The sequence below is a fragment of the Solanum lycopersicum genome, chromosome 6, assembly GCF_036512215.1.
Source record: "Solanum lycopersicum chromosome 6, SLM_r2.1".
Taxonomy (NCBI): domain Eukaryota; kingdom Viridiplantae; phylum Streptophyta; class Magnoliopsida; order Solanales; family Solanaceae; genus Solanum; species Solanum lycopersicum.
In genome coordinates this window covers 41389422-41533600 of record NC_090805.1, presented here as the reverse complement: position 1 = coordinate 41533600, position 144179 = coordinate 41389422, and the positions used below count along the sequence as shown (strand labels likewise).

Here is a 144179-nt window from a genome sequence, read left to right as displayed (position 1 = left end):
GTGGATGCATTTCTTTTTTATTATTATTATTGAAATTCTGAATCCATAACCATTTTTTCCATAATTAAGCACACTAATTATGGGAAGTAAATATTGATTACGAGGAATGAAATGAGTATAATTTTAAAATGCCAAAATGATAGCCTTTGAAATTTTTTATTTATAGCAAGGTATAATTGATCATTAATTAATAATTATTAATAATACAATTGTGTAAAAATAGAGAAAAATGCATAGATCTTAACTAAATAGACAAATACCTTTTGTGATCATTAGGCATGCCCTACATTAACATGATAATAATAAAATAATAATAATTATTATTATTATTATTATAATTAAAAAACTATTGGCTTATATCAAAAAGCTTCATGATAATATCCTTAACATATATACATACATTAAAAATTAATCAAGAATAGATAAAATAAACTCTTCGTTTACCTCTTTTGCTCTTCATATAAAAAGCTTCATAATAATTATCCTGTTTAAAAGGATGCTAACATATATACATCAAAAATAAAGATCATGAATGGATAAAATAATAGGAAGAAGATGAAAGAGAGAGAGAAAAAACTACATGAAACCCTCCAAAAAGGTATAAGAAGATATGAAAAAAAATACTTACATGAAACTCCAAGGAAAATGTCTAAGAAGGTATGAATAAATAGGGAAATGAATTGTCTAATTGATTACATGTGATTAAGAATTAAAAAAAAAAAACGGACAATACGTGGGTTGCTGGAAAAAATGTGTGATCATGCACATTAATTACACTATTATGTATTTAGATGGTACATATTTCCTTTTGAAAGGAAAAGTTAAATGTACTAAAGGCTAATAATAAGGAAAGTAAGATAATTGTTTTTAAAGGTTATTGAACATCAATTAAATGAGAGAAAAAATATTAAAATTCTAAAAATTAAAATAAAATAGTATGCTGATCAATGAAGCATGCCACATCAACGTGATTTTATTCAGCTTTATATTATATATAGATTTTTTTTTGAATATTGATACTGCTCTTCATTCACATTATTATGTTCCCTTGAATTACACAAAAAGAAAGATAGTAGAAAGAAGTGCAGTAGCAAATACACCCTCTTTCAGATTACTGTACCACTGTTACAACACAATCCACTACTTCAACCCATCAAATCACTTTACCAACTTTATTTTCCATATCATATGATTCTTTATGGTATATTTAATAATCATACCAATTATCCCCATAACTTTGTATTTGTCAGTTAAAGGGTAAATACATAGGCTTTCTTCTCAAAAGGAAATCTAAAATAGTGAAACTCAATCGTATAACGTTTTAATTGTATAGATATCAATATCTTAATAAAAGTTTTCCACAGATAAAATAGTAATGAGTGAGAAACGGTGAGAATTAATTATATTTTAGTGGGTAATAGTAATAGTAATAGGCCTGTTAGATTAAAAAAAAAAAGGAAACAAATAGTTATGAAAAAACTGGGAATAAATGAAAGGTTTCCTATACTATACATTTAAATAGGGTAATGGAAAAAACTTTTGATCTGAAAATTCGATTTCATTTAGTATTACCCTTAAATAATCATAAAGACAATAATAATGAGATTGTAATTAAATAGAAAACTATGCATGATTTTCCGCATTTGTTATGCACAACTTTATGTGATCTTTTCATTAATTACCCACTTATTAATTTTATTAGTTATTGCAATTTATTTAAGCATATTTAACATGTTGAAGAGAGTTGATTGAGTACCCCTTTTTATGTAGAATATAAATGAGAAAAATAGAAAGAAAATGATAATGGAGGTCACATCACTTTATTTATTTATGTTCTCTCTCTCTATATATAATTAATATAAAATAAATTATTTTTTCTTCATTTTATCCCTATTAATACTCTTAATAAATTATTATTAAAAAAATTTTAACAAAAAACAATGGAACGTTTCGTTAAAATTAATAGTACTACTTTCAACGTAAAACACAATCAGAATAATATCTCTCTAAATTAATATTTTATATTATTAAATTTGTAAAATATTATTATTTTGTAAAAATATTAATTAATTAATAAACTAATAAATATCAATTTAAAAAACGTTTTTAAAATTTAATGAACGTACCTTGTTTTTTTCCTTAAAAACAATATAGACATACTTGCCCATGAGATAAAATTTATATAAGAAAATAGTGGATCAAAAAATTGGAAGCAAGAGAGTGAATATAGTATTGCAACGGATATAAACAAATACTTTCTTGGATAGTGTTTCTTATTTGAAAGGAAAAATTTATCGAGGGGTGTAACTTTTGACACCATCTAATAGTTTAAGACTTTTTCTTAGTGATTTAATTTTAGAGGATATTTTGAGTAAAAAAATATATTATATAGTAACATCATTATCAATTTCTTTACATTACGAACTTTTACTCCTAAAAAGTAAGATCGTATTATATCGTGCCAAAAAGTTTGTGTCAAATATATATTATTTATACTTTTACTACTTTCTTTACTTGCTATCTGATCAGTTTTTGCAAAGGTCACTTCCCGATATTGGCAAGACCATCGCATGTTTTTTAACAAAGTAGTACTTGATTATTAAGTACTATACTCTTATGCTTTTTTCCCTTTAGATAGTTGAAATGATTGAAAATTATGAGTCGGAATATTTGGCGTAAGCGATAAAAATAAATAATGATGAGATAAAAAAATAGTTATGGACTAACTATAGGTTAACTAATTCTGGGATAACTTGTTTCCAACAAAGGATTACGATAGATCGTTAAATACTCTTTTATCCTAATATTATGGTAGAATGTTAATTAATTTTTTTTCTTTAATTAAAAATTCTAACTTTGAATATGAATTATAAAATTGCATTTTTTAGGAACTTTAATTATGAAGTTGCATTTGTTAGAAACATTTTACTTTCACTATAAAATTTTTTAACATAAATCTTAATAATCAGATTTTAATTAATAGGTTGAATATCAAATGTGACGGAAAAAAATAATCGACGAGAGAACTCTGGAATATTCACCTTGGATAAGAAAGGTATATATAAACTACACTAGTATTTATTTATTTTTTAGAAAAAAAAAAGTGGAAGAATAATGTAGGATGAATCACTTCCCGTACTAATTTATATTTTCCATCACTCAAAGATCTTTTTTTATTTTCCATCATCATTCAAGGGTCAACTAACTTGTTTTACCATGAAAAACCCATTTTAGGACTAATTGATCTTTTTATCAATGATCTCTAGAAATTGGTACTTTTTTTTATGTTTTATGTTTGGAAACTTATCTCAAACACCTTTAGAAAGGTTGTTTATCTAAAACATCGTTACTTTGGTTAACAGTAAAATTTATATACAAAAATAATTAAAGGAAAATGAATTAAGATGATCATTTTCATTTCCTTTCAGCCAAATCACCAAAGTAGGGGTTGAGTACTTGCGTGAATACAAAAGGGATAGAAAAATACATGTGAGAAGGAAGTTAAAAGTCTTTTCGCTTAAAAATCATACGGTAACTTGTGAGACTTTTTCTGAATCCCTTCTCTTCCTTCTAGATGACTTTTTCATAGGCCAAAATAGTGTATATGTTGTATCATTGTATCACTACTTTGGGCCACACTAAGAATCATCCTTCCAAGTTTCCTAAGGTTTGAATTTTGAAGAAGTCTCTCACCAGTTCTGACTTAGAGCCCATTTGGATTAATTTAAAAACGTATTATTCTACTTTTAAGTTAAAATTTAAATTTAAATAACTTTTCAATCAAAAAATAAAAAGTAGAGGAAAATCTATTTTTGAGTAGCTCTTTTATCACACGCGGTTTCCCCCCTAGGGAGGTCACGTGGGAGATAACTTTTGTGTAATGTGACCTGTACTGATGCTGTCAATTAATTGCCTAACTAGTTAGCATACTTTTATTTGTGTGATGTGAATTAAGTAGATAAGAAAAAACAAGAAAGGCTTTGGATTGAAAACTCTCAAACCCAACACAATTAGGACAACATTCTAATGTCCAAATCAAAAATTAGGTTGTCTTATGATTTAGAATTGATGGCCCATTAGGCCGGCCAGGCTATGTACTATACCTATAGACCATAGTATAGGCTTTTAGGGTCAATAAAAGTTGGGAATAGGTCTTTTTTTTTAGGAAAAATTGTATATAATAGCAAAATAAATGGAGTAGTTAGGGTTGTGTTCCATAGCAAACGCTGGCCAAAGTTTGTCAGGCGCCTCTCTCCCAAAAATCTCGCTCGCTACTCTCCCTTTGCTCGCCTCTCTCGCTTTATACACAGAAGTGTATAAATTCTGTTTCTGTTTTGTATAAAGCGAGAGAAAATTGTATATAGACATGCAAAAACATATATCTTCGTGTTATACACTTAATTATACAATTTACAAATATTTTACTTCAATTCAATTGTAGGCAAATGCAAATTTTATACAAATATTGCAGAGAAAAAGGCAACGAACTATACAATTGCGAATTATACAATTGCAGTGAGATACAGTTTTCTCTAGCTTTATACAACATAAGTGTATATATTGTGTTTCTGTTTTTGTTTAAAGCGAGAGAAAAAACATATATCTTCTTGCTATACACTTATAATTATGAAATATACATACATTTTAATTCGATTCAATTGTATGCAAAGCAAATTTTATAAAAATATTGCAGCGAATTATACAATTGTGCATTATACAATTGCAGTGAAATAGGATAGCGAATTATACAATTGCAGCGAAATAGGCCAGCGAATTATGCAAACTTTGCTATAGCATACAAATATGAATTTTCTATATGTAAAAGTTGCCCTTTTTTTGGGGGGGGGGGGGCACTTTGGTATACGATTGTGGGTAGGATTCTGTCATTATACAACTTACGATAATTTAATTTTTTAAAAAAATTATCATTTTAATTACTCATAAAAATCATTTTTTCTCTTCTCTCTTAACATGCAGATACGTCACTCCAGCTTTATTAGATACTCCCTTCATTTTAAAAAGAATAACTTTATTTGCTTTTTAGTCTGTTTAAAAAAAGAATGATCCATTTTCTTTTTTGGAAACACTTTAACTTTAAGTTATCACGGGACATGTTAGGACCACAAGATTAAAAAATATTTTGGTACATCTGACATAACTTTAATTTGAAATCACAAAATTAAAAAATATTCTTTCTTTTCTTAAATTTCGTTCCATATCAAACTAGACCATTTTTTTTAAACGAACAGAGTACATTATAACTTTGTTTGTATAATATATCGGATACAAATATTATTCTGGAATCATAACTCAATTATTTCAAACCTAATTCAATATGATTCTGGTTAATAGTTATGTTTTTAATACATAGCTTATATGTTTGTTGTGTATCGGGCAAAGGAACAATTTATCCGGGAGTTTTAAAAAATCTAAAAGAAAACTAATTGTTCGGTGTGTGATTGGCTTGTTTATTGAAATTCTGTAATTTCTATGCGGCAATTACATAACTATTTTTATCGTTTTTATCTTGAGAGTAAGTCTTGACAATAGTGAATTTCTTTAAAAACACACAAATAAAATGTGATTTTGAAATAATTTTGGATTCTTCTACATTTATGTTCATACGTTTTTTTTTCTTCTGATTATAAGAAGTAGAAATTGTTTTGTTGAATTATTGCCGTGAACACTGAATACATATAACAAACAGGGATGACAATCAAGAGTTGTGGATGCGGATTATTCGAATTTCACTCAAGTTTCTATTATATTTACTAAAACAAATTGTGACCAAACTGTATTTACTAAAACAATTTGCAAAACACCATCTTATACCTTAAAGTTTTATTATAGAGAATTATAAAAACACCTAATCTAAAATAAATGTTTACATATTTGAGTCATCCTTAATTGCAATTACATATTTATTGTATGTTTCCATAACCTAACTTTTCATATGTGCATCCCAATTTTTCGTCACTTGCAAATACTGTATATTGCAAGTCATAAAGGTTCACAATAAGTTGTTGTGGCATATTTTAGTCTAATACGAAGTCAGGTAGGGTGTTGAGGAGCTCGTAAAGGGACACTACTACTTGGTGAAAATCCTGATTCCGTTGGGTGGTTTACCAAAGAAAAGACGATAACTAATGATGACAATTATTTAATAGTGCTAATGAGAGTTTGTCACACATACAAAAATAACATGGTATTGAAATGCAGAATACATATGAACCTCATTTATTGAACTAGTACTAGTAGTTGTGATAATTAAGTAAACCATCAGAGCTTGTTGAGGATTATCTGAGCACCATACTGAGGCTTCATAACGAGTATTGCCTGAGGGGCATGAACATAGGAAGGAGAGAGCTTGAACCAAAACCTCTGCAGAATTTGAGATAAAACGAGCTTTGCTTCTGCCATTCCAAAGTTATTACCAATGCACATTCGAGGACCCCAACCGAAGGGGAAATACAATGGCTCTTTTGCAGCTTTGGATACCCCTTCTGAGAACCTATTTGGATTGAAAATCAGTGCATCGTCTCCCCATACTTGGGGGTCGCGATGTGCTATGTATATAGGCACAAAAATTTGTACTCCTGCAGGAATTGTCATTTCTCCCAATTTAGTGTCCTTTGAGGTGCTTCGCATAAGGGTGAGTGCTGGGTATAATCTCAACACCTCTTGGAAGATCATGTTCATCTAGTAAATAATTTATTAGCAACAAAAATATTAATGACATGTTTACAGTATCACAAAGAAGATGGAGTTTGGAGGCAGAGCTTACTATTTTTAATTGATTCAAGTCCTCAAACTTTGGTTTGTTTTTTCCAAGTACTTGAAATACTTCATTTCTAGCTTTGTCTTGCCACTCAGGATGCATACTCAAGGCTACCAATGTCCAGGAGAGCAAAGCTGTGGTTGTATCTTGTCCTGCAAGATAGAATTCCTTACATTCTTCAATTATTTCAGTGGTTGACAGTCCTCCTTTTAAGAGTAATCCTAATATATCATCACTTTCTGAGACTCCTCTTCGCATAGCGTCTTCTTTCTTCTCTATGATTCCTTTGATCAATGATAACACTTTTTTGTAGATGTATCTTGCTCTTCTGTTTGATTCTGTTGGAAAGAATCTGGGGGTTCGTATAGGTAGTTAGAATCACATAGCGCAATGGATAGTGTGTGTATATATACACTTACTACTCACTCACCTTAGTAAGGGAAAGAAGAGAGTAAATGGAGAAGCCAAAATAAGATCGCACTGCTCTTTCTGAAGTATGAAAATAGTCCTTCCTTCTTCAATATTGCTACCAAAAGCAGCTCTCGATATAACATCTCCACCTACATTTAGAAATTCATCTGCTACATCCAATTCACAACTTCCAGTTTTGCTAACCAAGTCCTCCCATCTATTTATCATTTCATCACAACACTCGCAAAATGCTGGGTACAACCTCTGTCAGTCACACACACACAAAAAAAGAACTCGTAAATAAATAAATAAATAGAAAGTTCAAATTAAGTATAATTAATACCTTAATCTTCTCTATATGAAAAGCCGGGTTTAGTATCTTTCTATGGTGATCCCATTTTTGACCATTGTAACTAGCAAGTCCAGTAACAAACATATCAATGAAGGCATTGGCTTGAGGCTTTTGAAATTCATTATGTCTGTTCACCACTTCTTTTATTAGCTTTGGATCTGTTACTGTAATCCGAGGGGTTGGTCCAGCCCACATCACAAATAATCTCTCTGCAACCATCACAATTAGTACAAACAAAAATATATATATTTATACATGAATGTTAAAGAACTACTCTTAACTTACCGTAAGTTTTAGAAAGATGAAGAATAAAAGGATTCACCCAAGGAACAATATCGTGATTTACTAATGGTTTTTTCTTTGCTTCTCTAGACATTCTCGTCATCTCTTTCAGATTTCCAAACAGAAATTGGTACGGCTGACCATGAATACCTTCCTTCTTCAGCTTCTTTTCGATCATCTTTGGCCACCACCATAATGTATAAAACGATTTTACAAAAAATAGGGCTATCAAAATGCCAATCGTTGCACCAATTACTGTAACAATTGCCATTTGATAGATATTTTCTATCAAGTGAAGTGATGAATAGCGAGAGTATTATAAGAGCAGAGCAAAGGTTTATTGGACTAAAATTTCTTCTTTGCTTTCTAGTCTAAATATATGCCAAAGTGGGTCCATCAACTATCATATTTGGATCTTTGCTAATCAACCGTTCATTATTCTTTCTCCTAAATTCATCTCAATTTATTTTTCTTTTATTCATTTAAAAATGCGTTCTATACATGATATGGTAACTACAGAATTCACAGAGTAACTCGCTCTGTCCCTGGTTTAATTTTATTTTTTATTTTTTCAATTTAACTGCAAGTGAACATCTTTGAAAAAGACAAAACATCTCTAATGAGAAATTGATTTTCAAATTTTATATATAAATAGAATAAATTTACTAGATCAATTAATATTATTTTCTTAATAAATACATTAAAAAAATAGACTAAATAAAAAGTATCAGGTAAAAAGATAAATAAAATATACATAATAAAATAAATGCATATGACAATGTCATTTATTGATGCTAATACCTAGAAATAGAAGTAACATGCAAATGGACACGTCATTTTCTCTATCTAAAGGGCCTTTTTTTATTTTCTTTTTATGATTCAAATTTAAAAGAGTTGCCATTAAAGTGCGCGTCATAGAAATACAAGTAATTTATTTATTTAGAAATAAAATTAAGTCATAAATTTTTTTTTTATATAATTATTATCAAATTTATAATTGAAATAATTAAATGTTAATTAATAATTAATTTTAATACAAATTAACAAAGGATAAAACTAAAAGAACATTTTTAAAATAATAAAGAATTTAAAAATTTTAATTAATTTGAAAATAAAAAATATCTCACTAATTTATTAATTTGAAACGGTGGAAATATATTAAGTGCTTGTAAATATGAATAATTTCTTTTATAAGAAGTGCTTTGTCTCTGAATGAAACTTTATAGTACAAGTTTAAAATAATCGAACTTCACATAAATGAAGAATTTAAAAAGTTAAATAATTTAATTAATTTAAAAAATGATAAATATCGCAGTAATTTATTAATTTGAAACGGTGAAAATATAACAAATACTTTGAACTAAGTCTCAACTCGACTTCTGATTCAAGATCCAACTTCAAAATTGAATCTTGACCCAAACATATAAATCAAGACTTGATCACGCAATTTTTATCGTGATTTTTAAATTGAGATTTGAATATATTCTTTGTTGGGATGGTAGGGTAAAGATTGGGTAAAAAAATTAAATTTTTAAAAATAAAATCTTTTTGTTTGTGTGTGGGGGAGGGAAGGGGTAAGGAGGTGGTTGGGGGTTGTTTTGGGGTAAGAAAATATTTTTTTTTTCTTGAAAAAGAAATTTTAAATTATTTAACTCCTTTTTTTTTTTCTTTTGGAGGGGAGAGTTGAGATGCGGAGTAAAATAAAAAAAATTATAATTTAAAGTTGAAGGAGAAAATATTTTCCTTTACGCCACGTATACTCGATTATTCCTTCTTGTTAATTTCCTAAGGTTAACATAACGTTAAAATAATAGACAATTTTAAAAGGGTCCTTGTGAACACTCTGACATCCATCTCTTAGATGAACAGTAAAATTTAATTATATGAACCATTTTTCCAATGGAAATTTTCCTTCATATTTCACTAGTACTTATTTGGAACCACATGGACTATCAAGAACCAATATGGCTCTTCCAACACATTAAACATTGTAACCACTATGCCAAATGTATTGATTTTGATATTGGAAGTGTGTATATATAAATCATGTACTTCAGAAAAGTAGGGTACATTCTGGGACTAACATTTATTTATTAAAAAAAAAAAAAAAGACAAGAGAGATATGTTCATCAAAGCAGAGGATGGAGCCTGGGGAAATATCATTTTGATGCATTTTATAAGTGAAAAATTAATAAAATTCAACTTATTCATTTTCTTAATGATGTACGTCTAGACTATTCAAATTTTTTACTAATATACTTTTCTATTAATTAGTTTTTCGCATTTCAAATATTTATATTTCGCTAATAGAATGTAATTATCAGAATTTCACATTATTTCTAACCGCTATACCACACATAAGCTATTAAGTTATATAGCAACAGACTTGGTTTTATAAAATTCAGTTTTCATAATTATATTTTGAATCAAAAACGCAATAAAATTTATCAAAATTTTTAAAAGAGCAAATAATTTAAGGTGTAAATCAAAGGGACAATATTTAAATTAAGCTGTAACATCGTTAAAATCATAGTGGCAAGGCTCGTCTCGGAATGAGCCTTCTCTTTTAAAAAAGAAAAGTAGTGTTGTCTTTAAAAAAACTTAATTAATATTTCTTCTTCATTATTTAATTAATAGTTTGTTATTGTATTTTCGTGTTTCCTTTTTTTTTCTTCAAAATTTATATGTTACTAAAATGTAAGTGATGCAATCAATTTTAATAGTTTTTTATATAGCTTGATAATATCAATAACAAAATATATGGACATGAAAAATATAAAAAGGACAAAATTTCTAGACATTATATATTATTATAGAGACTATCATTTGTCTCAATCTGATGGACACATAGGGATATACGTGTGGCCTTATTTTTCTTTGTGGCTTCTTAATCCCTGTAAAATTAAATTTATTATGAAGTGTATAAATATTTTAAAAATTGTGAATCTTGAACTTTTGCCCATTAAATATATCACAACATACATATTGTTGTGAAGATTGATTTTCTCAAATCTTTAATAAGATGTAAAATTATTAATACATAATTTAATATATATTAAATATTTTAATAATTATTTAAAATATATATTAATTACCATCAAAAAATTTAACCTCCTTACAACAAAAGAAGAATTTTATTCCATGTTATGCTACTAATTCATTTGATTACTATAATTACTAAGAAAATCATTCTCAGGGCACAACACTATTCGATTTTCAGTCCATATTTTCCTTCTTAATTCTCAATATTATAGATTTGCTCCCTTTTCATTGGAAACTCTTTCTCAACAAAAAAATAAAAAAGGTCCTTCCTCTTTTTTTTTCATAATTAAATAATTCTGGTCCAGAAGTTTTATGTAGGAAATAAGAAGAATGACACATATAGCCTTACTTGTGAGGATTTTGTCCAAATTCAAGCTTGAAGTATATGCCTTTATTAGCAATATCATAAATTTTGTTAATATGTGGTAACTGGTACACAGTTATAATGTAAAAATGTAATTGTTTAGTTTAAGAAGATAATTCGAGAATAATCATAAAATATTGTTTATTTTATGACTTATAATATATTTTTCATAAGATATATCATACCTCAATCATTAATTTAATATGGACAAAAAAAACAAACTAGAAATCATTTATCTAACAATTGGGTGTGTGGTATGCAGAGGGAGGGGGGGCTAAAACTCTAGAAACGTGAAAAAGGACTTCAAGATCTTATAAAAATTTAAATAATGTAACGGATCCGTTTGGTCCCACCAATACTTAAGGAATAAAAAATATTTTTTGGTCATATAACTTAGTACATATATTTGCCAAGTTATTTTAAGTTTTCAAATACTAAAAAAAATTGGTATTTAAGTTTTCAAGTACTAGAAAAAATTGACCAAAGTTCTAATAGATGAGAGTTTAAGAAATTAATGTTATTTCAAACTTTTTTTTTATTTACAGAAGATACCTATTATTTATTAATTTTAATTAATATTTGTTATTATCTTCATCTAAAAAATTTGATTTCTAATTTGAGTGATAAAACTCAAAAAAAAAAGAATAGTTTGTATTCAGTGTAGTTATTTTTTTTTTTTATTGATTGTAATCAATTATATTATAAAGTTATTTTTAACTGGACATTTTCACTATAAAATGATAATACAAATTTATGGATAATATAGTAATTTTAAAATTTATAGACATAAATAATAATTTTTGATATAGTCAAATATTTTTGGAAAAACTTGAGCATATGATGTACTTTCACCAAGAATTTGGCCAAATATTATTTATTAAGAATATCTAGAACTTGAGGCCAAACAGTAACTTAATTTTTTAAGTTTACTTGTGAGAAAATTTATTTATTTATTATTTATTTCTTTATTTTCTTATTTCATAAATATAGCTTAATAGGTTGAAATTATAAAAGAAAATTTTCCTCCACTAATTTTCATTTGTTCACTAAATTAATAAATATCAATTATTATCTTTTTAAAAGAATAGCAGATACTTATCATTTAATTTATCTTTATTATTAATTATAATTCTCAAATTACTAAATTTATGACTTCCATTAATCTATATTACATAAAATATTTTTTGTCGTTCAGAATAAATAAATTATTTAAAATTAAAGAAAATTATTTAAATTTTTTGTACATATATTTACCCCTTATTAATTTCTTTTAACTATTTTAACTTTTTACCAGAATATTCTAAATAAATAAAAAATCATTAATATATCATACCTCAATAATCCATTTAATGTGACTACTATCATATTTTTTTATCTGATTATGTGGTAGGCGGAGGAAGGGGTGCTAGAACTTTAGAAACGTGAAAAAGGAGTTAAAACTATCCTTGGAAAGATGACAAATGATAGAAAACCATAAGAAAAATAGATTAATTTTTTTCTGAATGATCATTCAAATATTGGAATTTTCTTAAAATACTATTGCTATTTTATTTATGATTAAACTATTATTCACTTATCACTATTCTCCTTTAAATATATTTGACATTTCAAATAATTTTTTTCTCTTAATTGACATGTCATATTATTAAGCCTCACTAGTTCTAACAATAGACTTAGAGCCTGTTTGGCTCAGCTTAAAAGCTGGTCAAACTGACTGGCAATACTCAAAACAGCTTATTTTAAGTTAAAAAAAAATTATTTTAAGCCAAAAATTAAAAGCTGGGGTAGGGGTGCTTTTTTATTTTTAGCTTATAAGCTGTTTTAAGTTGACCACATTTTTATCTTTTTGTGCTTAATATTTTTATACAATCTCCAAATTACCCTTATAACCCTAACATTTCTTTCTTCCATTTTTCCCGTTTCACGTTTGACATAACAACTTCAGCACTTTTATCCAAACGCATAACTGCTTATTTTAAAAATAAGTTTCAGCACTTTTAAAAGTACTTTTTTAAAACTGCTTTTATTAAGCCCATCCAAACGGGCCCTTACTTTATTTATTTAATTAAAATTATAATTTTTTTCTTTATTTTTTATAAAAATAAATTAAATTTTAAGAAGGAATTTGCATGCTGAGTCTTTTTCAATATTTAATTTTGATCTTCTAAAGTATATATTAATTATCCAGTTTCTTTAATTATAAATAATTTGGATATGACGTGCATAAAATTTCAAAATTTCCTAGTTATTTTGTTAATTAGTTAAATTAATTTATAGTTTATATTTTGAGTTAATTAATTCATAAATAAGTTACTTAGTTTATTTTGTTGGCACTAGGAAATTCATTAAAAAATTTATATAAATTTTCTTATTTAAATTTTGGTCAAATACAGCAATTAATTCAATATGGCTACTTTATAAACTTCATTGGCTATGTTATTAAAATGGTATATACTAGCAAACTATTAATTCAAATTAAATATTATAACCATTGTTTGATTTAATTGTACCTCAAGTTTGTGTTCGTATAAAACGAGAGAAAATTATATATATACATATATTTTTATTTTCTTCTTTCTCCTCTCTCATATCTCACTCGCAACTCTCTCAAATTTCGCTCGCTCGCTCGCCTCTCTCACTTTACACAAAAATAAAAATGTATAAAATGCGTTGTGTTTGGATAAAGTGAAAGAAAAGCATATATATACATATATACATTATGTTTGTGTTTGTATAAAGCGAGACAAAATTTTATATACAAATACAAATGCATATATTGTCGTCTTATGATTATACATATACGATCTTTCCCTGACCAGTTTTCTTTTGTTTTTCTCTCTTTCTCGCGTTATACAAAAGCAAATTATACAATTGATTTTTTATATATGTATACATAGCATATTGTACAATTGTTTTTTTTATATATATGTATAGCGAAATATACATATTATGTTTGATATGGAATGCAATTATACAAACTATAGCTACAGAATACAAATATGATTTTTACGGTTGCTATATGTGAAAGTTACTCATCCTTGGTTCAATCGGCCATTTCTCATTACCAATGTAACCCATTTTTACCTCTTACCTTCATTTAGTTTTGAGACTGAGATTCGGCCGGTCCCATCAATCCCCTTATTTTCTTGGAGAACCTTCGCATACAGCCACTAAAAATAGCCTAGTTACTGTCCATAGTTATAGTTTGATAATGGCAATTCGTAGCTACATGTAATATGGAGGAGAGAGACGAGCGAGATTGTGAGAGAGAAGAGCGATATGAGAGAGGGCAAAATTCGTAGAGATGTGAATTGTGTATGTGTATTGGTTAGGTAATTGTATATTATACATATGTATTTGTATATATGGCAAGAGAGATTGTGAGAGAGAGAGGCGAGCGAGATTGGGAGAGGGAGGAGAGAGGCAAGCGATATTGGGAGAGTAGAGAGTGGGAGAGAGGTGAATTGTATATGTATATTGGTTAGATAATTATATATTATAAATATGCATTTGTATAAAAAAACAAGTGAGATTGGGAGAGAGAGGAGAGAAACAAGAGAGATTGAGAGAGAGAGAGAGGAGAGCGAGCGAGATTGAGAGAGGGAGGAGAGAGGCGAGCGAGAGAGTTCAGAGATTGTGAGAGAGGTGAAATATATATGTATATCAATTGAATAATTGTATATTATACATACGTATTTGTATATTCTGTCAAACTATACATATACAAATGTAGTTAGTTATACAAATTCAAAGTGAGCCCACATAATTAATGTATAATGTTAGTCATGAGTGGTAATTATAACAAACTATAGTTATAATGATTAATTAAGTAGTATAAATTTGCTTAACCGCGTAATTTTCCTTATTTTCTTTTGTTTTCAGCCCAATTTCATTCCAAAGACCTAGTCGACCCACAACCCACCTTTTTCCAAAGGCTTTTCCAAATAGCCCAAACCCAAACCCAGAAGAGTCTCAAGCTATGTCTCGTCTCTTTTAGGCTTTACTCAAAAATTTACCAACAGCTTTACTCCCGTGTTGCTTGTCTAGTTGTCTTGGCCTTCGAATCCTTTGCATCCATTGTAAGTTGTCTAAGTTGTTTGAATCAGTTTTGCGGATCAAAGGTTTGAATTCAAATTCAGTTTGCCCTAATTTAGGGTGCATTAGTAATGTATATATTAGTCCTGAATAAAATTCTCGCTCGCTCACTCTCGCTTTTATTCAGTTTGCCCTAATGCCCTATAAGAGTTCAATTTTTTTTTTTAATTTTACTATATTCAATTTTTTTGAATTCATCCAAGAAAATTAAATTTATATTTTATAACATATAACTTTAATTTCCCCTCAAATATATAAAAATTTTGAGGGTGAATTTTAAAGATTTTTATCAAAACAAAATAACAATAAGAGTTAGAAGCAAAATAGTAAATACAAGTAAAAAAAGAAAAAATCAAAATTGGAAGAGAGAAAGTGAGGAAATGAACAAGTACAACATCGGCCTACATACAAATGGCAAGTCAAAAAGACCTACAACTGATACTATCAGTGGCAGGCTTATTTAATGTTAGTTATTATTGTTTTTATTTTATAAAATTAAATTATTATTTTATCGTGTTAAATTATTGAAGAAATATATATTTATGTCATAATTTTTTTTTATTGGTTAATATCAAAAATCAAACGGAATGTGCCTATCACTTTTAAAATTTGATTATTAATATAACGTATTTAAAACCGAAAACCAATAGTAATAATTGGTCCAACTCTTTTCCCTCTATTACTTGGGTTCCTAATCCCACTTAATAAATGTCAGCTTAGTTTCAGTACACAACATGTGCCTGTAAATTTTTAAATGTGTTCTGAATAAAATCCTTTTTCTCAAGTTCCAATAAATACATGTATCCTCTCCCAGTAGTCTCACTACTGATAATTAGTTCATAAAATTATCTATCAAATGGCAATTGTTACAGTAATTGGTGCAACGATTGGCATTTTGATAGCCCTATTTTTTGTAAAATCGTTTTATACATTATGGTGGTGGCCAAAGATGATCGAAAAGAAGCTGAAGAAGGAAGGTATTCATGGTCAGCCGTACCAATTTCTGTTTGGAAATCTGAAAGAGATGACGAGAATGTCTAGAGAAGCAAAGAAAAAACCATTAGTAAATCACGATATTGTTCCTTGGGTGAATCCTTTTATTCTTCATCTTTCTAAAACTTACGGTAAGTTAAGAGTAGTTCTTTAACATTCATGTATAAATATATATATTTTTGTTTGTACTAATTGTGATGGTTGCAGAGAGATTATTTGTGATGTGGGCTGGACCAACCCCTCGGATTACAGTAACAGATCCAAAGCTAATAAAAGAAGTGGTGAACAGACATAATGAATTTCAAAAGCCTCAAGCCAATGCCTTCATTGATATGTTTGTTACTGGACTTGCTAGTTACAATGGTCAAAAATGGGATCACCATAGAAAGATACTAAACCCGGCTTTTCATATAGAGAAGATTAAGGTATTAATTATACTTAATTTGAACTTTCTATTTATTTATTTATTTACGAGTTCTTTTTTTGTGTGTGTGTGACTGACAGAGGTTGTACCCAGCATTTTGCGAGTGTTGTGATGAAATGATAAATAGATGGGAGGACTTGGTTAGCAAAACTGGAAGTTGTGAATTGGATGTAGCAGATGAATTTCTAAATGTAGGTGGAGATGTTATATCGAGAGCTGCTTTTGGTAGCAATATTGAAGAAGGAAGGACTATTTTCATACTTCAGAAAGAGCAGTGCGATCTTATTTTGGCTTCTCCATTTACTCTCTTCTTTCCCTTACTAAGGTGAGTGAGTAGTAAGTGTATATATACACACACTATCCATTGCGCTATGTGATTCTAACTACCTATACGAACCCCCAGATTCTTTCCAACAGAATCAAACAGAAGAGCAAGATACATCTACAAAAAAGTGTTATCATTGATCAAAGGAATCATAGAGAAGAAAGAAGACGCTATGCGAAGAGGAGTCTCAGAAAGTGATGATATATTAGGATTACTCTTAAAAGGAGGACTGTCAACCACTGAAATAATTGAAGAATGTAAGGAATTCTATCTTGCAGGACAAGATACAACCACAGCTTTGCTCTCCTGGACATTGGTAGCCTTGAGTATGCATCCTGAGTGGCAAGACAAAGCTAGAAATGAAGTATTTCAAGTACTTGGAAAAAACAAACCAAAGTTTGAGGACTTGAATCAATTAAAAATAGTAAGCTCTGCCTCCAAACTCCATCTTCTTTGTGATACTGTAAACATGTCATTAATATTTTTGTTGCTAATAAATTATTTACTAGATGAACATGATCTTCCAAGAGGTGTTGAGATTATACCCAGCACTCACCCTTATGCGAAGCACCTCAAAGGACACTAAATTGGGAGAAATGACAATTCCTGCAGGAGTACAAATTTTTGTGCCTATATACATAGCACATCGCGACCCCCAAGTATGGGGAGACGATGCACTGATTTTCAATCCAAATAGGTTCTCAGAAGGGGTATCCAAAGCTGCAAAAGAGCCATTGTATTTCCCCTTCGGTTGGGGTCCTCGAATGTGCATTGGTAATAACTTTGGAATGGCAGAAGCAAAGCTCGTTTTATCTCAAATTCTGCAGAGGTTTTGGTTCAAGCTCTCTCCTTCCTATGTTCATGCCCCTCAGGCAATACTCGTTATGAAGCCTCAGTATGGTGCTCAGATAATCCTCAACAAGCTCTGATGGTTTACTTAATTATCACAACTACTAGTACTAGTTCAATAAATGAGGTTCATATGTATTCTGCATTTCAATACCATGTTATTTTTGTATGTGTGACAAACTCTCATTAGCACTATCAAATAATTGTCATAATTAGTTATCGTCTTTTCTTTGGTAAACCACCGACGGAATCAGGATTTTCACCAAGCAATAGTTGTAAGTAAACTTCCACGGCTGTGAGATATATTTATATTAATAAATCAGAGTATTTTTTGTTACAGAGAATAAATAGAGAATAAATAGGAAAGCCTAAACAGTTATATATATTAATCAGGCTCCACTACCTAACAATTCTCCCACTTAGAGACTGACTCGGTCATCCAAAAAATACATTCTCAAAAAAAATTTCTTCATCATCAATATCTTTATCGCACCGCAACATCTGTAGCAACAACTACAGAAGACCAACCGAGGTTTTACATAACCTCAGTTTCCCAACATCAACACATTTCGTCAACATGTCTGCCGGGTTCTTTGCACCCTCTATCTTCTCCAAGCACATATCAACATCCTCCACTGCTCTGTGAGTGAAATGATATCGCCTTCTGATGTGCTTTGTCTTCGAATGATAGACTGGATTTTTCACCAACTGTATGACACTCTGGCTATAAATTGTTACTAGATACACGAAAATAGGGAAAGTGACTAGGGAGATTGAGAAGGAGGCGAGCAAGATTAGTATATATCTCAGATACATGAGAATTACAGTAGATACATGTATCTGTATGTATCTGAAGTGATTTGTGTGTATCTAGAACACCAAGTAAACGGGAGAGGAGCGAGGGAGGCGAGCAGGATTTGTTATATGTCCCAGATTTATGTGAATACACTTGGATACAATGTATCTAGAATAAATTACACCTAAATTTGATCTCATGTATCCGAATCCATGTATCTAGGTGTATCTGAAGCACCAAAATATGGCAAGATAAGTAATATTTCAAACTAGAGCGTATATAAATAATTAGTTCTTTAGCTAGTGCGATTTATGTCAGCTCCCAAAATCTATAATGAGAAAAAATTAAGTGAAATGACAAATATTTAGAGTATTTATGTAATAGAGCTGAGTTTCGATTATTTTTAACTTGTGGTTACAGTTTTGCAAAATTTTGCTATTTAATTCGATTTCGTAGTGTATAAGTTCAGAACTTATATATGCTTATTCTAGGGTATTTGTATACGATTTATGAATTTTTTTTATTAAACTACCCTGTTTGTAATGAAATTTTTTTATGAAACTACCCTGTTTGTATATTCGCAAGTGAAATATACCAACAGAGTTTTGAAAAAATTCTAAATGTATAAATACATAATTCGCATATACTTACTCTATTTTTACATTCGCATGCGTAATATACAAGTTGCAGCCTCCATTTGAATATACTTTTTGTATTTGTATACTTACAAAGTGAAATATACAAACAAGCATGTAAAATATACAAAACGCAACCTCCATAGCAAACAAAACTATAACTATTACTTTACTTATAGAGCTTTAGTATGTCTTATAATCTATGCTATTTCTGAAACTCTCAATTATTATAACATGTACTTCTTCTTGGGCTTGGGCCTATCGAATGAATAACCAAATGGACCAGCTCCAACTGACTGAACCAAATTGTGAACAAATTCGCGAGGGGGCGAACTTTTTCGGAACCAAATAGCATAATTTTTGTTGGTTTTTACCTTTTAAGGTAATTTTTAGTATATAAAATAAAGCAATTAGTTTATAGTAATCAACATAGTCATGTTTTTAATTACATAAAAAATAGTCAAAAGTTATAGTAAGTAGTACATTGAATATATAATATTCATAATGTTTGTCAAAAGTCAAAAGTATACATGAACTATGTGATGAATATACATTATAATATACTGAAAAATTTAATTATAGCTTAAATATACCTGAAGATATAGTGACTATAAGTGAAATATGTATTGAATACTCAATCTCGAGCAACTCAAATTCTCAAAATCACCACTAAATAGTCCCAAAGAAAAAAATACATGGTGTAACCATCCCTTTTCCTTTTTGTGACAAAACATGTCTCGTAGATGATCTTCTTTTTATTTAGTAATTTCATAAACCTTTTTAGATCAAGATTTAATGATCTCTTTTGAATAAACAGAAATTTCTATTAGACCGCTAATTAACCTTTTGCTACCAATTAAACATGTAACCACACCCAAATTGAATATGTATCCTCAATCTTTATCCCTAATAATATCACAAGAAGACCACAAAACGAAAGTGTAGTAATGATGAGGAGGAGGAAAGACGAAAAAAATCATTATGTGCCATCTTGTTTAGGTCCCAAGGAAAACTTACTATAAGTTATGATCAAGAGGTAAGATTCCCCCCCCCCCCCCCCCCCCAACATAAAGAGCAAGATTGGAGAAAAAGAACAAAAGAGACATAATTTTTCAAATAGTTTAGCTAGCAATTACAATCTTCATAAGAGGTGATAAAATGACCCCTTACTTGCCCATCATGATATATATATATATATATATATATATATATATATATATATATATATATATATATATATATATATATATATATATATATATATATATATAAATATGACAGAATATGAGAATAATATCACCATCATACTTTTATATATATATAGATTATGGTATCAAAAAGGCTTAAAAAGTTAGAGATGCCTTCCAAGGGAACATTGTATAAAGGAAAAGAGAGGGGGGATGGACAAATCAAGTTTGAAAGAGATGAGGACCTTTTTTTTCTTCTTTTAATTAAATGCAAAGCGATGAGGATCTTCACCCAAGATACTTTAACTTACTGCACTAGAATTTTAAGATTTTCTCAATTTTTACTTGTAATAATATATAAATTTTTGAATACACGGTTTATCTTAAATGTACAAAAATAGGGAAGTATTTATATACACGTAATTATGTATGTATTAATCTGTATCTGCATACGTGCATTAATAAGTTAAAGTAACACCTTCTTCGACTTATTTTATGTGATAAATATAAAATTTTAAATTTATAGTTTAAAATATATAATTGTTTCATAAAAGATAAAATCAGATCTTTTTCATCATGGACTTCCCATTCTTAATTGAACATTGAACATCACACTTCATGTGGTTAAAATTCTTGGGATTTAAAAAACAAAACATGCATGTACATTGTTAGTGTATATAACACATTAATTCAGCTGCGAACTCATTGCTAGCCATCCGTTCGACCTACTCCATATGTTATATGTATACACATATATTATTACTTTACGACTATACAGAAAAGAATAGGCGCAAGCATATATTTTTTTTTGCTTTAATTAATTAATAAATTTTAATTTTTCAAATATTTGAAAATTATGTAATTTTTTTTGTAAATCATGATAATTAATAATTTAAAATATTTAAATTTCAAAACATATAGTAAAATAATTAAATTGCTTCGAAATTCTATCGGTACCACATAAATTGAGACATAAGAAGTAATATATATAATTTCAAAACGACATAAAAACACTATAAATCACAATAATTAACCACTTGAAATATTGAAAAAAGCATATAAAATTTGATCGATTCTTGATATTCCATATGTGCCACATAAAATTGGGACACAACGAGTAATATATATTGTTTGAAAAAATTAAGTAAAATTTATTATATATCACAATAATAAACAACTTAGAATATCTAAAATCATAGTAATTATTTTTAAATGATTCTCTAATTTCAACTGTATCACACAAATTAAGACTGACACAATAACATGTATTGGGCTCATGCTGACACAGAATCTCATATATATATATTTGGACAATTTAATAATTTTCACTCAAATTTGACGGTGTATTTTAAAAAAGGGAATATTGTATGAAATATCAAACTATAAATTCAAATTAAACGTTATTACCACATTTTCATTTAATTCTAATATCTAACAAACACTTCACCATCGCCTCTCTCCCAAAAATCTCGCTCGCCTCTCTCACTTTATACTTACACAAATGTATAAATTGTGTTTATGTTTGTATAAAGCGAGAGAAAACTGTATATACAAATATAAATACATATATTTTAATCTAAACACTTATAATTATACGAATACAGATTTTTCTTTACCAGTTCTCTTTTGCCTTTCTTTCTTTCTCGCTTTACACAAACACAAATTATACAAATTACAATATGTAATTTCTGTTGTGTTAAGCGAGAGAGATTTCACATATAAGTATTTTATTTGATTCAATTGTATACAAATTTAATTCTTATGCAGACATACAAACACAATCATTGATACATTTACATAGTAGACAATCGCTGCGCTTTTATACAAAACGAGATGTTACCTGCGATTTATACAAATCTAATGCTCTATAGCAAACATAAAATTTGTTATATATTACAATTATGCAAACTATAGCTATAACATACAAATATAATTTTTATGTTTGCTAAATCTAAAATCCATTAAATCAAATAAATCAATTGCAATAGCTTCTCGAATTCAAACTTATAAAATCAAAATAATGGTTTGAAATTTGAATAAAGATAGGGTGGTTACAATTTACAAAACATGAGCTCATGGTTGGTTCACCATCATAGTCATTGCAACTCATTGCCCGTGACTTTTTCTTTATATTCCTCGTGCCTATCAAGAAGCATATTCTAAAATGATTTTTTCTCTCTAATAATACCTTTAATTGTTCAAATGAAAAAAAATAAATAAAATAAAATTAGCACACGTAATACTGATAGCTAAATGTTAATCAACAAAACCGACAATCCAATAGCATTAATTGCTTAGATGATCAAACCCATTCCACTAGATGACATTATTAATCACATCGATATGTTTATTAATTAAAATATTTAATATATACTTTGATTAGTTTTACGAGTATTGATATTGCTGGCCAAAAAAGGCTAAGGTAGAAGGACATTATTATGTAATTAGAATAGGCCAGCAAATGCCTGGATTTGTGGGAATTTCTGATTCTTTTTTTTCTTTTTTCCTGTTACAAGATCATGGCAGTGGATTGGTTATGATAATAAAACACTCATTTAATAGAGAAATTTATTACTATAATTTTCTCAATCACAAAATCAGTGTTGCTTTAGCGAGAAAAAAAAACTATTCCAAAATAAGTGTTCATTTTCAATTATATACTCTTATTCTATTGAGGAATGTCTTTGGAATATATTCAATTCTAAAAAGAAATAGCTATTTATTTTGAGACGAAGAAAATAAAACAATGCTAAATAGCCACAAATATATGGTGTTTTCGTAGTTTGCACTATTTTTCTCTAATTATGACTAGACCGGCCAGTAGTGGGGCAAACGCTCTAGAAAATTGAATACTAACATAAAATTATGTACCTTTTGTTTTCACTTGTCTTTTGTGCAAGAATTTATTGGTTTCGTTGCGTTTAATGCATGCAACAGGCAATAATGATCTTACATCAAATTATCAACAAAACTGTGAGAGTCAAAATGCATTTATCACGACATGAGTTTGTGAATATGGTCCTTACACATTTATTTATAGGGACGTCACTAATTATACTTAGTGTGATGCAAAACTAATAAGCCCAACCGCTTCATTTAAATCTCTGGTTATTTTTTAGTAGCTCATGAGTAATAAAGCGATTAGAATCAATGTGAGACTCTAATATTATCGTTCTAGTAACAACTCTCAATATCTGAAGTGTGGACAAATTAATTAATATGAGAGTCTATCATTAATAAATGGAATAAGTCTGACCATGTGCATTATTATTAAGAATATGAATTAAAGTTCATTGAATATGTTATATAGATAATTCCAGGCTCCATACTCTTGCTTTGATTGAGATATTTATAATGTTGGTCCCAGAATATACCTTACTTTTCTAGACTTCATAATTTATAAGCTTCCAATATTTATCTAAAGCATTACATTTGGCTTAATGGTTACAACATATATATGGTTATGTTGATGTGATGTATATCATCGACAAAAATTTATTACCTTGATGTATTATGCCTTCTCTATATTTTCCAATATCTTTTAGGGAGACCACTGGTTTTTCGTTTATCATCGTAGTGTTTGAACAGCTTTTGCGTTTATTTGATTTCCAAATTTTGTTGATATTTTAGTATTATTTTTAATCGAAGTACCCTTCATGTTCATATGCGCCATTATTAATATGAAGTCAAAGAGCCATATTGGGCCTTTGGTATCCATGTGATTCCAAATAAGTGAATGTGATGGAAATATGGTCGATATGGTTAAATTCTACTGTTCATCTGAGTGGTGGATATGAGAGTGCTCAGAATTTCTGAACTTCTTGCTAAATTACCTACTACTTAGTTAATTATATATATTAATGTTTACGTTAGCAAATTAACAAGGAGGAGGAATAATTTTTTGACTCGGAGACAATACTATGTATATTCTGACAAAAAAAAATGTGATATTTCATCTCTAGTGTTTTATCGTGCTAAGTTATTATTTTTTTAAAAAATGTTTAAAATTAAAAAAAAACTGCAAAAGATGCATTATCATTCAAAGCACAAGTGTGACATATGCCATCCTCGTCCTGAAAAATTACAATGTCTAATAATTAATTTTTGCTAGTCATAGAGAATTCTATAAGATATTTTGACACTGTTTAGATGAATTTATATGTATCTTGAAAACATAATATTGTATAAATATATGTATTTTTGTATTTTCTTTTTAATATATAAGAAAATTTTTTGTTTACGAATGTTTAATAAAATAATTCCTCATACAATAAATTCATTTGAATCTAATGATTTTGACTCATAAGGTACATGTAACCAAAAAAAAATGGTTCATTAAGCAGTTACATATAATAAATTTCCAACCTAACAAATCAAATAGGCTACAATAAAATTGTGGAGAGATAGTTTTTTCTTATCAAATGTAATAGTGCTTTTTCAAAATTTATCCTCGTAGACAATGGTTAAGAACTAAGATACTTATTACGTTCACTTAATATGGACTTTTAATAAATTGAATATCTTTTTATATATCGATTTTTAAAAACTAATTGTGTTAATTATTTTCCCTCAAATTCTTCTTTATCTTAATATATAATAACTATACATAAATAGAACGTGACAACTTAATTTACCACGATCTGTGCGGTCATACACTTTGTCTCGAACCCCAGTAATTTCTACAGGGTTCCAAAATAATTAAACCGAAACTTTTTTATTTTTTTAATAGATCAGAAAAAAATAATATAATTATAAAATTAAAATTTGCATATGCGCCTAATCATATTATTTATTGTCATGACGACACATTGTTTTATCATCCTAATAAGAGGAGTTAAAAGTGTCAAAAATACATTTAATAGCATTTTTCAATTTTTTTTCATACTTGATTATTAGATGTGTGAATTTTCATTTAAATTTTCATCAAGTTTTCATCATCATACACTTGAATTATCAGATAGAAAAAGTGAATAATTTATAGTTCGGATATTTTAATAAACATTTGATGATAGATCAAGTAAAAAATTTACACACCTAATAAGTTAGATATAAAATTAACTCATAAAAATTGAGATGCTTTAAATATTTTTTTGAATCACGAATATAAGAGAAAGTTTGGGGAGAAAACAAAAAAAAATTAAGATGTGATCGATCATCCACCTGCCGCAACACTTAGCAGACCTATAAAGCAATCATAAAGCAAGTGATGTTTAATTTTATGTAATAATTCATTTGAGCTGTCCAATAGATGGTGCTTATCAATACTAATACTCCATTATTCAACTTGTTAATTAATTAAGCGCCTCCATTTACTCATCAATCCTTCAAAGATTGGATAAGATTATTGATTAGTATACTTGGTAATTACATCCATCTGTCTATTTAAGATAGGCTAAAAAGGTACTTGTTCCACTACTATATATTCACAAGTACTATTATACTCCACTTCTAGATAATATAAATTCAAATTTTCATCAATTTGATTGATTCACCTTATAACTTTGATGGATTTTGTATCAATAAGATTGGTTTATATATATAGTAGGTCTCTCATCTATGTCAAATGTGTTGAAAATGAAGTCCTTTTTTTTTTACTAGTGGTAGGGTTTTCCTTGAAGCAATTTCCTTTAATTTGGTGAAAAGGATTGAAATATAATTAAGTGCAAAGATTAATTATAATAGGTGAATAATCCCATTTGGAAACAAAGTTTGGTTTGAAAATTGCTTTTGTTTTGAGGGGAAGGCATTGATAGTGGGTAGATTGTGGAGGTAGGAATAGGGATGGTGCTATTTCAACAAGTTAGACCAAATAATTGTTAATTATGAAAATTAGTGAATTTGGAAAAGTGTATTTAGGTAGAGGAAAATGGAGTGGTAATGGCTAGATTAAGATTAAAGTATGAATACTTCTTTAAACTCGAATTATTTTTTTATGATTTTCTAATAATAATTAAATCAAAATCATAGGAGTATTATTTTAAGATAAAAAAAATAACTCTTTTATTCTTAATCGTAATTATTCTTGAAGATTATAACACTTAATCATGAATAAAGATACATAACTAGAGTAAATTCAATGAAATTAATGCCATATTATTTATTTGCATTATTAAATAAATAAAATTATATGCCTCAAGTTACTTATCAATTAACAATATCAAGATACAATTAGTTAAACGAATTCCGTTTTAAAAATATAAATATAGTAAAGTTTCAAAAGAGTTTTCATCCATGACTAGTTTTGATATTGATGTATAAAATCATCAGACACATAAATAAAAAAGTGTATTAAAAAGAATAAATTTCTAAGTAAATAATAAAAATACTTCTAAAAGATTATAAAAGAAAAATGAACAAATAATATAAAATCGAAGAAATAATAAATTTAAATTTGATCAAGAGATTTTATTTTTTTATTTCCTAAAATAACCAGTATTCTAAAATAATTATACTCTTATAAAAGAATAGAGTATATATACACCTGAAAAAGAAAATGAAGCATTAGATGGGTACCTCCACAATATAGTAATTAAATTTCAATAACCAAATTCTAGCATGCATTTTCCTGACTTTTTCACGGGCACCTATTTTATTGAAATTTCGAAGTTATTCAGGGCTCGTTTGGATGAGCTTAATAAAAACAACTTTAAAAAAGTACTTTTGAAGGTGCTGAAACTTATTTTTAAAATAAGCAGTTATGCGTTTGGATAAAAGTGCTGAAGTTAAAAAAAAAAGTTGTTGATGTGTTTGGTAAATAAGTGCTGATAAACAGCTTTTTAAATCAAAATGTCTGAAATACCCTTAAAAGTTGTTAACATAATAAAAGTTAATTAATTTATATTTTATAGCCATTAATAATTATATTTTGCTATCATTCACATATTTCTTTCTCATCACAAATTATTTATAGGAGGAATATAAACTTATTATAGATTTTAAAGATATATAATTTGAATAGATTAAAGAACGATTTAAGATTTTATTTTAGTTTCATCCATAGGTAATAATAATTGTCTATCATTCACATATTTCTTTATTATCACAAATTATTTATAAGAGGAATATAAATTTTTATTTAAGTTATATGTGCAACTATTTTACATTTTAATAATATATAATTTGAATAGATCACTTGAAAGATTTAAGATTTATTTTATTTTCATTCATTAGTAATAGTAATTGTCTATCATCCACACGTGAAAAGGGAAAAATAGAAGAAAGAGATGTTAGGGTTATGTGGGTAATTTGGAGATTGTACAAAAATATTAAGGGCAAAAAGGTAAAAATGTGGTCAACTTAAAACAGCTTATAAGCTGAAAAAAAAAAGCACCCCTACCCAGCTTTTAACTTTTGGCTTAAAATAAGTTATTTTTTAACTTAAAATAAGCTGTTTTTTAAGTTTTTTTTTAAACTTAAAATAAGTTGTTTTGAGTATTGCCAAACAGCTAAATAAGTCAAAAACCAGCTTTTAAGTCAATTTGACCAGCTTTTAAGCTCAGCCAAACAGGCTCTCAATCCCCTAATACTCTTTTTAAACATCTCGAAGGATACTTTTATGGGAATCATGTTTCACTATTTTTCATTTCTCTTGAAATTAAACGGTTATAATATTGATGAAAAAAATTCTATTACTTATTTTGTATTTGATGTACTTCAGTCGAAGTGTGTGATTATTTTAATTAAAAGTATAAATTTTTAGATGAAGCGATTGTACATATGGTATCAAAGACATGATCCATATTCATTAAATATTTACTGATGATGGACCCCGAAATAAATTGCTCACACATCAAATTTCTAATTCAGAACGTGATGAGGTGTGGTGTTGAAAAGTCCCACGTTCGATGAAAATGAAAAAAGAATCATGAATGGACTTCCTTATATGGACTTGAACAATTATGTCTTTCTAAGCTAACTTTTGAAATTGAGTTACGTTTTAAAAATCATTTCTTTAACATATACCAGAGTAGATAAAGGATAAAGGTCATGCAATCAAATCTCAAAAAAAGACTTTGATATTTTCTCGAAAAAGTATCATGTCCACATATTAAAAAATATTAAAAATATAATTAAATAATAAAAATATAATATATTTAATTACTCAAATTTTTAAATGTGATAATCAAACACTTTAAACGTATCGTTCATTCAATAAAATTGGAAAGAGATTTCAATTTGTTTTAATTAAAACTTAGGTAAGAGGTTGTACAATGGACATAATTGAGAGGGATAGCGGCATGTGCATTGTGATTCAATTTGTGATATTTTGACCACTTGATGAGCTTTTACACAAAAGACTTGTTCTTTATTGTTTTCACCCACAATGTAAAACTAGACAAATTACACTGAGACAATTTTTTTTTAATAAATAAATAAATAAAGGAAATGGGGTAAAAGAGAAATAGTTGAAAATAGATGGAAAAAGAAAGGGTGCATGTCTTGACTCTTGATGATAAAGAGAGAGTAAATCACGATAATTAAATACATAAAGCGTTTTTATAGAATTTATGAATTTTATAATATTAAATTTTTCATAATAATTTATGGCTAAAAATTATCATCAAGGATTATAACATGACTTTTTATTTTTAAAAAATTCTAGGAAGATATTATTCTTTTTTTAATCAAACAAATATGTTGATGAACAATTCAAAGTTGTACAAACCAATTTCTTTAGAATTTGGTATTTGTTAGTTTATTATAATTTATGTTGGTTTTGAATTTGATATTTGTTAGCTTATTTTAATTCATGTCTAAATAAAATTTATAGCTAAAATTATATAGAAATATATTTTCCAACGTCAAGTCAAAGTAGCTTTCATACTATTATAAATTAGGGTGTTACTATAGTTAATTATTGTCTATAAAACACAGAGAAACATAGAAATCATTCTAATTTATTATTTTTTGGATAAGTTAATTTCTTTTCATAGTATTTCAATCGATAAAATATTAAAATTCTCAATAACGAAAATAAATTTATATCAATCACGATTTATGTTATCAATTATGGTGAATTTCCAACACATGAAAATAGGGAGGGATCTCGTGGAGTAATTAGGATTACTAATTAGTGATGAAGAAAATGTGTGGGCGACTCTTTATCATGGGACCAAAAACAAAGACAAATTATTTTGTGATACTCATTTGAGAACTCTCTCTCACATTTCTAGCTACTTTTTTTTTATTTAAAATTTTAAATTTTTTGGGTGGTGACTTCTCTCTTTCCTTCTTTTTCATCACATCCATTTTCAATAATTAAAGTTAATTAATCATCTTTAGTCTTGGTTTTGAAGATTAGATTAGCAATACCAACTAAAACTTTCTTCCCATCCCTTTTGTCTTGTCAAAGAGAAAATTTTCCAACCCCATGCTTCATTTATTTAATTTGATGTTATCTTCAACGGTTCTTTCTTGGTTTTAAGTTATGGAAAAGACAATTTTGGAGTTGGGGTTGGCAAATGATTCATGAATGAAATGGATTAGTTAAGTAGAAAAATAGAAACTCATTTATCAAGATACAGGAGAGCTTTAATTATTAGGATTTATGGTAGAAATTTGACGGGTATTTTTTATTGGATACTGTTATTTCATGTGTGTGTTTATTAAAAAAAATCAAAATATATACGTGATACGACTAAAATTAAATCATTTGTGCATTAAAATAATTGAATGTTTGTCATATGTATATGAATTTAAAACAAAAAAAAAAGGATAAAGTTTAGATAAATTGATTGAATTAATGACATATGAACGAAATTTGATGGAATTCAAGTTTATTTTTAAAAATATTGATAAAAATGAATGAACTTCAATTATTCGTGTTTGAATTTTAGCCATATAAAACATTAAATATCTTGTATTTAAAATTATTTTTAAATGTATAAACTTATAATTGGTAAGCACGCTAGATAAGACTTAAATAGTTGTCCCTAAATGAAATATTTGTGCACTTTGTCCGGGTTTATATTATGATGTTATTCTATACTTTTTTTCTCGTCAATTATATAAACCAAACAGTATATTTCAATTGTTACCAAATGGCTCTCTTCAATTATAACAACGTAAAATATGTGGCATGATTGGGACGTAATTATGGAGGTTTTCAACTAATTATAACCTTTGTCACACGTCTTTGTGAAATAGGGAAGTGGCTCCAAATTACAAAATACAAAAAAAAAAAAGGAAAAAAAGAGAAGAAAAAAAAACAAAAATAAAAAGGGGTTCAAAATAAACAATTGACTTCCTCACACCTTTTTACTTGCCTACTGTTGATATGATAAATTTATTGTTAAAATTACTTATTAGGAATTTATTTTATTGAATTAATTCTATTATTTTGTCAAACTATTTAGTGATAACATAAGGACAGCTATGGAGAAAAATGTTTTATCTTAATTCACTAAAATGTGCAAAATAATAATAATAATAATACCTCCAATCAGCATGAAAAAATTATGTTTCATCTTTATTTTGAGATTATTATATATCATAACTCATATCAAATACTCCTCTATTTCAATTTGTATGACTTACTTTCCCTTTTAGTCAATAAAAAAGAATGACACAATTTTATATTAAGTAATAATTTAAATTTAAAATATCAATTTTATTTAAAATGAAATGATTTAAAGCAATAAATATTTCTATTATTCATTTCAGACCATAAGTGTTCAAAGTCTTTTTTCTTTCTTTCTTAAACTATGTGTCGAGTCAAACTAACTCACATGAAATGCAGAAAGATTCAAAATAGATAAGTAAAACTATACATATAAAATAGTATACTCTCCGTTCATATTTATGTCATTATTTTTTATTTCACGTTCATTAAGAAATAAAGTAAGTTTACTATTGAAGTTGATTTGCTTTGTTAAAAGAAGATATACTCTTATTTATTTATTAAATGAACTTGTGAATCATTGGAATATGAATTAATTTATTTTGATTTATTAATTTGATCAATAAACATGAATTATTCACTTAATTTTTCTATGTTGATTAAATAATTATTTTCAAAGCTAATAACTTATAAGTAAATTTATATTTTAATAAAAATATTAATTATTCAATTAAAATGATATATAAAATAAAATGAATAAAACGCGAGAAAGGTTTGACCCAACACAAACATCGAGAGAAGGTGAATCCTATTCAACCAACAACCACGCAATTAAGTCGGAAGTATGCCCATCTCATCTTCTGATGATGAATACCGCTAGTTCTTGATTCTTGAAGACCCCAAAAAGTAAATTTTGAAGACCAAGTGAATAGCATAAGTTTCCAATTTTTGAGTTTTTCAATTCTTTCAATGAGAGGAAAAAGTCTAAGATAAGTAGTCAAATTAAATAAATATTTATTTTTATTCACTTGAAATTTGATATCTTAGATTGAAATTTGACTAAATTATTGTATGGTGCAGAATTCATTTGTAGGGTAACGCTTAAAAGGAAAAGATAATTCATTTTTAAGCGTTTGGTACTAATTAAATAATTGCTTCAATAGAAGAATGAGAACAATGAGGTGTAAAATAACTCTAAAAAAATGATCTCAACAAAATAGTCTTAATTCATTGTTGTATTTTATAGAAATATATTTTTGAATTCTGAATTAAAAATTTCAAATTTATTTATGTATTACTTTATTATACGAATGAAAGAATTTTATTCATTTGATCTCATTGATAAAAAAATAGACAACGAAATCTATAATTAGTAATGAAGCTCATTAGCTCGAATAGCAAAAATTCAATATTTCTTTTAAAAAATTATTTTAATTCTATACTCAAATATTTTTTTAAAATTATTTTTGTTTGCGTGATGCATCGATAGATATGTCCGCGACACAATAGCTTCGAGCACAACTAGCCCGTTTGGCCATAAATTTTGCAAGTAAAACTTGGGGAAAAATTTGGTAAATTTTGTTTGTCCATACACTTTTTTATTATTTGGCAAATTTTCCAACTAGTATTTGGGCCAAATTTCATTATTTGGAAAGTTTTAGAAATTCAATTTTTACCCTTAACTTTTTATTTTACAAAAAGAATATATTTATTGACACCAACCAATTCAATTAGCTCCCCATCTGCCAACATTATTTAGTCTTAATGAACTAGCTACTAAATAAAACATGAATTGCATTTATTTTATTTTGGTAGATAAATATTACGTTGTTGATGCTGGTCTACGGAACACAAGAGGATTTTTAGCTCCATTCAAAGGAATGCGCTATTATTTACAGGACTACCGAGGAAGTGAAAGAGAGCCTAAGAATGGAAAAGAACTATTTAACTATAGACATGTTTCTCTGCGCAATGTAATTGAAAGAACTTTTGATGCGTGGAAAAGTAGATTCAGAATACTAAGACAAGGCATGAACAACTATGAATGTAACATGCAAGTGAAAATAGTAATTGCTTGTGATGTATTGCATAATTTTTTATGTGAACACCAAAGTAGTGATGGAATATTCAATGAATATGAAAATGATGATATGGTTCTTGATGAAAGTGACGAACTATTGGCTCAGGGTAACAACATCGTTTCATCTTCTCGATCATCTGATTCGGAAATGCAAGCTCATCGAGAAGAGATTGTTCATAAAATGTGAGAAGATTATATTAAAGAATAGGTTGAACTCTTTCAGATGAGAAAGCATAGGTTCTTCAGTGATTGCAATATTTATTTCCTTTTGTTTTCTTCTCTTTTTTTTCCCCGAATTTATATTAGTTATATTTTCATTACCATGATTTGTACCAAGACCTTTTCACTAAACGAATATTTATTGTAATGATTCTTGTTGATTTGTTGCTGAAGTCATAAATCTTGTTACATGAGATTTTTATTGTGTTATGTAATACAAATTTATTGTTAGTTTGATAGTTTTAAAAACTTATGGGTATAAATCATATTTCTTAAAAAATGAAATATGTTTCTCAAATTCTATGACCAAACACATGGTAAAATTTCACCCAAATTTTCATCCAAATAATATTTACCAAAAATATTTAAATATCTATGGCCAAACGCTAGCTAAGACTCGGTGGTTCACAAAATCTATCCTCGAATATACGAGACCATTTTTGTCATTTTCTTTTATATATAGCGGTATTTCAAATTTAACTAATCATTCACTCTTTCTTTTTAAGTAAATTCCACTTCACCCCCTAAACTTGTAGGTTTGGCAAATGTTATCCCTCACCTTTGAAATGAGGCAATGAACCTCTCTTATTTTGGATAAAGTCATGACGGTATCCAAAACTTTTGACTGACGCATATAATTTTTGTTGCAATAAAGATGCTTAGGTCATATATATATTCTTTTCTATTTTATTACTGGCTTCATATATAAATAAATATATGCAACGTTTGAATCAAACATAATTGATACTTGACATCCACAAATGAATTGTAACTTTGAGTTGGAATTTTTTTACGTTGTCATTAGAATTTTGAAACTAGTTTAAATTTAGACAAAATCGAAATAATTAAAGTCTAGAAAAATCTAGTAATAATTGAGTGGTTTAATTATAAATTTGATCACATGATTAGATAAGTAAGTCGCTAAGGAACCAATATGACTTTACGAAATTGAACTCGGGTAAGTAAAACTCTCGAAATTGATCTAAGCGTGAACGGGTAGCTTTTGAGTGTCATTGGTTAAAGGTGTGTTCTAAAATAAGGGTTTCAAATTCTTAAAATTGCTCATTGTTTCGTGCACATCGCTGAGACAAGATTTATGCGGCAAGGGGCGGGGTCGCTGTAGCAAGAAGAGTACTATTGTGGCAGGACAGACGCGACTTAAAGTTGAAAATAAACTCCAAAAATGTTTTGTTCTACAATTTTCGAACTTGAAAGGTAAGGAAGGAACTCAGGGGTTTTATTGACAATTTTCACCATTTTTAAGGCTAAAGGTAAGATTTTAACTCTCTGAATTCGTTTTTCATCCGTAGAACGTAATCTAATAGGTAATTATCAATGGGAAGAGTTATGATCTGAATATTATGGCAGAAAAAATTCCAATCTGGGTATAAGGATAATGGATATGATCTAGGATTGATAGAATTGTTAGTAATTCGAAAAATTAGTTATTGTTTATTGATTCAAGTGTTTAATTAATTGTTATAGACCAATAACAAGATGAACAAATCAGGAAAGGGAAGAATCAAGTTTCTTAGGGAATTCAAGCTTGCTTGTTTCGAGATAGGTGATGTTTTTGATTTCATGATTGTGTGATATATGTTTGTTCTTGCTTCATTATAATAAGTGTATGTATGTGAATGTTGCATTATTGATCACACTTGTTGTAAATAAGATAGATGAATGATGAACATCATAAATCATGACTTGATTCTATGATTATGAGAATATATTTGTGATTATGGCTTGTTGAATGAATTGGGTGTTGCGTTCCCACATATTAACTTGGATCGGTTGCCTCGTTCTGACATAAACATTGGATCGGATACCACGTTTCGCTATGCTAACTATTTGAGTTTGAATTTCATGAGAGAACCAATGATGTGACGTAATTGTGTATCTTGAGAAATCTAATATTGTACGCTGCTTCGTAAATAATGATGATATTATATATGCTTGGTGTATGCATGTTATTATTATGTTGTAATCACTTATGTATGTTGCACTTAGTGGGATAGTCGTGTGATCCTACCAGTACTCTGTGGTTGTGTACTGATACTGCACTTGCTCTTTCTTTGTTGAGTACAGGGAATCTTCAGACGGCTATTGACAAACCTTACTTAGAAGATCAGTGATCGTTTCGAATTCAATGGTGAGTTGTTTCTTCCGGGATGTCATGAGTTCTCTTTTGTTTATGTCGATCATTTCAGACTTAGACTATTGCATTAGGATTTCTTATGTTTAGTTTGGGGCTTTACCCTTCTTGTTTAGACTTATGAATCTTGTAGAGTTTTGGTACACTGACTTTCAGGTTCTAGGCGTATTTCCACATTTGTTTAGTTTTTATACTATTGATTTGGAGTTTATGGGAACCCCCTATTTTTTTTCTTAGCATTTAACTTGTTTTCTTAACTTAAATGTCTTAGTATTTAGATTAAGTTGTTAGCTAATTAGTATAAATAATTCTCCCGCCGAAGGACTAGTGTAGGTGTCAATCACGATGGTTTGGGTCGTTATAAGAATAAGTTTGATATGTTTAAACAAATGTATATGTGAAATAGATCTTTGAGAATTATTATACGCGATAAATTTTATTACGATAAATATCATTATAATAAAATATCGATCAACAAAAATTTTACCATACTTTTTATGGTCAACTAATTGTTGCAAATGAAAGCGGTTAGTAGTGCTAATTATTGTTATACAAGGCATAAATATGCATTTTAAATTGTTAGGGCACACGTTATGATTTATTACGAACCAAAAAAAAAAAAAGAAGAGAAAATGATAACTCTTTACATAAAACTTTCATCAACTAGAAATTCATATGAAATTATTCAAAATCCAGAGCTAACAAAATATAGCGACTTGCCACATTGTAACAAACATTGATAAAATGAAATAGTATTATAATAATATCATATTTGGTGCATAAATTAGATGTTTAACAAAACTCTTAGAAGAGGATTTGTCAATTAACTAATTAATCAAGAGGAGGCCTGTGGGGACAATTTTCTAAACAAACATTTCGTTGCTCAAAACAAATTAAGTTGTCAAACAACACCATCCTGGTTGTGTTGGATCGGTAATAATTATCAAAATTATAACTCTAATCACTTTATTATGTCTATTACATTTGTTATTTTTAATCAATTTTTTATACTAATGAATTCGAAGTACAGACTATCAAAACGTTTTTCTTCCATTAAATTTTATTTTCCTTTTTATTTTTTAGTTAAAATAATTTACCTTTTTAATCTTTTCAGTAGCAAATGAATCTCATAAATTTTTTAATCTAGAATTGTGACAAAGAAATAAATACTCATTGCATTCACTTTTCTTGTCTAAGTTTTGTTTGAGAGTCAAATTGTAAAAACTTAGATCAATTTTAACCACTAGTACTTGAATCTTGAAGACCCCAAAAAGAAAAAAAAACTTGAACCTAGTAAATAACATTAGTTTGCAAATTTTGAGTTTTCCAATTCTTTCAAATAGGGGGAAAATCCCTAGAATAAGGAGTTAAACTAAACAAATATGTACTTTTTATTTTTTATTTTTTAACGAATGTTTAGTATCTATATTGAAATTTGACTAACTCTAATTTGCATATTCTAGGATTCATTTTTAAGATGTCGCTCCAAATAAAAACAAAATTCACTTTCAACGGCTCAATAATAAATATTTGCTTTCATTAAAAAAAATGATAATAAGTATAAAATAACTCCAAAATAGTCTTGATTTTATTATTTTATTTTATAGGAATATATAATTTTTTGTTTTTGAATTTGAAATTTTTAACTTATGTATATATTACTATGTGTTATACAAAACAGACGAATCTCATCCGACTAATATCAATGGTTAGAAATAGGCAAACGAAATCTATAATTAGTAATGGAGCTCATTAGCTCGAATTGCAAAGTTCCAAATATAAGAATCATAATATTTTATGGACCCACTTTAGCAAATAACGACTAGAAACGAAAGAGGAAAATGGAACAAAATTTTGTATGATAATATTGAGGGTGACATAGCCTTCACAACTATATAGCTATAGAGAGAGGCATCTTGCTTTAAAGCCATGGATCCTCCGTCACACACATCGAAATTTATTACTTATGGAAGTGAAACCAATCCCTTTTCTCTATGTAAAGGGACAACTCCTCTTTTCGTTTTAAATAATGGTCCATATACCAATATTGTACACAATTTATTTCATATACTTACCTAAAATCGAAGGTTTGGTTCCTTTCTATGAGTATTTTAGTAGGAGAGGATAAGAAATTTTTTAAAAAAATCTTTTTAATTAAAAATCTCGAGTTAAAAGGGAAATTTTTTAAAATTCCTTTTATAAAAGGTTCTTCCTTCTTGATCGGGTCTTGATAGGATAACGAATTACTTGAGATGGTAGAAGAGGTAATAACCTCAATTGATTTTTTTTTTAATCTTATTATTATTTATTAATTAAAAATAGAGAGGTGGCGAGGATGCATGGGCCATGCTCCATACACAAGGCTTAATTTGACTTCATTTATGTATTTTAATTAAATTTGAATAAAATTAAATAAATAAACACATGCATTATATGTAATAATTCAAGTCTTATGTCTTTTTATTTAATTTTTACACAATTTCAAATATCTAAATTCAAAGTTGGAGGATATAAATGTTTGATTGACTAAATCTATATCTTATCTACTTAGATTAAAATTCTCAACTACAAGGATGTGTGTCCATTGTTATAAAACAATAATAGTACATGTAAGTAATACAAGTAGGGTAGTGTATGGGTGATAGAAAAATAGCACAAATATTGGGATGAAAAGATGAGTGTAGACAAGTAATATTAGGATTATAAAAAGGAGGGGGATTGATGAGAAACACGAGAGTCCCTCTTGCCGTGTTGAAAGAAAAGAAAAAAAAACAAAGCCCACGCGAAAGAACAAGGAACCACAATAAGAGGGGCTCTCCCTCTACCATTTGGACTCATTCGTTTTGATCGCATCTCCTTCTCTCTCTCCCATAAAACCATTTATTAGGTGTTAAGCTACTACTAAAACATTAAAAAAAGAAGAAGATGAGTTTCTTAGGTGGAAACATGGTCATGTTGGTGTTCTTAATGGGTTAAGGGTTGGCTTCTTCTTCTCCAACATAAAAGAAGAAAGATTCATTCTTTTCTCTCTATCAAGAATCAAATAAAGTCTTTGAATACTTGTTGGTATTTCCATAGTTTGGGGCATCTTCTTCTCATTCATGCTGTTTCTGTGTTTGCCTTAATTAGGCCTTCCCTTCCTCCCCACTCTCTTTTACCAATCAAAATCCCTTACTTCTATATATATACACACACACAGCTTACTTGTGTTTGATCATTCTTCAATGGCTGTTCAAGCTCAATACCCATCTAATGTTCACCTCTTTAACAGGTATGCTTCTCAAATTTATCTTCTTTCTTTTTCTCATTACTAGTAACTTACTTGATGAAGGTTTTTCATTGACTGCAGAGCTGTGCAAGAACGAAAGAACCCAATTGGCAACGATGAATATTCGTTGCAACCTCAACCTGCTGGAGGATCAATTCTTGATCACACACAAATGCGATTCAATCCAGGAGGTAAAAACAAATCCAAACTATTCTTATACTTATTGAAGGGATGGGTTCCTACAGAGGAGGAATAACCTTGTTTTTGGCTATGGCAGCTGGCTCTTATCATCATCCGCCGTGTAAGAGAAGAAGAGAAGTTAGCACCACCACTGCAATGAATCCGTCAATGCAATCTCAGCCGCAGCTGATTGATCTCACTCAGCTTCATACAAATCCAAATGTTGTCTCCACCGGCCTCCGTTTAGCTTCTGGAGAACAGTTACAACACCATCAAAAGCAGCAACAACAAAACCAACACTCTCTTTCTCCTCAATCTTCTCAATCATCAGCTTTCTATTCCATATTCACAGAAGACATGTCTACTATTATCAAACAACACCGCGATGAAATTGAACAATTCCTCCATGTTCAGGTATAGCGAATTTTAGGGCTTTTTAATTTGTTAGACTGTATTGCAATGGATAATAGTTTTGTTTGGTATTAACAGAGAGAACAATTAAGACGGACATTAGAGGATAAAAGGCGAGCACACTATCGTGCTCTGATTGGAACCGCCGAGGAATCAATGGCACGGCAGCTGAAGGAAAAGGAAGCCGAGGTTGGAAAAGCGTTTCGGCGCAACGCCGAGCTAGAGGCGCGTGCAGCGCAGCTCAGTGCAGAGGCGCAAGCCTGGCAGGCAAGGGCTAGAGCGGAGGAATTCACCGCAGCAACGCTACAGGCACAGCTGCAGCAGGCGATGATGAACGGCGGAGGGTGCAATGCGAACCTCCCGGACGGAGACATCGCCGGCGCCGGAGAAGCTGAGGATGCTGAATCAGCTTACATCGATCCAGACCGAGTGGTGGAGACAACCGGTCCGAGTTGCAAGGCATGCCGGAAGCGAGTAGCGTCGGTGGTGCTTTTGCCGTGCCGGCATTTGTGTGTGTGCACAGATTGTGACGCTGTGGTACAAGCATGTCCACTCTGTCTCTCCATTAGAAGCTCAAGTGTTGAAGTCTTCCTCTGTTAGAAAAGCCCAATCTTTGGCCCATTTATTTAAAGCCCGGGCCCAAATATCATGAACTAAGTAAAAGATTTTCTAACTATTGTATTCATGCTACTTTTAAGTTTTAAAGTAAAAAAAAATGAATATAAAAAGAATTGATTAAAAAAATTAAAAAATTACATATCTCTTTATTCAAAAGCTACTTCTTTTTCTTTTGGCTTCATAGTCAAGACACAAAATCTTTATTATTTTTTGGGGAGAGGTGAATGTGATGTACATTATGAAATGGAGAGGCATTTTCCTTTTCTGTTCCTTCTTTTTTTTGTCCATTTCTATAATTTGAATTCATTTTTTAGACTGTTACGAAAAATTAGTAAACATAGAGTACTTTTGTGGGACAAAAAAAAAAGTGGAAGAAATGTTACTTACAAACTTTTTTTTTGTTTAGTTCTATGGCCTTTTTATCAGAGATAATCATTATTTTTATATATAAGATATCAAAAAGATTACTTTTTTCTATTTAAATTATATAAGAGACGAGCAAAATATGACGATCATCTTTATTTTTTCACTTTAAATATCTGAAAAAAATTAATTTTATAAAATTCAAATGGTAAGAATACATGCCAGAGGTCTCATTTCCTCTACAACCATGAATCATAATGCTCTTACATTAACAATTTTTTACATCCTATTTTAATTCAGTATGATATATTATATTATTCTCCTAATATATAAAATATATATACATGCATATATCGGAAAAATGAATTATTCACATCCTGTCCTACAAATCGCAATACAACAGGATCAAATATCTTGCATGTGAATTTCTAAATAGAATAAAGGAAGCTCAAAAATCAAAATGTATATATACATATGCACGATGCTTTTTATTTTTAATTTGTAGGATAGAAGGAATTGAATCGTAAGAATAATAGCTACGAGGATTTGAAAAGCATAATGACATTACGATTTTCAAGGCTTAGCCAAGGATGGGATCTCACTATTCACCGTATTTGATGACATGACTAACATATTAAGTCGAAGCTAAAACTAAAATCACATGCTTTGTACAACTTAAACGGTACATTGGATTAGGAGTATGACAGAATTACTTAATTATAAGTTTGACCAGATTTATATATGTTGAGTAAAAGAAAGAAATAAAGAAATCCCAATTTGATTAATTAGTTCACATGATGGCTGAATCACTATTGCTAAGAGAGAACTTAAATTAAGGAAGATATTATAAAAACAGGACGTAATTAAGTTGAAAATAACAAGTTCCTAATTCATGTTTGCCAGTCAATATTGTTAATTATAGCAGCCACCACCATCTTGTTTTAAATTATTTATAGTAAAAACTAGTATAATATACAAGAGATAGGCACCAAAGCAAAGCAAACAAAAAAGATATATGTACTAATTTAATATAGTTTTGTCAGCAATTAATTAGCTGATCTAATATCAGAATAATGCAAATCTCAAAGTCTCTAATCCCCACTAATACATTGTACGTCTCCCTTGTTTAATTTTCTTTTATAAAAAAAGAAAAAGAAAAAAGAAGCTAGCTAATTAACTTAATGCGCTTTCATGTGAAAGGTATTTGAAAGACTTACAACTTTATAATTAATTAAAAAAATTGGTTTAAACTTTAAATATAAAATACTCAGACGTTTTTGTTCACAACCCCCTTCCCCCCTCCCCCCTCAAAAAAAAATTATTTTCTTTGTCTATCGTTAGGAAGTTTGAATTTTCAAAGTCCATAAATTTACATATGAAACTTTTTAATCTTTCTAAAAAATAAAATTTACAATCGAAAACTTCTTTTTTTGACTCTCGAAATCCAAAAATTACTATACAAGTGTTTTTTTTGCTTTTCAATTTTTTTTAAAAAATACTTATTCTCTCCCCTTCTTTTGCAAGAGATTAAAATTTAAATAATATTAATTATTATCAGGGTACATAACAAGATCTCCAGAATTTTACTTTCTACTACTGTTAATGACTAGTTCACGCATTTTAGAAAGGGAAGATTAGCTTGGATAATACTAATAAATTTTGACCAAATAAAGATTATTTATGTCTATATACGGCCGGCCTGCTTTGATTAAAATTTATAGGATAACTAGGAATCTGATTATTATGGTAACATCGTTAACATAACACATTGTCTAATGGAATTCCAAGTTAGAAAACGTTTGATCATAGGATAAAAATAATAATCTCAAAGAAAAATTGGACTTAACTTTGTTTTATGTCTGATTTGAGATATTAATTTATTCCTAAGTTACGTTACGTTTGAAATTAGCTTATATCTGGAGTTTTTACTTTTTTTGCTTTCAAACATAATTTTTGTCGCTGAATACTAAGCTTATGTACAAAAAAATAAAATCCATACATGTTATTGAACTTATGCTTGAGGTATAACATTTACAAAGGGTTCGCCCATGCAATATAAAATCATGATATGGAGTTATGCGATAAAGTTAACGTTTTGTTTGAATTTGCAATTTGAACTTTTTATGTTGTATATTTTTCATAAACATAAAACTCTCATAAGTTGTAAAACTATTAAAATTGTTTCCTTTCTTTATACAATCTTATAAGCAAAAGTTTATAAAATCACATAATATACTATTATAGAGTTATGTATTCTAAAAGGTACATTATTTTATTGATCAAACTTTGATTCAACAAGAAAAAAAGATGAACTTAAGTTATAATGTATTAATCTTTAATATAATCATCCAACATAGAATAAACAATCTTCTCACATTAAACTTACATTTCTCGATCATATATATAACAGAGAAAACAAACCAACATAGGGCTTTGAACCATTTGTCAGTCAATTTGGTGGGTTAAATTTGATTTTAGAAAAAAAAAAGGAATTTGGTGGATATAAATGGTTAAATATAAAATGATTTGAAGTAATTATAAATTTTATGTTGGTGAGAATAATCGTTATAAGAGTATAATTATTCATAAATTTTACTCTCTTCGTTCGGAAATGTTTGTCATGTTGCGCTCAACGAAAGTCAATTTGAGTAATTTTTAAAGGTAAATTAGATCACATTAATTCGATATTTTAAACAAAAAAATTAGATATTCTAAAACTACATGAAAAGTACTATAAGTTACAATTTTTTTGCATATTAATATGATGAAAAAATGCATCTTAAAATGTTAGTAAAAGTTTTTATAGTTTGACTCTAAAAATAGTAACTATGACAAACAATACCGGATGGATAGAGTACTTATATACAAAATAGATGATTAATATATAGATATAAATATGAAGTTGTTTTACAAAATTATAGGGTAATTTCGCTTTTTAACAGTGCTAAATCATGATTTGAAATTCTCAAATCATGTTTTTAGAGAATGTGAAATTTCATATTACGATGTGAAATTATGAAATAAAATCAGCATAAAATTGCATATCAAAACATAAGCGCCTATTATATTTATGTTTTGAGAATATCGTTTTTGGCTGTATCTAAGGGAGTTTATAATTTACCCGGTCAATATTATGATGATGCATATGGAAGGTGCAACCATATCTGCTAGCTGTTAAATGCTCATCAAATTTATGCACAAAACAACAGATATTATTCATTCACTATTTTATTTTATTGTTTTGTCAGAGAGCTGACTTGCAATCATAATTTTTAAATTTCAAATTCTTCAAAAACGACTAGTTTTACCCTATAAAATATTATGTGGTCTTTTTGTTCAAAAAAACTGGCAGCGATAGCAATTATATTAATAAAAAAATAATTTAATTTACTCTGCAACCTTATGTCTGCATAAAAATATAAAATGTTCGATATTTTTTTTTGAAAAATTTATTACTACACTATCTATCTTTCAATATATTCCGAGGAAAGTTTTCTAACACAAATAACACCATTAGTCATTTTTCTTATAATGGTGAATGAAAATATTCTAAAATGAATGAAAAAAGTTAGGTTAAAGTTGAGTAAAAGAGAGCATTATTTGTTTGAAGAACAACGTTCTTTTAATACTTATCTACACTTTATTCGAATCACATATATATGTTAGGCTAGTATATTTTAGAGGAAATAATTGAATGAGTAGTAAAGATAAAAGAGTAATAACAAAGAGTTGTATTGTCCGGATATGAACCCTTGATATATGATATGTATCTAAAATTTATTTAAGTCATAATATAATGTGGTTGGACTATTATATTTTAGAGGAGACAATTTGATGAGTATCGAAGATCGAAAGCATTAGTAATGAAAATAATAGTTTGAACCTATAATAGTCAACAATTCAAAACCAGCAATCCATATGTAACTAGTCAGTTTCTCTTTAGGGGTACATCACCTCAGTGCAGAACTAAATAGTGTCAAGCTATCAAAAGAGATTTTTTTTTATCGAAAAGTTGTATTATAAAATTATATTTTTTGTAACATGTGAACTGTGTAATCCCTGAACTGAAGAAATATTCAAAGTGTCTGTATAGTAATAAAGCCAAAAAGAAGGATAAAAATTGTTTTCAGTCAAATGTTTTTAAGGGAATGTAGAATTCATCTCTCTCCTACTCTATGTCCTCTTTCGCCTGCCTCTTTCCTCCATCTCCCAATCTCGCTTGTCATATATACAAATGTATATGTATAATATACAATTATATATATATACAATTCACCTCTCTCCCACTCTCTGTCCTCTCTCGCTCGCCTCTCATTTTCATATATACAAATACATGTGTATAATATACAACTATCTAATTAATATACATATACAATTCACCTTTCTCCCACTCTTTTTCTCCTCTCTCGCCTCTCTCCTCTCTCCCTCTCCCTCTCGTTCATCTCACTCCTTCATATAACATATAGCTATGAATTGTAATTATCAAAATATAATTATAAATTATAATTAAATTATTTTTGATTGACTACATGTGAATGTTTCCCCCATATTCAATTTTGCTAGGCCCAAATTTTTAATTTAAGCTATAATGGCAAGAGAAAGGCCAATTAGACATCACTGAGGGTTGGGCTGACACTCTGAAATACACAACTGGGCCATGACACACCATGCCTATACAAGCTTCATGCATGATATATTAAAAACAGGAAACTTACATCAATATATTATAAATAAAAAACATTAATTATTTATAACAGTAACATATATTTTCATTATTTTATCATTTTTAATATATTTATAAATATAATTTTAATTCATATTACAAAAAATAATTTACTATTCACATATAATACAGGTTTTATTGATAGATAATACTTTTGATTACATATTTTAATACAATGTTTCAACTTCTTAACAAACAAGCATAATATATTTTTAAAAATAGTTATAATAAATATATTGCACACTTAATTCACTTTGAATATATATTGCAAATTAATATAGTATTGACTTCATTTTTTTAATTTTTTTTAAATAAATTGATAATGTGATCGAATTATAATTGGTCACGTCATCAATTAAAATTAAAAAATTAAAATTCTGAATAAACGTTGAATTTATTTTTAATTTTTTATTTAAAAAATGATGACGTGGCGAATTAGAATTGACCGTGTGTCAAAAATAATTTTACAAAATCACCAATAAAAAATAATGATATAAATGAGCTTTTTTCTTTAACGATAATAACATAAATATAACTTTTAACTGATAACATAAATAAATTTTTTCTAAGAATTTGATGAACCTTCTGCCTTTATTAACCAAAGTATCCTAAAAACAAAGGTGTTATATATATAAGAGCCCAATTCAGAATTTGAAGAGTTTAGAAGCACCAATATTGTTTTAATTTAAGCATGAGTTAAATTTTTAATGATGACTAATAGATAATGCTGTATTTGATTAGTTACATATAACTATTGACCTGTCAGTAGTTCAAATCCCTCTATTTACCAATTTTTATATTATAAATACACCCTCAACTTGTACTAAGAATTGTAAAAAATAAATTCATAATTCATCCAATTTGCACATATTTTAATGCAAACAAATACATTACAAGTGTACTATTTTCCTCTCCACGTGTGTCATCATCTTGAAAGTAGACAGAACAAAGTTTAGAATATGAAAAGGTTAATTATTTTAATCAGCCATCACTATTTATTTTATATTCTGATAAAATTGTATAAAGCTTGGAGCTTTGGTACGTTGCACGGAATAATCCACGTTAAGGAGTGGACAAATACTCGAACTAAAAGGAAGAAATGAATTTTAAAAGGAGTCCGAAACTCAAAGGGTAGAAAATATTAACAAAAATTTCAAAATGGTATATAAAATTTTATATAAATCAAAACGGTAAAATCAATGCCGACACAGTGATTTACTTCAACTGAAAAAGTAAAATCGCTGCTGAGGCAGCGATTTTGCCAAAAAAAATTTTTTTAATAAAAAATGAAAAGCAGCAATTTCAAAATGTTTCTTCTTACAAATCGCTGCCAGGGCAGCGATTTAACATTATTTTTTAATTTTCTTTTTTTTTTTAAAAAAAAAGGTATATCGCTGCTCTGGCAGCGATTTACGAAGAAACTTTTTTTTAAAAAAAAAAATTGCTGCCAGTGCAGTGATTTATAAAAAAAAAAAAAAATTTATTCTAGCAGCGATTTATATTAAATTTTTAAAAAAAAATTTGTTATTAAATCGCTGAGCAATTTTTTAAATAAAATTTTTTTTTAAAAATGTTAACTTATGTATATCATTTATAAGAAAATATACATTATTTTTAAAAAATTAAAAATAAGTAAATATATTTTCTTTCTAAAAAAAAAATATTATATTGAATTTAAATTTAAATAATATTTGAATTCAAATAATTAATTTTTTTAAATAAAAAATTAAATGAGAAAAATTATTTAATTTTTTTTAAAACAAAATTATATACTTTTATATATATATATATATATATATATATATATATATATATATATATATATATATATATATATATATATATATATATATATATATATATATATATATATAAAGTGAAAAGGATCACATGACAATAGTAAAAATTTTTGTTTTTATTGTATAATTTGAAGAAAATTTTCACAAGTTAAAGTGGATGACATCACAATAGTAAACCTTTGTTTTTATTGTAAGTTTTGAAAAAAATATTCACATGTAAATAGTACATCATACTTTGAATTCTATGAATTGGTACTTCAATTTTTCATACTTTGAATTCTATAAATTGGTAGTTCAATCTTTCAATCTTTCAATCTTCCAATCCAATCTACTTTCAATCTTCCACAATCTTAAAATTCTTGTTATTCTTCAATTTTTCTAAAGTTTTTAAAAGCATTTTCTTTATAAGGTGAGTTTAAATTTATTTTATTTTTAATTTATTTTAATTAATTTTATACTTTTATATGATATTGTTGATATATTCAATCGTTTGATACTTATATTAATGTTAATTTTTATTTTTATTTTTTGTGTATACATATGGATCCATCAAATTTATACTTACATCCTGGTCCAGTAGAGCATGATGTATTAAAAATTCAAGTTCATCATCGTTCCGAAGGAATTTGGAATGGTAGCATAAAAGAAGAGAGATGTTGCTTATATATGCGTCGTGGTGATATTGAATTTTGGCAACATTTAAAATATCATCCATTACATTCTCGCATCCTTCAATATTTTGAAAATTGTAGATTTAAAGGAATTCTTGATGTTGGATGTGTGCCGTATGACTCCGGATTAATTTCTGCTTTAATTGAAAGGTGGCGTCCGGAAACTCATACTTTTCACATGCGAACTGGCGAGGCTACCATAACTTTACAAGATATTGAAATTTTATTCGGAATGGTAGTAGATGGTAGTCCTATAATTTTAAATGGAGCTGATTCTTTAGGGATTATAGGTAGACAAGAAATGATTTTTCAATTAACAGGATGGTTACCCGATACTAGTTGTTTTTCTGGTGTTAGTAGATTGTCAACATATAAATTGATTGAGTATATCGAAGGTTTGGAAGTTATTAACGATAACTCAACTGAGCATGAAGTTCAACAAAGATTTAGATTATATTTATTATGGTTATGTGGTGGATCAATATTTCCGGATAAATCTAATAATAAGATTAATTTGGACATTTTGATTGACATGAGAAATTTAGATTTAATGTCAACTCAAGCATGAGGATCGACCGCATTATCATATTTGTATAATTGTTTATGCCGTGCGTCAATGAAAAAATCAAATGAAGTTTGTGGATTTCTCTCTTTAGTGCAGGTATACATATTTTTTGATTAAATATTTTTTATATACTAGTAATATGCACTTTTAAATTTAAGTGCATTATAAGTAATGGTAAATTTATTTATTGTAGATTTGGGCATGGGAAAGAATTATTCCCCTGCAACCATTGTCAAAGCCTCTAAGAACCAATCAATTTGAGGCTTTAACTGCACTTGCACATAAATGGACGCGGCGTAGAAATCATCAAAATGAGGCACGAACTGTAATCGGTGTGATTAGGGATGTACTTGATAATCTAACTGATGAACAGATATTTAATATTATTAGTATCTTATACTTTTCATATTTTATTTTATTTTAAATAAGAATATATTTTTTTCTGCCAATGTTGTTTTTATAATTATCTTACTTAATTATTTTTTTATAATTTATTTGGCAGCCTTATTCGGAAGATGTTATTAATGGATTGCCTGAGTGGTGTCGGTGAGGACAACGTGTCTGGATGGCACAGGTGCCACTGATTTATGAAATTTATCGTGAGTGGCACATGGTTGATCGTGTTGTGAGACAGTTCGGTTATTTACAACATATTCCTGGACCGTATACCCAATTTTCCGAATATCATTTTAAGCGTGATAAACGATCAAAAATAAAACAAGAAGATATAGATGCATTTAACTATACACAATATTTATGGGAACAACGTCAAAATCGTATATTTCGACCTCCATTTGTAAGTGATCAAACAGATTACTTCCGTTGGTACATGAGGCATACCCGCATGGTCATTGGAAATCCACAACATGTTGTACAAAAAGGGTATCAACACATGGCAGGAAGACATGAGGCATTAGTATGTATATTACATAAATTTCAAATTATTATGTCAATCTTTAATAAATTTTTTTTATTAATATTTGTTTATTCATTATAGGCTAGGGGTCATGAAATGCAGTATCGTCGAGCTCGGATGATTGAAAATGATGAAAATCAATCTAATGAAATGAGACAATATGCAGTGGAAGTCGCTCGTATTTCAATGGAGTCAATGAATGCGGCCTTTCAGGGAACGCGATTGAGCTTTGATCATGATTACAATCCTCCCACTCAATACGATGAACCACCACCAGTACAAGTATCTCGCCGATCACGACAAACAACACCGAGAGAGGGTGCTCGTCGAGGTAGAAGGACCACTAGTGAAACAGCTGATTTTTCTGCAGGGCCCTCTAACACTAATGTGGCGACTCCCGAGCCTTATTACCCCACATTTGATTTTTCTGTAGGGCCCTCTAACACTAATTCGAATTTTTCTAGTCAGCAAACAGTTGGTTTTGTAACTCCGCAGGTTCCAATATCTGAGTTTGCACAATTTAGTGGTTCTCAATATGGTTTTCAACATGGTATGCGTGAATTTTCGATACATAATTTTCCATCTGGTGGAAGATTGAATTTTTCGAATGTAAGTATAATTATTTTCATACAATTTTTTTAACTTTTTATAATTTTTTTTATTTTTATTGCATGTTTATTTGATTATATTATGTTATATTGTATTATAGGTAACTGCGTTTGATGATTCAAGATTTAATGTTGGGGCTTCACAAAATATAGTTCTTAATAGACAAAATCCACCTCGGAGAACATCTAGGCTACACAAATCAACTAGATGTGGAACAGGCAGTCACTATCAAAATGAGGAAGATTTTGAAAATGAAAATGAAAATGAAGATGAGAATGAAGATGTAGAAGATTCGGATTCAGAAGAATAATTTTTTTTATGCACCTTTATTCTAAAAGGCTGAAGATTCGAATTTTGAAATATGTAAATTTTGTTGTTTCGTGCAAGTTTGAACAAAGTAATGAGATTATGTTTGAACAAGTTTGCAGGATTTACTTTTCTTTTTGTAATAGGTCAAATCAATACTTTTTCTGTTATGTCAAATCAATACTTTTTATATTAGGTCAAATCATTATTTTTTAATAGAGTTCAAATCAGTAATATAATAATAATGTAAAGATATTATACGTACAATATTTAAAATGCACAAGACAAATTAAATTCATGTTAACAAATAAATATAAAAGATATATCATATGTCAAATCAATACTTTTTGTCAACATTTTTGTATGTTTGAACAAGTTTGCAGGATTTACTTTTTTTTTATCTCAAATCAATACTTTTTGTCAACATTTTTGTATGTTTGAAAAAGTTTGCAGGATTTACTTTTCTTTTATCATAAGTCAAATCAATACTTTTTATGTTAGGTCAAATCAATACTTTTTATATTAGGTAAAATCATTATTTTTTACGTACAATATTTAAAATGCACAAGACAAATTAAATTCATGTCAACAAATAAATATAAAAGATATATCATAATATTAATAACAAGATAATAAAAACACATTAACCTTAAAAACATATACAAAATATTTAAAATCGAGTAGGACATCGTGCCTTTGTGTGACTTGTCTCCTTACAAACACTACATTTTCTAGTCATGCGAGCCGGAGCTATATCCATATCATTCTTAAGTCGGCTTCTTCCTAGCGTACCACTTGTCCGCAAATATTCAGTATTTGTAATTAAATTAAAAGGAGCTGGTGGCCAATACATTTCATCACCCACTGGATTAAATGTCTCACTGTATGTTCGTTTGTAATATTTTGCACTGTAGAATTTACTTACATAAGATTTTGGCTCGATTCCGCGAAGTCCACAAAATTTGATGGCATGCGAACAAGGCATATGATAGTTTCTCCATTTTCCACAAGAACATTTCTTACCTTTTGCAGTAACCTTGTGGACATTTCCACCTTTACCATCATGAGCAAAAGTAAGAATTTCAAAAACTCCATCACCTGTGTTGTAAGTCATCATATCTGTGTGCCCTTGAGCTCTTTGATAATAATCATTAAATTTTATCGCAAGTGGCCATGGCATATTACTTTGAAGTAATGCAATTGCAAGATTGTTTCTTTCGACGAAACGATCAACGAGAGCTTTGAACGTCATTCGAACCATGGCAGTCACAGGAAGCCCCCGAGCTTTTTTCAATAAACCATTATATGACTTAGACACTTTTGTCGTCATGGCACCCCATCTACGACCACCATCCTTATACATCGTCCATTTTTCCAAAGGAAATTCATTTAACCATTCATATGCTGCAGGAGACAATGTTTTGATTTGTTGCATCCGTTGCATAAACTTTTTCTCCTGATGCTCAGTAGCAGCCAACCACATTAGATTTTCGAGTTCACTATTTACAAATTTTTTATTAAAATTTGCTTTTAAGTGTCGAACACAAAATCTATGATATGTGTTGGGTGGACTCAACCAATCATAAGATTGAACGCACTGCAACATTCCTTGATGACGGTCAGAAATAAGACCAATTCCTTGTCGTTCACAAACTACATGTGTCCATAATAACTTGAGAAACCATGACCAAGACTCAAAACTCTCACGTGCAACTAAAGCATATGCAAGTGGAAAAATATTTCCATTCGCATCAATTCCAACCGCAATTAACAATTTGATATCATACAAACCATAAAGATGTGTGCCGTCAATAGAAATGACCGGCCTACAACTTTTGAAACCATCAATGCTCTGTTTAAAAGCCCAAAAAAGAAATTTAAAAATTTGCTCACCTTGCATTGTTGTAGAATGATGCTCCCACTCAATAATAGTGCCTGGATTGAATAATTGTAGTGCAGCCATGTATCGAGGTAATGCCTTAAATGAACTTTCAAAATCACCATAAACCATTCGAAATGCTTTTCTTCAACCTTTTTGTGCTTTTCTGTAACTAGGAGTATAGTGATGTTTTCCTTTGATAATTTCACGGATCATCTTAATATTTATGTCCGGATTTTGCATAACATATGGTATTAATGAAGTGGCAATCATGTTATCATTCAAATTGAAATGATCCTCCTTATAGTTATCTGTAAGACAAGTATGCGGTTCAATCATTTTTCCTGTCTTCCACATACCGCTTGAAATCTCTCTAAACCGAATCATCCAATCACACCCTAACTCAGGACGCTTGCAAATAACTTTCCAACTTTTACTTTTGGATTGATCACAAAGAAATTCTTTTTTAATAGCAAGACTATATGCTCTTACTGCAGATTTCATTTGCATCTTATTCATAAATAAGATACCTAGTTGCATATACAAATTAAATTAATCAACATGTAATAAATAAATAAATAAACAACTATAAAATATTTAGTTTTCAACAATCGAACCTGACTGGATATGTTTAGGATTGTTTGAATTTCAAAGTGCCGTTCGAATGGAACCGTCATCTCTCGTGTACATAAAATCTTCTGCATTTTCGTCAGTGTGATCTAAGTATGGAATCGCTGTAGAATGATAATTAATACTTTGATCTTCAATGGATGCATTAGGTGCATTATCCACATTATCATCATCGCCGTCATACATATCATCACTGTCTGTTAATTCATGCTCGGAAGGTTCATCATTGTGCAACTCACCAACTCGTTCATCACCCATAACATTATTATTTTACAATTTGTGTACAATAACTCACTACATTTTGAATTTGATCATACCTATAAAAATAATAATATAAATATATTACATATAAGAAAAATAATTTTTAAGAAATAAGAAAACATTACTTTATTTACCTATTAGTTGAATCCGATGAGAAACAATTCAAATGACTGAAATTTTGGCTAGACTCTCCCATAATATTCAAATGTTTTTACCTAAAATTGTTGGTAAATTGGAAGATTGAAAGTAATATGAATATGAAGGATAAGTTCCAATTCATAGAATTGAAAGTCTTATGTACTATTTACATGTGAACTTCTTCAACTATTTACGATAAAAAAACAAATTTTACTATTGTCATGTGATCCTTTTCACTATATATATATATATATATATATATATATATATATATATATATATATATATATATATATATATATAAAAAGTATATAATTTTGTTTTAAAAAAAAATTAAATAATTTTTCTCATTTAATTTTTTATTTAAAAAAATTAATTATTTGAATTCAAATATTATTTAAATTTAAATTCAATATAATATCTTTTTTTTAGAAAGAAAATATATTTACTTATTTTTAATTTTTTAAAAATAATGTATATTTTCTTATAAATTATAAACATAAGTTAACATTTCTAATTTTTTTTTATTTAAAAAATTGCTCAGCGATTTAATAACAAAAAATTTTTTTTCAAAAATAAATCGCTGCCTAGGCAGCGATTTATATTGGAAAATATATATATATATTTTTTATAAATCGCTGCACTGGCAGCGATTTAAAAAAAAAATTTCTTCATAAATCGCTGCTAGAGCAGCGATATACCTTATTTTTTTTTAAAAAAAAAGAAAATAATGTTAAATCGCTGCCCTGGCAGTGATTTGTAAGAAGAAACATTTTGAAATCGCTGCTTGAGCAGCGATTTTATTTTTTTATTAAAAAAATTTTTTTTGGCAAAATCGCTGCCTCAGCAGCGATTTTACTTTTTCAGTTGAAGTAAATCGCTGCTGAGGCAGCGATTTTACCGTTTTAGTTTATATAAAATTTTATATACCATTTTAAAATTTTTGTTAATATTTTCTACACTTTGAATTTCGGACTCATTTTAAAAGCTATATTTTTTATTAGAGAGAAAGATTGAAGCATAGAGCGAACTAAATGTTGCACCAATTAATTTAGTAGTATCTAACTTTTTTATTGTATATTATTACTATATATGATGATTATTGAGGTTTCACGTTATAGGACATATGTCTGCCTGCTGGCTGGGTCATTGGTTAACATACACGTGTATAGTAAAAATAAATATAGTAATAGTACCTTTAATTATCATAATTTCTTATTTTAGAGTTAATTTTAAGAGCTTTAATTAATATTATGATATATATTTTTTAATTATATTAATATATAAAAAAATATAATTTATAATGTTTTTTTAAAAAAATATCGAATAAATATGATCTAATTTAATTTAAAAATTATTAAATTAACTTTTGAAAAATATAATATAATAATTAAAATTGGATAGAGTGAATAATTTTTACTAGTGAAGTTTGAAGATTATAATGTATATGCAACGGAAAAATATTCTAGATTGATCTTTGGCTAAAGTAAAATTTATTAAAAATTACTAAAAAACACATAAATGCAGTAATAAAGAAAGTATATAAAAATAACAACGGAGAAAAAATTAATAAAAATAATTATAATATAATGATCAAAATAAGGAATAATAATAAAAAAAGTTAATATGTTTTATTTGCATGAATCATTTCAATCTATATAATTATATAACTGATTAGTTGTTTGAAGTATTTTTTTTATTTAACAAGTCTTTGAAAAAAAAAATAGCAAGTGAAATTAACACTTGAAATTTAATATGAAACTTTCTATACAAATCCTACTCTATTAAAAAATAAAAAAATGGAACTAAACAATGGTGACGCATAACGTGAAAAGATGAATAGTGAGGCATTTATGACTTTCATGGGCAGGAGTATGGGAAGCTGGATCGATGTTAATTATGTCGAATGGGGCAGCCTTTCAACGGCTGACCGGGACTTACGGGCAGCCAGCAAAATTGCCTCAACTGTCAACACCTGTCTCCTTTTTCGACACCTCTGGGGAATTTGTCCCTTCTACCCTTCTCTCTTTCACAACACTTTCTCCGTTGGTTTAGTTTAATTTAAAATGTAATATTTTTAAAAAATATATAATATTTTATATTATAATTTTACATCAAAATATATTAAATTATTTTTTATTTTATAATTTTAAATATATAACATGAGAATATTGGTTATTACTACTCTCACCGTTCTTCCGGACAAATGTTACGCCTACGTTTAAGGCCCCATTTGGTAACTTTAGTTTTAAAGTTAGTTTTTTCTTTGTAAATATGATTTCTATTCCACTTCCTTTACACCAAATTTGAAGAAATGGCAAATAAATTGAAATCAAGGTGTATTATTCTTTCCCGTCTCATTGATTGTTCATAGTACAAATAATTATTTATAAATTATTTTAATTTATTCTTACAATAAATAAAATTATCGTTTTTATTTATAGACATGAGAGGGAGAAAATGTAACTGATTTAATAAGAGAAGAAGGGAGTACTTTTAAACATAACGCCTTCTTTATTACTCCATTTGTTTTCAATGATTCTTTTTTACTAATCGTCTGTATTAAAAACATCATATATTTTTAGATTTAACAATAATTTAAATTTTAAAATACTTATTTTATTTTAATAGATAATTCATAATTGCAAAATATTTTTCGCTTATTTTAATCTTCATATCAAATTAAATTATATACAACAATGAAATGGAGGGGGAGAAAGTAATGGAGTATTACATGATATTTATTTTTAATTTGTTTTTTATTTTTTATTCAAAAACTGATATATACAATCAAATCATATTAAATTTAAATTTACGTTAAAAAATTCTATATCATTAAAAGAAAATAAAAAGTTTACCACTCCATCATCATTCAAGGATGATTGATGATCAAGTATAGCAGATTAAGGTAATTAAGCAAAGAAAAAAACAAATCGGAGAAAAGGTTAAGCATGCGATGACGTAACTTGAGCTTAAATGTTCCATAAAAATTCTCCAACTCCGACTACTTTGCAGCATATTACTTTAGTTCTTCTTCCTCTTTTACAAATGTTTTGTTTTACAAAAATTCTTTTCACAATTTGAAGTCTAATTTTTTGACATGATATGTGTCATTTTGATATATTTTATGTGTTTTTAATTACTTAAGAATTAAAATTATTTAAGATTTTCTTTTACAATTCATGTGAAGTTGATACCTAAGTCTATTTTATTTTACTCGTACACTTTAACAGATCAAAAGAATTTTTTTACTTTTTTTTTCATATTATTTTTAGTATTAAATAATCATATAAAAATAATATTTATCAAATTTAAATTATTGAAAATAATGATTGAAAAAATTCAACGTGATTATTTTACTTATACAAGTATATGTTTATTTACAATGTAATTTGTTTTCCCAAAAAATATCTATTTTAGACGGAGAGGAGGGAGTTAGAGTAATGTCGAATAAAAACAGGAGGGTGAGGGTGAGATAATATCAAAAGTAAAAACTGACGCGCAAATAAATGGGAGTTGGGTCCGGGCCAGGGGCCCGCATCGCGCTCGGCCCGTTGTAGCTTTCTTGCGCTTTAGAAGGGCAAAGCATCTCATGTGCCGTTAGGTCGCAAGTTTTCGTGGAATACCAAATGGACCCTCACTTTCATGAAATTTCTCCAACACTTTTCTTCTACTATTTGCCCTTCATCTCTACAAATATTAACAACCAATGTTATCAATCATTTTTTTTTGGTTCAATAACAAATAATGAATTGTTGTCGAGTAAAACTAAATTATTAGAATTAGAATAAATTAGACATAACATATATATATATATATATTTATCGATGGGCTTTATTTAATTAATAGTTATTAATCATTATATATAAGAAAATGGATGATATGTGAATGAAATGTTATGATTTAGTAATGGCACTGCTGACTTTAAAATATGCCTGTTTACTGAAAGAAGTTAAAAAGGGCGATATATACATCTTTACTTTGTTTTACCCCTTAAATATTTTAGGAAAATTAGCATATGTTCCTTGGACGAGAAAATAACAAAAAATGCTCCTTATATTTTAAAGTATAATTAATCGAAACTGCTGTCAAATAATATTTAACTACTTTAATTATTAAATTTAATCGACACTGGAAAACATTAATTAAAAGTATAACTTTTATAATTTCTGCTATTTTCGGCTTCCTTGTCCGGCTGTTCTTAAGTTTTTTCAATTCCATTAATATTTAATAGAAACTAAATATATTTATTTTTAATAAATTGATGAAATTACTCACGAGTCACGAGGCTACCTCTTGTGTCACTTTTCGTATTAATGGCAAAAAGGTAAATATTTAGAAAAACGAGGATATAATTGTCAGTAAAAGAATACAAGGAATAGTTGGCCGATAGAATTAGATTCCACTTGCACCAAATTGAGAAACATCATTGTTTTGCACTTTACACTTTTTTTCTTCAAATAAAATATTTGTACCAAACTTTCTTTATAACTCACCCTATTTCTTTCTCCAAAATAATAATATATTTTCACACTGTTTCTTTCTCCTCTCTATATAGTTTCTACAAACAAGAAGAAGAAGAAAAAATGGACAGTGCAACAAGAAGAGGGCCTTTTTGTTATACTTCTTTACAAAGGAAGAGTAGCCTCACAAGTCTTTCTTCCATGTCATCTTCATCTTCATCTTCATCTTCAATGTCATCTCCAAGATTTGCTGGTGGAAGAAACTACTCTGATACTACTAGATTTCAACAACAACCCCATTTCTTGGATGCTTGTTTTCTTTGTAACAAACCACTTGGTTTTAACAGAGATATTTTCATGTACAGGTCAGTTTTTCTCCAAATTGTTCGTTTTTTTTTTTCAACTTTTCATCCGACATGTTTGATATTTTGTGCATTACTTTTAACTTACTACATTCAAGACTCTTATTATCTTTTCTTAAACTTCAAGTAAAAATCACATAAACAAATTGAAACAGAGAAATGTGTTTTAGTTTTCTTATTTTTCTGTTGGGAGATGGATTTTTTTTATTAAATAGTGACATTAAATTTTTTACAAAAACAGAGTATAGAACTTGTTTATTACTTATAAACCAGGTTAAAACAGAGTTGTTTGGGTTAGATTTTCTCATACATTCAACTTGAAGCAAAAATAATTTTTAGTGGCCATAAATATACGTAAGTAATAAAAGACTAGAGTGATAAAATTGTAATAAAGACTAGAGTGATAAAATTGTTATGGCTATTAGTTAAGCGTCAGTAGATCTATGTTCGCCAAAGATTTTAGAAACATATATAAAGAATGTTTAACTGACTTATTAAGTAACAATTGAGTTATTAAATTGAGTTATTATCTTTAATTGATTGCAACTAAAAATTAATTTTGATGTAGGGGGCTTCTTGATTTTAATGTTTTCCAACAAAGTTTGAGTAATTGTTGGTTTGATTGTTATGTTGCAGAGGGGATACTCCATTCTGTAGTGAAGAATGCAGACAAGAAGAGATAGATAATGATGAAGCAAAGGAGAAAAAATTAAATCTTTCAGCATCCAAGGCTTTGAGAGAAAAGGACCACACTACTTCTCCAAAAAATTACCATTTTCCCAGAGGCACAATTGCTGCTGCTTGAGTAAAAAAACAACAACATATATTATATATACTACTCAAATCCTCATTAAAGAAAATGAGATGAACAAGTAAAAGAGTTTTTTAAATTTAACTTTTATACTTTAGTAAAGTGATATGTAAATGATGATAGGGAAGAGGAGGGTGTGTTGTTGGTGTTATGCTCTATACAAAACATAGCTCTGTTTTTTGCTGAGCTTCTTAAGTATGTGTGTTTGTATCATCTATGTTTTTGCACTAGTGAAATGACAAGTAACTATGAATTTCTACTCTTTTTTTTCCAAAGTGTCATCCATGGTTCAAAAAAGTATAATAGGTATTTTGAAAGGCATAATACATGTGACTTTTAATTTCACTTATTCAATTTTGAGTCTAAATAAATAGATATTTAAATTCGTATAACATTAAATAAAAATATATACATATTTAATATGACTTAATATACGTAGAATGCTACATATGATATAAAAATTTCATGTCTATTTGTTCAATTTTACATAAATAGTCATAATTGTTAGGTAGTTATAATCGTTAATTAACGTCAAAGATAAAGATCTGTATTATGTATTTTTGAAATAAGAGAAGTGATTGAACATTATGGCTTCTATGTGTTACTCAGAAAAAAAGTAATTCTTTCTATTTTATTTTATTGAGTTTTAAAATTTAAAATAAATTTATTTTTACCATAATTTTTTTTTATAGCTGTGTTAAACATTTTAAATTATAAAAATTATGGTTTATATGACTTTTTATGTAATTTATAAATATATAAATTTTATTTTAAAAAATTAAAATGTTATGTGTCGTTCAAATTTTGAATTATTTAACTTAAAAAATCAAAAAATTCATATAAATTGACTTTAAAAACTTTGAAGAGGCAAAAATGGAACCAACAAGGTGAACCGTTATGAAAGGGTTAGAATCATTAATACTATCAAAGCTAATTAAGGAGATCTGGAACATTACATAAATGTCACCTACAGTTGTAGCAAAATAGTTTAAAAGAGATAATAATAAAAGAGAGATACTTAACGGTTAGAAAATTTTAATTAAAATTTGGCCAAAATTTTAAAAAGACATTTATAACTTTTTTCATTCAAAATAAAATTAAGGCTAACTATTATCTAGTAAATTTGCATAAATCAATTTTTTTGATAAGATTAATGTTTTAGATCCCACCTAATAAAATAGAAAAATAAAATATTTAATAATTTTGTTTCTTCGTCAAATTCTTTTTTCTTCACGTTTTTTTGTCATTTACTTTCTTTACCTTACTTTTTTTTTTAATTTTCCTGGCTCTTTTCTACAAAAATTAAAATGTGGAGTAAATTAAAATAAATAACTAATAAGAATAAATATCTTTATATCTCCAATAAAATAATTCTATAAGATAACAGAAAAAAACAGTGTTTTTGAGATTTAATTTCATATTTTTATATAAATAATTAATATATTAAAAAAATTATATTATAATTCAATTTTAAATACACTATTCATATTTTAAAATAAACACTTACGCTTAATGTACTGTGAAAATTCTAAATTTACACCTTCAATGAAATTATCTAAAACTAAATATGTTAAAATAAATTATTAAAAGATAAACTAAAATTATATTTTTTTAAAAAACAGTTTTTGTGAAGTTATTCTCACAAAATTTTAAACCGAAAACAAATTTTTATTCATACATTTGATTTAAAAGAAAATTAATATATTTTTAAAAAATGTTAAGTGATATAAATTAGTTAATAAGATATATAACGGTTAGTAATAACTTACTTTAATATAAATAAGTACTTTATTTATAATTTTATTTAAATGCAATATTAATCATGTGTAATTTTTTTTTTTTATTTTCTTGATTTTAGAATTATGTATATATAATTAATTAGATAGAATTTCATTTATGTTGAACATTCATATTATACAATATTTATATATATTGTTAGGAAATTAGAAATAACATTATTGATGGATAAAATTTGTATGATTTTTTATATAGAGGAAGGACGTGAATCTTTGATTTCAAAATATAGAGGGTCTATCTTTGATTGAATATATATTATATATAATATACAAATGTTTATTGTAATTAATTAGGATTGATACTTCTAAGTTATATGCATTTTATGATTTGTATAATATATTAAAAGCATTTTGAGTTTTAACTGTTTTTATTGTAATATTTTTTAGATTATATTATAATAATATATAATTTAAATTTCTTTATACAATAATTAATTAGAGCTTATTTAACTATCAGTAATGTCATTAGCATCGGAGAACTATAAAGATGTTTTTCTTTCAATTTATTTTAATAAATGATTATTTTGAAATTATAAAGATTTTTCTATATCCATTCGATGTTAGTATAATTTTTCAATGAAGCTCCATCAATATTTGTATCTAAATAATATTTGTATGCATCTCTACTACTCAAATAAAAAAAAGTACTAATTTTGATGAGTTTTTATTATGATATGATTCATTTGAGATTGAGGATAAGAAGACAATTATATAATACGAGAAACATTATTGTAGTTTTAGTTTTCTTCATATTTCGCTCACATACATTTTAAATATAGTCAAATAAAATATACTCTACTTTTATTATTTAACTTCTTTCTAAAAATTTGATTTGTAATAACAACTCCTTCAAATAAATAGGTGTAATTATTTTGCCAACTCAATTAATTTCAGATTATTAATTTTGAGTATTACAGATATAAATTTTTAATATTAAATTTAGTTATAATTTATCTTTTTTAGATTAGAAAATATAAAGTAAAATAGATCATCTACGCTTTATTCCTCTTTTTATACTTTTAGAATTTTTCCCTTTTTATTATGAAGACGTAAGAAATAAAAAATAAATATTTTTTTGTAAAAAAAGTAAAAAGGAGGAATTTTTGAAACTAAAAAAGAGATACCATAGTTTTTTACATGTTTTTTGGTTATATAGTTTTTACTACGCTTATATTTTTAAATTTTTTTGATAAAACAATTTTTTAAATATTGAAAATTTCAAGAGAGAAGGGTGAGTGATAATTATGATTCTTTAGTTAGATATATTTTGTGGTTCATTTTTAATGTTTAACTAATAAATCATAAATAATTAATCTCATCAATCATTTCTAATGCATTGAAATCATAATTGAAGAATATATTCACTATTTGAGCTAAAGAGTAAAAATATCCAAAAACAAACTAGTTCATAGTGTGAACATATGAAAAAAAAAATTTCCATAATAAAATACTTCAAAAAGAAAGATAAGAATTTTAAAAACAATAATATACGAAAATTTACACTGATAATTAATTCTTATTATTATTACAACAAGCTATTTGGTTATTTCTTTCACTTTCTAAGTTGTCAATTGAGTTTATTATGAATAGTTAGCTGTTATCTGAGGTAAATTCAAACTGATTATGTAAAAAAAATATTATATTATTATTATTCCACAATAATTAACCTCATTAATAATATTATGTTGTACCTTCTCTTTAATAAAATTAGAAGTTGATCAAAGTAGGATCATTGAGGTTTTACGTTAGAGAATTAGCTGTTTCCTAACCTGCCGGCCTAATTTTTAGGTGAAATAAACTTTTTGTGGTGTAAATTTGAACTAGTCGAATTTAAATCACTTAATTTTTAGGCTTCTATCTCTTTTCATGTAAATTTCGAAAGAAAAAAATCTCAAAAAATATTAGTGCAATGAGATATCTCAATAGTAATATAATAGCATCTACAATATAATTATTAAAATTATAGTAGGTGAAATAGTTTGTCTAGTTTTCTGATATATTAATTTTTTATATATAGATTAATTATTCAAATGATATTAAGGATTATGTGTCTTTTAGATTTTTCTTTTGTTTAAAAAATATAAATAAAAGAGACTAAGTAATTGATTATTCCCTTTCTTATTTTGGAAAAAAATTCATTAAGCTTTAATGTCGTGCTTTTGAAAGTCCTAATATAAACTTCTGATATTGAAACTTACCAACCAAGCAACTTGAAGAATAGGGACATTAATCTCATTCATCATTAATATAAATTTTGATAGGTGCATGAAAATTAAGCTGAATATATCAAGCCGTTTAGTAAAGTATATTAAAAACTATAATAAATATATTAGAGGTATTAATAATACACAATAGTTAACACTTACATTAAATTAAATAATTACAAAACTATCATTAAAGCCATTTTAAAAACATTTCCTAACATTTTCTCTTCTTTTCATTTTCTTTCTTGTCATATATTTTTATTTTTATTTTTATTTGTTTTTTAATGTCTTTTAATTTGTTGGTGTCTTAATAAACTTTATGAGCTCTTGTTTTTTTGTGTTAAAAAAATAATAATCTAATTTCAATATAATTAAATAACTTTTTTTACCATTATGACGATAAATTTGATAAAAAAATTATTTGTCAACTTTTTACAAAAATATTTTGAGTAGTACAACCATTTAATATTATTTTTGTAAAAAAATAAAAGAATTTGGTACAGGGAACGATACTCTGAACGTCGTGACGGAAGTGCAGGACGGACCGTTATAGGTACGACGGGCCGTCACAGACTCCTTAAGGAAATCGAGTCTTTGACAAACCTGCATGACGGACCGTCGCAGGCGCGACGGGCCGTCACAGGTTGCGTAATCCCAGTCGGAGTCGGATTTCTGGTTAAGTTTTAAAGGGACGTTTTGGACTATTCCTGCTATAATTATATATTTCGTGGGTTTATATTAATAACTCAATTTCTTGGGGGTTAAAAGAGGTAACCTTAAGTTAATTAGTGAGTTATTATTGCCACCTTTTATTCTTAATTATATGCTAATTAGGGTAAAAGAAAGAGGGTTTGAATAAAGAAAATAGAAAGAACAAAGAGAGAGAAAGGATCGATCGAGACAAGAGGAAAACGAAGAGAAAACAAAGCCTTGAGAAAAATTGCTTGCTTGATCACTAGTCTTCGGTGAAGGTAGGTTATGGTTTCTATTTTGAGTTGGCCGATGATACTTACTCAGTACATGTTGAGTATCATAGTTGATTTTATGATATTACTTGGTATATACTGTTTTCTATTTTGAGTTGGTCTATGATACTTACTCAGTACTTGTGTTTGTACTGACCCTCTACTTTTATGTTTTCTTCTTTGTTATTTGTGGAGTGCAGCAAACGTGCCGTCATCTTCGACTCAATAGTAACTCTAGCTAGTCTTCACTACTCCGGATATCAGGGTGAGCTAATGCTTCTAGCTTGGACTGGATCTTCCTCTTCATGTCTTGATGCCTTGAAGTTCCGGCATGGACTAGCTTTCATGTATTTTTAGCTTTTTAGAATACTCTTAGTTTAGTACTTTGATCATAGATGTTCTTGTGGTGATGACTTCCAGATTTTGGGGATAATAATAGTTATTGATTTTATTAATGAGTTTAAGTCTTCCGCATTACTTTCTGTTGATAATATATTGAAATGTTAAGGTTTAGATTTGGTTGGTTCACTCACACAGGAGGGTAAGTGTGGGTGCCAGTCGCGGCCCGATTTGGGTCGTGACAAACTTGGTATCTGAGGCACCACCTATGACTTATCAGTTTGGTGTGGAGTTTGTGACTTATCAGTTTCAAGGGAACGCCAAAATGTGGTGGCGGTCACATGTTGAGTGTCAACCAACAGAGGCACCACCTATGACTTGGGCCTCATTCTCTAGCTTGTTTATGGAGAAGTATATCCCCCGGACTTTGAGGGATAGGAAAAGGGATGAGTTCTTGAGCCTAGAGCAAGGTAGGATGTCGGTCAATGCATATGAGGCTAAGTTTCGTGCACTATCCAGATATGCCACCCAACTTTGTTTCAGTCCACAAGAGCGGATTCGTCGTTTTGTGAAGGGGTTGAGGTCAGAGTTGCGGATTTCAGCCTTACAGGTAGCGGCTACGGCAAAATCCTTCCAAGAAGTGGTAGATTTGGTGGTAGAGGTGGAAGGAGTGAAGCCAGATGAATTCACCTTGGCATCGACATCAAAGAGGTTTCGAAAGGGAGGTGAGTTTAATGGTTCTTACTCTAGAGGACAGGGTTCCGGAGGTTACTCAGTTCGACCCATTCAGTCTTCACTACAGACTGTAGTTGTTGGTCCACCTAGGACCGGTCAACACTTCTATGAGAGACCTATGCTTGAACCCAGAGAGTGTTATGGATGTGGGGAGACTGGACACATTAAGAGGTATTGTCCAAAACAGAGTTACAGACCTCCAAATGTTAGAGGTAGGGGTGGTTATGGAAGAGGTCGTCATTCTGGAGGACGCGGTGGTCGAGGTAATGGTGGTCACCAAAATGGTCGGGGTGATGGGCCAACTGGAGCCACTACATCACAACATGGTAGGGGCAACAGACAAACAAACGAAAGGGCCCATTGTTATGCTTTCCCTGGGAGATCGGAGGCGGAGACATCTGATGCTGTCATCACAGGTAATCTTCTGGTTTGTGATTGCATGGCTTTTGTATTGTTTGACCCTGGCTCTACATTTTCATATGTATCTTCCGCATTTGCTAATGGTCTTAATTTACATTGTGAATTGCTTGATATGCCTATTCGTGTTTCTACTCCGGTGGGTGAGTCTGTGGTAGTTGAAAAGGTATATAGGTCTTGTTTGGTTTACTTTATGGGGAGCAACACTTATGAAGATTTGGTTATCGTAGAAATGGGTGATTTTGATGTAATTCTGGGTATGACTTGGCTTTCTCCGCAATTTGCGATCTTGGATTGTAATGCTAAAACGGTGACGTTAGCCAAGCCTGGGACAGATCCGTTAGTGTGGGAGGGTGACTACACTTCCAAACCGGTGCGTATCATCTCTTTTCTTAGTGCTAAGAAAATGGTTAGTAAAGGGTGTTTAGCTTTCTTGGCACATCTCAAGGATGACACTACCCAAGTACCTTCGATTAAGTCGGTTTCGGTGGTTCGTGAGTTTCTGGATGTGTTCCCTGCAGATCTTCCTGGTATGCCACCAGATAGGGATATTGACTTCTGTATTGATCTTGAACCGGGTACTCGCCCCATTTCTATACCCCCTTATAGAATGGCTCCCGCGGAGTTAAGAGAGTTAAAAGCCAAACTTCAAGAGTTGTTGAACAAAGGCTTCATTAGACCAAGTGCATCTCCTTGGGGTGCTCCGGTTTTGTTTGTGAAGAAGAAGGATGGGAGTTTTCGAATGTGCATAGACTACAGACAACTACAAGTATCCTCTTCCTCGCATTGATGACTTGTTCGATCAGTTACAAGGTGCTTGTGTCTTCTCTAAGATTGACTTAAGATCCGGTTATCATCAATTAAAAATACGGGCAACGGATGTGCCAAAGACTGCTTTTAGAACCAGGTATGGGCATTACGAATTTGTAGTGATGTCTTTTGGTCTTACGAATGCCCCTGCTGCGTTCATGAGTTTGATGAATGGGATTTTTAAGCCATATTTGGATCTCTTTGTGATCGTATTTATTGATGACATACTGATATACTCTAAAAGCAAGAAGGAACATGAAGAGCATTTGAGAATGGTATTGGAAATGTTGAGGGAGAAAAAGCTTTATGCCAAATTCTCCAAGTGTGAGTTTTGGCTAGATGCAGTGTCCTTCTTGGGGCATGTGGTTTCGAAGGATGGGGTGATGGTAGATCCGTCTAAGATTGAGACAGTGAAGAATTGGGTAAGACCTACTAATGTGTCAGAAATAAGGAGTTTTGTTGGGTTAGCTAGCTACTACCGCCGATTTGTCAAGGGATTCTCTTCCATTGCTTCCCAATTGACGAACTTGACTAAGCAGAATGTTCCATTTGTATGGTCGGATGAGTGTGAAGAAAGCTTTCAAAAGCTCAAGACTTTGTTGACTACCGCACCAATCCTTACCTTGCCAGTGGAAGGTAAGAATTTCATTGTCTATTGTGATGCATCCTATTCGGGGTTGGGTGCAGTGCTAATGCAAGAGAAGAACGTAATTGCTTATGCTTCAAGGCAATTAAAGGTGCACGAACGTAAGTATCCGACCCATGATTTGGAATTGGCCGCGGTAGTGTTTGCATTAAAGCAATGGAGACACTATTTATATGGGGTTAAGTGTGAGGTCTACACGGATCATCGTAGCCTACAGTATGTTTTCACTCAAAAAGATTTGAATTTGAGACAGAGGAGATGGATGGAACTACTGAAGGACTACGATATCATTATCTTGTATCATCCGGGAAAGGCTAATGTTGTGGCAGACGCCTTAAGTAGAAAGCCAAGGAGCATGGGGAGCCTAGCTCACTTGCAAGTTTCCAGGCATCCATTGGCTAGAGAGGTTCAAACTCTAGCTAACGACTTGATGAGATTAGAAGTAAATGAGAAGGGAGGATTATTGGCTTGTGTGGAGGCAAGATCTTCTTTTCTTGACAAGGTTAAGGGAAAACAGTTTGATGATGAGAAACTGCGCAGAATCCAAGATAAGGTATTGCGAGGAGAGGCTAAGGAATCACAAATCGATGAGGAAGGTGTTTTGAGGATTAAGGGTAGGGTATGTGTACCCCCGTCGATGATTTGATCAACACTATTCTGACAGAGGCTCATAGTTCAAGGTATTCGATACATCCGGGTGCAACCAAGATGTACCGTGACCTAAAGCAACACTTTTGGTGGAGTAGAATGAAGCGTAATATTGTGGATTTTATTGCCAAATGTCCAAATTGTCAACAAGTAAAGTATGAACACCAAAGGCCCGGAGGAACACTTCAGAGAATGCCCATTCTGGAATGGAAATGGGAGAGAATCGCAATGGACTTCGTGGTTGGTCTTCCAAAGACGTTGGGGAAGTTTGACTCTATTTAGGTAATCGTTGATAGGTTAACTAAGTCTGCTCACTTCATTCCGGTCAAGGTGACTTACAATGCCGAGAAGTTAGCCAAGATCTATATCTCATAAATTGTTCGGTTGCATGGGGTTCCACTATCCATCATATCAGATAGAGGTACGCAGTTTACTTCTAAGTTTTGGAAAACATTGCATGCGGAATTGGGTACTAGGTTGGACCTTAGTACCGCGTTCCATCTTCAGACCGATGGTCAGTCTGAGCAAACGATTCAAGTGTTTGAGGATATGCTTCGTGCGTGTGTGATAGAATTTGGTGGCCATTGGGATAACTTCTTACCCTTAGCGGAGTTTTCATACAATAATAGCTATCACTCAAGCATTGATATGGCTCCATTTGAAGCATTGTATGGTCGGAGATGTAGGTCCCCCATTGGTTGGTTTGATGCATTCGAGGTTAGACCTTGGGGTACTGACCTTCTGAGGGAATCGTTAGATAAAGTGAAATCTATTCAAGAAAATCTTCTAGCGGCGCAAAGTAGGCAAAAAGAATATGCAGATCGAAAGGTTAGAGACTTAGAGTTCATGGAGGGTGAACAAGTCTTGTTGAAAGTTTCGCCAATGAAAGGGGTGATGCGGTTTGGTAAAAGAGGCAAGCTAAGCCCAAAGTACATTGGTCCCTTTGAAGTACTTAAGCGAGTAGGGAAGGTGGCGTATGAGTTAGCCTTGCCTCCAGGGCTGTCCGGAGTACATCCAGTATTCCATATGTCGATGTTGAAAAGATACCATGGGGATGGAAACTACATCATCCGTTGGGATTCCATTTTGCTTGATGAGAATTTGTCTTATGAGGAGGAGCCTGTTGCTATTTTAGATAGAGAAATTCGCAAGTTGAGATCAAGGGAGATTACATCCATCAAAGTTCAATGGAAGAATAGACCCGTTGAAGAAGCCACTTGGAAGAAGGAGGTTGATATGCGAGAAAGATATCCACACCTATTAACAGATTCAGGTACTCCTTTTCGCCCTTATTTTCCTTCTTGTGATCGTTCGGGGACGAACGATGGGTAAATTGGTATCTAATGTAACGACCTGTTTAGTCATTTTGAGCAACAGATTTTTTTCTGGAAAAACAGGCTGAGACGACGGAACCCATGACGGAACGTCATGGGTGCGACGGACCGTCGAGGGTGTCTCATCCCAAAACACTTAGAAATTCTGAAATTTGGATGCTGAAATCGACTCTCTGAACTCTGTGACGGACCTGCAGGACGGACCGTCACAGGCACGACGAACCGTCGTGATCCACCGTTTCAAAACACTTCAACTCTCGAGAATTTGGTACAGGAAATGATTCTCTGAACATCGTGACGGAAGTGCAGGACGGACCGTCGTAGGTACGACGGGCCGTCACAGACTCCTTAAGGAAATCGAGTCTTTGACAAACCTGCATGACGGACCGTCGCAGGCGCGACGGGCCGTCACAGGTTGCGTAATCCCAGTCGGAGTCGGATTTCTGGTTAAGTTTTAAAGGGACGTTTTGGACTATTCCTGCTATAATTATATATTTCGTGGGTTTATATTAATAACTCAATTTCTTGGGGGTTAAAAGAGGTAACCTTAAGTTAATTAGTGGGTTATTATTGCCACCTTTTATTCTTAATTATATGCTAATTAGGGTAAAAGAAAGAGGGTTTGAATAAAGAAAATAGAAAGAACAAAGAGAGAGAAAGGATCGATCAAGACAAGAGGAAAACGAAGAGAAAACAAAGCCTTGAGAAAAATTGCTTGCTTGATCACTAGTCTTCGGTGAAGGTAGGTTATGGTTTCTCTTACGATATTCGTAGTAAACTCTTAATAGCGAATGATATGTATTGATAATATTGTAAACCCTTCTATGCGCTTAATTGTATGCTTGCATGAATGTAATTATATAATTGTGATTATACAAGCATGATGAAGTTATTGAATCCCAAATCTTGAAAAACCCTAATCTCTTTGTTAATGATGAGGCCTTGGTATAAAAGAAGGCGTAATGAACTAAAATAATGAGATTGATGATGCCTTGGTAAGAAAGAAGGCTTGATGAATTGATAGAAGGAGATTAGGGGATCGGGTGCCACGTTCCGGTACCAGGATAGTATATGAGGATCGGAGTGTCACGTTTCGACACCAGGATAGAATATGGATCGGGTGCCACGTTCCGGTACCAGGATAGTATATGAGGATCGGAGTGTCACGTACCGACACCAGGATAGAATATGGATCCTGTGCCACGTTCCGGTACCAGGATAGTATATGAGGATCGGAGTGTCACATTCCGACACCAGGATAGAATATGGATCGGGTGCCACGTTCCGGTACCAGGATAGTATATGAGGATCGGAGTGTCACGTTCCGACACCAGGATAGTATATGAGGAGCGGAGTGTCACGTACCGACACGAGAGGAATAAAGATAATGAATCTTGAAAGATGTTAATATACTCAATCTAATGAACCTAAATCCCAAATGAGTATGATGAGGAGGCGTGAGTCCTCATTGACGAGCTTGGTGTTGTAACCAAGGGTTATGGTAATTGTAAATGCTACATGTTGAGTATCATAGTTGATTTTATGATATTACTTGGTATATACTGTTTTCTATTTTGAGTTGGCCGATGATACTTACTCAGTACTTGTGTTTGTACTGACCCCCTACTTTTATGTTTTCTTCTTTGTTACTTGTGGAGTGCAGCAAACGTGCCGTCATCTTCGACTCAACAGTAACTCTAGCCAGTCTTCACTACTCCGGATATCAGGGTGAGCTAATGCTTCTAGCTTGGATTGGATCTTCCTCTTCATGTCTTGATGCCTTGAAGTTCCGGCATGGACTAGCTTTCATGTATTTTTAGCTTTTTAGAATACTCTTAGTTTAGTACTTTGATCATAGATGTTCTTGTGGTGATGACTTCCAGATTTTGGGGATAATAATAGTTATTGATTTTATTAATGAGTTTAAGTCTTTCGCATTACTTTCTGTTGATAATATATTGAAATGTTAAGGTTTAGATTTGGTTGGTTCGCTCACACAGGAGGGTAAGTGTGGGTGCCAGTCGCTGCCCGATTTGGGTCGTGACAAGTAATTTCCTTAAATAGTCATCCATGTTTGGGAAATTAGGAATATCACTTATGTTTGTTTTAGGACTATAATATCATTCAATTTTATCTATTTTTCTCAAACTATACTTGACACAAAAAGTACATTATCACTCTACCATTAGGATGTCATGTCACATTATTTTTTTTTAATTAAAAAAATATGCTTTAAATCTATTTAAACGTTAGGTTGCAGTATGTTTTTAATAGAAAATATTGTTTTCTATTTATGTTTTTTGAAAATATTTTGTTTTTTAGATATATAAAGATAAATTTTAAAAATGAATAAAAAAATAAAGGCCAAATACATAAACAAATCCCTAAACTTTTTGGGTTTTTTCTCTCAGGTATCTTAATTACGTCATTTTTCAATTGAATCATTGTACCACCCATAATTTGTTTCTTTATAACACTGTGGATTGATTCTGATTAGCTTTTCTATTGTAAATGTCTTCAATTGTGTTCGAATTTTAATAATTTTGATTGAAGAAATGAAGACAAACCGTATTAGTCTCATTTGTTTTCTAATATGTTCAAATGACTTAAGTAAAACACAATTATTCTCAAACATTTTCACTATCAATTGGACTAATGATTTGTGGAACAACATATGTATCTTCTATCATTACCCCTCACGAATCTGGTCCCACATCAGACAACGATGTCTATTTAAACGGAACAAATATGGGGTTCAATGATTGAATAGGAAAATGACGTAGTTGAGGTACCTGAGGGGAAAAAACCCAACAAGTATAGGGATCTGCTTATGTATTTGGCCAAAAATAAAATATCCCATTTCTTCAACTAACTAGTAATGGACTGTTTTAACTAGACATGGCACCCTATTAGGAGGAGAGAAATAATGTATTTTTTTGTGTCAAGTATATTTTGAGAAAATAGGCAAAGTTGAGTGATATTGTAGTCCTAAAACAAACATAACTGATATTTTTAGATAATTTCCAAAACATGAATGACTATCTAGTGAAAGGTATTCTTGTAAATACATATTTTTAAATAGAGATTATACAAGATTTGTTATTTCTAATATCGAATCAAACTTGCAAAACTAATGCAAGTACTACTAATACAAGCATTACTAATGCATCCTATTTTGTATTATTCTTATATACTCTATCAAATAATTGAGAAGTGTATTAATAATATTTTATACTTTCATGATGATCTGAGAATTTACCTTAGCAATCCTTCAAATTTTAATTTGGTTCCGTAAAATTTTAAATTATAATCTACATGACTATCTATTATTCTACTTTCAATCACCATCGAAGAGCACTAATTTTCTTTTGGATCCTTTTGTCCTTTATTCTTTCATCATGGAATTTCATTGCCTTATTATTTCTTTTTTCGAGACTTCCTTCTCCCATTGTTCTTTTCTTAGTTAGTTATGAATCTTATTTTTCTTTAAATGACCACGCACAGAAACATAAAGAGAAATAAGTGATCATTAAAGAGAAGAAAGATATAGGGCTAGGCCTATATATATAATAATATAGATTTATTGTTGAATTATTTGTACATATTTAATTATTTTACAATTATATACTACGCTCGTTTTATGACTCTTGTATGACTTACAATCCTAATGGGAAGAAAAGGGGAAGAAGTTTAAACAATTCAATCTTCTATAAAAAATATATTTTTCAATATATATATACGAGTAATATTTTTCAAGCAACTAATAAATTCAACTAAGTGTTGAGCCTGAAAATAAAGTCACATATTAATAGTTGAAAAAGATGAAGATAAAATGAAATGGTACTAATTACTGTAAATGGCGTGAACACTATAACAAAAATAATTTTTAGCGGCATTAAATATAGACATTAATAAAGAGTGCTAAAGTCTTTACCGACATTAGTTAAGTATCATTAGAACCAATGTCGCTAAAGGCTTTAGAGACATATACAAAGAGTGACAATATCGATAAAAATACATATTTAGCGACAATCAAAAATTAATTGCCGCTAACAATTATTTTTATTGTAGTGAAATGTGAATAATATGACATTAAGTTAAGAATATTTTTGATTAATTTAGTCAAATAACTTGTTTCACCGACAACTAATGATTTAGCGAGATAAATACAAAAATGACCTATTAATAGCATGGGGTCTGACTTAATCCTTTCACTCATCTATAACCCGATTTATTAATATTCTTATCTGTAGTTTTTAAGATACATACATATAAAAGAAAAAGTCAGTGTTGCTTTAACCATCATAAAATTCGATTGATGTGGAGACACGGAATTAGTTATTATATAAAATCATGAGGTGACGGATCATGTGGAATTTAATTTGAGAGAAAGATTATTTGGCGCGCGAATAAAATCCCATATTAATTGATAACTCAAAAAAAACAAAAGGCTAGAAAGTATAGCACTATTTATACTTTTCATGGTGTGAGATGCTATTGAAAAAATCATGTGAATTTAGGTTAAAACAAATAGTAATAGTATCATAGTATGTTAATTACATATGGGGTCTGACCAATCTATAATTTGATTACAACTAAAATATGTGATGGATTTAATAAGACCCTGCATCTTTATTATCTCAAATTCAAAAAATATTATAAATAACGTTTTACGTATTTCTCTTGATAACATTATTGTAATTCAAATTAATCGAACCAGTAATACACAGTAATTAATGATTATAAGGAAAAAGTCGATTGAGTTTATTAGAGAAGGTGTGGGAATGGGAGGGCCTCCAAATTAAAGGGAACTTCTATGTTGGACTGTTTTATTTTATTTTTCTTTAAAAATTAACTCATTTTAATTTAATGAATGAATCAACTAAACAAAGATATTTTAAAAATCTATAATTAATCATTTTGTCAAAGTCTATAGGTAGATAATAGCTGCCAAAACTACTTCCTTTAATGAGGTTTTGACAATTCTGCATTTGACCATGTAACCTTAGTTTAATTGCCTAAAATCAACGGCCTCTAATCTCTATCACTCCATTAATTAGAAAACGAGTTTTCTTTGCAACAAAAAAACACGGTTAAGTTTCTTAAATTACATCATCGTCGCAATTTGATTAATTGAGTCAAATTAAAATAAAATTCACATATTTTATTTTTACTTTTCATAATAGATTTTGATTCATTTGTAATAAATAATTATATATTTCAATATTATTATATAAATAAAAGTGAACGAAAAAAAATATTTAATAATATTAATATAAAATAAGTTTGTCTCAAATCATACCTTGTTAGATCATCTGAGTGAGAAAGCACAAACATTATTTATTTGCGAAACAAAGTCAAATACTCAAATTCTTGACTTCTATTTTAGGTAGCCCAATAAATTACATGGTTGGAGCTAGGTAGTTGGTAGCTTTAATGTGAGCTATCTTTAAATTAAGAGTTGAAAAAGCACTACTTTTAGAAGATTCTATAAATTATAGATATAAAAAATTTATTGAATTTAAAATAACATTTTATAAAAATAAAATTTAATTAATTTTCAAAATATAAAAATAAAATTTAGATGAGACTAATCCTTCTTCTAAATGTAAAATTTTATTAAGATTTACAATTTCTCTTTTTTAAAAAACAAATTAACATACTTAGTGGGATCAAAATCTGTCTTTCAACTCTTCACTTACAATCTAAATCTGCAAAGTTTGGACCCATAGAATTGCAAAGATGAAAAACTTCAATTTAAAGATACTTCATGTCTTGTTTTTGAGTTTTGACATGTCCACGCTCCGATAAGTATTGAATTGGGGTATCTATAGATATCATTTATCGCATTTAAAATAGAAATTTACTTTATCGTATCTAAGAATAAAATTTTACAAATGAGTTTAATCAATTTTCAAACAATAAGACCCGTTAGAATTTCTGTCAAGTTAATTTATATTAAATTTAAGTCCACACTTATAAAAAAATATATTTTTTTTAAAAAAAAATAGATCTCGAATATCAGAGAAATTTTTAAGATATTCAGAAAGAGCTGAACATCACATATTCTCTTTCTCAAAGCAAAGTGTATTCCTACTTTCTTGGCGATTAAATATATCACAAGAAAGTTCAAACTATCCTATATTAGAAAAACATGTCATTATTGACCTTCAGAGTCACAAATAAATCTTTAGGATTGAAGAAATAAAAATCTACTTTCAAATAATCATCTCTAAAATCTTTGTTTCATCATAATTTATTTGTGATTATAATTAATTTCTTTTTTAAAATTTGATACCTATTAATAACTGGTTTGACACACTATAAAAATATGACAAATATTATAATAATAATATACTATAGTTGCACCCATAATTATACTTAATCATCTAAATATTAAAAATGAATACCTCATTCATTTTAGTTTATTTGTTTTATTAAACTTGTCACCATGTTCAAATATTGAAATAAATAAAAAAAGGGCAACTTTCACATATAGCAAACAAAAAAATCATATTTGTATAATATAGCAAACTTTGCATAATTGCACTCCATAGCAAACATAAAAACTGTATAATTCGCTATACATATAAAAGTGTATAATTCGCTGGCCTAAATTGTATAATTCGCTGGTCTATTTCGTTGCAATTGTATAATTAGATTTGCATACAGTTGAATCAAATTAAAATGTATGTATATTGCATAATTATAAGTGTATAGCAAGAAGATATATGTTTTTCTCGCTTTATACAAAAACAGAAACACAATATATACACTTCTGCTGTATAAAGCTTGAAAAAATTGTATTTCACTGCAATTGTATAATTCACAATTGTATAATTCTTTGGCCTTTTTCTCTGCAATATTTGAAGTAAAATGTTTGTAAATTATATAATTAAGTGTATAACACGAAGATATATATTTTTGCATGTGTATATACAATTTTCTCTCGCTTTATACAAAACAGAAACAGAAATTATACACTTCTGTGTATAAAGCGAGAGAGGCGAGCGAGACTTCTGGGAGAGAGACGCCTGGCAAATTTTTGTCAATGTTTGCTATGGAGCGCAATTAAATCAAACCCTAGCTATTCAATTTAATTTAGGTTATTAATTTGCTATTTTATACAATTTTCCCATAAAAAAACTGATCAAAAGTTCTGACCCGGGCCCTGCAGCTAGGCCCATTGCAACCTTTGCACTTTGGGAAGACCAGGCCTGCTCCAAATGCATCTCGCATTTGTGTAAAAATAGATGAAAACTAATTTAAGCTTGTTATACTTTTCAGAAATTTTTAGAAATAGTAAATGTAATTAGGCTCTATATTATAGTTTTGATAATTGTATAACATATCTATAGTTTTGTTTGTTATGAGAGTTGCAATTTGTGTATATCTGTTTGTATATTTTATTTGTGAATATACAAATAGAAATTATATATATATAAATTTGGTATTTATATAATTACGAATTTCTCATAATTCTATTTCTATATTTCGCTTATAAATCGTATATAAATAGCTATGCATATACAAAATTTTAGATTTACACAATTAAAAATCGAACTATACAAATTCTGAATTTAACAATTAGGAACCAAATTAAACAATATTGGATTTGCACAAATTAGACGAATTATACATATCAGGTAAATAGTAAAAAAAAAAAAAACTATAATCGCGAATTACGATTTTCTTAAACTATAGCTTATAGTATCTAATCTAGGCTAAATATTTGTTATTCTACATAATTTTCTATACATATAAGGCCATCCATTAATCCCAATAAATCTGAATTAAAGTATCGTCTCCTTCAATAATGTGTATGCCTTCAACTTGTTCTAAGAACAAAATAGGATTCTAGATGTAATATAAGTGATTAAATAATAGTTTTTTTTTTAAATCTTCAGTCACCAATGATATTCGACAAGAAAGTTTTACGTTCATTTACACTGATCTCATTAATCTTTTTTTATAACCACACTTTAATCTCATTCCCATTTTCTCCAAATCTATTTTCTTTCCCAAACCAAACCAAAAATAAAATTCATAATCTCAAGAATCTATATTATAAGATTATAAATACAGTTTTATACTCGCATTAATAGCAACTTCAATTCCATCGGCAACGAAAATTACTCCCTCAGTCAATTATTTTTTATCATAGTTTCTATTTTTAAAGTTAAATTATAAGAATTTTAATTAATATTTTGAGATATGCAAAAATTGCAATTTATAGTACTTTTCATATAGTTTTTGAATATCTAAATTTTTTTATTTAAAATATCGAATTAATATAATCTTATTTTATCTTTAAAAATTAATGAAAAAGACTTTCAAAAAGCTCAACATTACAAATAAAAGTGAACGGAGGAAGTACATTCGTAAGAAATAAAAATGAAAACAATCTCCTTATTAAATTTCAACTATTGATAAAACGATCATATTTTCTTTTCTTCGTGTCACAATAAAAAATAGTTAGTGATATTTTATAATATTATCCACGCATAGTGCTGGTTCATTTATCGTAAAAATATATAGGACTACTAACAATAAAGTGCACAACGACATTGAGTTTCTGAATTGGCACAAAATACATCTCTAACATTTTTAAATTGACGGGAACACTCATCCTTGCATTTACGATCACCAAGTCCAAAATTGCAGTGATCTACTTTTATTCTCACCATGCAAATCTTATCTCCACTCCGATTAGCAATTCTCCCATCTGTAACAAAGAAATATTTAGTCTCGTCGATAAAAGATTTATTTTTCGATTCATTGCTAAGTCTGATTATTTTTTTTATTCAATACTTAAAAATCAATAGAAAATTTATTCATTTTTACCTGATGGATATGTGAGAAGAAGAGCCATGATAGAAAACAAACATAATAGCAAAAAATTGTTCATCTTTTTTGGTGCAACCTTTAAAAAACCTATTCCTCCAAAATTATTGAATGCTTGTTTCTTGCGATAAAGTTGTTTAAATAGAAAATACTTGGACCATCATAGTAATAGAACCTTGATTTAAAAATAACCAAAATCTATTAATTAAAGGAACCAAATTAATAAATAATAGTACATCGACATTAAAATAGCTAAAAAGAATCTATCAATTAATGGAATTTAGTGTAATTAATTTTTAATTATTTCCTTTTTGGACTCGATATGTAACATAAGATAGGTGGATTAAAATATGACATATATCAAGCTATTGAAAAAAATTAAATTGCAAGTCGTCCACAACCTGTATTAATTATTGGTTACATACCGTACATGTGTTTTTAAGGACCGAGTATTACCTTGACCTCAATTTATATAATGATGTTTAAGTTGAGTAAAAAAGGAATTTTACATTAAATTATTTTTAATTATAAAAATGTAACATTATTTTGGAATTTGTCAGATAGAGAACGTATTAAATGTTATGTTTGAATTATAAAAATAAAATTAATAAACAAAATGTAATAAGTTAATGTCCAATATTGAGCGTCAAATAAAATCATTGCACGGTGGACTATATCGAATTGTAGACGAAGAAAAAGTATATTAGACTGACACACAAAATTAAAACTTTGTAATAGTAATAAAATTAGGAAGAATATCTTTGACTATCTTAAATTCTTAATGAGTATCAATCAGAAAAAATAAAGCTCCATAAAATTAGATCAAGATTTTACACAAACAATGACAATACTAATAGTGACCCTGATTTTTATATGTACAAATTAGAAAAATCTTTCTAGAATAATTATAAAAATATTCAATCTATATATATGGAGTTAAATTACCATTCGTCAATATAAAATCTTTAAGTGACACGGCATATTATTATAAAATCTTTAAGATCCTACAAATCACATGTGATTATAATGGCAATATGGCTAGCTTGTTCTAGTTGTAGTTATAATAAAGAAGTAAATATTGAAAACACTTTCAAATTAGTGTAAATTATTAGTTTCATTTTTTAATTATTAAGTCTTAGAAATATGTTTTTACTGGATTACTTAAACTTGAATACACCCACAATCTTTGATATGATATAATAAGTGGTCTCAAACTCTCACAATAACAAAAATGATTTTAAGTATCAATAAATATACACGTTAACAAAGAGTTTAAAGCTTCTACCGACATAAGTTTAATTGACATCAGATTTAATATCGCTATAGGTTTTAAGGACATTTACAAAGAATGCTTATTTTAGCTAAAAATACATCTTTAGTGATAATCAAGCTATTGTCGTTCATTAATTATCGCTAAGGATTATTTTTAGTGTAGTGTCTTGTAGAATCATGAAACTCATGATAAAAAGTCGAGAGAAATGTTGAAATCATTCCTAATCTTGGCGAGAACTTAGTAGTGTATTTCACTATTGTCACAAGATCAAAGCTGTAGTTAAGTTCAGTTAGCTAAGTAAAAGAGTGTTTTTAAAGCTTTCAATAGTTTAAGGATGAAATTGACAATTTATTTCGAATTTAGGAGTGTTTTGGTCTGTACTTCTCTCATTCATAAATGGGAAAAGGGTCAAATATGCCCCTACACTATTTGAAAAGGTCTAGATATACCCTCCGTTTAAAGTTTGGTTCACTCATGCCCTCGCCATCCAACTTTTGATCCAAATATGCCCTTATGGGCGTTAGTTGACATGTTGGACCTATCCAACTCATTTTTCATTTCTTTAAATGCCACATGGAATTGTCATGTCATTTTGACCTTACCGCATGACATTTATATGAAAATGGAATGATATTCGGACTCATAAACACCTAATCCGATCCATAAATCAACCCCCTTTTAAATAAATTATCCGATTGATTTTTAACAATTTCGTTTAATTTTTATTTTTTTTAATAAATTCCGAAAATGAGTAATTGATTAATAAAAAAATTGGAAGAATATAAAAAAATAAAATAAAATTAACGCCAAAAATTCACAAATAATTATAGTAAACTTAAATTCACAAATAATTATAGTAAACTTAAAAATGCTATTGACAAATTTAAAATTTGAGTAATTTACATTCCTAAAATAATTAGCAAAGTTCTAAAAACTTGAAAAACTTAACTAACTTCAGAAATGGGACATGAGATATACCACATTCTAATGTCATGATCATGAACAAAAATTCTAAGATAACAAAGATTAGTTAAGTGACCATCTAAGATAACACTAAATGATATTTACTTGTATTTTGTGCTGAAATGATAGTGTTATTCATCATATATGATGCCCTCCAAGAAAGTTCTATTCAGTAGTTTGGGATTTGAGGAATTGAACAAATTGTGATGAAAAATCAATAAAAATGTTTACATGTTAAAACAAAACGTAGAAAAACAGGGGTTAATTTATTTATAATCTGAAGGAACATATTTAAGGATTAATACTTCCTAAGCAATTTTGCAGTTCTTCTACAAGCCCCAACTCTGGCTCAAGAAAAGAAGGGGTATCCATGAGATTCGTTTCGTTGAGTTACGGATGTGCTCCCATCTCTTCGGTGGAAGCTCGACTAGGAAGGTTTTGAGGGAATAGATCGACATCATCTTCTGGCATTTATTTCCCCGAGGAATATGTAAATCTTATACGAAAATTAGCTAGAGTTATACAGTTCTACATAGTGCGATGATAATGAATCTATCCCTCTAGGCTCTACGTTTCTCCACTTAAATATTATCATAGTCAACTTCCTAATCCATGATGTGTTCTTGTCACACTTGACATTAAACCTAACCAAACCCCCAAGGCTCGAATTTTAATGATTTATCTCAGCCACAATGCAAAAGTTAACAATTTACCAGCACATAAGATCTTTCACCCGATAAAATAATGCACAGCTAGAAGTCAAAAGGGAAAGACTTTTAGAGACATATCATGTTTACTCAAGAAAACACAATGACATTCAATTGAAACCCCAGGCCAAAAGTCAAGTGTATGTACAAAAAAAATATTATGTGTCAAATCCAAGTTGCGATACTTGGGTGTACATTGACATACAAATCACGCTACAGAATAGTTTGTAACGCAGTATTTGAGAGATCCTCACAGGGTAACAAAAAAAGCACAAACTGTAGCAAGGGAGAATTGTATTCATACATAAACGTAGTCCAAGTAAATTTGTTATCACACAGCATCTTCCAAAGCCTGTATGAGAATAAAACCTATAACAGAACCTTACAATTCTACATGTGCTATTAAAAGCATTACCTCTGCTAGCACATTAATAAGGAAAACATAGACAGTAGGTAACACTACCAGGATCAAGGCTTGTGGACCTTGAAACCAAAAACTCTGGGAACGTAGCTCTGAGAAATCTTCTGTGGCTTGAGATGTCCATAAGTCATCAAGAACAGGTGCGGAAATGTGGTTCCAAAGTAAGCTCCATCAATGTCTTTGACATAGTAAAGGAAATGCAAAAGAGACATTGATATATATGCAAAAATGAAGAGGAGAAAATAAAACATCATCCCTGCCTTGCTTGGGAGAAAATGTCTAAATGTGTCGGACAGTTCAATAGTATTTACAGATTGATTCCCTCTTCAAATCTGTCCACCCATCCACAACTTGTTTGATGCATTTCAAAGAAAATACGAGAAAAATAAACATGGTGGCTGTTGTGGAAGAAAGGTTCGAAACTAAGATACCGTTTACTCTTTAAGATCTTCCGATATTCAAAATGCTACCAAAACAATTATGTCTCAGTCCCAACAAGTTGGGTTAGCTATATTACCCTCGTTTACATTGCGACTCTATTTAAGCTCATCTCAGGACAATATTATACAAAAAAAAAAAACATACTGCAAGTTCTCTATATTATCTACTGGCATATAAATCTCTGACAGTATTAAAAGAGACTCAAATAAAAGCTAACATGACAAAAATTGCTGCCAACTCTAAGGTAAATTAAACTTCCCAATTTTCTCAGAACACCAGTATCCTCTAAAACTTTTCACTACGAGATGAAAGATCCAATCTCAATTCAAGGTAGGGAGATACAAGACATGGTTCTACTGCACTATCTTTTGAACCTTAAAGAAAAAGACAGGCTTCAGATTCCTTTTGTTTTGGATTATTAGTAAATAGCAAATGACAGGGAACTTGAGAAATTGAAATTGATGGAGGTAAAAGAAAAGAGGTAAGGATAATGGATTATGCCAACTTCTCATGGTAGGTGAGACGTGCAAACCACATTCATGTATTCCTTTGTTTTCAAATCACAACATTCAAGTTCCTAGTTTTACACATTTCAGATGAAAGGAAAAGGGGGCAAGATGACAGAATGCAGACAGTATGTTGATGGTTGCATTAAGAAATAACAAAGCAGAACAAAAAGGATACTCTCATGATATCTTGACCGAGGTGTATACGCATCTTCACATCGAGGACAGTATATATTCACTCTGCTTTGTCGAGGAATGTCTGACTGGCCAACAGGGAGGCATGGTTGTCCACAGCAGTAAACTCTAGGACATCTCCCAAACTCAGCATTCTTGTACTTCTCTAACTGAAAAGACCAGATACCTTCCAATTATTATAGCTATGACCACATATAATTTTCAATGCTACAAAAATTCTTACCATAGCAGCGAGTCCCTTTGTTGTCAAGATGTAGCGGGCATGTATTAGACCATAAAGCATCTCTGCTGCTGATTCAACTAGTTCATTCTGTTCTTCTGTAAACATATCACCTACACATTTCAGGCATTCTCATCGATCATATGACCTTTGAGAAACTACCACAAGATAACAGGCAGAGGACCTTTTTAAATCCTAACGTTGTGAACATGTCTTCTATAATGGCATGGAGAAATGTTTCTCAGAACAAGCACATATCTCTAATTTGCTAAAATCTTATATAGAGAAAATTCTTCAAAATTACTACTGAGGTAACTATAGAACACCAAAGTTCTCCTCTTAAGATATAAGAAAATACCAATTACAAACCCCACTCTAAACAGTCTTATCCAAATAAGATGTTTACTTTCAACAAAATACAGCTCCAATGTTAATACTTGAGCATATTTATGACAAGAATATAAAATTATACAGGACGCTAAGTCAACAAAACCAGCCTTCATGCTCAGTAAAAGCTGGGGAGCTATCACTTTGAACAGTCACCAAATCAACCTCTACTTTCAGAGAACTTATATACAAATACACCTCTCTGGCGTCCTTTAAAACTCATAGAAGAAGACATGATTACCTTCAAACTAGCAAAGCATAAGAAGCATCCAGATGCACACTAGTACGGCAAGAACAATACACATGGGAAACTAATACACAATCATGTCTTTTTTTATTTTAATTGTTAGTAATGAAACAATCATCTTAATGCTAGCAATACAGATTATTAAGACATTCCACCTGAAAGTAACAAATATCAGCTATTATTATTGTTAGATCCATGACGGCAAACAAATCTCTCTAAATGTCAAACCATTTGTAATTTGGTCCGTCTAATTTTCATCAACTACAACTGCTATAGATCAAGGGGTTGTTTGGTATGGTGCATAAAAATAGTGCATTAGTTATACTTGCATTAATTATGCTGAGACTATTTCTTATGTAGTGTTTGGTTTGGTGTATTGAAAATAACAGGCATTGCATAGTTTCTAAAAAATTGTTTACAAAATACCCTCCACAAGTAGGTGGAGGTGGTTTTTTCCAGAAGCACCTATGTCTTTAATCATGCTAATGCATACATTGGAACCCCTTGCATTACTAATACTGTTGATTTCCATGTATTAGTTGTACATACCTTAATACCAAATTGGTTGAAAAAGTGTACCAAACATTCATTAGCTTTGTGTATTAATAGTAACTTGTTAGGTACTTCTTCAATCTTTGTATAACTGATACAAGCATTAGTTATTCAGTCTTTTGTGTATTATTAATACATGGAAAACCATGATATAGTAATGCAAGGGGATTTAATGCATCCATTAGCATGGTTAACGAATCAATTTCCCCTCAAAACCTTTTTTAACACACCAATCCAAACAATGAATAAGAAATAACACGAGCATTATCATATATATTGTTTAGCACCATTCTTATAAACCCTACCAAACGACCCCCAATAATACGCAAAGCTAATTCATGAACTTATTTCTAGTGCACTCAGGAGACAGCGAGGAACAAGCCAATCATGACAGACCGTAACCTTAGATACCCAGATGTGCAATTTGCAAATCACAGTACACAGCAGAAAGAAGTGGTCACAATATGGAAAGAGAAAACTCACCATGAGAAGATTCGACGTCTAGAATCAGATCAAGTGCATAGTCATAATATGGTACGAGGCTGCTTAGACCGCACAGGTTAAAGTCATCTTGGATGTAGTCATCATCAACTTCACAGAAGAACTCATTCCCACGTAGACCGCAGTACCATGAGATCCATGAAGTGTCTTCTCCATCAGAACCACTAATATCTGATGCCTCACTGTCTGTTTCAGATTCTGCTGCAAATGGAAAACAAAAGTAAAAACTACAAGAAAATTTAGTTTCATAACTGGACAAAATCAGTTAAACTGCTTAGCAAATCTTAAAATTATAAGACATGAATCTGAGCTTATGGATTAAGAGCCTGCTTTGATTGGCTTGTGCTTTTAAGCCAAAATAGCTTTCAAGCACTTTTGGAGTGTTTGGGAAATTTAAAAGGTGCTTCATTCAGCTGATCCCATGGACTAAACCTATATATTCCTTATTAAAACACCTAGTTCACTGATTCACTGGTCAAAACCAGCCAATTGAAGTCCTCAAAATTCCAAACATTTATCTTATTATTACCAACTTTTAATACTAAAGAAGGATTATGTGGAAAGAAAGGATCTCAAGATGTTTTGAAGATGGTAGTTCAATCCAGAAGATAAAAATGCATTATGTGCTGCTGTTCTATTTTTGGTGTAAAACAAGAACCACAAGAGATTCAGAAGCTATTCTTTATGCTCTAGGATATCTGTAAGGAGATAGAAATTTCTAATGTATATTGTGATACATTTTTCCAGTAATTATGGCCAGTACAACCTTTGTGCTTTTAGACTATATAAAATTTGTTACCATCTAAACAAAAGACTACAAAAGGATCCGATGAGGAACAAGCTATTTAAGATGTTCTACTTGTGTTCAAATTTTATTTTATTTTAAGAAAAAAAGATATTCTACTTGTGTTAAATTTTATCTTTTCCCTATTATAGTTGCTCTTTTCTTTTTAGCCAAAAGTGAAAAATGAATACATGTTATCTTCCTCTTCAATGCTCATTTAATGAAACTTTTCTCGACCTTTTGGCTGAGGTCAAGTGATGTTCATTTAATGAACTCAATGTGTGTTACTAACTATGTATCTCACAGAATGATCATCCTCTTGGATTGGAAAATTCTAAGGGTAAATGCCATAATAATCTCTAAACACGAGTCTTATATCAACACCTTACGTTCTTCTTATCAAGATATATCAGGGCCTTGAATTTTTATATTAATACATAAATATGCCCTTTAACTAGGTTTCAAATCACATTTACGCCCTTCAACTTTGAGTGTTCACAAGTAGCCACTTAACTTAAACTTGTATAAAGTTGAACAAATAGACACACATGTCCTACATGACATCCTACATATCATTTTGTCCTACGTGTGTTGTGCCACTTCAGGGCCTTGTATTTCTATATTAACACATAAATATGCCCTTTAACTAGATTTCAAATCACATTTATGCCCTTCAACTTTGGGTGTGCATAAGTAGACACTTAAACTTAAACTTGTATAAAGTTGAACAAATAGACGCACATATCCTACATGACATCCTACATATCATTTTGTCCTTCATGTGTTGTGCCACTTAAGACTCATGTGTTAACTTGTTCAAATTTATACAAGTTTAAGTGTCTACTTGTGCATAACCAAAGTTGAAGGGCATAAATGTGAAATGAGGTCAAGTTAAGGGGCACATTTATGTATTATGCCTTTTATATTCTATTTCTTTTTTTCTGGAGGAAAGTCCTACATCAGGGCCTTAATTGTAACCATCAAGCATAATTAATGTGAGGACTTCATAAAGCAATCAGATACAAAATAAATGGCATGGCTTAGTCTCATGCAAGTGACAAATGCTCATCCATGATCCACCCTAGGAAGTGCCAAAAGAAAAAAGAGCAAAAAAGCATGAAGATTTTCCTGAATTGTTTCACTTATTATAGCTAAAGAAAGCTACCATGTTCATCCTGGAAGATAAGTCTGAATTTATTTACTGATTATAAGCTTATTGTAACGTGCATATCCGCTCTTTGAAATAACATTAGAAGTTTGTTTTCATTCATATCTCACAAATGGATAGGTGATGTTGCAATGATACCATCCTTTTATTCCCAAGTCTCGAACATGCTGAACTAACACTTGTATCAGGATATATCAGGGACTTGCTACTCTGATGCAGTCAGTTGTACTAGCCCACATACTATTTGCATACTTACAACTGCCCCAAGCCCCTATAGTCACCAAATTATCCATAATCTCCTGAGCTTTGGCCTCAGTCAGGCTTCCCCATCTAATCCTTGGCTGGTCATATGAAGTTCTCTTCTACATTTTTCTCTTGATATCGAAATTCATAACCACGAGCTTATAATGGTTGTAAGATTCTCGCTCGAAATAAACTTGTGGTCATCGCAGTTACCTCTACCACACTTCCTTTTTTGAGAAAACCTCAATCACACTTCCTAAGGAGCAGGTAATCTGTGTGTGCATTAGACACTACACTACGATAGGTCACCAAGTGTTCCTCCCTCTTATGAAAGCTCAAGTTAGCTATGAACAGCTCAAAAGCTACCGTGATGTCCAAAAGAGACACTCCTGCGTCATTTATATCCCCAAAGCCAAAAAAACCATGCGCTTCATCATATCCTCTCGAAGTGGTCCCTATGCACCATGTTGATCAATGTAGCATGTGTCCAGGAAACCAAATTGGTAGGAACCAAGGCTAGAGATGTAGGAATGGAGTAGGCATTTTAGTAGACAAGGTGAATGATATGATCATAGCCATTAATAACAACACTAACACTAGAATCAACAACCTGGTGCCACATGAAGCTTTAATGTCACCAAATGCAGAACAAGCTTCAACACTTGCTCCTGATCTTCTCATCATGCTTTAAAATGTAATTTGATCATAATTACTCTTCCCAATTAATTTTCATAACCATTAAAGTAAAAATGAAATTGTGCAGCCAAATTTCAACCTCTAAAACCTAAAACTTTAATTAGATAACAACCAACATAATAGATAAATACAGTATACTCCCTTCACTCCAACATATGACTATTTCCATTCCATTTCAGAACACCTAATATGTCTACATACATCCTTCTATATATGCATTAACATTTTAAACTCCACCCTATGAATTTACCATTATAATATAGGATGTAAGGAAAAAAAGTGTGTATACCATCAGAGCACTTATTATCAGGAGGAGGAGGAGGAGCAGAGTTTCTGAGCTGGTCCTTGGATTTGGACAGGGCAAAGCGATGATCCTTTCCATTAGTACCCCTGACAGTAGTAGTGGAGGTAGAAGGAGATGAGCGCTCCAAGTGCTTATCCAAGGCTTCATTTAATCTCTTCCTATCACCTACACGTCCCATCTCCGGCTTCGATCCACCGCCAACTCTTCTTTCTTTGTACATATCTCTCTCCTCAGCTTATACGACAATTAAACAACAGGACTCGAACCCTAGGGCTTCAATGTCCGAGAAACGAGGAGAGAGAAACTTAGGGTTTTTGGTGAGGGGGATTGAAGGTTATCCCATTTTCTCTCTCTAATCTATGCTTATTGATGGAATGTTTTAGAGAGAGACAGAGAAGGAATTGTGACCGGAGAAGGTGATATATAAACACCGGCGGGAAGAACTTAGCTTAGCTTTGCTTAGGCGATTTTTTCGGATGGGTAATGCTAATGTATCGTCGCTTGGACATTTTATCGTGGTGCGATTGTATACGTGTAACTTTTGTCACTGATGACTTCACCAGTAATTTTGAATCTTTTTGTTTGGTGGATGTCAATTTGCCAAAAATTGTAAGCCTTTGGATTTAGGGCCTGTTGGACATGGATTTAAAATCAGCTTAGTTATCAAAAAATTCATTTTTACTAGTAGTAATATTTTTAAATATTTGGATTATAAGTTTAGCGACGCATGCACAAGTTTATCATGAAAGTAAGACTTGATACACATGTCATTTAAAGGAGAAAAAATTTAAATATTCCAATGAAAATATAGACAAGGATGTTAGTCAATGTAAAGAAGGGGGGGGTGGGGGGGGGTGAGGAAGGGGTAAATAAATGTATCATAAAAACTAAAAGATAAATTCTAAAGAACGATGGTCAGATCAGTTTAATTGTGTTGGTTGTCAATTAAGAATTTTTATGTTCATAAGATAAAAGTTGTGGAGATGAGAATATTAAAATAGAAGTACATGCATACTAAAAGAGATATGATTAAAAATGAGGATATCTAGGACAAGATGGGAGTAGCTTCAGCGGAGGACAAGATCTTGGAGAGAAGATACATATATGTCGTGATATAAAGATGTGAGAGGTTATTTATGATTGTTTCAGGAGAGATAGAGATAGATCAAAGAAATATTAAGGAGAGATAAAGATAGACTAAGAAGTATTCTGAAATGTGATTACATGGGATATGATGCAATTTCAGCTTACATAGGACACGAAATATAAGTGTTTGGAGGACAAAAATTAAGGTAAAATGATAGTAGGTGACAATGTTCATATTAATAGTCATAGTATTGTTTCAGTAGTTTCCTATCCTTTAATATTTGTTGCAATCTATTGTTACTTGTATCTCAATCATCGTATTATTTTGTTGTAGTTTATGTTATGTTACCTATATGTTGTTTTTTTTAATTATTTGTTGTTTCTCGTACTTTTGATACTTCATTTCCTAGACTTCTTTTTCTTGAGCTAAGGAGTCAAATTTTATATTTGACTTCACAATGTGAAATTTCAAATCCTACTTTTCAAAGAATTTAGAATTTGAAAATTAAAAATACAATTTAAAGCTGACATTATAATTTTATGCAAATTTCATAAAGAAACGTTCATTTTAATCAAACTCACAAATCCTATGACCAAAGACCAACTTAATTTCAGGGATTAAATTGGTTGCTCTTCCCTTTTATTTTCTTGAATCAGAGAGCATCGGTGATTAAAATTGATTTAGTAATCAAAGTATTCAGATTAATAGTACTTCCTATTAAAGGCAATTGCAAGATAAGGCATAAATCAAATCCAGTAACTAAAATGTACAAATTGTGTGGGATTGGAGTTGTAGCCACTCACTCTACATCAACAATTCAACATGATAGAAGTTGACCAATAAAAAAAGAAACTCCCAAAAGAAAACAATGTCTAATTATGAACCATTTATGTCCCAAATGATTCATAAACTCATTGTTCATCGTACAAAGACAAATAAAAGAAATCCAAACTAGGAACCTTCTCCAAATCCCCTAATGTTTGTGTCTTATCAATTGACATACACCTGATGATAGTACAGTAATTCTCATTTCTGCAACTTGGGTTTATTGTTACTTATTTGGACAAGAATCACTGTCCTTGTCACAATCTACATATATCTCATTAGTTCCACATCTAAAGATTATGAATTTACTGTAAGCTTAACATAAGAAGATGGATAGGAAGCGACTTCAAAAACCAAAAACCAGCCATCGATAACAACCTTAAGAGAAACTCCCTTCAGCCACATAAAACCTAAACATATTTGCATACAACGCTAACAGCATATACATGATAGAAACTCAAACGAGATGTGTACTTGACTGTCTACTTGTGTAGCATCAAAAGCTAAAAACCACTCGGTAATTAAAGCTCAGTCATCATCAAAGTACTTCTCTTCAGCATCATAATTTGCTTCTTTTATCCAGTGATCATCCAAGGTCTCATCCTCGTCAATTTTTGAGTAATCCAGATTATCTTCTCCTAATAAAAACTTTTCCTGCATGATGTAAGAAAACTGGTCCAATCGTTCTTGCATCTCCTCAGTTGATAAAGTTTCCATCACAGCAGCTCTTCTTATTTCTGATGGCACGTCAATAGAAGCATCAAGGATGATTGGGTGTACCTTCACATAGGAAAAGAAATCATTTTCTGATAAGTAATAGGAACAGTAAGCCTACTAAGGATAACAGGCTAAACAAAAAGAAAATGGTCTATGCTTTGAGAACATATTCTGTGAGGTTACTATAGACAAAAGCTTGCATTCAACAAAACCTAAATAAAACTCCAACTTGAACCTCTACAAAGCTTCACTACAACTGGAATGTGTAAACAAGATAATGATGGTCAGTGAAAATTGTGGAGCTCCCTGTTGACACAACTCCAACTTGAGCTAACAAACAAGATAACACATGAAAACTTGATCTCCAGAAATATGAATGCAAAAGAAAACACAGAAAAAGACAGAGATGAAGCTAGCATAAAATCCTTGAAAAAGATAACAATGCAAGCATCTCCCAGAGAAGCTCATAGAAGGTATCCACCATAAAATGAGCTCCTAAAATATCAGTTTTTCAGCTGAAGAGTTGATTCATAACCTTTTTACATCACACTTTTACTTCTCAATTTCAATGGATACATCGCGGTTTTAAGTTAGACTGTTGCCTAGTACATTCAGATTTGCAAAAACCCCTCCCCCCACAAAAAAAAATGCACACCATTTAAGGGGGGCACACTAGTAGGACTTTCCAACTGGCAATTACGATGCATAACTTCATAGCTCTCCAAACTTCGTTAACATGTTACTGCAGAACACCACAAAGATGAGTGAGTCAGAAATTGCAATGAATCATAGACTCCCCAATCCAAACACTAAAACACTTTTACACTTTAGGGGAGGTATTACCACTAAAAGAACTCTTTTTTTTTATGAAGACCAACTAAAAGAACTCCGACACAATACTAAAGTACTTCCAACCAATATCCCATTCTTACTCAATTGTTGCGAAACAACAAAAGAAATATGCTATGTCAAATAAAACACAACTAAAATTATGTCTTTCAACTGACAATCATCCATAATTCCTTCGGCATAAATGCAATATAATAATAAGACACAACAAAAATATGACATCTATTGAAAATAGCCTACAAGTTAGCATGTAATTGCAAATAATCAGCAGACCCAACAAATGTTTTAGTGTATACTATCAACAAATTGAGAGAGGGTACAACAACTACCTCTTGTCTATTAGATGAGATGTCCCTTTCACCTTTGTCTTTCTCCTGCACCTCCTCCTCCTGCTCGTCTTCTTCTTCCTCCTCCTCCTCCTCCTCTTCCTCGGTTTCTTCTTCTTCTTCCTCCTCCATCTTCTCAAGTTCCTGATTATCAAACCCTACCCAATCACTTTGAGCCACGCCTCGTCTCTGTTGCTCATCCCTAATTTTCTTAACAAGCACTGCCTCTTCTGACCGCCTCATAAGTGTTTCAGACCATCGCTCTCCCGGTCTTGCCATGCTCCTACCACTTGGATCCTGAAACCTCCCAATATACTCATGATGCAAATATGGCTCTCTTTCCCTCATTGCATCCTCTGAAAAGTACTGTCCATCATTTACCAATTTGTCCAGATATGCTCGCCGTCTGTTCTTAATCTTAACTGATCTGGACTTCAGATCTTCTTGTGTTGGGCTAATTACACTTCGCAGGTGATTCAGATGCCAATTGATTTCATAATCATTTTCCATAGTTCCAAATTCATTTAGCTCATCTGATGTTAACTGTGATCCATAACGTTCTGAGATTCCAATAATCAACAAAGTGGTATTTAGAAACACAGATTCATAAAGTTTATATTGTTTCTTCATTTAAAAAATAATGTAGCTAAAAGTTCTAGTTCAGCACAGGAGATATTAGGCCTTTAGTGAGGTAAACAACCCAAATAACATAGTGAATCAAATAGGCCCATTTACTGGAATTAAGAAGTTACAACTTGAACCCTCAAATATACACAGAGGGAGGAGGAAGTGCTAGAGACGGTTTCAGCTGGAATAACATACAAGGTGCATAGGATTTGGAGCACAATAACCTACGCCTTCTTCCCTTTTAATAAATTTATATATTTGACTACTCTCTTGTTTGCAAATTTTTAATCTCTCAAACTGTCTTTCACCATTTGAACAAACATCAGTGTTGAGTAAAGGCTCGACTGCTCGAGTGGGGAGTGCTTAAGCCAAGATAGTAAGTAAAGCTTGTTTGCTCTGCCTCTCTTAGCTGGTGCTCACACCAATGCCAAAAGGCCCACCTCTCATGGCTCGTGGTCTTTGTTTTTAACAAGAGGACACTAGATAATTATTATTTTTTTATAACCGTGGTGTTCGGGCAATCTTGCACACACCATGACTAATTCCACGGAATACTTGCCAACTCCCACCAGCAACACGTACCAAATAACTCGATCCACCAAGCTAGACTAGATCGGAAGAGATCACCTAGTGTTTTTGCCTCTATTGAAATTTGAACCTGATAGTTCTCAACCCACTTCATTGATCACTAGGCTACACCTTGGGTGCGACGAAGCGACACTAGATAAGTATGAAAAAAAATCCATTGAAAGAATATTAGTAAAAAAAATTACAATGGTTATGTCCAGTGTTTTGAACGGCGAGAGGCGACAATAGGCGACAAGGGCGTGGCGAGGCGAGAGGTGAGACACTTGCCTTTTTGAATCAAGGCGCCATTTAATACCAAAAATTAAAAATAGTTAATTGCATATATAAATATCCAAAATCATAATAGTAATAACACATATTAGCAAATATTCAATTCAAAAACCAATAGTAGATACTAAAATGTCTAACACTTTAAAGACCAAATAATTCAAAATACAATACTAAAACTTTAAAAGTCTATTCTTCTTCAAAACTATCCAACTCTTGAAGAAAAGAACTCAAGAAGAACTGAAAGATCAAAAGAAGAAGAAAAAAAAGAGGTATACCTCAGGTCCTCAGTGCAGCAGCAACTCGAAGATGATGGAGAACAGGAGAAGAGAAGCGATCGGCAAATTTTGACAATAGAAGAGATTGCAAAGGGAAGAGGAGTCGGGGAGAAGAGATTGTGAGGGGAAGAGGAGTCGGGCAGTAGCAAATTTTGAAAATAGAAATTTTGAGTACTATTGTTAAGTCAAATCTTTTAAAAATTTTAAATCAAAAAGGCGGCGCCATTTTTGTCGCCAATAGCTCGCCATGGGTCGCCTCGCCTCTATGTGGAATAGCGAGAAGGGCTCGCCTCGCCTCGCCTCTCGCCATTCACAACACTGGTTATGTCCGAATCAACTTACACACATCTCGACTATTTCCCCGAGTACCATCTATCTCATGTGATGAGTAACAGCTATCTCATGTTAGCATAGGCATCGGGTAAAAGCATTAGGCAAATTAAGAGAATCACCTAATACTTTTGGTCTCTATTGGGGTCTGGCTCATGATCTTTCATGGTTTTAACCCACTTCACTGGCTGCTAGACCAACCCTTCGGTGAGAATGGATATTAAATTGATCAAGTAATAAGATTTTAGAAATTTATATCTGAAAATTTGTCATTGAGTACTTAAAAATCATTTTATTCTTCAGCTAAACTGACGTGAATCACCTCATAAAAAAATTTTGATATAAAAGTAACTGTACACCTACTGGGAGAATCACCTCATATGTTTGTGTTTAGTCAGTTTTCACACATCACATTTACTCTATCTGCTCCTTAGCACCTTTCTTCGCTAAAGCTCACGACTGTAATTGCAGTTTGCCTTAAAGTTCCACTAGACTAAGGTGCTTTTGCCTCAACAATTCTGACAAACATAAAGCATCAATAAGATAAGAGGTCTAACACGAAATACTAAGATTTCTCCGAAGATAAGAACTTAACAAGAGATTCAATGTATATCAACTAAGCAATGCTGTCTCTTTTCGTAATTGAAAGTGCTGAATATTTTTGGGAGGGGAACAATGAATTCAAGGCCAACATATCGATTAGATGAGGAAAAGTTGCTCCATCAGAATCTAATAGCAGAATTGCTGGCAACAACACGAGGTCAAGGTTAAATTGCACAATTATCAGCCACATAAAAAATAAAACACATATGATCAATATAATCGTGAGAAAAGAAAATAAAAAATTAGTAGAGTACCTAGAAAAAGGGGAGTGTCGCGAGAGAGAAGGTCGATAAGGAGGGATTTGCGTTGGAAGGCAGTGGAGGCGGACGATTGCTGAGCGCGTGGGAAATAGAGGTTATCAAGCCCTGAAAGCCTATCTGATATTTTCTCCATGGATTGATTACTCAAAGTTTTAGCCATAGACGACGTCGATTTCCGCTTGCAAGCGCCGAGCTGTATAAAAACCCACCGCCGGCGAGTAACAACAGATGTGAAGTCGGTTCGTTCGGACTTCAGACGTAGCTTTACAAGTTTGCCCTCATGATTTGACATTCGATCTAAAATTCAGAAAAAGGAAATTAAGTTTTATATTTTACTAATTTTTTATGAAAATTATCATTAAAATATTTCATAATTTAAAATATAAAATTTTGAGGTAAAATTATAATTTATCCTTTAAAAGTTTATAATTACAAAAATCTCTCAAAATGAATACAATAATATATGCGTTGATACATTAATCTAATGTGTAATATATGAGATACACTAATATGATGTGCAAGGTACATTTTATACATGATTCACTAATTTGATGTGCGGGATACATAAATTTGATGTGTGAGATACACTAATATGATGCGCGAGATACACTAATCTGATGTGCGATGTACATTTTATACATGATACATTAATTTGATACGCGAGATACATTAATGTGATGCGTGAAATACATTAATGTGATGTGTGAGATACATTAATGTGATGCGTAAAAATGAGAGATTTTATAAATTTGTAAAACTTGTAAAAGATAATGGTATAAATAAAATAAAAGGTGAAATTTTCGTAATTAATCCAATATATAATATTTATATTAAATATTAAATGAGTTAATACCTTTATAAAAAAAATTATGTAACTAAGCAAACATATACTAGATAATTATGTAGGAACCATATACTAGATAATTATTTAACATAATTATAGTGTGAACAATTTATCACTCACCACTAACTTCTAGTTGTATTACATAAGCCACGATTTATTTTTTTGTATATTTCGTTTCAACAATTTTACAAAGTTATATAATTAATGTCTCTCCATAATCTTCTTACTTATTTTCCTCCTTAATTCATTTAACAAAAATTAGAACTGTTTCTTTCCCTCTCAAATTGTGCAGCAAAGATTATAAGGGCAACTTATGGTGATTTCAACTTTTTTTATAGCTAAAAATGATGTCTTTAAATAAAAAAGAGTTGTGTATCTCATGAAGGTAAGGTTTCAGTTTCAAATACTCGTGTTGATTTCAATAAATTGCTCAACATAATCCAATCAAGTAATCATTAAAATACTTGTACCAAAGCAGAATGTGAATATTCAAAAAGCTATAAAATAAAACTTATCAAAGCTTTTTAATTTTCTATGTTGTCTTGGAATTGTCTATTTTTCAACTGAAGATGGAATTGAAAATACACTATTAAATTGAATGGAAGAATTAACTTTGAAAATCAAAATGATTCTAAGAAATTCAGAAAATGCATTTACTTTTTTTTCTTCTTCTTAGGGATTGGATGATGAATTCTTGATTGGCTTGAAATTGTAGGAGAGATTATATTTTAGCAACTTAATTAGTAGCTTATATAATTATAGTGCGTAGAAGTTCATTCATTAAATTGCAAGTCTTATGCGAGCATTGTGTTGTAACTTGTAACTATTTACCTTGTATAGAAGTAAATATAAGAAGATTTTCACGACTAGACGATAGTTCTTCTTTACTTTTTATGAACTGATTAAAGATAAAAATGTAGGTTAGAAAAAGATGATATTGGTCCAAAAAAGAAGAAGATAGAGAGTTAGAGATGTGTGTTCAATTGCATCCTAAAATGACACGTACACAATTATAGAAGCAGCTTTAAGTCTAAAGAAAGACGCAAAACTTTCTATGTGAAATATCGTAAAGTGATTTTTTAGTTGAGTGACTTTCTAAGTAAAACATCAATAGTTGAGTGATATTTGAGTTATAAAACAAAAAGTCAAATGACTTTCTAAGTAATCAATTCAAAGTTGAGTGATTTTCTAAGATGGGATCATCATTTCTTTTTAATACTCTCTCTGTTTCAAAAAGAATATCCTCATTTCCTTTTTAGTCAGATTAAAAAAGAATGACCCATTTCTTTTTTGGCAATACTTTAACTTTAATTTTACACGTGATATATTTAAGGCCACAAGATTAAAGGGCATTTTGGTACATCTGTCATAACTTTAATTTAGAACTACAAGATTAAAACGTCTTCTTTTTTTTCTTAAACTCTATTCCAAATCAAACTAGGACATCTTTTTTAAAACGGAGGGAGTATTATTTTGCATTGAGTTGCATTTTTCATGAAGGTTTTATTATTAGCATTTGACTTGTAACCATGTTTATTTACATACTTGTAATTTTCTTTACCGTAAGCCTCCGACAGAATAATTTGAACAGTATCAGTCAGAATAGCAGCAACATCAGTATCCTCAATACTATCACCAATTTCAAGACACATATTGTATGCAATTGTTTCTTAAATTGATAATAATTTATAATATTATCTATTAAAATCTTAATCCTGAAAATAACATAAATATTATTATTGTGATACATAATAAAAATATATAAAATTAATATTTGAATTGTGATGTCCCAATAAACTATTTTAAAGGTGTGAAATGTTTTTCAGAATTAAATAAGTATTTTTCTATTTTAAATAAAGAATACATAAATTAATTAATATTAGCGAGTTATAAGAGGAGAAATAAAATAACAAAACTAATTTATGAATTAATTAAAAATTAAAAGGCAGAACAAGGGGAGTAAGAGAAAAAGCAAGAAGGAAAAAGACTATGAGCCTGTTTGACTCAGTTTAAAAGCTGATCAAACTGACTTAAAAGTTGATTTTTGACTTAATTAGCTGTTTGACAATACTCAAAATAACTTATTTTAAGTTAAAAAACGTATTTTAAGCCAAAAGTTAAAAGCTGAGGTAGGGGTAAGAGTGTTTTTTTTTAGCTTATAAGTTGTTTTAAGTTGACCACATTTTTACCTTTTGCCCTTAATATTTTTATACAATCTCCAAATTACCCACATAACCCTAACATCTCTTTCTTCATTTTTCCCTTTTCACATGTGGATGATAGACAATTATTATTACTAATAAATGAAAATAAAATAAATCTTAAATCTTTCAAGTGATCTATTCAAATTATATATTATTAAAATGTAAAATAAGTTGCACATATAACTTAAATAAAAATTTATATTCCTCTTATAAATAATTTGTGATAATAAAGAAATATGTGAATGATAGACAATTATTGTTACCTATGGATGAAACTAAAATAAAATCTTAAATCGTTCTTTGATCTATTCAAATTATATATATATCTTTAAAATCTATAATAAGTTTATATTCCTCTTATAAATAATTTGTGGTGAGAAAAAAATATGTGAATGATAGCAAATTATAATTATTTATGGCTGTAAAATATAAATTAATTAACTTTTATTATGTTAACAACTTTTAATGGTATTTCAGACATTTTGATTTAAAAAGCTGTTTATCAGTACTTATTTGCCAAACATATCAACAACTTTTTTACATAAGTGTTTATTTTAAAAATAAATTTCAACACTTTCAAAAGTAGTTTTCTAAAGTTGCTTTTATTAAGCCCATCCAAACGGGCCACGTTTCTCAAATCAAAGTAACGCAACTGCCAAGTGTTTGAAGTTGCCATTTCTTCAAAAAATGGAACTTCTTAGACACGCTATTAATTGGTTTCTTAAATACACATCAAAATAATATTTTCTTAAAATAATTTTTTTGAAATAAATAATATGCTTAGCCAATCTCCGCACAAGATACAATACCAAGACAGGAGACCTCGAGCTCGGTCTTGATACGTGAAACAAGATCAAACCCATCAGCCGTGAGGGAGTGGTCAAGAAAAGTCTTAGGGAAAGAATGACTTCATGAAATGTGGTAGACCAATTGTTCTACGTTGAAATTGTATGCACCGTTAATCTAAGAAATATTTATACAATCGGCGGCTCACTTACCATTTACGTAAATTACTATAACAAAATAACTCTTAAGGCATTAAATATTGTTATTAATAAAGAGTGTTAAAGTCTTTATCGATATTAATGATATTGTCAAAGACTTTAGGACATTTATAAAGAAGAAGATTAATTGCCAGTAAAATACATATTTAGTGTCAATTAATTCTTAAGTATCGCCAGTGATCATTTTTAAGATAGTAACTCTCTATAATAAACATTAATTGGTAAATAATTAAAATAACGATAAAAACGTGCAAATAAATCTTAAAACAGCTAGTGACTATCACTTGAATTCTTCAAAACAACTAACAACATACCTCATAACGAAGACACCAGAAATAATATAGATAAACATTCTAAAGCATACCAAAAAAAAAAAAACAGCAACCATAACAAAATAAAACTATAGTTGAAGCAATAAACAACATGTAATTTGAAACGAACTTTTTCTTTTTCATTACATAGTTATGCTTGAGAAGATGCTACGCAAGATTTTTCAGCTCAAAATAGAAAAAAACAGCAAACAAAAACTGTTTGAAATGTAACCTCACCATTAAATATAATGGCAGGATATTGCTAACAAAAGAACCGTATAACATAAGGCTCACTTACTCTCTTGATTCAAATCACTATTGTTCCCATTTTAATCGCCTTTAGTTTTGCTACATTCTGAAAAAAAATAGCTCCAATTCTCCAACCAAACTTAGGTGCGACAATAAATGACCAGAGTAATTAAGGAGAAAGAGAATCGACCTCAACTATACTTCATAGTTGGGTAGCAGCTTCATCAACTTCAGAATGAAATACGAAGCTTGGGAAAGTAGTAGTTATATCCCTGCATCAATAAAACTTATTAGACAGAGACATCTTACGTCTAATATATTTATGTCTGTATCAAAACATGATACCTTAGGTATGGAAGAGTCATTATCTTTAATAATGAAGGATTTCGTCCCACAAACTCATGCCATTCAGATTTGTCAATCTTTCCATCCTGATTTGAGTCTGCCTCCAAAAATGTCTACACATTGACCACAAGACGCGATTCTTAGGAACGCAAAGAGTAAAAAGCTTTGCAGTATTCTATTCTTGGCTGATCAAGAAGCAAACTATACATAACAGTGAGAATAAATTGCAAACAGATCGAATGCATTGGTTCCTTTAACATTTTATCATACCACAGAAGCAGAGATACCGATGTTTATGTATTAAAAGAACTGAAAATTTTAACTGGTCATTATCAGTAAACTACCTTATCAAGTATTATCTCAACGATCTCCTCATCCAACGTTATAGCAGACTCACCTAAAAGTGCAATCAACATTTCCTTAACCTGCCAAAATCATAAATAATAAAGAAGCTGCAAATATATTGGATAGATACCAAGAATCAATAAAAGCATGATATTATATAATCAGTTAATGCTTTGAACTTAAAAGGGTAAGATATATATAAATACATAAACAAACACTCAAACTTGACAAGTAAATAAAGCATACCTCTTGTCGCTCGATGAACCCCGTGCCATCCATATCATAAAGCTTAAATGAAACTGCAACAACAGAAGTATGGATTTTCAATATGCCTCTCTTTTGTGCCAGTTTGGAACAGAAAAAAGAACTAGACAGTTATATTTTTACCACTTGTTTCACTTACAATCGATCTTCACTTCTTGTGGGGCATTTGGGTGGAAAACGTCAAGTGCTCTAACAAAATCACCAAAATCAATTACTCCTTTTTGCTTTACATCAAAGAGATTAAATATCTGCATACAAAAAGGCAAATTAATATATCATATCCCATCAAAAGAATAGTTCAAAAAGGCAAATTAATAATTTTACATAAAAGATTTTATTGAAGCATATACAAGCTGTCAGTTACAAACCAGCACATATACATACTACTATAAAAGGAAAAAAAAAACAACACCATGCTCCATATCAAAGCTATACATACCCGATCCGAGAAAAGGTTTTCTTCCTTTTTGTTCTTGAATAAAGCCAACTGAAACTCTTCCTACAACTCCAACATGATTTTCACAAGCATAAGAAAAACAAAAACAAGTACTTGTCATAAGTAGGAAAACAATGTTATCCTATAATACATTGATACTCAATAGACTTTGTTTGACCATTTATAATAGAAGACTACCTTGCTTATTAGCCCATCATCAACCACAGAACTGCTAATATTCTTGAACAATTCAAATAATGCTTCAACTTCACTTACACTAACTGCAAAAACAGGAAAAAACATATAAGCTAGGATTTTATAGTAACAGCACTTACATGTCTTAACATTAGTATTCGTCTTTATTATTCAACAGTAACAATCTATGCAGTTTGAAAGTGTATATTGTAGGTACGCTTTTCGTACCGATCTATTTTATTTAACTCGTTCTCAAAGCTGACAAAGAATTCATAATCGAAGGTCATTGATTTTGATTTGCATCAAAACTCAATGTTATTTGAGGTATAAAGGGAAATTTTAGTTAGATGTCTAAAATCTATATAAACTTAATATGTAGTTGTTTATTTCCTTAAATGCAAAATATTACTTAACATCTTCTGTTGAAATGATTTCTTCAAATACTGTTTTTTAATTATTAATCTTACATGAGATTTTATCAATATAAAATTGAGATTTTTTCTTACCGAGACAATCATTATATAAATTGTTAACATAAACATATAATTAATAAGGTGATAAACACTACATAAAAATAAGAGTATCTGATATAATACATTGATAAGTTGGTATAATTGTACTTTAATATGATTATGAAATACTTGAAAATTTAAGAAGAAAACAAAAGAAAAATTGTAAGTCACCTTATTCAATACTTTTGACTATTGATTTTTATATTTTTTATAGTGTATAACTCTAACTTATCAAAGATTTTAAAAAAGAAAGTGCAAAAGAATTTTTATTTTTTTTAGAAAAAATAATATAAGTGTTAGCGAAGAGAATGTAAATCGACGTAATAAAAATTATATACATAAAATTAAAAATTATTTAAAAAGTTAACACGTAATTATAATTGGGCCTAAGGCATAAACGTCTAAAATTCATATGCAAACACAGAATTAAAATGTGCACACTATAAATCACAATTTAAGAAAGGTTAATTAATAACTTACAGAGTGTTTGAGAAGCAAGGACGATAGGATTTTCATGCCTAGGGAACTTCTTTGTTGCCTTAGAAAGAAAACAGCCCATCTACTGAAAAATGTAGGAGTTAGAATACAACTAGACTAATGCATAGCAACCAACTTCATCAAAATCATTTTTACTAAGCAATTGATGCAACACTCAAATTCGAGCTGAAGATTTAGAAATCAAAAACTTCCACATAAAGAAAAATTTAGAATTCAACTAACGATAACTCATAACAATTTTTATTATACGTGCACATTCATAACCTAAAAGATGATCGTATCATGCTACAAACTGAAAACACTCCTTGTTTTCTCGTCATCACAGATTTTATAGTTACATCTAAGAATGCAACCATCAAAGGGGTGTAACAATGGAGAAAAAATTGAGAAAATTACCAATCAAACCGTCAAACCGAACAGACAAACAAAAAATTTAGAGTATACAGCAGCTCAAAAGTGAGCTTCAGAAGAGTGTAAGTATTTATACACACACAAAATCATACTTGTACATGAAGTTTCACGTGATAAGAAACGGACAAATGGAGTCAAAGAGAGGTCAAATTTAATAAATTGGGGCAAAATAAAAATAGGGTGAGTGATGTACACGCGTTTCTTAAGAGCGTGGTTAAAGGAAGCTTGACACTAGAAGAAGGAACGAATTATTTTTATGGGTCAACTATATTTCCTTCGTTTGACCATTTTTAATAGAAAAGAATGATATTTTTTTTTTAATACAATTCATTAATTTCAATATTCCTTGGATACTTTGTTTTAATTTGTTTAATCATTTTCTGCTTCAATTTTTATTTTACAATGCATTAATTTCATATTACCTTGGTCACTAAGTTTTAATTTGTTTAACCATTTTTACTTTTTTTAAAAAATTTATTTAAAGAAGAATGCTTTTTTGTTTTTATTTTGATTCATTAATTTCAATTTTATTTATGAGATATTTAAGATTATAAAATTAAATAGATTTTAATATTTTTAATTTAAAATTATAAAATTTAAATGTATTTTTAATTTTCTACGAAGAATCAGAAGTAAATACACTTGACTAGCTACGCCGGGGGGGGGGGGGGGGAGGGGGAGGATTGCATTTAATATAACTTAAAAACATGAAGATTATGTTGATTTATTAGAATAGTTAATTAGGGGTGATATGTTCGTAAATAATACTCCCACTTTATATGTTTTTTTTTTTTTAAACTAGTCTAAATTTCTATGTTAAATAACAATTTATTTTTAATATTTTTATTTATGCAAACTGAAATAAATTATAATTACACAAATACCCAAAGCAAAATTTCAAAACTCCATAACAAATCAAATTAATTTATATAAAATAAAATGGAGGAGTACATGCTATTGTGAATTCATGAATCTTATATAAATTTCTTTAGTAGGAAATTTTATTTCTTGGAATTAATCAAGGTTCAACACATAACGTAAAGATTATTTTGTGATTATAAATTTCATAAGTGATCACATATATAATTATAACTTATTTTCATCAAAGTCGTGATTATCTTATATTATTTTTCAAAATTAGTGTCTAGTAGTATTTGAACTATTGTGAAAAGAAAGTGGAACCACAGAATAAACAAATCTTTTGAATACAATTTTCATTTAGAACCAATATTAACATCAATTAGTGTCTCCAATAATTACCCGTTTTATATGTCCCACGTAGTAATAATTTAGATTAGATATATTACTTTTAACTTATAAATTTCTTTAAACGTTCGTGTTACACATAAGCTCTATAATTTCTTTTTTGCTATTTGAAAAGTGTTGATCATGTCATTAAACATATATTCGTTCTCTCTAAGACAAATTAAGAATTTCTTAGACATATTAATGGTATTGTGTTAATGCTTCTAAATGCGTTAATGTTGAAACATCTGCCATGAAGATTACTCAACTTAATTATAACGTGATCCTATAATTCCTTTAAATGGCCGTATTACATAAGCTCTACACAGTTGCATGTGAAAATTATTATACTTCGTAATGAGTACTCTATACATATATGAGCCACTTTTATAACGAGGGGTATATCAGCTCTAAATGACAAAGTTGAGGGGTATATTAGACCCTTTTCCATATATATATATATATATATATATTGCAATATTAATCTTTATTCTTTGTAACGTTGTCGCAGCCGATGATGGAACCAAAATGTTCATCTGATAACCCTATGTACGTTTTCACATGTGAATTAATTTTTCATTGTTGCAGTATCTTTTAACTCTAAGTCGTTTGGTTTGAATTTAAGTTATAATGAGATAAGTTATGATGAGATAAATTATATTAAGATTATTTTTTTATTAGGTATCTGGTTTGTTGTATTTAAAACAATAAATTTTGACAATATTTTATTTGTTTACAAAAATACCCTTCATGAATATAAAAAGTGATGTATAAAAAAGAATTTAAAGGGATATTTTTATCATTTACTTATTTTATCCCAAAATAAATTATGCCAGAATTACTATACCACCCAAAGGAGGGATAACTTGTCCCCGTGCGAATTATTAATTCCGGGATAAATTATCCCGAACATGCCAACCAAAAAACAATACACTATAATTTAATCCCAAGATTATTTGATGTTATCCTTCACACAAATAACCCCTTAATATTGGAGGAAAACATTGGAAAAAACTATAACGTATAATCGTTTATTAAAATAACAGTAAATAAATATATAATTTTTATATTTTATAATATGATTTATATAAAAAATATATATATTTTGATACAAATCAAGAGTGGAAAAAAAAGAGTGTATTCTTTCATTTTTAACAAGCAATATAGTTACTTTGGCCGCCCTTCTAAATATGTCATTTTTTAAAAGTGATATATTAAGTCAAGTTTTTTGGGGGAGAAAGAAAATATTGGGGGAGTAGTAGAAAAAAATTTTCACAAGCTAAAAAAGTATTATTCTCTCAAAAAATTCTTAATTTAAAAGAAGAAAATACATTGATAGAAATACTTTTAAGAATCTTGGTTAAAATTGGAAAAATTAATGGTAGCTCAAAAGTGTTATTAAACTTTTTTAGGTGAAACAAAATTATTTTTGAAAAAAACACTTTAAAATAAACTTATTTTAGAAAATTGGCGAACTAACTATAATTGGTCATTGCATAGATTTTCATGAATGCTTTTAAACAGAATCTTTTGACACAGAGAATTCAATTGATGTTCATGTGACATTTCACCCCTTCTCCGCTATTTCATCCCTCCGTTCAACATTGTTTGTCATCTTAAGGTGATGCACACCCTCATCACCCGAATCGCCCCATCTATCCTCCTGAGGAGGAGTTCGATTTCAAACCCCGGTTCGAACAGGAGGAGTCCATACTTTCGTAAAAGCATCATTGGGCAGTAGTTCCTCTCCTTCCTCTTGAACCTCGAACAAAAAATCGATCTCGCCATCAGCTCGGCTAAGAGTTTCGAATCGAAAAAGTAAACTGAACTTTACTTAAGACGAAGGAAGCGAGTGCCGAAAAAAAAACGGGAACATACAAGGTGTAATTTGACTAAATAACCCTACTATATCAAGAATATTAAAAGTCTACCTAACTTTTCAATTGTTAAGGGCAAATTTGGAAAAGGGTGACTAATTATTTCTTGATTATCTTAATTAACAATGAATTTTAGACGTTTATATTTAGTATATCTGCCAAACAATTGTGGGCGGAGGGAGTAATATTTTTAGAACTTTTTTCTTGATCCCAAAAATTGTTTGGATTTGAGGTGTATATGATTGATCTTTAAGGAGCAATTAATAAGTTGGCAAGGACAAAACTCCATTACATTTTTAAAAAAAATTAATGATGTGGTTTCATTTGTTATCAAAGCTGGAATAGCTCAGTTGGTTAGAGCGTGTGGCTGTTAACCACAAGGTCGGAGGTTCAAGCCCTCCTTCTAGCGTTAGCGTCTACTATTTTGATACATTTTTATTTTTTGTGGAAGATAGGCTACGGGTTATTTTATGAGTCATTCTTTGTTGTCGTATTGTTTATGCAATTTTGCTTTCATAACATTTCTTTTGTATCGAGGGTTTGTTGTTGTAGTATAACATTTAAATGATTATTTTTGTGGTTAAGTTAGATTCATCATTTAAATGATGTGTATTTATTTATTGTTTCATATTAATGAGAATGCATCGAGGGAGATTATAATCATTGAGGCACTGAACATTATCTGAAAAAAGAGGTAAATCCTCCTCTGTTCTTGACTTAACAACTAAAACATCACTTTAATCCATGTTACTTGAGGTCAGATATATGCATCCTCGCAATCCATTTCCTCTCATATGCATGTGAATCATCCCTCACAAATTTGGTTTCTCTAACACTAGAATTTATATACATTTATAATACTAATTGATCATAGAAACTTAAGAACTCTGGACCAAACTTGAGCCAACATGACTTGATAAATACTTTAAATTGACTATACTAGTAGGTAGTGCTACTACTACATACGTAATCTAAAGTCCTTTTTTTGTTTCAAAGATATTCTTTCTTTCCCTTTGCGTCTCGTCCTTGTCCAATATTTGAGAATGTTAACATTATATGGTATGTCACAATAACTAGTATGTAAGTATTGAAGTGTTTTATTTATTCTTGATGTGTCATAGTTGAAATGGTATAGAAGCAACTTTCTTCCACCAATTGTTTGATTGAGGCAAGATGGTATATCCTAAATGGACAGCTACTCTCGTTCATTTTATATAAAGAGTGTTTTTACAACAACCGGATCCGTGGCGCAATGGTAGCGCGTCTGACTCCAGATCAGAAGGTTGCGTGTTCGATTCACGTCGGGTTCAAAACCCCCGAATAATAATCCGGTCACTTTTTGTGCAGTTTTTATGTGCCTCCAATGGATCTCCTTTTTTCCTCTTTGTGAAATCTTTTTTTAAACTATTTTGAAAAAAAATTGAGAAAATTTCACAAATAACCACTAAATTAAATTCAATGAAACTTCATAATTGTAGTTTGTCAATTACGAGTTCTTTCTATATATATCTTCTTTTTTTTATAAAAGAAAATTTTACAAATAGTCACTAAATTAAACTTAATTTAACTCCATCATTATAGTTTGTCAATTAAGAGAGGTAAACTAATTGATTGTTTTATAATCTCTCAATTAGGACTGGATGAAAGACAAAAAAAGGACCGGATATATTATTCGGGGAATTGAACCCGACGTGAATCGAACACGCAACCTTCTGATCTGGAGTCAGACGCGCTACCATTGCGCCACGGATCCGGTTGTGTTGTTTGGCATACAAAACATTATATAATCAATTTTGAATGAGCAACCACATGACTGTTTCTCAATTCTCATGTAAGGTGATACCACGATTCTCTCCTCTTTTTGTAAATCATTTAGCATGTCAAATAAAATACATCAACTAATAACTGAAATATTGAATAATACTCCCAATTAATGGAATTAGTAACAAGCAATGAGATGAAACATTCTTTTATTTTATATTTTGTGTGAATGTAAAAAGATAATCGTATATTCCATTGGTCAAGCTTCTTGTTTTTTGTTTTTTTTTGTATTAAGACAGAACATAATTAAAGTAGATCAAATCAACCAAAATATACTTTTGTTATTGATCAAAGCCAAAAGCTCGATGAATATCCAGAAGAAAATATTCTCATAAACTGGATAGACGTGTATATTCTAAATTTCATTAATTTTACACAAATTTTTTAATTATTATCGTAGAAATATATCAACTTTAACTTATGATCGCGTACGTGAATAGTATATATATTAAGAGTGTTCCCATGCAACTCAGACAATCGATAATTCGTCCGTTGTTTAGAGGTGCATGTGGAAGTAAGTTCATTTCTTTTTATGGTTCTCTAGATTACAACATGTGTAATTATAAGAGGTGACCAAATATATATATATATATACTCATAATTGAAGTCGAGGTTTATATTCATGAGTACAATTGTGTTATTTTTAATTAGATTTTTTTTAATTAAATTTTTTCGTAATTCTAAAACTATTAATAATGTCATCGTATGTAAGATGATTTGGACCTCCTTATATTTGGTCGTTAGGAATGTCGGATAATGACTTTTCTTTACATTTGTTGATGAAAAATCTTGAAGGAATAAACATTATATATTTTGGTTCTTTCCTGGTTTGATTATTAGGATGTTCAATGAATGGTTAGTGTAATTGTGTGTCATCAAGTTAATATTGGTACTAATTTTTCTTTCATTTACATCTGGTTTCCACTTTCCATAGTGGAAGTAGAAATGTGGCAGAAAACGTTAATATTACTATTTTAGCTCACACATATAAATTCATAGAAAATTTTCGTACAATAATATCACATTCACTACTTTTTTTCATAAAAATATATATAATTCTATAAGACAAAAAAGAAATGGATTCTCTCAAAAACACTTTTATCTTCATTGTTCTGCTCTTGCCTACACTATGCTATAGCAATAATTACGTTTCAACAGTTTCCTATTACACCACCCCAGATGGCATGGGGACACCAAGTATGCTCTTTTTCTCACCTTCCAAAATTTCAAAATTTATTTACATTTATGTGTTTTTTTCTAAAAAAAATTCTCATCCGGTGTTTGGTACCTTCATTAGAGTTCCAACTAAATTTGGATGGCATATTGCAAAGCCTATTGACACTTTCTATAAGATTTTCTTTATACCCAAGACTCAAATTCAAAATCTTTGATTAAAGAGTAATTTAAATTTATGTGTCATGGTCTCCTAATTATGTTACATGAATAGTTCCCTGCTTTTAACTAAAAAGAATTAGATTATGTTGATATCAAATTACATACATTAAGTTTTCATGTAACTTCTCACTTCTCCAAGCCAAAACCTTATTACTAAATATCGTCAAATTGATTAATATCTAAGATTAATTTCGAAACGACTCGTGTAACGTAAAATGAAATAAAATCCTGCTAAATTCATGAATACTATTTTCTCTGTATACAACGGGTGCGCCAGGCCTGGGCTGAACTAGTGCAATGCCTAAGCAACGGGCGAAGGCTGGATATGTAATGGAGATTCTCCTTAAAAAAATGAGTTAATATCGCGTGTTCTGATGGTTGATATATCAAATATTAAACTGACACATGTTATATCTAATTTTAACATTTAATTGCTCATAATTTAAATCAGGTGGAGCATGTGGTTACGGAGACTATGGTAAAGATGTGAATAGTGGTGATGTTTGCACAACCTCAAAGCGCCTTTACAAAAATGGAGCTGCCTGTGGAGCTTGCTACCAGGTATTCTAGATCCTTGTTTCCTTCATAATTTGCACCCCAAGTAAAAGTCATATGTCAAAGTAATTAATTTGTTTACACTAAATATATAGTCGCAGGGTGTGCGAACAAAGTCTCATATTGATAACTGAAAAAATTGAAAAACTACGTATAACTGTAGAATCTTTTAATGGTGTGAGACCTTTTGAGGAAAACCGTGTAGACTTGACCCAAAATAGATAATATCATGCAATCTTTTAAAAACTCATCACACCATTTGATGAATATTAGTTAAAATGTTAATTAACAAAAGTAAAATTTGCAGGTAAGGTGCAAGGACAAGGAAATGTGCAGTGATGAGGGCACAAAAGTAGTTGTGACTGATAATGGAGAAGGGCATGGCACAGACTTTATTCTAAGTTCCCGTGCCTATGCTAAAATGGCAAAGCAACCTAATATGGCTCAGCACTTGTTTGCCAAAGGAGTGGTTGAAGTAGAATATCGTAGAGTTTCTTGCAAATATGGAGGAGGAAATCTCATGGTTAAAGTCAATGAACATAGCAAACACCCTAACTACCTTGCTATTGTTGTTATGAACCAAGGTGGTGCTACTGACATTCATTCTGTCGAAGTCTTTGAGGTTCGTCTAAGAATATACTTGAAGAAGTTAAATGAATTCAACATCTACTATTCAGATCATAATTCATAAACTATTTTTTTGATGTTGGAAGACTATCTTGGCAAATATGATTTACCACTATATATTGATGCAGGAGGAAACAAAAGAATGGATATCAATGAGGAGAGCTTATGGAGCTGTATTCGACCTATCGAACCCACCAAGTGGTGAACTTAAAGTGAGGTTCCTCACAAGTGCTGGTGCTGAAACCAAATGGGTGGAGTCTGATAAGGCTGTCATCCCTGCTGAATGGAAAGCTGGGATCACTATTGAGACAGACATTCAGCTCTCTTAAACATACATATCTATATCTAGTTGGTGATGCATCAGCTGTCAGTTCACAGAATAAATTTTAGACTAGTTGCGTATTAGAGATCACCTCCTGTACTTGGTTCTCCAATATATAGATCTATAATAAACTACTTCGCTGCTGTTTGTTGAGTTATCATGGCTCTCTCTCTCTCTCTCTCTAGTAATTGTAAACAACAGAAGCAACATACCCAGCGTAATCACAAGTGATCGAGATCAGGAGAGTACGCAGAGCTTACCCCTGCTCCGTTACGAGATAGAGAGGTTGTCTCTATTTGAATAAAGCATTTTGAAAAGGAGTAGACTAAAATGAAAGCAGTAAAGAGCACAGATTGATTCAATAAGTATGGTACTTGCCATTGATATTTGCTTGAGTATACCGTCTTTCAATAATACAAACACAAATTGTATGTCCAACACAGGCAACAAGTAGTCTAATATAAATGCAAAATCATAGTCTTGATTAACGAAGCTTATGAGCCTCCCTGAGCAAATTTCTCTTTCCCAGCAAAATCTGTATGCACCTTACCCACAATGTAGCCGACTTTCTTTGCAATAGGGAAAGAAGAGATAGATACAAACACTAAATGCATCCAGATTCATGTATGAGAAGGGAAAACATACAGTACATATTAATCCGATCAAATGCAAACATCAAAGTAAGGAGGACGAATAAATTGCAGTGAAAATTCTTACATCAGATGAGCAATTTTCCACCTCAACTTAGAAAGAAAGCTTTACAAACCCCTAGTACATCCTACCACTACACTCTGAAGATCCACAAAAGCATTTCTTCACCTTGATATTGCCCTTGGAGTCATGTACCTGATCCACGGAATAATTGTAATGATAACTGAGCTCCGCCAAAGGAGGAATGTTATCTGCTGCAAAAAGCATGATATGAGGCATTTTCTTATCTTCATGATCATAAAGAACGCTTTGTGCATACAAATTGGGTGAGCAACTGTGATTGATAAATCGCCCGATATTTCCATACTGAGCTGCATCAATTGTATAACCCTCTTCTACTACCTCACTTACTTCTGCCTGCCTGGAAGAGTTCACAGAACAATCACTATAGTTCTGCCCAATATCAAAAAGGTACTCATCACTGCCAATTCTTTGTTCAGCTTCCTTGTCTTCAAGAAGTTCTCCTACATACTCACATATAAAGGTTCCTGAAGGAATAGATGTAAGAGCTCTCACACCCCAGCCCCTTGAATTTGTCTTAAAGATCTCGAGTGGAACTTTAATACCATGTTGGCTGACTCTATTGTAACAAGAAGGGGGACATTTACAATGAGGACCACATTCATATACAAGAGGCTTCACTTCAACAATAGCCCCATTACGGTTGTATGGGATCTCACCACCATTTTTAACTGCACATGAGCACTTCTTGGAATCAGAACATCTCCCAATACAATCACAACCTTTAAAAGGAGAAGGCTGGAACCAGTCAGGATATATAATCTTCTGGATGTAATTGAATGGTGGAGGTTTCTCACCATCAATTGTATTCACAGCACTTATCGCGAATGTCTCCTTTCCATCTGTAATGTCGTGGACACAAACACCATGCCGTACTTTGGACTTTCTCGATGACTTTACTTCTTTCCAAGCAAGCTCTGGTTGCCCAGGAACTCTCACCAATTTAAACATAAAAACCATCTTACCCTTTGTCCCTTGTTCTGTCCAATAATTCTCAACAGTGTACAACCCATCATAAACATATGTTGTCACTAACTTACCTTTACCATCCACAGAGTCGGAGTTCTTAGTCTCCTTAGAGCCACGAATCACCCGAACAGGATTCTTTACTGATATACTATTCTTCAAAGCTAAATTACCTCTTTCCAGTTTCTGATCCTCAGGGGTTTTGGACTTACCCACCACATTTCCACCTTGCCCAGAATAAATCAACACATCAGCATCTTCCAGACCGTCATCATAGACCCCTGAAGAAACAATACTAATCGCGATTAGCATACCTCCTTGCTTCATGTAATCTATACCAGCCTGATACAGGCGATGAACCCCCACAATAGCAAGTTCCACCCTGTATTGGAACTCATCCCCTACTTCAACTCCGGGAACTTCACCCAGTATGTGCTGACCCGTGTTAACTTCTTTTCCTTTTTCTTTGATGATTTTTGCTGCATGAAGATCAATTCTGTTTGGTCCCTGCTTCGATTTTGCTTCTTCAGGTTTTGACTTTGATTCTTCACCTTGCAAAAGCTTTCTACATATACCCTGAAACAGACGAAGAGTCTCTCTAACTTTAGTACGGGCATCACCATGACTGGAACTGTTTGGACCAAAAGGTGGTAGGGTCACATCAAAATCACATTGTCCTCGTCGAACGGGAGAATCTTCATGTACAGCTTCTCTATTCAAACTGCAAGCTCCGTCATTGCTCGTAGCCCACAAACCAGGCCCTTTGTCATTGAACACAACTAATGCACTTGAAAGTCCATCAGTAGCTTCACCAAGAGTAACTGATTTTTTCTTACCTCTAGGATTACTTTTTCTGGTAACAGCTTTGGCCTTCTTGCGCCCAGAAAAATCATCCTTCTCAACTTGGTTTCCACAATCTAAACTAGTTGGCTCTCCCTGCCTCCATGGACAGCATGGCTTGGCCATCAGACCTTGCACAATTGGCTTAACTATTTCATGCCCAGAACCAAAAGCGTTGACTGCAGTCTTTGTCAAATGACTTTCGACCTGTGAGACAACAATTTCATTTCCACTCACAGGGTCGTCTAGACTCTTTTGCTTCCCTTGTTTCCGTGCACCAGATGGCTTAGCACCTTTTGTAATCTGCTTTTCATTTCCAGAACCAAGAGCACTACTTGCAGAAGTTAACTTTTCCCTTTCGTTCTCTGAATAAACCAGGGTCTCCTTCCCCACAGGTCCTGCATCACTCCCTTTTTTCGTCATTATCTCAGGCATAACCACAGTTCTTTCCACCTGACTTCTTCCATCATAATCACATTGGACGCCTTCCTGTTCTTCAGTCCGGACCATTGTGATTTGTTCCAACTGCCTATCTTTTGGACTAGAAACGTCTCTATCTTTCAGAGAATCAGCATCCTCGCTTCCAATCAACTTCTCTGGCAATGCCCCAGTTTCTGTAACCTCTCTCAATGTCTCAATTACTTCATTCCTTGTGACTGCCTTACCGAATCCAGCCACATCCTTGCTTTCTTCAGTAACACCGAAACAATTCTGCTCAGTTGACTTAGGAACCTTTGTTCCACAAAATGGAGGGAAGTCTCGAACAGCAGATACTCTTCTTTTGCGGTACTTATTCTTTGGCGAGGTGGATGTATGTTCCATAACACTGATTAGCTTCTGTGTCATGTGCCCACCATTAATACTTTCAACCAAAGGTAAACCCTGCTCATCAACTTCCTTCACTGATGTGTCATTCTGAATGTCTTCTGTTTCCTTGGAAAGCTCCATTTCACTAGTTTTGAGATCTTTGGGTAACTCAAATCCAGTCGATTTTTCATCACTTATTTTTTCTCCTACCCCATTTGCAATTGCACTCATGTTTGTCGCCATCACTTCCCCTGCTAGCCTATCCACATTTTCTTGATTTTCCAAGTTAATTAGATCGTTCACAACCTCAACAGACTGTGATTTAACCTCAATGTTAGTCTCTTTAACACCATCGACCAATATAATGTTAGTCATGTCTTCAATATTGGTGGACACTTCAGCATTTTGCACATGATTCAAATCAACTTTCAGAGAAGTTCTACCACACCCTGGAGGAAAATCTCGCACTGCTGAGACTTTTCGAATTTTATATTTTGGTATAATACCCAAATATGAGGAGTGGCAACCATTTTCCAACAGCCGCTTCTTCACGCTTTTATTGGATAACCCATCTTTTGACACTGATGCCATCTTTGACCAACTAAGGAGAAATCCTCTTGGCCGTTAGAATCCTGAAACTGAAAAGACGACATTTGCTTTAGTAGAGATAAATCACGAAGGAGATGAAACGCTTTCAGACATATCTATTTCTCCTTTGGCCTAAAAGATCAGTATTTAGTATGATAGAAATCATTCTGCAAAAGAACTCATTTTCTAGAGTTTGCAACAGCAACAATTAGGTGTCAATCCGAAGCAACTAGCCTATATGAATCATCACCATCCATATTGTTGAATTTATGTCCAACTCAGTCCAATATTAGGAAAATTTAATCATTAGCACTAGAGATTGTCTACAATTTCTACTAGAGTATAAATCTCTAACAAGACTTGAAAAATATTGGAACTAAAGTAAACATACTAACATGACCAAAATCTAATCTCATCTAACTGATATCACCGATACAAATTTTATTCTTCCCCTAAAGTAAACATAGTACATGACCAAAACTTAATCTCAACTAATTTGGGGGAAAGGGCTGACATGGTTAAAAGTCTCAGCTAATTGATATCACATATACAGATCTTTTTCTTCTATCGTGCCATTTGTTAACTAGATCCGCAAGGATTTCAAGAGATTGTAGGTCTTGCGAGACAACTTCTACGTGATTTTAGATCTACCTTCTCTTCCTTTAATCCGTTACCCATCATGGCAATTTACCTTAGAGGTTGATGTAGGCCATGACCAAACCATTAAGTTACCGTCTCTCATTATATACTATGTTTGTGCTACTTGCATGTTCTGTTGAATGTGGTCCATCTTGTCTAGTGACTGCACATCCATCTTTGCATTTGCATTTTTGCAACATTCATCTCTTCGATGTGGTGGACTTTAAAGGCTCACCCTTCATTCATTTTCTGGTGTTTGGTCATTGGAAAACCTTTTCCAATGAAACATTTCCTATCAAAGGGGACAGACCTCCTTCACATATCATTTTCCTTTACATCTATCCAAACTCTTACTTCATATCACTTGCTCCACACAATTCTAACTAAAATATTGGGAAAGTTTATGCGTGTGTTTACAAGTGCTCATTACGTAAATAAGTTAACCACTCAAAATATGTCAGCTCCTTCAGCTATTACACATTAGCCTCAATGGTCGTAAAACCTAATGCCTGTTTCAATTGATGTTGAAGTGTATAATTAAAGGAAGTGACATATTTTATGTGACTACTTAATGGACGTTTATGAACACAGGCACAATAAATAAATAAAAAGTTTGAGCCAGAAGTGTAGTAGGACCAGATTGTCATATGTTCCAAGTATCTAACTAAAATTTGTTGGCAAGTTTAAGGGGTTATCAATGTATTCATTTGGGGAAAAAATGTTAACAAGATTGAGCAATTAGAACCTGGGAGTCAAGACTCTACAACAAGACTAAAAAAGAACCAAGAACAAGTAGCGATAAATTCATATCCACAAACAGGTATTGGTGGAGGACTTAGGCAGGGTGATCATCTATCGCCTTATCTATTTGTGCTATGCATGGAAAGATTGTTGAATACGATAATTGAAAGAAATATAGATAAGGTTTGGATTGTATTAATATTTCTAGGGGTGTACCTGACATTACCCACTTATTCTTCATCGATGACCTTATGTTTCTAGGGGTGTACATAACATTACCCGTTTGTGTTATGTCTGCTCATTCCATTAATTTCTCTAAATCTAATAAATTATGGATGTATCTTATATGAAAAAAAATGTTTCCCATGAATATGTTTTCTTGGAAAATGTCTTTAGGGAAATAAGAGGCATTCTTGTGTGGTGGCGATGAAGGCTGTGGGTGAAGATGAGGTGTATTGGAGGGTTGGGAGGACACAATCGATGCGGAATGCCACTTGTGAAACTTGTTTTTCTCTACTTTCTTTGAGAAAGATCTATTATTTTCATTTGAGAAAGTTGTTTTCTATACTTTCACTAGCATTTTGCTCATTTTAAAGGAACTTGTTTTCCTAGAGAAAATGATTTTAAAATTTTTGACCAACAGAACATGAAAGGATTGAAAATCCATACCGAACACACCCTATATGTCTCTCCAAACATCTCAAAAAGCAATGCTCTTACTATAAGTAATAGAATATATATATTCACAAACGATTTAGGCTGTTTATCTGTTGTTAGAAGAACCACTATAATCAACTCTATGATATATGCTAAATGCCATATTAACACATGTGACGTTTACAAATGCTCTTCCAGTTAAGGTATGTGCGAGAATAGATAGAATTAAGAGGAATTTCCTATGAGGTGAAACAATGCAGAAAAAGAAAGTACACCCAGGCAATTGGAATTCTACCTGTAAGGACAAAGAGAAAGGTGGTTTTGGTATTAGGTGTAGAGAAACCAATTTTGCGGTGCTTGTGAAATTTCGTTTTGAAGTGGCAATGAACCCAAATGATCTTCTAACTAATGTGATCAGGAGTAAGTACGTTCAAGATCAATCTATACCCAACTGGTTACCTTAGCAAATTGTATCCTATTTCTGGAACTATCAAAGTCAAGGATGTGTTGCTTGAGGGCATCAAAAGGAATGTGCGGTCGTGGTAATTTGGTCAATTTTTGTCTTGATTGGTGATGTGGTCATGGATATTTGTAACATGTATAAATACGTCCAGTTATTAGGACATATGTACCTATATGGCAGGTGAAAGCATACAAGTCTCATTTGTTTGCACTTAATGGAGGTTTGAATCTGAATGGCTCAAACCATAGGCCATTAAGTGCATCTGAATGGCTGAAGCCATAGGCCATTAAATACATTTGTTTATATTAAGATATAAGCACTTATTTGGTTTGAATAGGTCTTAATCATTAAGATCTTGAACAAAGTAATAATATCATAAAGAGATATTTTTGTTTGAATAATTTTCACCATCACTCTATCTACAATCACCGGTCACAACACTAACATCTTTCTCGTTACAACCACCACCACAATTATAGTAATGAACCACCGGCCGTCACAACCACGACTAGCAACCATCACTGGCCATCACAACCACGACTAGCAACCACCACCGGCCATCACAACCACGAGTTGCAACCACCACCGGCCATCACAACCACGACCACCAACCACCACCATTGCCAACCACTACTATAAGTCATTACCACACCTACAATCTCCATCATTATAATTACACTCATTGCCACCACCATCGCAGCCACCTCCAACACCATTACCACCATGGTGGTTAATCCTTATTACCAACCGCCTCCAACATCTTTAACTTACACCAACATATCATCAACCATCAAACATTCTTCCGCCACCACCATCAACACTACTAACTACTAACATCAATCAACTTCACCATCACAACCACCGCCACTATTATCAACAACCACCATCACGTCGCTCACTACAACACTAATTACCTCTACCATCATGTCAGTCACTACAACACTACTAACCTCCACCATCACAATTATTACCAGCATCATACTAGCCACTAGCGCCAATACCACCACCACCACTACAAACCATCTCCACCGTCTTTAGAGAATGTAAATATTGTTTCATTTTTAATCAAATAATGATTTCATTTTATTAATTTTTAATTTTACCTTTTACTTTTTATTAAATTGTAAATTTATTATGTTGATGAACAAATAATTATGCATATCCTAATGTTGAAAAACAAACAATTTTAATCACCAGTGTAGTGGTTAGATCTAAAAACAAAATCTTAATCATTTGGATATGCATAGATATGCATTCATATACAGACATCTTAATCTTAATCAAAACAAATGTGGCCTACATTTCTAGAGAGCACCAAAAAAATGTACAAGGGTAAAAAGGGAAATGAAAACAAAATCGATCATATCAAAAGAAAAAATGGAACTACACTTAGTAGAGGATAAAAATTGCAGATAAAGGTTTGCATGCTAGAGATTAATAAAACAGGAAGTTCTGAAACAAATCATACCAATTTTAAGAATGAACTTCAAACCTGCCCTTCAGATAACTTTAGATATAAAGTTAAAGTCCTAGTTTTTCTGTCAAAAATAATAATAATCAGAAACTGATTATGATCTCCAATTGAAGAAAATTAAAAATTTCACATAAACATGCTAGATTCGATCATTGAATGAAAAAAAAAACAGAGGAAGAAGGAAGCTTACAGCAATGGATTTGTAGAGCCAGAAATGAAATTCAAATTTGAAGGGCTTCTGATTATCAATGAATTTGAAAGTGGGTTTGCATGGCGGAAGCAAGAAATTAGGGATAAATGGATGGAAATGGTCTGCTTACCTGGTCTCTGTAACGGTTTGGTTTTCTTAGTTTGTCTGGGCGAAAGACGGAGATATTGAGAATAAATAGGGGCACTTTATATTTGCAATTCAGCCCTCTAATTTCTGTTGCAATGTTCTTTCTTTTTGCAACAAGGGCCAAATAAATTGCACTAAACACTCCTCCATTCATTCTAAAGTTGTCAATATGGGTCTGTCCAATTTGACCAAGAGCCTTGAATTTTGACAAATTTAGTTTGGTTGGTTTGCTATCTGAACGAACTTTTAATGGAAAAATTATGATATTAGCTTTTGAAATTTAGTGAGTTGGGATTTGAAAAAAATTCATAAGACACAATATTAGTGTTTGAAATTTGACCAGTTGAAATTGATTGGTTCACTATTTGAATGGACCTTTAAAGGAAAAAGAATAGGAAGCCGCGGGAAGTTTAAAATATTTCCAAAATATAATAGCTCTTTATTTGAAAGTGTAGCATATACATTGAATGTGTGCGCTTAGAATATTAATGTGTTTATACACGAATACAGTGAATGTCGAGTTCCCATATTGTAGAGGTTGGAAAGGTGAGATGTACGCAAATCTCTTTCTAATTTGTATGAAATAGAAAAGTAGTTTTTAATAGACCCTTACTCAAGAAAAATATTTTCAAAAATAAACGGATTTGACAAATACAAAAGTAAAAATTATGATAAAAATAATCATAGAAAGAGAAAAGTAATGACAACAGAAATCATAAGGATAACCTAAGTAAAAGAAATAATATTGTGATATAATTTGAAGAACAAGATAGTAATATATAATAATCATTTAACTATATACTAGTTTGCTACTAAATTCTTGACCTTCATATTTTCTTATCTAGGGTCATCTCTTAGGTGAGTTGAAGATAGATTATGTCATGTCAAATCACCTGAATCTATTTCTTTTCCGGTCTATCTATGTCTCCTTAGACTATCACTAACAACCTATCGCATGTCCTCGGTGGAGTATATGTACTCTCCATTTTTACATATCTAAGCTATCTCAACCTCGTTCAGATCTTGTTCACTCTTGAGGTTGCTCCCACCTTATCCTGTTGCTCATTATTTCTGATAGTATCTCTTCTACTAAACTCCATCTATGCATTCTCATCTCATTTTTTGAAGTATGAAATCTTGATTAGCCAACACTTTATTTAATACAATATAATTGGTCTACCATTCACTCTATAAAACTTTTATCCAAGTTTCAGTGGTACCTTCTTATCACATAATACATTGAATATGAGCGTTCATTTTATTCATTCCACTTCAATATAATGTGTGGCATCCCGTTAAATTTTTTATTTCTTGAAATTGTTGATCCAAAATACTTAAAGTTTCCTTTCATAGAGATAACCTATGTGTCAATTATTACTTCCACAAATGCTTCATGTGATAGTGTTACTAAAATTGCACTTTATGTATTTAGTCTTAGCCCAATTCAATCTAAAACCTTTTAACTTTAGAGTTTGTGTTCAAATCTTCGATTTATCGCTAACTTCATTTTACATATTGTCAATTAACATTGTACCATGTACAAATAATATATATGATTTTTTTAAAATATTACGTGTTAGTTTATTCATCACCAAATAAATAAGAGTAGGCTAAGAATTGATCTTTGATACACTAGTAGCATATATACAATATACGTGTGCATACAGAATCGTGACAACAATTTTGAATATATGTATATCAATGTATAATTATTATAAAAACATAAAATATTATTATATTTCATAATGGGAAAAGGGCTTTAAAAGCCCTTCAACTATTTGAATTAATAAAAAATTATCCTCTTTCCATCTTTCGACTCCTAAATATCCCTCCTAAATATCCCTGACATCAATACTTTGACTCAAAAATATTCTTAATTCTAACCGTCCGCGCTCATAAGGTGATAAGGAGGATGAAAGGACAATATTGTATCAACTTTTCTCACTTAAGTGTATTTTGGGCCCTCTTTCGTTAAAATAATTTGAAATTACTTAATAGGCCCCTATGATTTAACTAATTTTGGGTTTCATAGTAAAATCACTTCCCCTTTACAAACTCGCTTTTTGTTTTTTTCTCCTTGAATTCAGTTTAAATTTTAATTTCTTAACTAACTACTTAACTACATAAACACTATCATATATATGATATTACCTCTAATTTAAAACAATTATACATACTATCACTTTTAATATTTATACCATATATTTTTTTTAAAAAATAAATCAAATACATAATCTCTTAAATATGTTATTGAATAATTATCTTAAATTGGAACTCTATAATTCATGGTCATTAATAAGTTAAAGAAAAATTCTACTCGTATCTACAGTGTCCTTTACCCCAACGTCCATCAGCCTTCCTTCATCTTTTCAATACATGTTTGCATGTTCAAATCAACATTATACGTACAGATAAATTAATTCTATATTCCTAGTCATAATTATTCTCCTGAAATTATTATGTTTATCCAGCGATAACTTATCTTGATCATATTATTAATCGTGGAATAAATTATCCACACTTTCTAATCAAATAAAGAATTGAGGGTATTAAAGAGTTGCTTTGAAATTAGTATTTTTATCCATCACACCAAATAATCCTTATTAAATAAATCAATCATTTAGATTTTATTTTATTTTATTTTCTAGTTTTATATATACTAATGTTTTTAAACGTTGCACATAGCATGGTTGATTAAAGTGTTTGTTTGTGCATTATGAAATTCAGAGTTTAAAGTTAAAATTTAAAACCAAATTTAAATTTATATATATATATATAAATTTAAATTTGGTTTTAAATTTTAACTTCAAACTCCGAATTTCATAATGCACAAACAGATACTTTAATCATCCAACTTTTAAATAAATAAGCACACGAATCCTACCTGATAAAACGTATGATGTGCACGAATTAGGAGTAATTTTTTAGACCCACAACAGATAAAAATAATAGTTACCCAACTCGATCGATACAAAATGATAGTTAAGCTAGGACCTAGTACTTTCTTATTAAAAACGTTAGTGTACCTGTTCTCATAAACCAAATTAGCAAGATCACTCGTAAGAAATGATCGTAAATACGTAAAAATCATTTATGCGGGATAAATTAAATTTATCAATAAATTTTATTTATTTGATTTACAATTTGTATTAACTCATTATTTAAACAGAGTATAAATTATTTTATTAGACACTTACGATTCAAATATTTTAATAAAAAATTGCAGATTCCAAAAGAAAAAGAGTTTTTTCTTAAATTTCCGTGAGGCATGTTGTAGATATCATATCTGACGTGGTCTTGATTATCTAGATCCGGTGACCGTTAATGTCACAGGCGGTAGGCGGGAGAAAAAACGAGAATATTTTAATGCTACAATAAATCCCTCGAAAATAAAGTTAGTTATTAAAAAACAACTCTCTCTCTCACACCGTGAAATAGCCGAAAATGGACGAATCTGACAGCCCGTTCACCGGGATTATCAGGAACTGTGTCACTAGTGCCGATGAAGAGGAACTTCGTAACCGTCCGTTCACTGTGGAATTCGAGAACTTTCCTGAATCCTTCACCGCACAATTGCCATCCTGGTCCCGTCAAAACAATTCGGAATTATCATGTTGTCACTTCAAGTTGTTGACTCAATTGACCAAAATTCCACTCGTAAAAATGAAGGATTTCTGAATTCCTCCAGAGTACCACAATTCTCAAACCTGTATCTCCGACTCGGATGATCAGAGACCTAATACGGCTACATCCGTGGATTTACCAGCTAATATTTCTGTTGTTGAATACACTACGGTGGATTATGGTGATGGTACGGAGGCTCAGGTGAGAGTTGATTTTGGGAAGGATAATGACAATCTAGGGTTTTCGAAACCCCGAGAAAGTACAGTAAATGGGTGTCGTGGAGGTGACGGATCGGAAAGGATTGACAAAGTATTAGGATTTGTGATAATAATTTGGGTGCTGAAATCACAGATTTAGGAGTTGAAGAAATTGTGCGAAATGAAGTAGTTTAAATAACAGAATAAAGAGAACTGTGAATTTTGCAGTAACAGAGACTGAAGATGGTGAGAACCATGTATTTCATGGGAAAAAAAGCATGCAAATGGGATAAAGGAAAGTTGTACGGTTGGTGCCGATGGAAACATTATGGGAAACCGCAAATTGCCATTATGGACAAAGGGAGGAGAAAAGAATGGAAGATAATGGAAGGAAGGAAATGAAGGAGGGGCAGTTCAAAGACATTATAGAAGTTACAATGATGGCTTTTGAAAACAAGGATGTAGATTTTTTTGAGACTGCTATGAGGCGTTGTATGTTTTTTCCTCGGCCTAGATGGTGGTCACCGGAGCTATTTGTGATTGATTTCACTTCGAAAACCTACAATGATTGAAGAATGGACAGAGCCACTGCAGGTTGTCAATGGTGCATTAAGGGTGCCAGCTCTGCACACCTCGCCTATTTCATCGGGTACTTGCTACCACCCGCTAGCTCGCCAACCCCTGCTAGCTCGCCAACCCTGTTCAATATATATATATATATATATATATATATATATGATATTCTAAGCTAGTGGCTATTACTTTGGTTTTGACTGATATAAGTTATTCTCTGAAACTGGCCAAATGCAAAGTATAACCAACAGATATAGAATCAAACCCAGTATGTATTAAGAAATTTACTAAATATGTATAAATATTAATTTTGAACCTACTTAAATGGTTTGACAATCCAATAACATCTCGAAATACCATAAAACTCAAATTTTGAATCCGTCGTTTGCTGGTAGTTAATGATGTAAGACACATTATCAGAAGCTGCTAAGCAAATTTTAAATTGAGAGAATTTGCTGCGTATTTGTTGGTGAATCTTCTTTTTTCCTTTAACATACAAATTTACAAATCTGCTACCCAAACTACCATTGCAAATGAAACGAACCATTGTGTGGTTCTCTACTTCCTTGGGAAGGGGTAAAGTTTGCATAAGCTCTATCCTTCCCACACCCCACATGTAATTACACGGCGTATGTTGTAAAACCCTTGTATGGTTCTCTTGGGGTAAACCTCCTAGTCACCCTTCGTGCTAATTACTGGAATATTTGGAAGGAGCAAGGAACTCAGTTCCCTCCTTTACAAAATTTGAATTGCCTTTGGAAGAAATAACTGTCATCAACAAAACCAACAGATAGAAAGGCTGTCCCCAATTTAAGTTGAAAAACTTTACTGCATACAAGTGCTGGACATTACCATCTTCCCCACATTTCCAGCTATATTATACAATGTTTGTCTATCTTTACAGTAAGAAAAAAAAGAAGGTAAAGAACCATATCCATCAGCTAAATCCAAAATTTTGTTTAGTATAGCTCAAAGGGGAAACATAAACAGCACAACATCCAACTCTTTCAGCAAATCACCACATGATTGGTGAGGAACATGCAGACACAATCATCTGGTTTGGCTGAAGTAGCTTCTAGATGCCCTACGAAAATGCTAACTGTCATACTACCACTAGGGACGTACAAGATGTGGATATACAGAGCTGCTACCGGTGCTTGCTTGTGCAGCAAAATTAGATGTAGGTAGGAGGAGTTCTGCCTGTGCAAAGGAGCTGTTGGATGGCACATCCAGTAGCACGTCTTGGTCATTTGTAACATGGAAAGAATCCAGCACAGGGGAACTTTTAGAAGGCAAGGGAAATAGGCATTTTGGACTGAAGCAAGAGTTGTTGTTGTCTACTAGTTCCTTCTGCTCATAGCTACTTTTCATCACCACCCTCTTGGGGCTCTTCATTGCTTTCTTTGCACCTGAAGTGAAATGGTCAGCAAATTATTTCCATATGAATCGATGTTATTGTCAAAGTGCATACAGCACATACAGTTAAGGAATTGTTTGTTACTTAGAGAAAAGATCTTCTATATCCCCAACCCCAACCCCAACCCCTACCCCCCGGGTCATATATGTGATAGACTAGACAATTTATGTATTATTGAGAAACGATATTCCCACTCCTTTTTCCTTTTTGGAACAGGTAACATAGTAAAAAGTGAGAGGGCAATGATTTTCAACTGATTATGTTGCAATTCTTACCTAGATATCAGTCATAATGTCGCTGCTTGCCTATTAACTACAGGATGTTTACTGGGATGGAAGGTTCATAGGTATAGTTAAAAGAAAAAGGGCAAGAGAAAACAATTATCGAGATGGACTTTTTCTTTTCCCCAAGTCCATCTTTCATTTCAATATGTAATTTCTCCTAACAAATATCCAGCTTGAACCAAGCCACCTCAAGACAGTAGGCCATGACACTGACCTTGTCTTACGAGCTATGTCACAAAATATGATGTGTAAAATAACTAGTTAGAGGATTAGACAGCCCATGCATTGCAATCTAGGACAGTTAGACACAAGGATACCTTCCTCATACAAGATATTCTACCACATCTCATTGCCTATGATGCTCACTTACTATCCCATGTAACCCTATTCCTTTATCTGTTCCTTGAATATAACAACACCAGAAATAATGAATTCTAGAACCCTTATTGAGAATTGCTCAAACTTATTTAAGCCCTCATATCTATCTTCTTTGTGCCATCTCCGCTTTGAGCACTCACACATGTAAATTTTATCTCATCTCACAATCATCAGGTAAATATTTGTTGTGGTTGAAAACATGATTAAGTAAATAACAGTATGCTCTGAGCTCTCTCTAATAACTTTCACTTTTATATAACATGGTCATACACTTCAACTTGGTATTATGTTTGAGTCTCACCGTCACCCACTAAAGAAAGAAGCCACAGCTGCTTGGTCCATTAAAAAGATTAGACCTCCACATGAGGGAGCGTGTTGAAAACATAATTAAGTAAACAAAAATGTGCTCTCTAACAATTTAAGTTTTTAGATAGATAGCTTCACACTTCAACGACTTCCAAGAGAACTAGTCAAGCAATTAAGAGGAATTTGTTGAATGCCATAACATTGTAAAGAAAAAGTCGAAAAAGAGAAGCACCAACCTGCATACTTTGGATGGTGCCCCTCCAGTGGCCTCTTCACATTTCCTGAATGACCTGTCCCAATAGCATTGGGCCTTCCTGTAACTTCATTACCATTGGCACTACTTGTACATTTTGGTTCCTAACACAAACAAGATTAGCTTCAGTAAAATTGCACTATTTATTCAGAAAAAGTAGAATGTTCATAAAAAAACAGAAGACCTAACCTTGAAAAGGTTATACTTTTCCACCCACTTTGACTTTGTTAAATAGCACAATATTAACCTCTTCAAAGTCCTAGAGTCTTCTAATTTCACCCCTGGCAATGAGCTATCGAAAACACCTTCTGCAAGAAGTTTCTGGAAGGAAGACAAATTCTCCTCAAAATGAGAGCTATGGAACATGCTTTTGAGACTGCAGATAGTGAAACAAGAGAAACACAATCAGAGCTCGGCGAGGATGAAGGAGGACGAAGAAGAGCAGGAAGAGGAAGAAAATTTGATTCTTGCCTCCCACTGAAATTGATTTAGTTATTAATACTTCAGTGTTGTATATGTTATAAAGACTTCCGACAGAAAAGGATACAAATACAAAGTAAATTGTACAAACCTATCTGGGGGTGCAAAAGAATCAACAGGAGCTAAGTATTTTAGTAGTTGCTTCTGTTCATCGCTTGAGAAATGTGTCACGAACTCTTCATAATTAAGTACATCCTGAACCATATTATCATAATTATATAAGTTCTGATGCATTGCAAGAGAGTATTGCTTGGACCTGTATTGATAACAATTAACAATTGACAAGAGAGCAACAATCAAGTTGAAAATTTCCCAAATATATTCCGACTTGGAGAGGAAGCTAATCCTTGCAAAATGCAAGATATATTTGACATTTTCAAATGATAATCAAAAGCAGAAAACCATTTTATATCTACAGACAAGAGCAAAATTCATGAACACAAGGAAATATTCTGGAATACGAAATGTATTCCAGATGCAAAGACAAGTGTGCCTTGTAGGAATTATTCCATGGTTATATTAGATGAAACTAAAAAATATTTGTAATGAAATCAAAAAGCAGCAACTGACCTTCAGGTCTATATGGCACAGTGGTGAAGTATGATGTCCAAGAATGTGCAATTTTTCAAGGTGATCCTTATCCCTGCATTTAAAAATAAAATCAGAGGATGGAAAGCACACATCAAGGAAAAGACAATGGTTCTAAGATCTTGGAATAATGAAATTATGGTAACCAATGCCAACAAAAGCTTGAATTATGGCATCTGATGCCACCACAAGCTTACTGCACAATTAGTAATTATAATGAAATATCATGTTCCAGAGCATGTGCTGGTCTGATTTATATATCTTCCTGATGCATATTGGTTCTTTTGTGGAGCCACATCACAACTTACATAAACAGGATATTCATGCATTTAAAACCTCATATCCATTTTCTTCCAGTCTAACACATTCAGCAGCACTTCTATTTCTCAAGACATTTTTGCATGCTATCAAGATTAAGAAGAAAGCACCTTTTAATCGGGTGTTGTTCCATTCCCTGACTGTTAGGCTTCTTGGTTATCTCCGTGCCCAGATTTGGTAAATTGACACCCCTATTAATATTTACAGGTGGGGCAGACAATCGTGAATAAGCCTCATTTACATAATGTCGCTTGTTATTAACCGACAGGGAACTGCCTTCTGATTCTTCTTCTCTACCTATTGAGTTTGGATGTCGAATAAGCACACTTCCATGTCCAATCTCAACAGAGACCATAGGCTTGTCACTCTCAAAAAGCAAATCCTCTTCAGAAGATCCAGAGAAGTATGAAGATTGTTGTTCATGTAGGATCGTACACAGGTCTTTAGTGAGCTTTTCAACTGAAGAATGCTTTGAACGACTTATGCAGGTTCTCTTCCTTGAAGGCACCATTGCTTCCCATTTGTTGGATTGGGCAGGGCCTGATAGCACAATTAAGGGGAAAATATTTTATGAAGCCATAGAATTTCCCAATTTTGCAAGAATACAGTGAGTGTTGTCTTCAACTACGAAGTGAAGGTTAGAATGAACAAGAAAAGTACAAAGTATAAACAAAGAACAGAACAGAAAAGGCGAGAGAATGTATAACAAATGTGGTAGGGAAGAAGATACTATTCAAAGTACCTTCTATGATTTGACTGAGAGAAGAAGAGAAAGGTCTAGATTTTACCACTAAGTTTTCACTAGAGAAGGTACTAACCCTGAGTGTAATATTGGTCATTCAATCAAAAGATGTAGAAAAGAAACTATGATCATCACAAAATATGACAGCCTACAGAATATTTCAAGTAGCTCATGAAAAAAGATATACAGAAACATATCTACATCTTGATGAATCAAATAATTCAGTTCCAATATTTGTAATTCAATCAAAAGATGTAGAACAGAAACCATGATCATCACCAAAAATGACAGCCTACAGAGTATTTCAAGTAGCTAACAAGAAAAGATATACAGGAACATGTCTACATCTTGACGAATCAAATAATACAGTTCCAATATTTTCAAGCTTTTGTACTTCATTGGCTCTGTTCCGAACTTCCAATATTTTGTAGTTTGTTGTCTCTTTGGAAATAGAGCCTGCATTAATAAATTAATTTACCTGTCAAATCACTTGCTTCAGTACTACCAAATTGTGCAGAGCTCTCAGTGTTTGAGATGGCGGATCCAGAACTTGACCTATTGCTTGTATCTTCATCTAAACTCTTAAGGAAACCCTGATAATAATCAGGAGGAGTTCTAACTACAGTATTATCATGATTTTGCTTTTGTTTCAACACCTTTGCCTCTTTGTTCTTCAAAGACATGTTTTTGACCCTACACACCCTATAATCGTCTAGATCATCAGACTCTGGTCTTGCATGCAGAGGAGTATAATTTGCTAATGTTCCTTTTGTTCTCCACCGAGATCCACATGCATTGCACAATATTGGCTTTTCTGGAGGCCCATTACGCCAAAGTGGGGTGCCTGTAGCAATACGTTGATGTTAAGAGTGTATTCTACGTAGATACAGAGGGAAGAAAGAATGGCATCTGAGAATGGAAACTAGAAATTTCACACACAGTACAAGAACATTCGCACATCCCCGCAATAATAATCTTAAATATGCAATGTAAATTTGATCACTTCTATTTTTAATCTTTTTCTTGGTTTGTCTTTTTTCCATTAATTGGAGGAGGGGGGACATCAAGAGGCAAAAGGTTCTTGCATTTCAAAAGTATGGAAGAGAAAAGAAGGATTTGTGTGAGAATTTCATTCAGAATTGCTTTGGTAAGCTCATTAACAATCCCAAGAGCAACCCTCTCCTTTAAAATGCATATCAAAAACTTCAACTATTCTGATGTAAATGAGAGACCGAAAGTTTCTGTAGAAAAATCCATAAGCATTGTATTGGTCCAGCTACGAAACAAAAGTTATACTGGCAAAAGAGAGAACATCAAGGAGCAAGAAAACAAATCATGGAGATGGAGAACAAAGGGCGCATCTAAGCAATAACAGGGAAAAGGAAGTTTATTTGCCTATCATCTCATGGGCAATGAACACTGGAGCATGGAGTTTCCTTTTGAGAAAAGCAGAGAGTGGTATAGCTGGCTACTGCAATGCACCGTAATAGTCGCTTAGTATCCAAATAAATAGAAAAATATACAAGGTTTCTTTTGAACAGTAAGGTAAATTTGATACTAGCAGCTGCTTCCACATATTTTTAGAAAGAAAGAACAACAGGATAAAGCACATAAGTGATAATTGTTGTCAAGAGAAGTAAACTAAGGAAATTCTTCTTCACCGTACAACAAGACAACCAAAGGTACAAACATTTAAAGAACAACCAAAACAAGTCTAGAACATCAAAAGTAACGGCATTGTGTGGACTTCTAAAGACATTTGCTTTGGGACATTATATTTACCAAACAATGTGACATCAGTAAGAACTTCCTGTAAACCCAAGCCGACGACATAGCTATAGGCAACCCACCAGTTTCACCTCATCTTCCGAAACATGTGTTACCTAGGTTGAGCACAAGCTAAAAAAGTTTTTCCCGATGTCAACTACTACTTTAAGTAGCACCAGCAATTGAGGGGACAGCGAAACTTAACAAGTCTTTTCTTAGACAAGCTGAACTATGAAAGTTGCAAGCGCGGTAGATTATGCAGCAAAAGACGAGATAAGATCTCAAGAAGATATCACTTACAAAGTTACTATCTTCGTGATGTGCTGCATCTGACTAGAGCAAATGAATATAGAAATTCATAGCCAATTACAACTAGTTATCGAGTAGTAGTTGATTGATTGATTTTGGTTGTTAAGAACATATCATAAGTTTGTTAATGCAAACATTTGACAATGTGAGGCCAGAATTACAATGTTAAAGACAGTCCAAGGAGGATAAACACTGATTAACCTATCAACTTGAAACCAACGAGCTCATTTTGTGAGGTAAAGAAACACAAGAGAACACTACAAGCCTTTGATCAGTGAACACTGATGAAGAATGTACTACTGGCGCTTACTGCACCAGAGACTTGAATCCAAAGTTTATATGAAAATATGAACGAGTAACAATCAAGCCACATATATGCCTGAACAATCACCCTTCAATTATAAAGATCAGTAACATGAACTTTGAAAAGACCAGTCATCGGTAGGCATTTTTATGATGTGTTCATTATTAGAGAAACTATAATGTTTAAGAGCAAGAATTTCATTGGCACGAAAAGTGACACCTGAGGAAGTACATTTTTCACATTTACAAAGGGAACAAAGAAAAGAAGTACAGGTTGAAAGTTTGGAAACATCCCCAAATTACATTAACCTATGAAAACGAAACGAAAGTTATGCTGTGTTCATGATTAATGGATTCATATTCACCTCCATAATTCCCAGTTCTACTTTAGATTTTTAGCAAGTTTTTGAGCAAATATATTCTCCATAAAGGAGTTGACGGATTGGCTAGTACACAACATAGTGATGACGGATATAGAATGTTGGCAATAAACAGAAACAATTCAAAATCAAATTTCAACACAAATTCAATAAATTAATCTAGAGATTTAAGTGAATACAACAACATACCCAGTGAAATTCCACAAGCGGGTCTAGAAAGGGTAGAACGTGCAGACCTTACCCCTACCTCATTGCGATTAAATGAATGTACAAGCAAAATAAACTCATACAACACATATCACTCATCAATTTTTATTGGTCAGTGATCTCTTCCCTTATGAAGCAACCAACATATAGTCATCCAATTCAATAATTGAACAAAACTAAACTAATCCAATAAAAGGAACAATTTTATAAGCTAAAAAGACTCTTTTTTTCCTTAAGATTAATAAATTTATGAGAAGGATAAAATACATTGAATAACCAAAAACTCACTTGTAACACCACAATGATAGCAAGGTCCTTGCTTTCCCATCTGTTCAATTTCTTTTTGCCCCTTAATTCCAGAAAAATATTAAATTTCAAATCTTTTTTTGTTTCCTTTAGAAAATTTCACAGTAGTAATAAAATGAAATATCTATAAAATTTTCTTTTCAATATCTTATATTTGGTATTTATATATATATATATGTTACTGGGTATCAAAGCTTTTCTACAATGGAAACACAAAAAACCCAAGAACAGTCTGTATAACAAAAAGTCCCAGAAAACCCACTGAAAGAAGGCAGTTATGCACAGGTAGAAAAGGGATTAAAGATGGGATTTTTGTTTTCAGCTGAGAATTTGTACAATCCAATGAAGAAGAAAAATGGGCACTGTAATTTAAAGAAATTTTATGGACATTTAGGAAAAAGGAAGGTGAAATGTGAACGGAAAATGGGGTTCTTGTTTTTTTTGTAAATGAAGTAATAATACAAGATGTTTTGGTTTCTCCTTTTTTTTTTTTTTTGAGTCTTTCTTTGGTGTTAAATCTTCTTGAAAAGTTGTAATCCCTCTTTATTTATTGGAAATAGAAATTAATTTTTGTTTACTATTTTTAATCTTTGAGTAAATAAACTTTATTGCTTAATGTATGAAGATTATTACTGCTAATGTCCTTGTTGACTATAGGTTATTCTTGATAACACCCATTTAAAGTGTTTATATTGTTTTTGCTAAGAGTTACTCTTAAAGTAAGGATCAAGATTAGGATATTTTTAAGTTTTTTTTTTTTAAAAAAAAAAGATTTAGTATAAGAAATTAAAAGGAATAGAAGTAATTGTAAGAAAACAAAAAAAGAGAAGAAAAAAACAAAGGAGTTTGTTTGAACCTTTTCATCAACCTTCTGTCTATATTGATTTGTGATAAGTAAGAACATCTATTCGGTTAGTTTAATTTATTTATCTTATTTTGATTTAATATAGAATTTTAAAAATATAAATAAAATTTTACAATTTTGAATATATTTTTGTGTGAATATATTCTCGTAGAAAATTGAAATTGAAAGAGAAAAAAAATACTTTTTAAACGAATAAGATAAAAGAAATTGTAAAACAGAAGAAAAGTATTTTTTTTTATATTCCTATATGGCTTGTGATGACATGAGGTTGATTAGTTTAAGTTATCTTAGAGTAGTAGGTCTTTGGTGCAATTTGTGCTTTAGTTATTGGTTTTTACTCTTCACAATCACAGCCAGACACATTTTTGACCTTTAGATCTCTCCTCCTATAAAGATTATAGTATAATTATAGGGTCCCACTCATTGGCATGCACTGACTAAGTTCTCATTTTTACAAAGTCTTCAATTAAGTGGTTGTCAACATTTATGTCTCATATATCATGTATATTTGAGAGTAGTGTGTTGTGAACATAAGAGAGTTGAAACATAAAAAGTCCTTAATTTGGAAGAATTGTGTAGTTATTTCAAGTATCCTTCACTTTAGACTGTTAATAGTTGATCTTTACATAATGAGAATTGAGTTATTTCCTCATGAGTTTGAGACTTTGATATGATAGCAAGAAAGATCCTTCATCACAAATTTATTAGATGATCTGAAAGGGACAACCAGACAGATTTTCTTCTCCTTTTTACGTGCGGATCACCAAAACCATGTCACATATTTTTCTCAAGAAAAGTTTGTTTCTACAGGAAAATTATCCTATTCTTAGATTACGCGTTTTTATGTAGAATCGAACGGCTTTTGTTTGATCGAGGGGCATTGTATTCTCCTCTCCTTCAAGTTGCATTTTCTCTATTGCTTCGGCTTTCATGTTTATTGGGTTGAAATAGTTGTCAATTCTGAAAGCATTCACCCATCAAAGCACCAGGAGTGGCACATAAAATCAGCAAGGTAATAGAGTGTACTCTGAAGCCAACACTACTATGTAATATTCCTGATACCTAACCAACCGTATAATCGAATAAAAAGCAGTTGAATGTATCTGCTACTTTGCACTAGTACAGATATCGAATAGCTCTGTCTATCAAGGTTTAGCTAACTTTTTATTTACCAATGTTGGGATTTATACCTTGATATTCCATGATTTTCATTCTACTTTATTGACCATTATGCTCACACAGTAAGCTTTTTTCACTTTTTTGAATAGTTTATCCACTCAATTCTTTTTGCTCAATATGTTTTTAATTGTTACACCAACTTCCAACTTTAAGAAACTACTTTCTGAACACCTTATTTAGACCTGTTTCTTACTCAAAAAATATGTCTCTTTTATTTTTAGGACCCATGACAAAAGACTTTCCAACTCCCAAGGTTTTGTATCATTATTCATCAAACCTACTCATGACTAGTTTCGATGAGATTATTGTGGCTTCCCTCTGCTCCAACAGCAGTTCAGCTTGGTAGTTTCCATCGCCATGAAATTTAACGGTGGACTTAGAAAACCATAATGAACATTCCACTTAATAAGAAAAAAATAACAGAAGTCGAATTAAAGAATAAAATCAGGTCCACCAAGCTAATAGTCCATCAGCATGCTTCTGAATTAAGCATGAACATAGAGTCATAGATACAAGTAGTAGTCTTCACTGCAAGCAAGTAAACAACAGGGTAAAATTTGAACAAGTTAGTTTCCGCTAGCTTCTAATTCAAAGCTTGCCCCTAGCGAGTCACCAACATTTGGTGCAAGTCTCAAATTCGATGAAAGAGGTCGCACCTTAAGGAACATCATCTCGCTTTTAAGAATATATAGTACATTTTGTGTGATCATCATGCTATCTAAAATCAACAAACTTTTAAGTGTCATTTGAATAGGCTTCTTGTAATATATACGATCGGTAGGTCCCACTTCAAGATGAATGTACGTGATAATGGGTCGCAAGGAATAAAATTAAAATCTATTAATAATTGAGAGTCTCCAGTGATACTTCCAATTCCAATAATTTATTGGGCAAACAACACAAGCTCACTAGTCTAGTTCTATGGCGCCAATATGTATCGGGACTCAAGTGATTCATCTAAGCAATGAGGTTATTGACATTTAATTTTGACTCTTATTTCTTTTCATTTATTTTTTCTCAAGCTTCTGAATTAATAAAATATCAAAATACCTTTATTTGCTACTTTTCTTACGACTGCCACTATTTAATATTTACTATTACTGTTATCGTGGTTATCACATTTCTATAAATACTAATAAAATTATATGTTTTATTATTGAAGGTACGGTTTATCTTTTTACACCTCTTTTCATTAACAATGAATTATCATTACCTTATTTCAAATGTTGTATTTATTAAAAGGAATTTAATTATAAGTAGATATTTTGTATTTATATTTTAAATTAGCAAAAATTAAACCAAAATTTTTTTGAACTTTGTATATGACTATTAATCGTCGTTAAATTTTATATATATATATATATATATATATATATATATATATATTAATTATTTAACTAAAAGTTCAACATAATTTGTATTTAGGGTTAGAATCGTTTCTCCTTTATATTTTGTAGTGCATGGCCTTCTTATTGTCTTTCTTTGTTCTATTTTTAGAATGTTCCAAACGTTTCTCATCCCAAAATCAGAGAATATTGCACCATTTTTAAATAAGGTCTCAAGTTTTATACCAAATCACGTGTTGAGACTCACAGATTGTATCGTTCTTTGTCATTATATCATTTCACACATTCATAAATCGATTGATAAGTCTATTTTTTTAAAAAAGTAGGATGAAATATGATTATTAAGTAATAATTAATTTAATATAAATGTATACAATAATTTTGACATACAACTTCATATATATTTTTTAATATACAAATACATTACGAAGCAATACGTAATAACAACCTAAACAAATGCCCAGTGACAACGGACCGTTCACGGGACAGTGTCATCCAGTAATAATAAAATTTTATAAGTAAAAAAACTAAGCATGTAAAATTATGTATATATATATATATTGGGGTAGCTATAGCTATCTTTGATATCTACCTTCTTCTATTTTTCATTTTCTGCTGTAGCAAGATTTTTTTAAAACATTTCTATTATATTTGGCATTGAAGTAGAAAAAAATACTATTGAAGAATATTCTTTTACTCAAAAAACATCAACGTATTCATCTTCGGTCTTTGAATTGGTAGTGACCTAAGTTGAAATTATTGAAGTTCAGGGTGTTGCTTACAAAGATCATGTGGATCTTGGAAAAAAGAAACCCCTAAAGAAATAGTAATATGAGAATAGTTTGTTCATGTTGGTAACTTTGGTCAATTTCTTGCAGAAGTCTTTATTCGTCAAGGTCATGTTGTGTTTGCTATTCAAGAATAGATATCTATTCCCATTATTGCTAATTCTTTAGGGGTTTCTTTTTCCAAGATCCACGTGATCTTTGTGAGCAACACCTTGATGTTTTCTTTCCTTTGTATTTCAACTGAATCTGTTCATAGGTCACTACGAATTCAAAGGCTGAAGAGGAACACATTGTTTGTTGATGTTTATCAGTAAAAGAATATTTTTCTTCAAGTTTTGGCTGGCCATTTTGATATTCTTTGTGCTCATCTCATGTTTGGACCTGAAAGTGGCAAGGATAGTTGGAAAGATTTGGCCTTTGTGTTCGAATTGGTGAATGGAGATCAAGAACAGCAAGGGTTGACAAGTTTCTTTATATATATATTTGAGAAAGAAGGATGTATGATAAGCCTCCTGCAGATTCACAGTTTATTACACATACAATGGGGAGGGTGTTAACTTCTCCAACACCTCCTATTAGTACTAAAGGGTATGAGACTTTGAAGGAGGAGTTATTTGGCCATTTACATGATTTAACGGCCCCTTCATCGATGCTTTTAAATCTCAAAACTGAGGGAATTCTGAATCTTGATATGTCTGCATTTTTGTTGGTGACCTCTTGTTTGGGATTCAAAGGATGTATTATTAAACACAATCTTTAATGTGGTAATTCAATACTAGCAATGATGTAACTATGCTGCAAAAAAGAAGAAGAAAGTACTAAATATTCTTGTGATGACATGATGTTGATTAGTTTAATTTATCTTGCAATAGTAGGTAACAATACTTTCAGTAGTGGGATAAAAAAAAGTAAAAATATTTTGGAGGCATAGAACAAGAAACCTATGTGATATATCGAACAAAATAAGCAATAGTTGATCTTTACATAATGAGAATTAAGTTATTTCCTCATGAGTTTGAGACTCCGATACCAAGAAAGATCCTTCATCACAAATTTCTATATTACGACAAGACATATGGACAAGTTTGTCCCTCTTGTGTTAGTTTTAAACATTTTCTTCTGTTTTCAGTGAGAAAAATAATCTGTTACAGAGCTGAAGCTGAACGTAATTACTGGAACAATGAACAACTTTATGCTGGGAACGAAACGAAAAATCCCATTGGGACAATGTATAATCTACAACAGGAAATATGACTAGCATGTGTATAGAAATAAACAGAAGTAGATTCTGGCCTCTACTCGTTCCAAATTTATCAGATGCTCTGAAAGGGACAGCCGGACAGATCATCTTTTCTCACTCAGATCGCCAAAACCAACCATATCTTAGAAGCAAAACTATATGAGTTCGTATAGTTTCAATATCAAGAACAATTTCATAACTCTACAAAATCAACTTTTACTTCTGGTGGAGTCTATGTAGATGCTTTATCTTGGTCATGTTTATTCGTGCCCACAGTTTCTGCACTTATTAGTTTTTCCGCCTGAAGTCTCTCAAGAAAAGCTTGTTTCTGCAGGATATTCATCATATCCTTAGTTCTATTCTCCTCTCCTTCAAGCTGCATTTTCACTATTTTTTCTGCTTCCATGTTTATTGGCTTGAAATAGTCATCAACAGCAGCCTCCTGAAAGCATTACCAATTTTTTTCGAGCAATGAGTCCAAGCCAGAAGATCAGCCAAAGTACCAGTAGTGGAATATAACATCAGCAAAGTTATAGAGTGGACTCTAAAGGCAACTCTACTACCCTACTACGTATTAAGTTCCTGATACCTTGCGTCACAATACAATAAGTGAACAAAAAAATGTTAAAATTATGTAAAGCCAGCCTCTAAAAAAATGTACGGAGAGAAACAGAGTAAACGAGAACACTGTTGGGTACAATGGAAAATCAAAATTTGTAAATCATCAAATTAAAGGTCAAACAAAACCATAGGAAGTCACTGGAGTACCAAGTTGAAATAAATGGTGACATTGATGAAGCAGCACGTGGTAAAGTCCAAGCGTGACAATTACCAGAGATAGCCAAATAGTATAAGCAAGATATCAATAATGAAGGGCTTGAAGTTTTAACTGTACAATTGTGTAAAAAGCAGCTTAGACCTATCAAGGACATCGATCAACATGGTTCAGGATGCTTGGCTTGAAAGGAGTGCCAAATACCAACACTTTCTCAAATTCAATATACTCAAAAAGAACAATTCCCTTTTCTTTTTCTTTTTTTTTAGGAGGGGAGGTGGGGGTAAGTCAGGTTATATGGTGTGCAGAAGTGGAATGGTATATTCTCTCTAGATCCAAGAGTTCTCAGAAACTAGGTAAAAAATTTAAATGTGGCCAAAAGCCACAGGTTAGTCTAGGTTCACACCTGAAATTGAGCCAAATTAAGCTTAAGCAAAGAAAAAACTGTTTATTGCCTCAGCCAGTTGGCTTATTCAATTGCATTCCACTTTCTTCTATATTCTCCTCTAGAGCTGGGGGTACAAGTTTAGCCTTTAAAATGGAGTTCTGTGGTCCTAGAAAACAATGTTTTGAAACCAACTTTGTGCTCTGAAAGTAGAATATTTCTATTTTGTGAAATTCATTCAAGCTGCTTCTGTCTGTGCCGGGAGGAAAGGGATGCGAGAAATCTAGACTCTGAAAAGACTAATATCTGGAGGAGTGAAAGATAAGAAAAGGGATTTATTTGTTGGAAGTTGGCTACACTGAAGACCAAAAGATATGGAAGCAGTGTTACATTAATTTATTACGTAAGATTCTTTCACATGTTTCTGTCCCCTTTTTGTGATAATGGCGGTATCCACACCAGCTTGCACCCACCTTGACTTATTTCATCGGGTATCTGCTACTACAGGTACCGAATAACTAAGCCCACCAAGGCTTAGGTAGATGAGAAGATACCACCATCCTTTTGTTTACCGAGCTGGGATCTGAACCTTGATATTTCATGATTTTCATCCTACTTTATTGACCAGACACCCTTCAGTGCTAATGTTCTGTCAATTTCTAGGATAGTTCTTCCACTAAATTATTTTTCCTCAATAAGTTTCTAATTGTTACACCAACTACCAATTCCAAAAACTAATTTTTGAGCACCTTACAAAGCACTATTTCTTGCTCAAATATGTCTCTACCTTTTAAGGACCCATGACAAAAGACATTCCAAGTCCCGAGGCTCCATATCTTTTACATCTTCAAACTAATTGCATGCCTATTGGCAGCTCATGACTAGTATCTATTTGGAGCACAGACAAAACAAGGTCTCAGAGCCTTTCAATGAGATAACGGAGGGTCATTGTGAGTATGTAAGTCGGATCTTCTCAGCTGCAAATGCTATGCTCTAGCTAGTTTTCAAGAGGCATTAAGCTTCTTTTCTGAAAACACTCTATAAACAAATGCATATTAAGATACAGTAAGCATGAATGCAGGAAACTATGCCCAATGTTCACTTGGATGCCCTTTATAGTATTGTGGAATAGATCCGAAATTGTCTTCGAGACTTCAAGAATGACCTAACACTACCTCTTTTGCAAATTATACACAGCAATACCCAGGAAAGCAGAACAATATTAAAGAATTAAATTAGGGCCACCAAGCTAAGCCATCAGCATGCTTCTGAATTACACACGAACAGAACAGAATTCTTAGGTGCAAGAAAGTAAACCACAGGTAAAATTCAAGAAAATTGTGAACTCACAGTTTCCTCTAACTTCTTATTCAAAGCTTGCATCTCTTCCACCATGCGCCTAACTTCTGACAAAATCATTTGTTCAGGAAGCTTCCTTATTGCTACCTTCCTCTCCTCCGCCTGTTCAGACATTACATACGAAGAGAAAGAGAGAGATAAAATAATAAGAGTGTCGAACCGAAGAAAAAACAAAATAAAAATCTACCACCAACACTTTTACACTTTTGATCTGTTAACTTTCTTCAGTGTCTCTCTTTACTAATTGTATACCCAAGAAATCATCTAAGTTCCATGCTACGTGCACATGGACAGTTATTTTATAGGGAAAAATGTATATAATGGCAAACTAACAAATCAAATTAAATGCTATAACTACACTTTGATTTAATTGTGCCCTGTAACAAACTGTTTGTCAATCACCTCTCTCCCTCAAACTCTCACTCGTCACTCTCCCTTTCTCGCTCGCCACCCTCGCCTATCGCTTATACAAACAGAAACGAAATGTATAAATTGTATTTCAGTTTGTATAAAGAAAGCGAGAGAAAATTGTATATACACCAGCAAATACATATATCTTCGTCCTATACACTTATAATTATACAATACAAATATTCCCCTGCCCAATTTCTTGTATTTCTTTCTTTCTCGTTTTATACACACACAAATTATACAATTGATTTGTATACAACTGCTTTCTTTTGTATATGTATAGTCAATTATACAATTGGTTTCTTTGTATATGTCTAGCGAATTATATATATTTATGTTTGCTATAGAGCGCAACTATGCAAACTTTGCTATAACATACAAATATGAATTTTGTGTTTGCTATATGTGAAAAGTTGCTCTATTTTATATTAGAAGGGAGGGAGAAGTACAAAGAGAATCCAAACCCAAGGTATCATGAAGGGGCAAACCAGTTTATAGCCACAAGCATCAACAGCAATTCTACTACATTTTTTACTGTGTTTGCATATATGAGTTCACTCAAAGTTTATCAAATTCTTTGACATTTCAATAACCAGCAGATTGTCTCACTAGAAAACTGCTTTCATGCAGAATTTGGAAGAGACCCCTCATTAAAAGAACCTAGATGCTTAATGGAAAATGAAGCTTGTGGAGCTGTAACCCCACCTAAAAGATATTTGCATAATCTTTTTGCTACCTGGAATGCTACAACACATTATTCGCCTCAACATTTCTCTCCACAACCCAGAAGTCGAAGTTATGTTTACTAGCTATTTAGAAGCTAAAACATTCAATTTGCATATGAATACAAATAGATGCACTATACACACCACACAACTCTATGTACAGCACAAAAATGAATCCAAAAGTGTACCATCGTTCCATTGATGATTTGAGTTGGATATATCACATCAAACTAAGCTAGTCCGTGTTTACAACTAATTACTACAAGCAAAATCACATCCTAGACGTTAATTAACCATATTATGCAACAAATAGCAGAGGCCTTCCAAATTTAGTTTTGTTTTCTAATCCAACTCAACAGTTAACTGTCCCAGTCGACTATATTTTGGATTAATAAGAAAAAAATACAACAAATAGTTAACTAGGCCTTGATCCCAAATTAATTAAATTTCCTTTAATATCTAAATCCGCATTTATAACTAATCTGGATACAATGATAACCATAGAATCAGATTTAACAATTAAGAAAGTGAAATGAAAATTGATTGAATGACCTGTTGAAGACGTTGCTGCATCTGTAATCGATAAGATCGGATTCTACGCTCTTCGTAGCCTGAAAGAACCCTAATATAGAACATTGCTTTCTTCCCAAATTCTATAAGCTTCTTCATCTTAGGTAATCAAGATTCAATTTCCCAAAATCACTCGAAACATGAAATTATCAGCACCTTTATTATTTTACCATTGAAGAGGATTCATCATCGAGCTGAAATTGAAGCTGAAGAAATTGTTCCCTTTATTTTCTATGTATTTAGTGAAAATTCTTTTGTTCTTTTTCATTTTTTTTAGCAGTAACGTGAGAATATTATTTTAAAAAAATGAGGAGAAAAACACAAATATATTTAAATTTTAATTTAGCATATGCAGTTTACTGCTATTTTTGTTGGTCGTACTTTTAAAATTTATTTTGACAATATTTTTACAAATTTAAATGTTTTCGTACCGTAAGTAATTTGTGTTTGATTAATTAGTTTTAAAAATATTTTTAAAGAATGGAGCTTAATTTCAACTTTTGATTTGAAATTGACCTGTGTATATGAAATTATTTAAAATTTTAAATTTAAGGGCATATTTGAACTTAAAAGCTAATTAAACTGACTTAAAATCAATTTTTAATTTATTAAAGTGTTTGATAAATATCAAAATAATTTATTTTAAGTTAAAAATAGCTTATTTTAAATCTAAAATCTAAAGCTTGGTGAGAGGTATTTTTTTTTCAACTTAAAATTTATTTTATGTTGACCGTGTATATTATCTTTTTATCCTTAATTCTTTTATTTTTATTATTATTTATTTTATTATTATTAGTAGTAGTAGTAATATTTTATTATGTTTTAATTATTATTATTATTTTATTATTCTTTATTATTATTATTATTATATTATTATTAATATTTTTTTTTTATTATTGCTATTATTGTTATTATAACTATTATTATTATTCTTTATTATTATTATTATATTATATATTAATATTCTATTATATTATTATTATTATTATTTTCATATTATTTTATTATTATTATTATTATTATTAAATATTTTTATATGTTATTATTATTATATATTAATTAGTAATATTTTATAGATTATTATTATTATTATTATATATTATCATTATTATTGTTATTATAATAACTATTATTATTATTATTGTTATATATTATTATTATTATTATTATTATTATTATTATATTATTATTATTATATATTATTATTATTATTAATATTTTATCTATTATTATTATTAATAATTATTTTATTATTATTTATTACTATTATTATATATTATCATTATTATTATAATTATTATATATTAAACAATTTGTAATAATAAAGAAATATGTGAATGATAGCAAAATATAATTACTTATGGATGTAAATTATAAATTAATTATTTATTTATTTTTTTAAGTATAAAAACTTTAAATTAATCAACTTTTATCATATTAACAACTTTTAAGGGTATTTCAGACATTTTAATTAAAAAATATTTACAGCACCTATTTGTCAAACACATCAACAATTTTTTTTAACTTCAGCACTTTTATCAAATAAATAACTAGTTATTTTTAAAAAAAATCAGCAATTTTAAAAGTACTTTTTTAAAATTATTTTTTTAAACTCATTCAAACGTCTCTAATTTCAATCTCAAATTATCAAGAAGTTGGGTCTAAATTATGATTTTATAAGTTGCAAATATAAAACTAATCTATATATTTTGTAATAAAAAACTATAACAAACATTTGATTTTCGCTATGGTGTTTCTTTAAAAGTGCATTCATGAAATTTTTTTGATTTATTTAATTATTAAGGACATAAATTATGCATATCATGATGAAAAATTATATATTAAAGAATATCAAAACAATATGTAATTGAAACTATTTATTATTTATTAAAAAATCAATTATATGATTTATTAATAAGTAATATAGTGTTTTAGATACTTTATATCTTATTTATGATTTGCTCGTTTATTATTATTCGAGAAATGAAAAGATTTTAACAGTTTTCACAAATTGTAGGATTTTTGTATCTATGAAAATAAAATAGATACAACTAAAGAAATTGAAATGCATACTCAAACAAAATTTTAAATTTTAACGACTGATTCAAATCATAAGGTGACTAACTTTCGCCAGAAAATTTATTCTTCTTTTCTTTGTCAAAAAAACTGCTAATTTATTTCCTTATTTATGACGTATCACTGAATTTCTAAATAGAGATTCGAAAGATTTCACAGTAAATTGATAATTAGGATGCAGCCCTATTCATATCCAAACGACCTTAAAATTTGTTAAAGCCTTTGATTCGAACTTACCTTTTATTATTATTGAAAAATAACTCGTTATTCATTGAAGATAGTTATTTTCCTTCGAGAATCTGGCCAAACACTTCACATTAAATATATTCACTTTTGCTCTCCCAAAAGTTTTGCCAAAACAAGTTATACTTGTCATTTCATAATTGGTACAAATATTTATCTTAATTTATAATTGCTTGATTAATAGATGAAAGGGGGTAAATATACCTTAAGTTAAATGGAGGGACTGTCTAATATATTTTGAAAGTCATTAAATTTAATATATTTAAAAGATGAACATAGAAAAATATGGTGGATAAATAAAAATAAGAGAAAATGCAATATGCCCGAATTTTAGAGACACGTTTATAATATATTAAGGTCCTATTATCTCCTTGAATTTATTTTATAAATAAATTTTTAGCCTTTTTTGACCTGCGTGGCACTAGTTTGAAAAAAAAATAAACCATAATTGAACCCATGAGATAATGTCACGTAGGTCGAAAAGGGGTAAAAAATTATTAATAAAATAAATTCAAAGGATAATAGGACTTTAATATAGTATAAATGTGTGTCTGAGATTTTGAGCGTAGATTGAGTGCCTACATGTCAGGGGCGATGGGGTGCCACGACATCCAGTGATCTCGATTGAAATTTTATATATATATATGCACAAAAAGGTTATGAATAATAAATTTGTCACCTCAAGATACAGTAGGCATGTGGTGCCCGTGGTTAAGTATCTATTTTTTAGCTTCTGGGTCACAAATTTAATTCTCTGATAGCGCATTTTTTTAATACATTTTTCGTTTCTTTTGAAAAATAAAAATATTAGAAGCTTGAATTCAAATCTGTATTTCACATATGAAAAATTGATGTTAACACTATTACAAATGGTTGAAACTTAATGAGTAATAATTTTATCATTGATTAATCTAACAATATAACACCAACTATTTCTAAATTCCAAATCCACTTTTAATACTTATGTATTATCTCTAAAAATAATAATTAAATAATACTATGAAAGCTGCATAAATTGGAGTAACAAACAAACTCATAGAAAACCACAACATTCTATCAATAATTCAATTCTTGGGACTTTAAAAGCACAAAAACATCCAAACACCGCCGCCTTAGACGTGCCATGCTTATGAAGACGTAGGAGAAACTCATTTTAACTATTCCCTTCCTCCCAATTATATACTATTTTAAAATATTTAATTATCTTCATCTTTTTTATTTTTTTTAATTATATTTTCAAGATAATATATTTAATAACTACTTTGGGATATTCAACATCATTTATATATTTAATTAAATCAATAATTAATTTTTTCTATTTTACTCTTATTATTCATAATAATTGTTTCGTTATTATATTTTAAAATATTATATTTAATATATTCAAAAAATGATGCAGTAAAAGTAACCTTTTATTTCGTAGTTTTTCTAAAATATAAAAAGTCAAGTAATAAACTAATATGATCGAAGAGTATAGATTATGAAAAACTTTATTAATATATATCTTTATTTAATAATAATATAAATTTTCAAGACATGATTAAAAAAATATTTTAATTAAACAATCTAGTGTAAAGTAAACAAAGATAAAGTATAGAGATAATTTCAAGCCAAAAATTCTACGTAGGAAATATTCGCGAAAGGATCTTATCTAGCAGAAAAAAAAAATAGTTGAGCTTTAATATTTAAAATTTATGTAAAATTAAATAACATATACATACATACATTTTAAGATACAAAAGTATATCATATAAACCCATGATAAATATATTTATGGTTCCATTTTATACGAATTTAAATATTTTATGCATATTAAAAATTAAAAAAATATAAATACTAATAAAAATTCGACTAGTTTGTTGAAGATTGATAAAAAGTAATAAGATAAGTGACTCTTTATAAGGTTTTGATAATCCTCCTTCTTTTCAGCTAGTTTTTGAAATATAAATTAAATCTAAACCTAATTTATGGAACTTTTTGTTATTCTTTATTGATAATGCACAAGTTCTTCTCAATCTATGTTCAAAATTCTAGAGTCATACTTAGGGCCCGTTTGGATGGACTTAATAAAAACAGCTTTAAAAAAGTATTTTTGAAAGTGCTGAAACTTATTTTTAAAATAAGCAGTTATGCGTTTGGATAAAAGTGCTGAAGTTAAAAAAAAGTTGTTGATGTGTTTGGCAAATAAGTGCTGATAAACAACTTTTTAAATCAAAATGTCTGAAATACCCTTAAAAGCTGTTAACATAATAAAAATTAATTAATTTATATTTTACAGCCATAAATAATTATATTTTGCTATCATTCACATATTTCTTTCTCATCACAAATTATTTATAAGAGGAATATAAACTTATTATAGATTTTAAGGATATATAATTTGAATAGATCAAAGAACGATTTAAGATTTTATTTTAGTTTCATCCATAGGTAATAATAACAGTCTATCATTCACATATTTCTTTATTATCACAAATTATTTATAAGAGGAATATAAATTTTTATTTAAGTTATATGTGCAACTTATTTTACGGGAAAAATAGAAGAAAGAGATATTAGGATTATGTGGGTAATTTGGAGATTGTATAAAAATATTAAGGGTAAAAAGGTAAAAATGTGGTCAACTTAAAACAGCTTATAAGCTTGAAAAAAAAAAAGCACCCCTACCCCATTTTTTAACTT

General features: G+C 30.7%; 13 protein-coding genes, 1 long non-coding RNA gene and 3 other non-coding genes across 22 annotated transcripts; 7 read left to right on the top strand and 10 right to left on the bottom strand.

Moving 5' to 3' along the window:
- Positions 1-6144: 6144 nt before the first annotated feature.
- On the bottom strand, positions 6145-8170 carry LOC100736434 (putative cytochrome P450; the record flags this gene model as incomplete). The annotated part of the gene is given in 5 exon segments (NM_001247565.1): positions 6145-6699; positions 6785-7130; positions 7209-7453; positions 7533-7750; positions 7827-8170. Coding segments are annotated over 5 exon segments (1497 nt in total). The 5' UTR covers positions 8095-8170.
- A 7812-nt stretch (positions 8171-15982) lies between these two features.
- Positions 15983-18127, top strand: LOC138349000 (cytochrome P450 CYP72A616-like). Its single transcript, XM_069298761.1, has 5 exons — positions 15983-16448; positions 16525-16742; positions 16822-17066; positions 17145-17490; positions 17576-18127. Exons 1-5 carry the CDS (start codon positions 16181-16183, stop codon positions 17993-17995), a joined length of 1497 nt encoding a protein of 498 aa, XP_069154862.1. The 5' UTR covers positions 15983-16180; the 3' UTR covers positions 17996-18127.
- Positions 18128-37252: 19125 nt separating this feature from the next.
- LOC101246257 (BOI-related E3 ubiquitin-protein ligase 1) lies at positions 37253-40283 on the top strand. Its single transcript, XM_004241930.5, has 4 exons — positions 37253-38594; positions 38673-38782; positions 38869-39185; positions 39261-40283. The coding sequence occupies exons 1-4, from the start codon at positions 38548-38550 to the stop codon at positions 39780-39782; spliced, it is 996 nt and encodes a 331-aa protein (XP_004241978.1). The 5' UTR covers positions 37253-38547; the 3' UTR covers positions 39783-40283.
- An 8136-nt stretch (positions 40284-48419) lies between these two features.
- LOC138349156 (uncharacterized) lies at positions 48420-49864 on the top strand. The gene is made up of 3 exons (XM_069299266.1): positions 48420-48837; positions 48919-49446; positions 49547-49864. The coding sequence occupies exons 1-3, from the start codon at positions 48487-48489 to the stop codon at positions 49754-49756; spliced, it is 1089 nt and encodes a 362-aa protein (XP_069155367.1). The 5' UTR covers positions 48420-48486; the 3' UTR covers positions 49757-49864.
- Positions 49865-50422: 558 nt separating this feature from the next.
- On the bottom strand, positions 50423-51763 carry LOC138349393 (uncharacterized). Its single transcript, XM_069299728.1, has one exon. It carries the CDS (start codon positions 51761-51763, stop codon positions 50423-50425), a length of 1341 nt encoding a protein of 446 aa, XP_069155829.1.
- A 5327-nt stretch (positions 51764-57090) lies between these two features.
- LOC101246541 (FCS-Like Zinc finger 1-like) lies at positions 57091-58555 on the top strand. Its single transcript, XM_004241931.5, has 2 exons — positions 57091-57488; positions 58122-58555. The coding sequence occupies exons 1-2, from the start codon at positions 57247-57249 to the stop codon at positions 58288-58290; spliced, it is 411 nt and encodes a 136-aa protein (XP_004241979.1). The 5' UTR covers positions 57091-57246; the 3' UTR covers positions 58291-58555.
- Positions 58556-76599: 18044 nt separating this feature from the next.
- LOC138349054 (uncharacterized) lies at positions 76600-77147 on the bottom strand. The gene is made up of 2 exons (XR_011221581.1): positions 77035-77147; positions 76600-76915 (listed from the first exon to the last, which is right to left on the bottom strand). It is a non-coding gene; the product is annotated as an uncharacterized lncRNA (long non-coding RNA).
- Positions 77148-80254: 3107 nt separating this feature from the next.
- LOC101246833 (casein kinase II subunit beta-3) lies at positions 80255-88447 on the bottom strand. Of its 4 annotated transcripts, none has more exons than XM_004241932.5 (5): positions 86628-88447; positions 83430-83648; positions 81764-81873; positions 81524-81689; positions 80255-80576 (listed from the first exon to the last, which is right to left on the bottom strand). In XM_004241932.5, the coding sequence occupies exons 1-5, from the start codon at positions 86860-86862 to the stop codon at positions 80446-80448; spliced, it is 861 nt and encodes a 286-aa protein (XP_004241980.1). In that variant the 5' UTR covers positions 86863-88447; the 3' UTR covers positions 80255-80445. The 4 variants fall into 4 exon arrangements, with proteins under 4 accessions (XP_004241980.1, XP_010322880.1, XP_010322879.1 ...); XM_010324578.4 differs by having other exon boundaries at positions 81764-81858; XM_010324577.4 differs by having other exon boundaries at positions 83430-83645.
- Positions 88448-88561: 114 nt separating this feature from the next.
- On the bottom strand, positions 88562-93729 carry LOC101244495 (uncharacterized). Its single transcript, XM_010324579.4, has 3 exons — positions 93394-93729; positions 90450-91006; positions 88562-89334 (listed from the first exon to the last, which is right to left on the bottom strand). Exons 1-3 carry the CDS (start codon positions 93689-93691, stop codon positions 89083-89085), a joined length of 1107 nt encoding a protein of 368 aa, XP_010322881.2. The 5' UTR covers positions 93692-93729; the 3' UTR covers positions 88562-89082.
- Positions 93730-97905: 4176 nt separating this feature from the next.
- On the bottom strand, positions 97906-100667 carry LOC101244779 (calcineurin B-like protein 1). The gene is made up of 8 exons (XM_004242230.3): positions 100589-100667; positions 99600-99682; positions 99405-99464; positions 99105-99213; positions 98948-99000; positions 98701-98781; positions 98357-98469; positions 97906-98283 (listed from the first exon to the last, which is right to left on the bottom strand). Exons 1-8 carry the CDS (start codon positions 100665-100667, stop codon positions 98214-98216), a joined length of 648 nt encoding a protein of 215 aa, XP_004242278.1. The 3' UTR covers positions 97906-98213.
- Positions 100668-104474: 3807 nt separating this feature from the next.
- On the top strand, positions 104475-104548 carry TRNAN-GUU (transfer RNA asparagine (anticodon GUU)). The gene has a single exon. It is a non-coding gene; the product is annotated as a tRNA-Asn (tRNA).
- Positions 104549-105377: 829 nt separating this feature from the next.
- On the top strand, positions 105378-105449 carry TRNAW-CCA (transfer RNA tryptophan (anticodon CCA)). Its single transcript has one exon. It is a non-coding gene; the product is annotated as a tRNA-Trp (tRNA).
- Positions 105450-105820: 371 nt separating this feature from the next.
- On the bottom strand, positions 105821-105892 carry TRNAW-CCA (transfer RNA tryptophan (anticodon CCA)). Its single transcript has one exon. It is a non-coding gene; the product is annotated as a tRNA-Trp (tRNA).
- Positions 105893-106955: 1063 nt separating this feature from the next.
- LOC101247133 (expansin-like B1) lies at positions 106956-109016 on the top strand. The gene is made up of 4 exons (XM_004241933.5): positions 106956-107157; positions 107807-107916; positions 108218-108532; positions 108666-109016. The coding sequence occupies exons 1-4, from the start codon at positions 107037-107039 to the stop codon at positions 108864-108866; spliced, it is 747 nt and encodes a 248-aa protein (XP_004241981.1). The 5' UTR covers positions 106956-107036; the 3' UTR covers positions 108867-109016.
- Positions 109017-109457: 441 nt separating this feature from the next.
- LOC101247436 (histone-lysine N-methyltransferase, H3 lysine-9 specific SUVH6-like) lies at positions 109458-117199 on the bottom strand. The gene is made up of 3 exons (XM_004241934.5): positions 116957-117199; positions 116761-116830; positions 109458-112842 (listed from the first exon to the last, which is right to left on the bottom strand). The coding sequence occupies exon 3, from the start codon at positions 112793-112795 to the stop codon at positions 109628-109630; it is 3168 nt and encodes a 1055-aa protein (XP_004241982.1). The 5' UTR covers positions 112796-112842; positions 116761-116830; positions 116957-117199; the 3' UTR covers positions 109458-109627.
- Positions 117200-122306: 5107 nt separating this feature from the next.
- On the bottom strand, positions 122307-130220 carry LOC101247728 (GATA transcription factor 26). 3 transcript variants are annotated; one of them, XM_026031539.2, is made up of 9 exons: positions 129518-130084; positions 127659-127734; positions 126742-127107; positions 125632-126061; positions 125186-125258; positions 124707-124810; positions 124325-124511; positions 124119-124239; positions 122307-122906 (listed from the first exon to the last, which is right to left on the bottom strand). In XM_026031539.2, exons 2-9 carry the CDS (start codon positions 127663-127665, stop codon positions 122611-122613), a joined length of 1584 nt encoding a protein of 527 aa, XP_025887324.1. In that variant the 5' UTR covers positions 127666-127734; positions 129518-130084; the 3' UTR covers positions 122307-122610. The 3 variants fall into 3 exon arrangements, with proteins under 3 accessions (XP_025887324.1, XP_004241983.1, XP_069155366.1); XM_004241935.5 differs by lacking the exon at positions 127659-127734 and having other exon boundaries at positions 129518-130220; XM_069299265.1 differs by lacking the exon at positions 127659-127734 and having other exon boundaries at positions 129212-130046.
- Positions 130221-134755: 4535 nt separating this feature from the next.
- Positions 134756-139492, bottom strand: LOC101248018 (uncharacterized). Its single transcript, XM_004241936.5, has 3 exons — positions 139161-139492; positions 137464-137574; positions 134756-135395 (listed from the first exon to the last, which is right to left on the bottom strand). Exons 1-3 carry the CDS (start codon positions 139275-139277, stop codon positions 135186-135188), a joined length of 438 nt encoding a protein of 145 aa, XP_004241984.1. The 5' UTR covers positions 139278-139492; the 3' UTR covers positions 134756-135185.
- Between the last annotated feature and the right edge of the window lie 4687 nt (positions 139493-144179).

Excerpts from the sequence above, each read along its gene's own strand:
- LOC101246833 (XM_004241932.5), bottom strand. The coding sequence starts at position 86,862 with ATGTACAAAGAAAGAAGAGTTGGCGGTGGATCGAAGCCGGAGATGGGA. Across the intron at positions 81,690-81,763 it reads CAAAGGGACTCGCTGCTATG|TTAGAGAAGTACAAGAATGC; the intron begins GTAAGAATTTTT and ends TGGTCTTTTCAG. Across the intron at positions 80,577-81,523 it reads TCGGTCAAGATATCATGAGA|ACATTGATGGAGCTTACTTT; the intron begins GTATCCTTTTTG and ends ACTATGTCAAAG.
- LOC138349156 (XM_069299266.1), top strand. The coding sequence starts at position 48,487 with ATGGCACAGGTGCCACTGATTTATGAAATTTATCGTGAGTGGCACATG. Across the intron at positions 48,838-48,918 it reads CAGGAAGACATGAGGCATTA|GCTAGGGGTCATGAAATGCA; the intron begins GTATGTATATTA and ends TATTCATTATAG. Across the intron at positions 49,447-49,546 it reads GAAGATTGAATTTTTCGAAT|GTAACTGCGTTTGATGATTC; the intron begins GTAAGTATAATT and ends ATTGTATTATAG.
- LOC101246541 (XM_004241931.5), top strand. The coding sequence starts at position 57,247 with ATGGACAGTGCAACAAGAAGAGGGCCTTTTTGTTATACTTCTTTACAA. Across the intron at positions 57,489-58,121 it reads AGAGATATTTTCATGTACAG|AGGGGATACTCCATTCTGTA; the intron begins GTCAGTTTTTCT and ends GTTATGTTGCAG.
- LOC101246257 (XM_004241930.5), top strand. The coding sequence starts at position 38,548 with ATGGCTGTTCAAGCTCAATACCCATCTAATGTTCACCTCTTTAACAG. Across the intron at positions 38,595-38,672 it reads AATGTTCACCTCTTTAACAG|AGCTGTGCAAGAACGAAAGA; the intron begins GTATGCTTCTCA and ends CATTGACTGCAG. Across the intron at positions 39,186-39,260 it reads AACAATTCCTCCATGTTCAG|AGAGAACAATTAAGACGGAC; the intron begins GTATAGCGAATT and ends TGGTATTAACAG.
- LOC101244495 (XM_010324579.4), bottom strand. The coding sequence starts at position 93,691 with ATGTCAAATCATGAGGGCAAACTTGTAAAGCTACGTCTGAAGTCCGAA. Across the intron at positions 91,007-93,393 it reads CGACACTCCCCTTTTTCTAG|AACGTTATGGATCACAGTTA; the intron begins GTACTCTACTAA and ends TTGGAATCTCAG. Across the intron at positions 89,335-90,449 it reads TCTCATCTAATAGACAAGAG|GTACACCCAATCATCCTTGA; the intron begins GTAGTTGTTGTA and ends TCCTATGTGAAG.
- LOC138349393 (XM_069299728.1), bottom strand. The coding sequence starts at position 51,763 with ATGGTTTATGGTGATTTTGAAAGTTCATTTAAGGCATTACCTCGATAC.
- LOC101248018 (XM_004241936.5), bottom strand. The coding sequence starts at position 139,277 with ATGAAGAAGCTTATAGAATTTGGGAAGAAAGCAATGTTCTATATTAGG. Across the intron at positions 137,575-139,160 it reads TGCAGCAACGTCTTCAACAG|GCGGAGGAGAGGAAGGTAGC; the intron begins GTCATTCAATCA and ends ATGTCTGAACAG. Across the intron at positions 135,396-137,463 it reads ATAAGAAGTTAGAGGAAACT|GAGGCTGCTGTTGATGACTA; the intron begins GTGAGTTCACAA and ends TAATGCTTTCAG.
- LOC101247133 (XM_004241933.5), top strand. The coding sequence starts at position 107,037 with ATGGATTCTCTCAAAAACACTTTTATCTTCATTGTTCTGCTCTTGCCT. Across the intron at positions 107,158-107,806 it reads AGATGGCATGGGGACACCAA|GTGGAGCATGTGGTTACGGA; the intron begins GTATGCTCTTTT and ends AATTTAAATCAG. Across the intron at positions 108,533-108,665 it reads ATTCTGTCGAAGTCTTTGAG|GAGGAAACAAAAGAATGGAT; the intron begins GTTCGTCTAAGA and ends ATATTGATGCAG.
- LOC101247436 (XM_004241934.5), bottom strand. The coding sequence starts at position 112,795 with ATGGCATCAGTGTCAAAAGATGGGTTATCCAATAAAAGCGTGAAGAAG.
- LOC138349000 (XM_069298761.1), top strand. The coding sequence starts at position 16,181 with ATGGCAATTGTTACAGTAATTGGTGCAACGATTGGCATTTTGATAGCC. Across the intron at positions 16,743-16,821 it reads TTCATATAGAGAAGATTAAG|AGGTTGTACCCAGCATTTTG; the intron begins GTATTAATTATA and ends TGTGACTGACAG. Across the intron at positions 17,067-17,144 it reads CTCTTCTTTCCCTTACTAAG|ATTCTTTCCAACAGAATCAA; the intron begins GTGAGTGAGTAG and ends ACGAACCCCCAG.
- LOC101244779 (XM_004242230.3), bottom strand. The coding sequence starts at position 100,667 with ATGGGCTGTTTTCTTTCTAAGGCAACAAAGAAGTTCCCTAGGCATGAA. Across the intron at positions 99,001-99,104 it reads ACAAGAAGTGAAGATCGATT|TTTCATTTAAGCTTTATGAT; the intron begins GTAAGTGAAACA and ends CTGTTGTTGCAG. Across the intron at positions 98,470-98,700 it reads TTGAGATAATACTTGATAAG|ACATTTTTGGAGGCAGACTC; the intron begins GTAGTTTACTGA and ends GTCAATGTGTAG.
- LOC101247728 (XM_004241935.5), bottom strand. The coding sequence starts at position 129,557 with ATGGGAAAGCAAGGACCTTGCTATCATTGTGGTGTTACAA. Across the intron at positions 124,240-124,324 it reads AAAAGTATAACCTTTTCAAG|GAACCAAAATGTACAAGTAG; the intron begins GTTAGGTCTTCT and ends TGTTTGTGTTAG. Across the intron at positions 122,907-124,118 it reads GCACCATCCAAAGTATGCAG|GTGCAAAGAAAGCAATGAAG; the intron begins GTTGGTGCTTCT and ends ATTTCACTTCAG.